A 144,179-nucleotide genomic window follows, 5' to 3' on the forward strand; every position below is an offset into this window, starting at 1 on the left:
AATTCTTGATAAGGCAAAAGAAATAAAATAAAGAAAGAGTGGGATCCTTCTTTATTCTCGGCACAATATTATAAAAATCAAGATTGACGACCCAGATGACGTAATTGACAATGCATATTTTATTCCTCGTCACCTAAATCTAGAAATATCTGCTCCAACTTGATAATCTTTTAATTGATCCCCTGATTATTCTATTGAGCTTTGCTGTCATGGAGTTACCCCTCTTGGCAGATTTCTTTTTTATTGCGAAAAATGACAAATAAATAAAAATATCTTTGCTTGCAGGATGTGCATTCATCTAAACCCACGTAGCTTCGTATCCTCGCAGGTTTGGTAGCAGCAAACAAGAAAGTGTTTCTTCACATGTCCATAATAACCTAGTATCATGCGAAGGGATGAGAGGACAAAAACATATATTGGGAACGAAATCTAAATTTTTTTTTATCTTTTGCCCATCTTTAGGGGCATTTTGCCTGGACCGGCAGCTGGTGGCACCCAGTGACACTTTGTCTATCTGAAGTTCAAGAACTTGACTAATTATCACTGTAGAGATATGAATATTTAGAGATATATATCACAATTTGAAACTTTTTGTGGCCCCTTGAGATAATGACCCGCACAGACGTCTTTTTTGTATTTTTCAGAACACAAAGGAATATATATCTACTATTACAATAACTACACAATTCACAAAAAATCATTATATGAAGTACTCATTTTTTTTAAGACCAAGTGAATCATATGTAGAAATATCCGAGATCCACACTGGCATCTACACTAGCACTCACTTAAAAACACAAGTCCCTTTGAATTTGCGTATTGTAATCTAAGTAAACCATGATATTTTAGGTGTTCATGGCTATCGAAAACGAATCAAATCAGATGGTTTAATTTCTCAATCTTTCTGACTTGCTCCTACGGAACCAAAGCCGAAAAGATTGAAAAAAAAACCATCATTCACACCCTTAATAAAGGATTCCTTGAAAAGTTAAGAATCAGTAATCTTTTTTCGAAATCGAATGGATTCGATCTTACACATGCGTCCATATATGTAAAACCTTTAGGAAGCAATTTCATTTCTCCCCTTTTTTTTCTTATTTTCCTTCAAACAAAAAAGAAAGCAAAAGGTCCATGTAGATTTTCTTTTGCAAGCGGTTCCACTTCTCCTCTCCTTTTTTTGGCTTTTCCTTACAGAATATAATAGAAAAGAAAAACCAAAAAACCAAGATAGGAATTACTCACTTGCTCGGGCAGGGGTTAACCCATGCCCTTTAGGACACAGTCCCCTCTCCTCCCCTTTTTATCAGTGTCCTTTGGAAAGTTTGGGGTTAAGGATGATAAGTCCCTCTCGTAATAATAGCCGTGTCTGACTGCTTTTGGCCGAGAGAACTGATTCAAAGGACACCCTTGACAGCGACCATTCATCCCCATCCAGTTGACATTTCCAAGGCTATGCCAAATTAAAATCACCCCGCAATTCGTAATTTCTCTTCATTCGTCCCCCCCCAAATGAAGAACTCTGTATTTATTGAATTACCCTTCCGTTTCCTCTTCTTTTCTTTTTTTTTTCCTTTGGATTTCGCAAACTCCTGTCTGAATCTCTTCATATACTGTCTCGCTCCTCTTTTGATGGGAACCTAAGCTGGATTTCTCTGTTTCACCCCATCTCCCAATCGCTCGTGTCCTTATTTTAGCATTTACTCCATTAGGGAAACCGAGAATTAAAGACACCCCATGTAGGGTCTCCCTCTCATCCAGCCCAACAAAATAGCCAAAGATAGTGCCATAATCGAACAAGAAGCCAACAAGATCACGGGACAATGTCATAAAGATAACAGGAATGGCAATAAACGAGAGAACAAAGAGTTGAGGCATGAGTTACATGGGGCGAGGACGATAACAATTTACCGAAAACCTTAAAAATAAAGAAACCAATAAAAAAGTAATGTCATATTACTTTTATTATATAGGGTAGATGCGAGGTAATAAATTCTATAGGGCAAAACAAAACAGAAGAAGCATCAAAACGATGCATTAAGATTGGAGCAGTTTCTAGTCAGAAACCCAGAAAATCTAGTCGATAGATTTCGTCCGCTTGTTAGTTTTGACCGACGACCAAGATCTCCCTACCACGCTTCCGTAATCTGTGAAAAAACATCATCGATATTCCTCTACCTCTCTCTCTCTCTCTCTACCTCTCTTCCTTCTCTCTTTTTGTGGGGTTAGAGAGAAGGGGAAAAAAGAAAAAACACGAGTGAAGGAAAGAGGGTTTCATTACAGAGCTTGATATTTTTATAGAAGAGGAACAAAAATTTGGAGGATGACCCAGATAAATGGACAGAGCAGAAAAATTATTAGAAGACAATTTTGGTTTCTTTCTCCCGTTTTTTTGTTTTTTTGGGTGGGGGTTCAATCAAGGTCTCATGAATGAGTGAAACCCATTTTTCTGCAGCCAATTTGGGGTGGGTCTGATCTGCTGTGGGAATCCTGATGATGCTGCAGCAGTTGCAAAGGCATGGAGAGCACTCGACGATGATGATGCCGACGGCGTCAATGAGCGCCATTGTTGATGCTCGCTTGTTGGCGGTGCTGTTGTCGATGACAGTTGAAGATCTCCTCCAATTCTTCCTCCATAGCTGCTGCTTGCGAACTGCACCTACAAAAGGAATATTAAAAGGGTAAAAATTTGGTCCCCTAAACTTCAGTTTGGTCCCAACTTGTGCACATAATGACTCACCCCTCAACCCATTCGAACTACAAATTTAACATTGCACCTCATAATGTCAACAAGCAAAAAATTGCTGCTCATAATAAATACTCACCGAAACAGATTTAATGGAATCTATTTGGGTGTTTTCTCAAATCTTTACTTTACCCGATTATGGTATTGCTATATTAACTTTTGGGTCACTTGATGATTTGGTAGCAACCTTTTCTTTACGGGGTTAGGCAAATTACCTTCCACTATAGCACTTCTAGCATAGATTATATTCCTATCTAAATATTATTTACATCGTACAAGGATCCCAAAAAAAGTAAAATCACGGAACTAGTTGAGGCATATCCAATCTACCAAAAAAAAAAAAAAGTACGTGTCAGAGATGCTCACTTGGTAATTTGATGAGCCGAGATGGGGTGGAAGAAGGTGAAGCATGTTGTGCGCTTGATGATCTCCTGGTCTCTTCATTTGTCCATATATTTGCAGTTCATCATGAGCAGTAGGAGCTCTCATGGAGCCCGGAGAGTGAATGTGCGTTTGACTCAGCAACAGCGTGGTCTCGGCTTCATTGTACCCATTCCTTCTTCCTGGCTCTTGATGGAGATTTAGCTGCAACCCCATAATCAGAAGCAGAAATTTGGCAATCCACTTCACACCAGAAAAATAGAAAAAGGAGAACCAAACTTCGTAGAAGATTGTCAAGTACAATAATGCAAAAGAAAGTACAAAAATATCAACCTTGGGCCTTAATTCTCGATTGCGCCAATCGCTTTCGTATGGCATCGATGAGGAACTCTGGTCAACCCCAACATTTTGGACATCATTTCCAACTTCAAGATTGTTTGGCTTTGAAGCTGAACTTCCTAAGCTCAAATCAAGATTGTGATCTGCAGCACTTCCAGAAGATTCTGCCCCCCGCACATAACCAACGCAAAGACAACAACAAAGAGAAGTTTACTCACTCCTTGCAACCTTGTACTGGAAAATTTATAAAACAATGAGATCATTGGAATTTAGGAGTGATCCGCAAAATTTTACCACTGGGGTTAAGCTCATTCTCATAGATGCTTGGGTCAAAATTGGTGACAGCATCCTTGCCATTACACTTAATCGCAGCTTTATCATAAGCCCTGCAAGAATTCGTAATTACCAGGAATATCATTTCACTAATTCTTCCAACACGTTTACTTTTTCCAACTTAATTTTACAAGTTTCCCTAGGAATGTTAAACCTAAGTGCACAAACCTTGCGGCGTCAATCTCGGTATCGAACAGTCCTAGATACACATACCTGTTGAATCAACCATATTCAAAGAAATCAAGGGGGCATACTAAATTAACAACAAAGGCATATTATGAAAAGAAAAATCATGGCAATGTAGGGAAAAATACTTTTTGCCCAGAAATTGTCCCATTCTGGCCTCCCATCTTCCGCACTTGTGCAATGTGACTCCCCGGTACTTCGAGCTTCCTCTCGGAAATCCGGTGCTTTGCCGGCGAAGTACATGCACGAATTCTTCCTTGGTTAAATTACTCATCTGCAACAATAACCCAGCCTTCATTTTCATTGTGTGCCCAATGGGGTATTTGTCAAGAGTTCAAAGCCATTATTTTCAAAATAAAACATAGAGGAAGAAAGAGGCATCTGGGAAGTCGAACTTCAGAGATAAGGTGGGAAGCAATCAAGATGAAGAAGTAATGAGAGATATGGCCTCAACATATTTCTCCCCATTCTATTTTTATCTACTTTTGCTTTCCTAATAAAACTCTCGTGCAGACTTTACCTGTTTCATGTCTTCTTGATAGTCTTCAATACGAAAATTTATATCTGCTTCTACTCCCCGGAACTTGATTGCCGCCCTATCATACGCTCTGAATTTTATTTTATTTTCCAAAATATGAGCTCATTTAGTATCACATTAAGTCATGATAAACCCTGAAAAAGAGAAAAAAAGATGACAAATATTTTCTCGAAGAAAAGGGAAAGAGGAGCTCACCGAGCAGCTGCATGTGCAGTGTCAAACCCACCTATGGACACACAAAAAGATGAGCACACAATATCATCTCAGCATTCAACCCGAAACCAATCTCTAAAGAGCATATATTAAGGGAAACAAAAAACAGGAAGGCATTCATCATTTTTTACGTTCCTTCCTACCAAGAAAAAGAAGAGATGAATAAGAAGATCAACCCCCAGCAAGTGCATACATATACATATACATACCCAGATAAACTTGCTTTCCACAGTCCCTGCACCATTCACAGAAAAGCAAACAAGAAACTCAAATCCTGATTGGCCAAAACTCACTAAAAAGCGCGAGAGAAAGGAGACTATAATATACCCCCCCAACAAAAAAAAGGCCAAATTTTTTTTTTTGGGGGGGAGAAAATTCACCCAAAAAAATGAAAGTTCAAATTGAGAATGACAAACCATATGTGAGACTCCCATCTTCCAGTTCGCCTGTAAAAAGTGACCCCTCTATACTGGGAACTCCGGGACCTCGGCCCTCTCCTGCTCTTCTTCATGGGCTGCGAACCCTCCAACATCGATGAGCCCTTGCCCGACCCGATTGGATGATGATCCGACTGGCAGAACCTGACTCCGACCCAGTGCGCCCTTGGGAACCCCGCCGGCACGGCTGCCCCCATTCCTGCCTGCTCGCCATCCTCTTCCAGCTCCTCCTCCTCCTCCACCGGGAAGAACTGCCGGGTCACCGGGTGGCGGCTCCCCGGATTGTCGTCGCCCTCGTCGCAATCTGCTTCCCCCTCTCGGGTCACCGAGAACCCGAAAATCTTGCTGCTGCGCTTCCGGTGAGCCTTGGCGGCCGCCGTCGCCAGGCCCTCCTCCTCGTCGGATCCGTCCTCGATGACCACCGCGGAGGAGCTGGAATTTGACATGGATCCGACCCGCTTGCCCCGCGCGTCTGCTGCAGTTTCGTCATCGGAGGTCTTGGGGGAGGAACAGCCTTCCGATTCCTCGCCTGGCCTCACGGCACGATCGGGCGAGTCGTTCAGATTCCACATTTTTTTTTTGCTCCCTCCTCCCTCCTTTGCTCCACTTGCGAGCTTGTTTATGGGCGAGCGTGAAGGGATAGAAAGAAGAAGAAGAATTAGGTGACCACTCTACATAGGCCGTGCGTAAATTCTTCTAGCTCATAGTGGAGAGTGCGAGGATCTTGTTTTTGTTGATCATATCCCTCTCTTTCTCACAAGTCCACAAGGCAAAACAAGGCAAGGCAAAAAGGAGAGAGAGAGAGGAGGGGAGTTTGAGGCTTTTCCTGGGCTATATTTCGTGCTTTATGCATAAAGAAGAGAAGGGTGGGTTGAGAAGCGAAACTATGGCTTGGAGTCTTGATTCTTGAAAGTGGAAAACCTAGGACTGAAAAGAGAGGGAGAGAGAGAGGGAGGGAGAAATTGCAAAAAGGTAGTAAGAGAGGAAGATGTTGAGAGATTTTGGTATTCCCTTAACTGGCCAATACAGCATAGACGAGGGGGGTATTAGCTTGATTAGCCGAAAGCACTCTCTCTCTCTCTCTCTCTCTCTCTCTCTCTAGCCACTTGCCTCTCTCTCTCTCTCTCTCAAGCTTCTCTCTCTGTTGAAAGGCCAAGTTCTATATTTTTCAATGAATCCGAACAAGAACTCGGTTTGGCTTCTACTCTGTTGGGTTTCTCCAATTTGCATTAACCCGCAACACAAGTTTTTGTTTTTCTTTCCCCCTTTTTTCTCCCTCTCTCTTTGTGACCTGGGTACAAAACTTCACCAATTCATCATCTCTCTCTCTCTCTCTCTCTCCCCAGAATGTACACACACTACATACATCTTCTTTTCTAGCATATATAAATGCCATCCGAGATGGGATCATGGGAAAGAATGAACCGTCTCTTTCTCACTCAGCTTTCCCACGTTAACCAAATCGAAAAGCATCCCCTCTCTCTCTCTCCCTCCCTCCCTCCCTCTCTCTCGTCCCTTCCATTACATTTATTAGATAGTAATTATCATTCGTTCAGTCACATCACAAGTCATCTCCACCTATCATTTTATTAATGGCAAATTGGGTGGTGTCGAGTTTTCAGAGCATGCATCTCTCTCCCTCTCCCTCTCTCTCTCTCTCTCAATCACATTCAGAAAAGCGATTTTCTTGATTTATTTTTGTTGTTATAATTATCATCACACTCGCTCCCTCCTCCTCACGCCAGAAAGAATATTGGTTTTTAACATTTGTAACGGGCAGCAGTAAATGGCCGAGCCCCAAAGGGTGTTCATTTCGGGTCATGAAAATTAGTGGGGGGGGGGGGTGTTGGTCTTTCTTTCTCTCTTCGTTAACAACAATACCAAGAAATTTGAAAAAGTTGGAAAGAATCAAATAAAATCTAAGAAGAGAGAGAAGGAGAGGGAGAGAGAGCGGGGTTTGGTATCAGAAAAAGGAAAATGGAATAATGGTAACAAAAGGAAAAATTTTCCAGAAAAGTCCAATCCAAGAGTACGGGAAGAGGGCCACCATTGCCTCTTTGGTTCATGTTCTGACCAATGGCCTCTCTATGATGTACCTCGTTTTTATGGCCGACTCTCTTTCTCCCTCTCTCTCTCTGTCTGTCTCTCTATAATCCCTCACTCTCCACTTTTACAGCGCGTGGGCCTCACGTGGCTGTTCCCATGCCAAAGCACAAACAAATTGCAGAGTTAATAATTTCGCCAAAAAAAAATAAAATTTTGCCCTATCTTAGGGGACATGTCCATGGAGATCGTGTACTAGGGTTTTTTTGTTCAATCTCCAGACCATGTAAAGATCTCCGTACTCCTTGGGAAGCATTGACTATTCTTTGGTTCTTCATCCGTGCATATGCTGCTAACTCAAGCTTTGGGACCAAGTGATGCCCACTTGAAGCTGCTTATGAATTTGCAAATGCAACTTATGCTTTTAATACCCTTTTGGAAAATAAAATAAAAATAAGAACTGGATTAAAAAAGTACAGCAAAAGATCTAAGTGCGTGTACCCGCCAAAGAAATTTTTGACACCCTTTCCTCGCTTTCTTCAATGAACTCTGTACTTTCTTTTATTTCCCTAAAATTTTTATTCAAGTCTTTTTACGGCTCAATTAATTTTAAATGTTAACCAATTGAACGTGAAAAAAACCGTTGGGGCTAGCTTCTTCTCATGGAACTCAGTGATCGAAAGAGTTCATTTGCTACGAATATATTGAGTCTGTCGCCTGATGAAAGACGTGTTCATCGATATTGTGAAAGTTACTTTTCCTATAAATAGTGGTTCATCGGGCCTTTAAAGGGTATTCTTTCCTAAAAGTAGTAAATATCAGTGACTAATGGCATTATTTATTGAGATAATGTACCTTCTTCTTGATCTTGGCTAAAGGGCGAAAAATAGAGGAGGGGGAGGATACAATCGCATGCTAGGTTGAGTACACTCTCTTTTTGGGAACGTGGGTCTAATGTCTGAACAAAAACTGCTAAAGACAACTCAGCCATATAGGATAGATTGATAGATAGATCCGCAAATTTGTAATTAATTGTCATGGTTTACATCATCCACGGAATCAAAATATTCCTGGGAAAAAACAGGAAAAAGAAAAAAAAAAGAATGGCTCCCATAATTTTATTGATAGAGATTAGATTGAAAGTACCACAATAATAAACAATTAAAGAAATAAATAAAAGTTGAGGGAGGAGGAGGCTATAGTGTGTCAGAGAGAAACAGACACTTTGGTCTCCAAAAAACGAAAATAAAAGGATGGGGGCCCACAACACCAAGAGGGAAGGGAAAGACGAAGTGGGAAGAGAAAGAGGCCACGTCAATTCGCACCAGACAAAATTCCAAACGAAGGCCCAAATTTTATTTTGAGAGGTGTCAATCCGTCCATCAATCCATCTAATCTCTCCTCTCTCTCTCTCGCTCTGCGTAGTGTGAGAATCCTTTTCAAGTGGGCGTGGCGATGCAAGAAAAAACATTCCAATAATGGAAGTGGGACGAGGGTGTGATTGGAGAGGCTATTTTCTCCAAGTGGAAACAGTACCTTCCAACTCTCTCTCTCTCTCTCTCTCTCTCTCTGTTTCTGTGAATGTTATGTGAGTCTGTATGTGATGGATATAAGGCCCAGGCCCACTTCAATCTGTCTCTGTTGGACCATATGACCGTGCAAATTTTCACATATCTTAACACCACGCATCTGTTTTAAACCTAACCCATCTCCAACCCTAAATTCAAATGTTCTCCCTGAAAAAAGAAGAAAAGGAAGATAAAGAAGAACTGTACATTGGAATGGGAACGGATCTTGGACAAACATTTTAGGGCCAGATATTGGCATGAAGGAAAGTGTTGGCATGATAGCTGATGCTAAAGTTTCAAATATTATTTCTAATTCCGAGCGGAGACAAATAATGTTCGTTATGATGTCTTGGTGTATATACAAAATGTTGTGGGAAAAAAACATATTAGAAATGTCATAATTTTCGTACGGGGCTCACTCTAGTGCCCAAACTTTTTGTTAAATCACTTAGGTGCCATTTTTTAGAAGGAAAAAAACAATAATTTAAGTGTCAATTCCGATTTAGGTTGACGTGACAATATTTTGTCAATCTCCTCGACCAACGTGGCTCACCTGCATGCTTAGTCAACAATAACAGCCCTAAACGACGTCGTCTACATCTTTGCCCAAAATATAAACCTAATTTTGATTTGTCCAAATTAAGGTTTTTGTCCATGTTTGACATCAAAAAAAAATTTCGATTTGCATACAACCAAAGAAGAAGAAAAGGTGGAAGATAATAAGGTGTTGATAAAGACAGGGAAGGTAACGAAGGTCGTTAGCCTCAGTCAAAGTCGGATATGGGCTTGGCGACCTCTTAGATCGAGGCTCATCCCCAGCTTCACTCCATTGATTCTCGCCTCCACGACCGTGAAGAACTCCATCTGTAGATCTAGATGAACCTGGTACTAGTCCATTAGTAGATCCGCAGCGATGGCGACGACGGTTCGACCAGAGCTTCTATTTTCGAGAGACTCACTCTCACTCGAACAAAAACTCCTCAAAATAGAGTTCACCTTCATTATTGCATCGCACACCTTCCTTGCAAACTGAATTTCCTCCTCCACTGTGCAATCTATGGTAATGGAATTTGGGAGATAGCAAGAGAACGAAAAAAGACAAAACGAAACAGAAAGTAGAAGATAAATCAGGAAGGAATGGAAGTCATATTTAGAATTTATCAAACTCCATGGAGAAAATCTGAACTACGGTACATTGGGAAAGGCTCTCCTCTATTTTCGTTGAAACAACTCAGGGATCAAATCGATTGCTTGTTGACTAATGTTATCACAACGAGAAGACTTATCGATACGGTTGTGACAAAGGCCGCTCGAAGAAGAATTGCCAAGTCTTTGCACGTTTTCTCCACGCAAGCCACTCGTCCAAATCCGGTCAACTTCGTCTTCCCGCCGTTGTCATGACTATAGAGAGTCGGCCATTTCTGATTTGCCATATCGATTTCAGAGGGAGGACAACCCGTCTCATTGGTCATGGAGCAGCTACAGAGACCACATACAACGAATGCTGAGGGAGGACGATCAGCCTCATCGATCATGCAGCCGCTACAACAGCCATGGACGATGGGTCCTTCGACGCCTTGGACAACAACGATGGTGTGTTTCCATTATTCGCGTAGACTTGATTGACCAAAGATGGAGATGATGTAGACTTTTTCTTTCTTTCTTTTTCTTATAAAAATCCACGTGGACACTAATATCTAATTAAAAAAGCCACGTCTGATTTTTGGCCAAAATTTGTCACCAGAAGCACTTAATTTATTGTTTTTTTTTCCGATTTGGCACTTAAGTGATCTGGCGAAAAGTTTTGACACTCAAGTAAGTGCCCTACGAAAATTATGGCATTTCTAGTATCCTTTTTGTATGTACCAAGTTATCAAGTGGCTCATTTAACTTGGGGTGTGTTTATTTAACCGAAAGAGCTTTTCACAAATTATTTTTCCGAACTTTCACGTGTTTGGATCATTCAAAATGTTAGTCTATGGAAAAATATTTACGATCAAAGAAAACATCCACACTTGAAATTAGAAAAATGAATTACCAATTCTAAATATAGGAAAGTCATTTCCCTAAGCATAACAAGTCTATTACAACAAATGCTTAGCAGCTTCCTACCTTCCATCTAACCATTTACAAATGAAAACTAACCATTTTCCTTGTCATGAAATTTTTGCAAGATAAACACACCCTTAAAACATTTACTATATAAAAAAAAAACACCCACGCTTAAAATTAGAAAAATGAATTTTTGATTATGAATAGAGGGAAATCATTTTCCCAAGTATAACAAGTCTCTTACTGCTAATGCTCAACAACTTCCCACCTTCTATCTTATAATATAGTCTTATGTGCTTTTCATCATATAAGCAAGCAAATGAAAACTAACTATTTTCCTTGGAAATGATTTTCACGGAAAGCATTTTTCTTTGTCATGAAGTTTTTCACAAAACAAACACGCCCTTCATCATGGTTTTATGTATGGATGACTATCTTGAATAGGCTTCCAACCTTGGATAGAATCTGTAGGTTGTGAATTGGGGTGAGCAATGTTACATGCAGGTAGAATCTCGCGAGCACTTCTTTTGCATGTCCCTTCACTTCTTGGCATGGAGTAGAGCTCTTCAAATGTGTCTAACTTAGAGGATCTTGGATATTGGAATTCTATAGTAACTTGGTTAAAGCATATTGCCAAGAAGGACTTTTATATATGTTTGCTGTTAGAGATATATTTATGAATTTTTGTGTATTTCTCGGGATATTGAACCTACTTAATTGTAATTGATATAGTAATATTTTGTTATTTTAGATAGTTATCCTATATAGTCTATAAATAGGATCCTATATTCTTCATTATTGAAATATATATAAATTTCATATTCTTTTTTCCGTGTTATTCTTATCTTGGTATCAAACCTCTCGTTATCTAAGGAAGCTACTGTTGAGTTATACGATGGTTGTAACAATGTTACAACGGCCACGCCGTTCTTCATTTTTCAACGAACCTACCACCCTTGAGTGTTGCTGAGACATTTTATGTTGCTTGTTACGAAAAACCAACACCACCGTTAGACTCTCCGCCATCAAACAAGCCATGTCCTGAAATTTATTCGCAAACAAACATCAAACGCTACCACGTCTAAGACCCAGTAGCCCGACGCATTTGAGTGCTAATTTGCACTTTCTATACTTTGTTTCCAAAAAAAAAAAAAAAAAACACCCCCTTTAGACTTACAGGCCACAAATCAGCCAAAGTCTGAACTTTCATCGCGGACCGTTGCTACATGCACCCGCATGCACCTCCATGTGCCATGCAAGTTAGATCTATTGGGAAAATCTCATATGTTGTTTTGAAAATGACAAAATAATTAAAGGCTACTAATATGTGTATTAATTGAGTAATACCAAGTGATATATGTGTTGGGCTTAATAATATAACCTAGAGGGCGGTGAATAGGTTGTATGGAAATTATGAGAAACTTTTGCGGAATATAACCAATTAAATTTCAAACAACACCAAAAGCAAATTATAGATATCAGGTGCATGTTCTACCAATGAATAGACGCTGATACTAATGAATAGATAATGCTAATAGTGAAGAGATAAAAGATATTGCAAACAGGAACTAATAGATAAATATCATATGCCAACTGATGCAAATAATGACAATTACACGTGGTGCTATCACTAAAGTATATACGATAACAAGCAAGTAAAAGATAGCACACAGAAATTTATAATGATTCGGCTTTATCCCCAAGCCTGCATCTACTCTCCAACACTAAAAGCCACAACAATTACACTTGGAAATCAGCTAATGCAGATAATGACAATTACGTGTGGTGCTATCAATAAAGTATAGATGATAACAAACAAGTAATTGATAGCACACAAAGATTTATAGTAGTTCGGATTTATCCCCAAACCTACATCCACTCTCCAACACTAACAGCTACAACAAGGCTGGAATTCACTATTAATCTTCAAAACAAGTTACAATCAGCAAATATGCTCCTATTAACCGATAGATAACATTATCAAGATACAAGTACTGCTATCACTATTGTACACTTGATCTTGTCACGATTACAACCAGTAAGAGCACCACACATAGAATAATCGACAATATATAGATACAATCAACAAAAATTAAACAAAGAAGAACACTCATAGCTCATACTAGTTTTGCTCATTTCCACCCAACACCACTACTTCTCTTGGATTGAATATATAGTCATCTAACCTTAGATGATCATTTCCAACTCAACTCCATCAAGTAGCCCTTGGTTCTCCACCATCATCATCAGCTGAAACTCTTTCTGACACTCATAATTATTAGAACGTCTCTTTGATAGTAGTAGTTTCCTAATATAGTGTCAGTCTGCTTTTGTCAAAGTCTATCTCTTGCTCAAAATTGCGAGAACTACTCCTGATCAACTCTAGTTCTCCTTTTGCAAATTCCAAGCCTTTATAACTGCTATTTTCGTCATGATCAATGTTCCAATCAAATGAACAAGTGACCGGCACCTTCTGGGACTCGATATCAGCACGATCCATTACCTATAATTAAGATGTGCTCATTATCATTAATATATTGGTGTTGTTTACAATCAAACTGAATGGAATGACTTGCGATCAATCATCCAATGATCCTTCTGAGTATGTCAGCCTCCAAAGACTTCTAGTTAATGAAAGATTTACCATGGTACCTCTAAGTCTTCACATAATCCTCATCATATTAGGCTTATTCTCCTCTTGCCAATATCTTCCTCAGCCTTCACTGAACTCTCATAAGTCATCGATACCATCACAGTCTTCCACATCATCGGATAAAGAGAGCTGTTCCTACCAATTAATCCATTGCTCTTACTAATGATCTGCTCCTCTTAAAATTGATAACGATCTGCTGCTCTTGAAACAATCGAATCTTCTATCTTTTTGTCTTTCTAAGCATATTAACAATTATGACTCTACCCAGCTATTCATCTTCATGGTCCTTCCAAACTTTGCCGAACATCCTCTTTCTAAGCATGCTTACTATCACCAAGTCCATCTAACTGTTCACATGATCTTGGTACTTCTAAGTCATCATGAACATCCCCGTTCTTCCTCACTTATTCATCCTTGATCAAGGTCCTTCCAAATATTTACCTTACCTCAAGATTCTTCCAGCTTTTAGACATTTCAACATCGAATACCGTGTTCACCTTTGATATCGACATCCGTCCCTCGATATCGGCAAAGCACTCTTGATAGTGACAGAGAATTTTTCATATCAACCCACCCAGCACTGATTATGACATCATCTACACATTGGTTTACGTATATATCACGGGGTACTACTCAATCAATACACACATTAGTCACCTTTGATTATTTTGTTATCTTCAAAATAACATAGAAGATTTTCCTAACAAACTCCCTCTTTTTGATGAAGACAAAATAATTTCTAAATATGCAAATGTCTTACACGTAATAAAATATGTTGAATTTTGTGTGGGTGAAAAATAAAAAAAAATTCTTATTTTGCCAAAAATAGGAATTTAGTTCGAGGCATAATAAGTATGTAATGCAATCTCCACATATCAAGATATTCAATGAATATAAATAGGAGCTAGAAAGTAGTAACATTATGAACAAAGTATAGAGATTATCAACAGCTCATGCTTTTACACAAATCACTTAGTCACATGAGTTTCAAATGGGAATGAACATTCATCATATAAACTAATATTTCTCTAAACACATGCATATGCATATTTAATCTAACCTCTCCCCTTTTTTGTCATAATAAAAAAGGAGCTTATCATGTATATGCAATTCAGCTCATTTTCGCACAACTTCACCGCAAATAGTAGACATGAAACACAATTTTCATAAACAATATATTCAACATGCTCAGGTGAACATAAAAGATGTACAACAAAGCTTGTGTTTGGTGAATCAAACATCATATGTATCAATAAATATATATTAAGGAATATAGATGCATGTAATCATTCTAATTCTCTCCCTTTTTATCATATTGAAAGCATGATATTACAAGAGGAATATGAAGATTTGATAAACATGTCAACAATTTACACATGAGCAGAATTCAGTGTCTCCACATAATGATGATCATCAAGGAATAACATAGACAATTAAAATTCATAATAATACATAAGAGATTATGGATAAAAGTATTTTATCATGAAATCCTATTTAAAGACAAACATTGAGAGATAACATGGTAACAATTAATATGAATTATTAACAAGAATTGTGTTGCTCCTCTGACTAAGTGCTATCATGTCTTAAGATCACCATCATCAGCACACAATCATCATCAGGATGTAAAGAATATCATACATCCACATATGATGTCTATTCTCCCATTTTCTGTTTCCATCCAAGACGAATGCATTGATTCGTCTTGCTCTTTTTGTCATATTAAAAGATAATATAAGCAAGAGCCTTCAATAATGACAAAAAAAAAAAGAGATATAGAAAATAGATTAATCAGACTATGTAGAACTTAGCAAGTTCTATCCATGCATTTACATTTTCTTCTATCCTCAAAATGATAATTTAGATCCGGGCCGAAATCAACTCAAATATATTAAGATTTAATCATACTTGATCTTTGCTCTTCTTCAAAGTGTTGCTCTTTTGAGATGATCGATTAGGTCGATCTCTGAGGGTCCCTTAGGCAATTGGGAGAGAATGGTGGATGCATGTGCTGTTTTACGTGTGCTAGTGGCTCTGCGAGTGCTACGTCATGAAGCTTTGGGTGCCATGGGACTTGGTTTTGGAAGGAAGAAATGGAAGTTTAAGAGAGAGAGAGAGAGAGAGAGAGAGAGAGAGAGAGAGAGAGAGAGAGAGAGAGAGAGAGAGAGAGAGAGAGAGAGAGAGAATGGACGGTTACTTGTGAATATGCATTGATAACTGTTTAGCCCATTATCACCATATAAATAGGTGTTGATGGCCTACCCGGAGAGAGATAAGGCACATTCTTATACATGAAGGCTATCTCTTGAAATAATTACGAATCAAAGTAAATCAATCAAATTCAAATCGATAAAACAGTAAAAAAAACATAAAAAGACTGCTGAGTAATGTAGGTCAAAACGGTAATAATAAGAACTGTGTAATGGTAACAAATTTGGAAATACTACATACTTGTACTTCATGGGATATATTACTTTTTGCTAAGTTGATATTGATTAGTAACTTGAAGAAGTTGATAGAAGCTTTGCCTTGTAGCATAGATTAAATTCCTATCGTAAATAAATATCATTGTTTCTAACGTGGTCTATGATGAAGTAGTGACGAATTCCATTATCTTTTGCCCTTGAGTGCATGATTGGTTTTCTAGTGAGATTTATTACACTAGTGTTGTCACACATAATGGGTGTGCTCGAAATATCTTCACCAAAATTACTGAGTTGTTGTCGCATACAAAGTACTTGAGCACAATAACTTCCAAGTGCTATGTATTAAGCTCCGCAGTTGCAGATGCCACTGAATTTTGCTTATTCGAAAACCATGAGACAAACATGCAACCCATTAATTGACAACAACTATAGTACTTTTTCTATCTAACTTACATTCTGGGAGGTCAGCATCTAAATATTCTAGTAGTATAAAATCTGAATTCCTTAGATACCTTAGACCTAAATTGGATAAGATGTAATATATTTGATAATGTGTTTCACAGCTTTAAGATGTGACTCTTTGGGTTCATAATGAATGCGTGCACAAATACATATGTTAAGTAGAATATCCGATCTAAAAGCAGTTAGATATAGCAGCTAACCTATCATGCTTCGATAGAGTTTGGGATCAATGGACTTGCCTATCTCATCCTTATCAAGCTTTGTGAATGATGACATGGGAGTATCTAGTTTTGCAATTTTTCTTTACAAAATTCCTTGCAAGCTCATTTGCATATTTCTCTTGAAATATGAATGTTCCTTCTTTCATCTGTTTAACTTGAGGCCCAAGAAAGAAATTAAGTTCTCCCATTATGCTCATCTCAAACTTGCTTTTTATGATGCTTGCAAAATCTTGGCATATCTTTTCATTAGCAAAACCAAAGATAATGTCATCAATATAAATTTGTATGAACAAGACATAATTGCCTTTCCTTTTTATGAAGAGTATGGTATCAACCTTGCCCTTTACGAATTCATTGTCAACTAGAAAGGTGCTAAGCCTTTCGTACCAAGTTCTTGGTGCCTGCTTGAGTCCATAGAGAGCTTTTATGAGTTGATAAACATGAAAAAATTAATAAAAAATGGCCACGTTAGATTTCCGGTGATTGTAATCGGAGTTGGCACTTAAATGATCGTTTTTTTTAAAAAGTGGCACTTAATTGATTCGGAAAAAACTTTTGGCACTAAAATGAGCGCCGTACACAACTTTTGGCACTTCTAGTATTCTTCTCTCCCTTTTGTTGATTTTATCTCTTTCAATTATTTCCAATTTCGAAACACTCCAAACATAAACGGCAAAAAGAATCAAGATAAATACAAGTAATCAATCATTAGTAAATGCAGGCAATCATTGTCAAAACTGTCAAAAACAATAGGAGAGAGAAGAATGTAATGGTAACTTTTGGAAAAACGGTGCATACCTGCCTCAATAAGCTTCATAGGACATTGGTGTGCCTATCAATTAATTCATGGTTATGGATTGGATTTTCACTAGTTTTTGTATGGATGTCTTTACATGACTTGACTCCTTTGAAAGTACTCTCAGGAGCTTATTCACTTTCTCAATATCAGTGGAGATCTTTCCTTGATTGGCCAGACCATTCATGATCTCGATGAATTTTGTAAACATTTGAGTCACCGTTTCATTGGATTTCATCTTGAATAGATCATAATTTCGAAGAAGAATGTTCATTTTCGTCTCCCTCACTCGTCCATTTCCTTTGAATGTGAATAGGAGTCGATCTCATATTTCTTTAGCTATCACACAAGAAGAAATCCTGTTAAACTCAGATGGAGATAATGCCCAATATAGTAGTTATTTAGCTTTAACATTTTGTGCAATTCTTTTTTGCGCTTCTTCGAGTTGAGCTATAGCTATGGAAACTTGAGCATTATTGCCTTCCTGTTGAACAAGATCTCTGGCCGGTACTGCTCGTCCGTTTTGAATCACACCTACATGAGAAGATCAGTTTCTTTAATGTATGATTGCATCTGTTGTTTCCAGTAATATAGTTGCTACCAACAAAGTATGGTGGCTTGCTTGGAGCTTGTGAATCATGTGCACGGAAACCACTAAAGTTAGCCATAGATAAAGGTCTTTTAAGCATAAATAAAGTACTTTAGATAACGAGCAACGAAACTCTAATACCAATTGTTAAGGCTAACTATGCAACCTAGAGAGGGGTTAATAGATTATTTAAATATTGTGAAAACTTTTGCAGAAATCAACAACCTGCACCTTGGAAATCAACTGAAGCAGATAAAATCAAGTGTGCATAGTGTTATCAATAAGATATAGATGATGACAAACAAGTAAAGGATAACACACAACAAATTATGGTAGTTCGGCTTTATTCCTAAACTTACGTTCACTCTCTAGACTAACATCACAAAACAGACTGGAATTCACTAATAATCTCCAAGACAAGTTATAATCAGCAAATACTAATCCTATCAAATGATAGACCATGATATCATTAATCAAGTACTACTATCATAATGTACACTTGATATTATCGCGATGACAAAGCAGCAAAAACACTACATTGGAAATTTCATTATGAATAGATCACAATTTTGATCAATACATAAAACAATAATAGACAATATCAATTTTCTCTATTTTTTGTGCTTCATTGATCCTCATTTACATAGAAATCTTCAATCTTCTCGTTGGAGATGGTCTCAAGGAGCAAAGAGCCGTTCAGAGTCGTTAAGAGCTTTTGTCCAAGAATAGGATCGCCTATACAACTTTTTTCCTCGAATATTGGCATGGTTTCCCAAAATGGAGTCTATTGGACCTATCACATTGTCAGATACTCTAATAGTCTAACCAAAATGCTGTGAACTATTCTTTGACGATTTCCGGTTCTCTTGCTGTAGTCTTTCCAATTGCTAATGGCTATAATATTCATCTCTAACGATCATCTTCAGATGAAAGCATTAACAGCATCACTAGCTACTTGATGTTAGTATGATCACTTGCTTATAATCAGTACGTGCGCTTTATCACTGATCTGATGATGCTGTCCACGGACAAACCGTACGAAATGACTTGCGATTCAACTTCCACTATACTTGTGAGCATATCAGCTTCCAAGGGCTCTAAAAGATCAATCATGGTCCTTCCAAGTTCTCACGAGCACCTCGTCATGCCTGACTTGTTCATCTCCTGTCGACATCTACATCACTATAGCTAGTTTTTGTTGAGCTCTTTAGCTACCGTGGATATTATCACAATCTTTCGTATATCACCACAAACATCTGCACTTACCAAAATATATATTCTACCAAGGATAGTTTTGGAATCATCAAAATTTCATAGGGATGTTTTTCAACACCAAGTTACTACATTATTTGTTGCCGACTACCGTTCAAATAATATGTAAGACTGACGTTATCAAATATATGATATCGAGGCCCATTATTAGAGGTCGTATTACTAAATGGGCATTTTTTTCGTCCGAATTTAATTTGATATTTGAACTTTTTAAAAGTAATAAAAGGACAGCCAAATACATATACCAAATGCCAAATCAAATCTGGACTAAATATGCAATTTCTATGTTGTCGTAATGCTGAACATAGCCTTTTGGAAAATACAAATATGTTTCTTATAGTTGTTACTCTAAGGAAGTAATTCCGCATGTCATTATTTTTCCAAAAATGTTTTTAGAACTTATAATAATTTTATCTAAAATTATTTTCTGCTCTTAAAACTAATTTATATTTTCGAAAGGATTAAAGTACCCCTATGCCCTATCTAAGTAAGCATGTAGTATTACAGAGCATGTCATTTAGTCAATTGTACAAGCATAAACTCATGAATTAGGACTCATGCATTTATTTGCTCGCAATGAATCATATTTCAAAACACAAACACACATGGCACACGGGTTATGCAGAGGTGTAAAATGAAGTTTTTCCTAATTACGTCTCCGGAAAATCAAACTTGCATTCAATCTTAGGAAAATATTTGATAATTGTGTTTGAAAATAATAATTTAAAAAAAATGTGGTACTGAAAGGGCGTTGTGGGAAGGCAAATCCCTCTCCACACATAATTGAACCTGCGAATATGATATTTTTGTTTTTTTGCAAACGACTAATACTTTCATGATGCAACTAGGTATTCAATTAACCAAGCTTTCTTTGCAAACATCAATTGATAGGACCTTTAGCTCTTAATTTTAAAATCCCCAGTCTTCCCAGAAAAAAAAAATTTAAAACCCATTTTCCTTTTCTACTGTGACGGCACTCTTACCTCTAGGACCCTCGAATCCGGGACGGTACTGGAGGGCGATACAAACTGGCGACCCCGGGACTAGTTAGGCATAACTACATAGAGGGTTCAAGCCACGTCAATTTTTTTAATCAAGTCGGTGCACTTTCCATTTTATTTCCTGATTTTGCATGTTGGATTTTTTTTTTTTTGGATTTGTACACTTACTTTATTCAAGTTCTTTAGTTCATATTTATTCCTGTGATTGAATTGCTGTGCATGATCTAGTCATGTGCATTACATGACATTTGTACACACAACAAACGACTAAATCTGGGTCATATGGTAATCTTAATCTTAGAATGATGATGATTATCCTATGAACGCCATGACAAGTGTCATCGAACTCATACACGAAAGCCCACCACTCAACTCTGCTCATTTGATGAGCCATGAATTGGTGAGAGAATGATGAGTTAGGAACCGTGAGAATTCTATGGTAGATCCCAACCTAAATTGTTTCACATCATCACAGCGTGTGAAACATTGGCATTTTACTTTGCACGTCCTTGAATCGTTCAACAATACTTCGAAGAAATGTTTTTGTTTCTAAGCTCTTTTGCCCAAATTTTGATGAATTTGAAGAAAATTCCCTTGCTCGACATTTTGTAAACTCTAAGAAGCCTTTCAAAATCAAGATTTGGCATTTTTTGTTGTGACATTTAAGTGATTGATTAAAAAGTTACGACTTTAAAGATAATTGATTAAAGATTTATGATATTAAAGTAAGTGGCATGTGAAAATAGTGACACTGTAGTGTACCGTCCTGATTTTTTTTTTTTGCCATTGTCATCCATCTCTACGTTAATGTCGACATTCTTGAACTTTTTTGCATTGTACCGACACTCAATGATACTACCAATGATGGTCTCCCCTTTAAGTCTTCTAGTTCTATCTCTCCACTTTCCCCTTAAAATTTATTATTTTATTCTTTTTGCAATTAAAAACATTGCATCCGTCCCATCTTTACAAAATCCCTAACTTTTCTTCATATAGCATAAATGAATTAATATGTAATTTTGTGAAAAAATATTAAAAAGCGCATAATGTAGAGTATAGAATAATTGACAAAGTAAGCATGCCTTGTGAATAAATCGAGCTGAGGGTTCGAACAGCCCTATTATTACAAAAAAAAAAAGCCTCTTTTATTAATCATGATAAGTCATCCAAACAATTCAACTTCCTTTCACACTTCTGTGTTGATTCTTTCCTAATACATTTCTCCCTTCTGTATTTGCATCTTAGTTTGGACAAGATTTGTGTTCCCTGAGGCCAGTAGCTCAACTCAAGCCTCACATGGCAACTCTTGGAGATATTATTACAGCCAAACACTGACATGTGTGCTTGTGTATGCTAATCATCGAAATTCCCACGAGTTCAGCTTTTTCAGGACAACCATAGAAAAAGAGGAATATATAGTCAGTGATGCTATGATAGAGCTATAGTGAGTGTAGCTCCCATAAATAGTCATTTTTGTGTCCCAATCCTTGCACATGCAATATAATATAACATAAAATATGTAAACAGACGATCTACAGCCAATGTACCTCCCTAGTCCCTAGAGAATCCTATGATGCATGCCCACATTCTATGTATTTCTGTTTGTTCGTTTGTTTATTTTTTCTGAAGACTGGCGTTTTCTGTAATGTTTTCACGACAAGAGAACGGGACTTCTTTTTTTTCTTTTATTGTTTTCGAAGGACGAGAATCGTAACTATTTGAGGAAGAGAGAGATGATGCTTGGGCCTAGTAAGTCTGCTTTGATCCGTACAAGTTGCGACACGTGACCCTGGTCTATTTTGTCATGCTTTTCTTCTCGGATGATTGATGTGTTTTTCCCGATGTTTTGTTCATCACCGGCCACGCATCTGTCTTGTACGCGTTCCATATGTCAAGATCGAGATCCTCTTAAGTCGGGTAAATTACACGGTAAAGTCACCTCTAGACATACCAAAATACCCTTGCTTTGTGAAGGAATTTACACAAAAGCACACCTAACCCTGGACGCCTCCATCTCTCTCTCTCTTCCCCTCTCCTAATCCACCTCGGTCACGCCACCCCTCCATTGCCGCTCGCACCACTCAACTCTCCAAGGCTGTCATTGCCGGCAAAGGGGATGGTGGCTAGTGTGGAGTTTAGCAACGTCAATGGCGGTTGGATGGATCTTCTATACTTGTCGCTAGTGAATAGAGTGTGTTGTGCAGGTGCAATGCGGGGGAAGGGGAGGGGCAAATTGGGAAAAGCAAGAAAAGGAAAAGAAAATTAATATGAGAAAAGGCAGAAAAATATAAAGGGGGAATCGATCTTAGCCGTCCAAATTGGGTTGTACTAATGTGTCGGTCTTTCTCTCGGGAGTAACTTTATTTGTTTGTTCTCCGACAAGTATGACAATTACAGTAAAGATATCAATGAAACATAGATACGTTGCATTTAGGCTATTACTTATAAAAGTGAAAGTGGGGATTCTATCAATGTATGCCCTCGAAAGTCTAATATCCAATTTCACTAGGACGTGTTGCAATTCTCAATATTAGGCGCCTCAACATCGCGTGCCAACAGTAGAGGATAGAGTTATTTGTGTCCTCAAAAAAAAGAAGGCATGATAAACTCTGATATTGCTTTTCCTTTCTCCTCTTCAGGGTTTTCTCCTCTTCCTCTCATCTTCACACAACTTTCTTCTTCAACTTCCATGAATGGGTAGGGTTTTAACTAGATTTCTCCCTCCATTCCCTTTTTTCCTTTTTTTTGGCTGATTTGATTTTTTGTTCTCTTTTTTTCGCTTTCCTTCCATTTTGCGGAGCTTTTCTCTTATGATCTGTCTAGATTTGGAAACTTCTCTCTCTCATTTCAAGAAAATTTCTATCCCGATTTAGTCCATATTTTGGAATTTTTGCGTGTATAATTTCAAGGTCTCGCTTCCCTCGAGTTTCGTTAGCGTACAAGTTTAGTTTTGAAAGAGATTTGAGGAGCTTTGTGAAGATTTCGCTTTTACATCTGTCAAATTTATGCTCGTTCAACTTTGTTACTCTGAATGGCGATAGTGTTAGGAACTTCGAACCTTGGCACGTACCGTCGAAAAGGTAAAACCATAGAAACAGATAGAGATGTCAATATGTGCTCATCATTGAAGACGGATTCGATGATCGGCCGCCGATTTTGCTACGAAGAAGTCATAGGTTTGCTCTTTGAGCGAGTGACGTCTAATCTTGTTCAGATGATTCACCTTGTTATCTGGAGTTTATTTTATTTTGAAATTGTTTGGGATTTGTCTTGGTTTGCAGTTACACTGCGTTTTTTTTCTCTTGTGTCTTGGCATGCACCGCTGAAAGATAAAACCATAGCAATAGATAGAGATGTCAATATGTGCTCATCATTGAAGACGGATTCGATGATTGGCCGCCGATTTTAGTATGAAGAAGTCATAGGTTTGCTCTTTGAGCGGGTGACTTCTAACCTTGTTCAGATGATTTACCTTGTTATCTAGAGCTTGTTTTATTTTGAAATTGTTTGGGATTTGTCTTGGTTTGCAGTTACACTGCGTTTGTCTTTTTTTCTCTTGTGTTTCCGGGGAAATGAATGATATGTTATTTTGACAGAAAAAAAAAAAACTCTGACACTGCTTGGGACATGTCCGAAGTGATTCAGTAACATATGGGGTGACCTAATCGAAGGATTTTCAACGATGACCTTAACCCATTTGTGGATCTCCAGAGTTTCCTAAACCCAAGTCTCTAATCTTTGGGATAATTCATAACATAAACCATTCGATTCCTAGTCCAACCGAGAATTGACTCAATTAATATGGATAAATCCTAAGTCTATTGGGAACCTAAATTCTCAAGTTGTATGAGAAGCCTTTATAACCTATATTAAGGTATTGGTCTTTTGCGATTTCGGAAGAGTTCTATAGTCCGGGGCCTCGGTTATTATGGGGAAGGGTTAACACCCGCTCAATGCCTTTTGGAATCACAATCCTTTAAGTATGCCTTTATTCCATTCATTATGAAGTATTCTAAGTGAACGTCCATTGTTTTCGGATTTTAAGACAAAATCTCCCCAAGTTCAGTGTTCGATATAGCTATCCGTTTCCGTTAACGACACCTCTATAGTCACCTCACATTTGATTGATTAAAAGAAATATAAAAAAAAATGTGAAGTTGGGTCGAGTGGTAAACTCTGACGGGTCATCAGTCAACTGTGAAGTGAAAAAGTCGAAGTTGGAGTTTAAAAAATTCAACTCTAGAGGCAAACCATCAAGTGAACTCAAAAGTCAAAAGTCAACCCAAAACTTACCCCAAAAGTCATCCGGCCATGACTGTGAAGTTGACTCGATCATCAGCTATTGGTTGATCGGCTTTGTCAATTTGTTGGTTAGTAATCACATTTACGCAATAAAATGGTCAAATTGAGCCTTTGGTCAATCATTGGTCTAAGCCGAGGCGTTCAGTCTTAACAAGCCCCAAAGCATAATTTTAGACTATGATTAACGGTAAAAATGCACGAATACCAAATCAAGAATGCACCTTCCACCTTGTAAGAAGGTACCTCATACCTTGAAATGACGTGTCTCATATCCTAAAAGATGACCCTTTGAACCCTAGAAGGATGCATACCGGATCCTGAAAGGCGATACCTCGCATCTTGAAAGGAAGCGAGCCACATCCTGAAAGGCAATGCCTCATACCTTGGAAGGAAGCGCGCCGCATCTTAAAATGTCGCAGCTTGCACCCTAGAAGGAGGTGTGCCCTATCTTGGAAGGAGGAGCCTTGCATCCTTAAAGAAAGCGTCTTACATCCTGAAAGGAGGTGCCTTGCACCCTCAAAGGAAGCATTTCGCATCTTGAAAGGAGGTGCCTTGCATCCCGAAAGGAAACACCTAGCACAATCCAAGAATTTGCCTCGTACACCAAAGGGAAATGTGCACCCAATGGGAACGCCTCGTATGGTATGAGTTGGGGTGAGGTGTTTTAGAGATGGGCTGGTCCAATCCTGGAACTTGGAATGTGGAATCTACCCGCACAAGGTCAGTCCTACATTTCGGAACCTTGAATTGACCCTGCTGATTTGGTTCGATTCCAGGATCAATCTAGGGAACCGACTAATTCTTTCTTCTTTTTTTATATCAATTTTTTATATTTATTGAAAGGATAAACTTACTCTTTCAAAGTACATATCCATCAACATACAATATTTAGAATCATGATACTTAGCAGCACAACGGTGAGAAGTAAAACACCGGTAATAGCCAAACAGAAATCTAAAGTAACAGGGAATTATCCAACTCATCCATGCTAAAGCAACAACAGTAATCTCCACTTGCCATAAGCAACAACCCTTAAAAGATGAGCACATAAAATAAAATAATCAATAAAAATTTAAAAAAGCGTAAGATAAATCATGAATTATAGAACTTCATTTCTTATTCATCCGTAAAAGATTAGTCCAAATTCTAACCATATGAAAATAAAACAAACAACAAAAATAGTTAAAATGGGTCCAGTCCTAGGTTGGTCCAGAATCGGTCAAAGTTCAGTCCACCGGTCCGATCTAGCACCCTAACGCTGGAATTGGACTGCATAGTGTCATTTCCCAATTTTGGGGACTAAGGACTAGACTATTTCCCGCGGCAACCGAACTGCATTGTGCCGATCTGGTCCGGTTTTAGGGTGTACCTTGGATAGGTGCTCACCCTTAGATACAAGACCGCGCCCCACGGCCCAGGTCATGTGCTACTCACCCCCTTGCACCACGTAGTATAATTTATCACGTCATGCAGTGTAATGGTAATGCCATGCCATGTCATGTCATTTCGTTGTCATGTTTTGCATTTGATTTGTCATGTTATATTGTATATGATTATTGTCATGTCATTTCATTGTCATGTTTTACATTTTATATTGCCATATCATGCTACTTGTGAATATTGCAATGTCATATCATTTTGTAATCATGCTTTGCAACTAATTTGCCATGTCATATTGCATGTGATTGATGCCATGCCATGTCATTTTGTTATTATGTTTTCATCCAATTAGTTGTCTCATGCTACATGTGATTATTCTCGTGTCATGAAATTTCTTCGTGATGTTTTTTAATTTATTTTTTCATGCCATGGTGCATGCAATTATTGTTGCATCATACCATTTGGCTGTCATGTTTTGTATCTAATTGTCATGTCATTACCATATCATATTTTGCATCTGATTTGTCATGTCATACTGCATCATGTAATTATTGTCATGTCATGTCATGTCATTTCATTGTATATGCTATCGCATAGCGCGTGTGATTAATTTAATGTCATGTCATTTTTTGTTATGCATATTATAGATATTGTTTAATTATATTATAATTAGAGACTAATATATCATTTATCATTTATTATCTACTTACAGATATTTTATTTATTTTTTGTTAAATAATTATATTAGAATTAGTATTTTATTATATTATTTAACTATAATGAAGTCTTTTAGTTATAGTATTATATTAACTGTTTAATTACCCGAGATAAATCATTAATGAGTATAGTAACTTATTATTTTATAACTATATAATATTTACAAAACAATATACTGGTATAGTTATGACAAATAATCATGGAAGTGATAGATATAAATTATTTTTGGATAGTTTCTGATTTTTTTTAATGTTACTAACTACTAAAAAGACAAGGTCAGTTTTGAAATATAAAAATTGAAACTATCCCTAACTGCATGAAAAGAAAATAAAGAAAGAAAGAAAGAATGGTTATTCTCGATCTTGAACGATTAGTTATTGTTGATGCATTTCTCAATTTTGTAAAGGAAGGAATGACTGTTGCATGAGGAATAGGCTGAGAATAGAATAGCTATTCTTGTTAACCAAACATGTACTTAAGAAAATTGAGTGACTAAGAAATTGAGTCAATCATTTGACATTCTCCTGACATTTATTACCAACAAGTAGACAATCCAATGAGTTTGGAAATGTATACTAAGAATCCGAAAACCTCTATAGAAAGCATAAATGAGTCCGGAAACTTTTCAGAAAATTGTCCAAAAAGTCCTAAATACATTTATGGAGGCTAATTCAGTCCTAAACCTTTTAATTGCGCAAATTTAGTCATAAAATCTTTTAACAATTTATCAATTTAGTCCTAAATTTTTCAACTGTACCGAATCAGTTTTAAACTTTTTAATGATTTGTCAATTTAGTCTTAAACATTTTGACAATTTACCAATATAGTCTTTTTGACCAAATATCCAAATAATAAGTTTAGGACTAATTCGGCAAATCTTAAAAATGTTTAGGACTAAATTGACATAGAGAAATGTTTAGAACTAAATTGCCAAATCATCAAAAAATTTAGAACTAAATTGACACAATTGAAAGATTAATAACTAAATTGGATTAGAATTTTTTGGACAATTATGCCGACATCATTTTGATCAACTATCAAAGTGCAAAAAGTTCTTGAAACTGTTTGATCAAGTACAAGTTCTCGTGAATTCTCTTATCGAAATTCGCATGTGGCTTAAATGACTGATGAAAAAGTGTTATTACTCATCTGTACTCTGTCCAATGTGATTTTCAAGAATTTCTAGTACACTTTGTCTGTTCTCTATAGTTCCCATTCTATCCCCTTTGCTTGGCAAGGAGAGAAAATGGAAACACAATGTGCACCAATTCTGGGAGAGAGAGACTTGACACCGCCTGGACCCCTATTACTTTTGGGACTCATGATCAACGGTACATATGAATTTTTATCTACGCAATTTATAAACCATTCTATTCTTTCTTTTTCGAGAAAGATGTTCATAATTCCATAAGAGAATCAATCTCTTGTGTGCAATCGTGCAAAATCTCAATGGTTCCGACTCAATTTTTCCTCCATACTACTTGGGTTCAGCACATTAATTAAAACTTTTTGAACTCCCAACCACCCCATCATCATCATCATCATTATCACCAGCAGTCCAAGCAAAGAACCAACCAACCCTACATCATTTCAAAAGGGTTCAACTGCAATTGCAACCATGAAAGAGAAGGAGGAGGAGGAGAAGAAGAAGCAGTCGCACGTGAAGGAACTGATTGCAGCAGCACTTCCCACTAGGAAAGTACACAATGGCCAATTAGCCAAAAACAAAGAAAGAGAGCAAGTACAGCGCAGGGCCTCTCAGTTGGGGCAATCGACGATCCATTTGTCGCTCTCACACAGTCCTGTCCACCATTTTCCTTGACCCCCACCAAAACAACAGGTCATCCAACTCTTTTTCCCCTTCAAACAGACATGACCCTGATTGCTCAAAATCCACTTCACTTTAGTTCCACGAGAGAGAGAGAGAGAGAGACTTGGGCACTTCTTGTGGGGGACCTGGGGGGTGCACTGGGTCTGCGAGACACGTATTCCCAAAGAGGCTTGGCCGACTTCAGATCAAACCCAACTCTTTCGGCGTTTGTTGAACTTAATGGGACCAGAGTAAGTCCCATATGATAAGCTTAGGGCATTAGGCTATGTTTGGTAGACTAGATATAATTTCGGATTGGCTATAGAATTATTCTATCCGACGTTTAGGTGACTTAAATTTTGGATTTCATTGGATATTGCCAAGATATAATCCGTAAAGAAAAATAATCCTACCTAAGAGGTGGGATATACTCAAATAAGATAAGAATATAAAAAAAATGAAAAGAAAAGAAAGTGGAGAGATGATGGCGGAGGAGAAATCAAGTAGAGATCCATCCATGGAGGAGAGAAAGAGCGAGAGCACATCACAAGATGATCCCGTCCATGCCAGTCTTATCATATTGTCAAGCTCCACAGTTGAAGACCAGTCTTCACGTTTGACCATCGTTCGACGTAGGAGCACTACCTAGCCATCGTCCCCATCTGTTTCGCTCTCTCTCTTTGTACTAGACCTGTTGGATCGACGTGGTCTAACGCTCTAGACCTTGAATTTGAGAACCGCAACCTTGGATCCAAGGTTGCCGACCTTAGGGACCCTAGAGCTGGGGTTGCCTGAGGGTGGGGCTCGTTCTTAGTGTCGGTCGTGGCCAAAGGTAGATTTTAGAATTTTTAAATATCAAATTATGCATTCGTTTAACAGTTTAAGTTTTTAGAACAGTTGATAATGGTCTTACGAAAATTTAACATGGTAGCAGAGCAAATACCATCCCTTTTGCATGTGTGTGTCTACCCCCCTTCAATCAAATTTTACGTGCTGCTCAAAATCCGATTTGCACATGAGATGAAGTGTTGATATATTGTTGCACTTCGCTTGACATTGGGTTTCATATGCTCATTATATTTATTTGGTTTACCTCCATTTATCAACTTAAGTTTTTGGGTTGGACTTTCTAAAGGTAGAGGTCGCGACCACAAGCACACATTCGTCGAAACTAGAGTTCATGGCCAATGCTTGCAGGTCGCCGGAGGCTAGGCCTCATCCTTGTGTCAGTCATGGCCTCTGCGTCGTGACCGGTGGGTGGCATTAACGGTGATCATATGGCTAAGAAACACTGAGAAACATTTCCCTGATTAGCATAGAACGAAAGTTAAGGAAAGCGACAAGGTCTGAAAAAGTGATAAAGAAACAGAACCAATTTTTTTGGGAACCATCATGAGAAGGGAAAACATTGTATTTCAGACTTGAAATAGAGGAAGGAGGAGCAAAAAGATAGAAATTTGATTCGGGCACATTTATGTCCGTGTTATATCCGGAATTAACTAAACATTATATAAGATATTATGAATCTCATCATTATCCAATCCAATTTATATCATATTCGACCAACGCAGCCTTAGGATTATGTATTGATAGCCAGTCATTAACTACATGGATGTGACCTTCAGATGCTTGTGTGCTCAACAAAGAAAAACAATCTCTCTCAATGTTTTGTCAGTTTCGCATGACTTATACTATTCTTTGACACCTCAATAGATGCAGTGGAGGCAAAATGTTATTTTTCTGCTATTTAGACAATTATTATCAGTGGTAACATTTATCTCCCGAAAAGAAAAAGGGTGGATAAATTTTTAAAGTTGGCATAATTGATTAGGGCGTTAGGACTGGATATCACCGCTTTAAATCCCATCAATTATGTTAAACTTCTCTGGGTCAGGCCATATGCACAAACCAAAGTCACGAATATTCACCTACTCATTGTATTTACAAATTGTTTCATAGACTCTTCAAATAGCCAAGTCTTTGTGTTCGTACCTCTGGACTATAACAAAAAATGAGAAAGAGAACGAACTTTCAATATGATAAAAGGGCGCGTTCGATTTTCTGTTTCTATCCTTTTTATTTTTGTTGAAAATTGGTTGTAATTAGCAATTTCCATTTTTCTCTCTTTCGAAGTCGCCTTTTGTCCTCTCACGCACCAAGTTTCAATGTATAAAAATGTTGACCACAAAAAAGTAACACCAGAATTTAAGGGAGTTATTACTTCGTGAAAAACTAATAATTTGAATAAAAATATTTCTAAAATAATTGTTTTTATCGCTTATAAAAAAAGTTTTTTTTTTCTTTTTGCAGATATGTGTAGGTATAAATTACTATTCATAATAAAAATACTTTCTATTAACTATTCCTGGCGAGAACGAAAAATAATTATGTGAAAATTATTTTTCAAATCATTCGCATACCGCAAAACAAATGGATATGGAAAATCCGATCCTTGCTATACAAGCACTTGATTGTTGCTTCCAATGTTAATGGAAATGGCATGCTTGCTTTAAACATTCTGTGGGAAAGAGTATACTTCCTCCTTGTGCAGAGAGTTTTCAGGAGTTCATTCAAATCAATCACTTTGTCCGAAATATTATCATTTGAAAGAAAAATGAAGGGAATTTAGAACCCTTAAGTGTAATAACTAGCTTAATGAATGGTGATATCATGTTCGAGAGGCTACGAAAAGAATTTTCTATACCATTTGTCAATGACCTAGGGAAAAAAGAGAGAGAAGGTCCAGATGATTGGAGCCCATTGTACTAATTGGGCTTTTAACCAGCTTTTGTGAGATAGGACCACAAAGTTTTTTGGGCTGGTCCTTATTTGAAACAGGCCAGTTCATTTTTCTGAGAATTACGAGAGAAGCACACCACTGCATTGTTGAGGATACAAAAAAAATTACAAATAAATACTTACTGGGTTAATTGAATGGTATGTGTAATTAGAGGTGGCAAATGGGTGGGTTGGTCGGATTTGGTGATTTGGGAAGTTTTGTGACATAAAATTAGTTTAAGGTAAACGGGACACTATTCTATCAATTCAGGATTTTTTGTGACATGAAAATTAGTACTGCACCAAAAATCGCTAATCAATTGACACTTTAATGCACCAAAAATTCTTGTTGTTCCTTGAAAGAATCTAGAAAAAAATAATTTCAATGACCTTGTTAGTGCGTTATAGATCGAATTGATTATAGAACGTCCAAAGACAATTTAAATAAACAACTTATAATGTGAGCCCTCAACATTTGCAAAAGAAGCTCTTGTATATGCATGGGATTAGCCGCATCTATACTTTTTCCGATGACTATTCTCATATAAAGAATTCTTATCATCATTAGAATACAAAAAGAATAAAAAAAGCAAAAACTGCAACGTGTGTAGGGTGGTCATGGTTGTATTGCTACATTGAATAAGTTTGACCACTGAAACTCGCTCATTGAATTGCAAGTCCAACAAACACAATCGTGCATGATCTCGATGATCAAGAATGAAGATTGAGATAATTAGTATTGCCGAAGAATGAAGATTGAGGTAGTATATCTTGCAAAAGAAAGTTCTTAATCCATCGTTTACGTGACCGGTACGTGAAGTGGTGTAATCGATCAATCATAGTGTTCGCATGAGTATTCATCTCAATTTGCGGTGTGTTTGAATTTTGAAAATTCTCTCTCATGATTAGCTTGCTTTTCCATCCGTCAATGTTACGCGGTACATTTAAATTCACAAAATGCTTTCTTCTTGCAAGATGACAATGGATGTGAATATACGTATGGAATCGTCGCATCTCCTACTCATATCAACCTTGAGGCCCACTCGAGCACATGAGCACAACGGTTTGTGCGCATCCACACTAGAGGCGAGCATAGTTCTAGAGTAGAACCTGGAATCGGAGGACTGGATTGGTGGGAATCTGTCTGGTTCCGGATTCCAGGATGTGCAGGGTAGGTTCCAAGTTCAAAAATTGTGGAACCTGTTTCAACCGGTAGATTCCAGATTCTAGGTAGGTGGAACTTGGAACCTATAACAATTTTTTGTGTTTTTCTTGATCTATATCTTCGCATGATCGTATTATATTTCATGGCATCTGATGATGAGTGTATAATCTGGAGTCACTAGTCTAAGCTTCCATTTTTATGATTGAGATTTTTACTTTGTTAATGTTTCATATTCTTTGTGTATCAAAATATTAGTTGTGATCAGTGAATTGTAACAACAAGTAATAGTTATTAAATGTGATAATTCACTGCAATCGTTCAATTAATAATATATGTGGAATTTGGGTAGACCCTAAAACCAACCCTAGAATCTGTAACATGGTAAGTTTCAGATTTCACGTTATGCAAGGTATATTCTAAGTTCTAAGTGGAACCTATACGGAACCTGGAACCGCTCACTCCTAATCCACACGGTCGATCGACCCGAAAAGCAATGGACATCTGCCCTATTAGAAAGAGAAAAGTTGCACCGAAGCCTTTGACTTGATTTAGCAAGGCCCAAAACAATAATAAGCCTAACAAAAGTAGCCTCAAACTTGAAAAACAACGGGGTTCTAGGGCCCAAGAAAGAGCTCAAATGGGTACCACCCACCATTTCAATCCACATTAAATCTCAATTCTCAAGCCGGGCTCTAATCCTCCTAAGGAGTTTTGGTCTCTGTCGTTTTTCGTCGCACGGGTGGTCGAACTAATCCCACTGCCCAACCCTTTTTATCTCGTCCCATCACGACGACACGTGGCCTCTTGTGGCGCCCAACAAAGTAAAAAACCTCGGACTACTCAACAGGAATTCCACGGCTACCCGACGACACACGTAGCCCTAATTTTCATCTCACAAAAAATTTCAAATCGAAATTCCCGTGATGCACGGACCCGGAATTAATTTCCGACCCTTAAAACTTTTCCGAACCAGTATAACCCCCGGTCCAAATCCACCATTCCTTAGAATGCACGTGTGTCGCACTTGGATTTTCCATATCCGGTCCGTCATTAATTAACGGCGGATTCATCTTCGTGTGTCGACACGTTCACAATTTCCTGACCACCCATGGCGGATTTGGATCGAGAATACCAATTTGGGTTTTTCACGAGACAGAAATTAATCAAGGGTAACGATGTTGCCGACACCGGTTGAGGATTTTTTTTTTTTTTTTTTTTTAGAGCGAAACATTGTTTAAGTTAAATATGCGACGGAGCTACCAATGTTAAATTTTTAATAATATTAACCCTCAAACAGAAGGACGCATACGAACCTATGTTTTCCCCCCCCCAACACACATAACCAATTCGTCGGCAGTCCACCGCGACTGCAAGAATCTTAAATTGTGGGGGGGACGTCGTATGATGATGGTCCCTGACGCGAAATTCGTAACTCCCTTCCCCCCGGCACTGAATTGATCCTGGCTCTGTCCACACTGACTTTTTTGCCGGTGGATTTTCCTTTTTTCCTCTCTTTTTCACTTTCTTTTTCCCACCATATTATTGGCTCGAGAAAGTGCCGACAAATCTCGCACCAGCAATTCCTCTCTCTTTTGTCTTTTAGGGTTTTTGGATCCCCTCTTTATATTAAGGGATTAGATTTTTATCGTCTGAATTAATTTATGTCGAGGCCCGCACATTTTGCACACACACTGTGCGTAGATCCTGTGTAATCACATGGCAAAAAGATAGCGTGTTGTTCCTTTGATGTTTAAAAGCACCCCTCTTAGACATGACAACATTCACTTGTTAACTCGACGGTGAGTCAAATCCTTGTCCTCAAAAATCGATTGATCCTTTTTCGAAAAAGCGACGCTTTGGGATCGAAATGGCGCTGGATTCACGCGACACGCCCAAGAACGAGAACCGAGATTGAGCCCGATTTCCGTACAATCCTTCGGGAGACAACACTGTCGGGAAGAACTCGACGGGAGACTATCGAAAGCGATCTCAAATAGATTCCTCGATTTAGATCCGGTAGAGCACTCCCAACGAACGAGCTATCAGGGTTAGCATTACGGGTGCAGTCACTCCTATCAAATCTAAACTTATGGCATGCTAATGCCTGCCCAGTGCGGACAGCCGACTTCTTGGCTCGTCCATCCGACTTCTCCCTCTCGAAAATGTTTTCTTGCGCAACATCGTTCGCATCAAATACCATATGTAACCACGGTCCTATGCCACATTTTGCAAGAGTAACCTCATGAAAAGAAGAAGCAACCCTCTATAGCAGCATAATGACCGCCGCCCCATTGACTGGCAATCTCAATTATAAGAGATTAATACATAACTTAAAGTCGAAAACCACTTAATCCTCACATTAAGACAAAAGTGCGGGCAGTATCATCTGCCATAATCTGGCGACAAACAACACATAAATAGGACAAGAAACAATCGATGAGCACCGTGCGGAGGACTGCGGAGGCTTGGAAGAGTCCGCCAAGGTACCGATTCTATTTATTGCCACAAGAAGAAACAAAACTCAACCAAAACACAAATCTCTTTGGACATTTCACCCTTGGTATTTACTAATTATTTGTTTAAGAATGTCTTTCCTTTCCCCTCACGCTCACCAATGACCTTAAAATATGAGAGGGACACGGTAACCCAAGAGAGAAAAGGTTAATCATGCTGTGACAGACAGGTAGTCTCTCACCTAACATCTTTTTTTTTTTCCAGTTAATTTGGGACTGATGTTTGTCGCACTACATGAGATATGCATAGGAATTGCCAATTCTTGACTTGGGAAACTGCAAAACAATGCTAGTCAAAGCTCCACATTGGATCTCTCGTATGCCCAAGGAAACTCGTTCAACCTGGTGCTGAAGTGCAAGCAGACTACATGCACCGGCGTCAACAAGACAAGGGTGGTGGATTTGACAAGAAGATGGGGAATCTCAGGAAACACCAAAAGGAACTGAGGATACCAACTTGCGCCCTCATCATGATCACTCATCATCAAGCACTCACTCACTGTAGTACAAGACGCAGAGCCTCTGCCTCTCTCTCCATCTCCATCTCTCTCTCTCTCTCTCTCTCTCTCTCTCTGGCTACCGGGTGCCCACAGCTCAGGATCAGGAACAGTGAACCGGGAAAAATACCTAATCAAGATCTTATCACTTTAGTAGTTATATAACTTTAGTTGGTTCACTTGGCCATTTGCACCAACTGCTCGCCTTGTAGGCCATCGCTGTTCCCTCCCCCTCTCTCCCCCTCTCTCTCTCTCTCCGAGAAAATGAAATTGCATTATCCATTTCCATAGAACCAATTCAAAAGAAGCTCCCAACAAACAAGACAAGGAGAGTGATTCTTTCTTGCTTGTTTTCTTGGTTCTTTTGGTTTGAAGAGATTGAGCCGAGGAAAGGGGCAAGATTTATATGAAGCAAAGGGGGGGAAAGTTTTCTTTTTGATAATAATTCAATTTAATTAGCTATTGGCCCTTTTTGTACAGCATCAAAATTTCTTGATCCAAACCCAAAAATCCGAAAGGGGAAAGGAAAGAGAAACAAATCAAAAACTAAACAAAAAGGACAGTAAAGACTAACCCCCACTTAGACCTCATCATTTCTTCAGCCACCACCGCCACCACCGCCACCACCAACACCCCCTCCTTCAAACACCGCCAGAGGGAGAGAGAGAGACACACACACAGGAAGAGATCAGGACCACTTTTTTGTTTCCCAATTTCCACCCCTAAACTTTCTCGAATTCACCATCTGAGTCCTCAGGCTCAGGCACCTTGTTCAAATCCACCACCCTCTGCAAGAACCCGCCACAGCCCTTGTACTCTTCACCCAGACCGGACCCGCCATTCTTGAGCACCGATCCGTGGCCGCTATTGTTGAGCGCCGCGTCGACGCTCGCGCCGACCTCGGTCGCCTTCTTCCTTATGAAGGCAGCCGTCATGTCGCCGCAGCCGCCGCCGCCCCCCTCCTCCGCCGCCAGGAACTCCGGGAAGTTGAGCCGAGCCGAGGGACCGCGGAGGTAGAACACCGCCGTGTCGTAGGCCCTGGCGGCGGCGACGGGCGTCGAGTAGGACCCGAGCCAAATCCTCGACCTCTTGTTGGGCTCCCGAATCTCGGCCACCCACTTGCCCCATTTCCTCATTCTTATCCCCTTGTACGGCCTCTCTCTGCCGTTCAACCCCCTCTTCTTCGCCGCCGGGCTCTCTTCACCGGCGACCCCAGAAACCGCTTCATCCTCCACCATCATCGAGACCACCAAGAAAAAGAAGGGTGGGGTGGGGACAATAAATTTCTTTCTCTCTCTCTCTCTCTCTGGAGGTGAGAACAGAGGAAGTGATGGAGTTCGAATCAGAGAGGTTCTTGGTCCGATGGAGGGTTCATCTAATCTGGGTAAAAAAGTTCAGGGAGGGGGGGAAAGGCGTCACCTTTTGCGAGCTCCATCGTTGAATTCCATGGGAGAGGAAGAAAGAGAGAGAGAGAGAGGACGGGAGAGAGAGGAGGGACAAATCCAAATTCACCGACAAATCTATCAAGAGGAGACGGGTTGGTGTTAATTACCTCAATTATGGTGGCTACTGGGGTGTGATGATGATGATGGTGGAGGTGGAGGTGGAGGTGGAGGTGGGGGAAGAGAATTTCAGGCCTTGCATCTAAGGGTCTCTTGTTTGGGGGTCTGTTTGGCAAGTGAGAAAAACAATGTCTTAACCATTACACACACACACACATAGATATATATATAAATATATATTTAATAAAAAAAATAAAAAAAAAAGTGATGGCGATGGTGGTGGTGTTGGTGGTGCTTGGGCAAAGTGAAGTGGGGAATTCAAATGCTGATAAAGAAAATGTCACTTGGAATGCTGTAGCCAGATTTATAGCTTGTTTAATTAATGGTGGGGTTAACTTAATTAATTCCTCTCTCTCTCTCTCTCTTTTAATTTATACCTTTGACGGTCACTTGCTAATGAGCATTGAACAAACTTGTGATGGGTATTTTTAAATTTTCAAAACCCATCTCATAAAATACTCAATTTGGCATCCTAAGTACAAAAACCTCTTTTACCATAGCTCTTTATTGAAAAATGTGCTTTTTTAATGAATTATCTACGAATGCTTAACGAGCTAATTAAACATTCCAAGATAGATATTTTCGGAGCACAACTAGTTTCCCTCGTAAAAAAGGTAAGCGGTAAAATACTCGAGACTTAAACTTCTTATGCCACCGATAGGCATGCGACCCTGTTGATTAAGTGATTGGGGGTAGAGATGCTAATATCACAGATGCGGGGTTCAACTCCCACACTTTGCAGGAATCTGAACAAAAGTCAGAAAGTGAGGATTTCGAGCGACATTTTTCGGACCCATTTCGAAAGGAAATGAAATCAAATCTTGTCGGACCAATAAAGGAAAGAAAGGTAATGTTAATTACTCGTTATACAAAGAATGAAGCTCACTATAAGGTTTAATTGTTATTTTTTTGGCTTAATACTTATCCCAATATAATAATTATCAAATTGAAGAAAATGATCTGTGTATGATTTGGAAAGGGTTGCAAAGGGGTAGGTCGGTAGTCAGTGGATGGATACCATTAGGTTCCCACCACGCTACAACTATACTACGTGCAGTTGGACCTTATTGCCCTCGGAGCGATGCCCGTCCCCGGCCACCGCACGAGGGGCGAATTCGGAATTTCATGGTCGCGGCGCTCCTCAATCCAGAGAGGGAAAAGGGCATGTTTCGGGGCAGCCTACCAGTTTGGACAAAAACATAGGATCCAACGAGTTTTGTGTGCTGTTCCTCTTTCGTGTCTGGTACAACATTCGATCTTCTTCTTCTTTTGTAATTTGTTTTTCCAAAATGTCGATAGTATGAATCAGAGTGAGGGAAAATGAGGCAGATGTGTTCACAACTGCGAAAGCCAGTGGAAGATGACGTTTTTCCCAAATGAGAATGGAAAGAAAAAGGGAGAAAATATCATGGAGGAAAAGAAAGGGGAAAAAGCAGAGATAGAGAATTTATTAGGATGGTTTTGAAATTCATTTTTTATTTGCAAAAAATATAGCTGTGGAATTGTATGCGAACTTTTTTCTTTTTCAAATTATTATTAGATCCGCTGACAATGTAGAAACATACTTCTATCATTGAAAGAGCGGCAACAATTCATTTGTGTGTGATGAAATAATTAAATATTAAACTGCGCTTTCATCTAATAGCTTGGCGATATTCCCACAAAATATCAGATGGTATTAGAGCAAGAAGTCCTCAATTCAAATCTTTCCATGCCCCTTTGCCTCCCTAATTAAATATGTCAACACTTAGTACTAGGCAAATGGACCAGATTAAGCTCGATGAGTAGTGATAGAATAATTAAATATTAACTCGCGTCTTCATCTAACAGCTTAAGCTTTTAAAACAGTTGACAGTAGTCCCACAAAATCTCGGTGTGTGTAAATTATTTTCTATGTCGATAGAAGACTTAATAAAGATCTTGCTTTCTACTAGCCGAATCGATCAATGTAAACTTAGTTGCCTAACTTATCATAGAAATTATATTAGTTATAGTCGAGTAGCACACATAAAGGAACGGCATATTACTGTGTTTTGCTAGTGTATCTTTGCTCCTATCAATTTAGGCATGTCATATCTTCTATATATTAAGTCAAATCCCAAATGTCTCACTTTTTTTCCTGATTTGCCTCATGTACTTCTTACTTTGATTGTAAAACAATTTAGCTTAAAGGAGAAGCAAAAGGTAAAATTGGCCAAAATAAAGGAGACGAAAAGATAAAAGTTAGATACTAACCGCGCACTTTCCGCTAAGAAAGTGCATTTGATGAACTTCCATAATTGTCCCTACCGTAAATAGTCAACAACAATCGAGGGACAAGAATAAACAAATTAAAAGTTTAGGGACTTGTAATGACTTTATCCATTGTTAAATCAAACAAAAGAACGACATTGGACATTTATGAGTAGTTTAGATCAATTAAACTGATTGAAAGTTAAAAAATGACATTTGACCAGTAATGTCATTTTCCCTAATCAACTTCATCCTAACATCCCATGTGAGGAAACTTAGAATGCTTCGTTCATATATTTTTATTTTGAAAATGGAACAAATGTTTAATTTCAATTATGGAAAGAATAGCAATACATGTTATATAAAGAATGAAAAATGATCAATGCCATAACCATCTTTTTCCTTGCATCTTAAAAACTTAGAATTACTTTTCTACTTTTTAAATTAATGAAATATGAGCGAATTTTTATTTCCAACCATTGACAAAAGCAGCAATGAGTTTATATGAGTAAAGAATAAAAACCGATTGTAGCAACATAAGACGAAGCCAATAACACATAAAAGAAAATGGGAAAGAAATTGGTGGGAATGATTAAAGTGTGACCATGGCATGCTCTTTCCGTTGATGAGTCAAATTGTTTTCTATTTCTCATGCTTTTTAACCTTGAAACTCCCGATGGTGTCATGTGAGAATCTTCCCAAAATCTATCTACTTTCTCTTCAGCTTTTCTTGTCTTGCTCGAACTTTACCTTTATTGCTTTCTAGCCATAAAAATATTATCGATAAACATATTATACATCTCTAGATTTTACTTTATACGGTAGTCATGATCGAGTCTCCAAATTATAAAATCTTTCTTATTCATATGGTAGTTTCATAAAAAAAAGGAAAAAAAATATGTTGGCATAAAGTTAAGGTCGATTGGAACAACCGACACAACCCTTGTCGAGCATTTGGATTAAGGGGCAAAAGTTGCCACCACACATCCACCCCTGCTCTGATTTGAGGTGAGGTTCGCATGGTATTAGTTTGATCGATATTATTTCACATTTGAACACCAAATGAGTACGGAGCAATTCACAAATGAATAAATATAAATGATCTTTAGACAAAAGCTAAAATATATAAAACGAATATGAGTTTATGCCTTGATGTCACTTTCGTACATCTACTTTTCAAAATAATGTTTGCATCCTCAATTTAGCAAAATTTTCCATCTTTTTAAAATTTTGCTATTTCCCATTTTAAAAAAAACCTCATCCTTCCCTCACCCACACCCACATCACTCTCTCTTTCTCGCTCCAGCGACTCGGGCGGGGGTGGCGGTGACGGGGGAGGATGGTGGCAGATGAGGGCGACGGTGTTTTGGGGCTAGATAGTCTTTTCGTTTTCTTTTCACAAGAGAGTATGATAATCATTTCAGTAGGAGTAAAGTATGGATATATATATATATATATATATATCTTATTTGTAAATCTAAAGGTATGATATCCACTCGTTTCGGGACGGTAATATGTGCACCGACTCGCCAAGCATGCATTTTCAAAAATAGCGGTACGGTGTTTTTGGAATTTTTTCACAAAAATATCACATGTTCTAATGATGAGATTTTCTTAGTAATGTAAGACAAAGAGATACGCATTTTTGCTCGGATAGGCTTGTTTCGATTCCCACCAGGAGAGCTTCGAATCGTTGAGCTCTTAATGAAGAACAAACAAGCCAGTGAGGCAAAACCCTAGTAGCCTAACGATGAGCTTTGTTAAAATGGGCAAATAACCCAAACATATAGTACGTTCAGTTCTTCTACAACTTTAAGAAAATGTCACAAATTATTTCAAAGGTCAAATGTAAAAAAAAAAAACAAAAGCACAGTCTTTTACCACAACGACTAATTTAATACGAGCTTTCAAATGTATTAAAAAAAGTACAACGTTTTAGTACCATGACAAATTCAGCACGACCTTTCGACTTACTAAAAACTTGTATCATATTTGGCTCGCTGGTAAAAATAGCTTCCGTTAGTATTTTGTTCATAATTGGAAAGTCAAAATCTTTATCTAAAAGGTTCTATTCTTGAAAAAAAAAATTGGGTACTAGTCTTAGGGGGAGAAATTTTTTAAAAACTTGTAAAGAGAAAATCATGTGATTTCAATATTGAAAAGATACAATGAATTTGATATTAAGATGAAAGTTGGGAGAGTTGAGAATGTGTTAGTACTAGCCAATACTAGTTGTCAATGCAGTAAAAAGTCAGGTGCGCCGACACGTGGACAAATAGCAATGAGAATAGACGAAATAATCGGGAATGCTATTTTTGTCACAGTGATACAAAGCTGTGCATTTTTTTCGGTGCATTTGAAAGTTCGTGTTTAATTTGTCTTTTTTTTTTTTTGGTCGATTCGTGTTTGATTTGTCACAGCAATAAAAATGCCGTGCTTTTTTGATACGTTTGAAAGGTCATATTAAATATATCATAGCGATGAAAAGTTATGCTCTTTTTGATATTTCCCATGCTTCCACGTATTCATTCCCAAATATGCCATTTGACGGCGGTTCAAGTTTTCTTGAAATTTTTTGCTTTCCAATTCTGTTTGGGTATCTAGTTAAGACCTGTTTGCGACCCATTTAGACTTTCCAACCAATTCATACCATAAAAGTCAAGAAATGAAATTACAATTAGTAAACCTAATCAGTGATTATAGTTTGAAAATTCACATCTGACAAAAGGAGTCTACCTCTTTTTGGGCAGCCTCTCGAGTACTATGCCTACTTTTCGTGCCATAGCATGGACTTTTAGCATGCATATCTGTCTATGATGAAATTTTTCCAGTTGATGCATGCATTAATTAAACTTTAGAGAGAGACATAAATCATAGTATGGCCATTAAAAAAAGCTATTACTAATTATAATACGCATTTTGGCATTCATAAGGGGAATCTAGGACAGACATAGTGTAGCAACTCCATATTGAAACCCCAATTAGACGCACGTATTCCCACTAAAGTATGATTCCGGTGCTTGAATACACCAAGTTGCAAACTCTGTTAGTGCAAGCATCTTCTACATCGATCGTTTTCTGTTTAATTCCTCGAAATAAAATTCCGAAAAAGTTGTAGAATAGTATGAGAATGACGTAGAATTTCGATTATAAATGATAATAGACTTCCTAAGTCGTCGATAATTGTGAAAACTAATGGCCAACAGGTTCATGGACAACCAATCACTGGATTTTCCCTGTCACGTTTGTTAAGCAACCCAACGAATAATTGTTGATTAGTTTAGTGATAAGCTAGTCTGTTTACCGCTATCTATGCATGGAATAATTTTTGCATTGAGTCCGACGTGCCTTCTGGCCATCGGCTGAAGATTCCAAGTCAGCAACTAAAAGCTAAGGAAGAGCATTTTCATTATCTTACTCGAGCATAAGATTATGATCATGCTGAATTTTTATCTAGATACCATCTACATGTCTCTAGCACTATGTCCGTGCAAAAGAAACACTAGTAGTATCTCACAATGGGAGAGGTTGCAAACTCGAGGGTGGGTTGGATAAGGGAAGGAAGGTCATAGTGAAGTCGACCCCCGAGTTTTGCACCCTCACTTGATCAATATTGTCCATCTAACTTTTGTATTTTTCTTATTAAAAATATCCTTGTCTTCTCTCACACACGCATGTGAACAACAACCCTCTCTCTCCCTCTCTCTCTCACAACCATGGATGGTCGACTTCAAGCTTGCGACTATGGTCGCCGAATCTCAAGGTTGCTACCATGGCTGCTTAAGCTTTGGGATCACGGCCACAACCACCAGATCTGGGACGAGCTCTATGATGCGATTTGGGCTCGCGGCCATGGACGCTCGAGTTCGAGGCGTGCAACAAGCGAGGCACTGGACCTGGGGAAGAACAGAGGGAGGCATGCGTTAACAAGATATATTGAATATCTCACCGAATGAGTATGTGTTGAAAGGAGGAAATTAATGAAGAAAAAGAATTTTGACTTTTCTCATTGAATTGCCAAAAAGGAGAGAAAATTAGCCAATCAGTCATAAACTTATTATTTGGATACCAGTTTAGTCCCAACTTCTTCAATTTTGCCGATTGAGTTCTAAACATTTGCGTGAAATTCTAATGCGGTCCTTCCGGCCAAATTTCGTCTGAAATCGTTGCCCGGCGATGACTAAACCTTTATGTCAGCAATTTTCAACAAAATTGACCAGACTGATAATATCGGAATTTCGCGCACAGTTTTAGGACTAAATTAGCAAAATTGGATATTTTTTTATGATTGAATCGATATTCATATTAATAAATTTGAGACCGATCGGATAATTTTTCCGCCAAGAACGGAAGAGATATTATCGGTGGGGACAAAAAAGATGACGGGGGAGAGAGTTCTCTTTTCTTGTGGCCAACTGGTGTCCGAGGGCTCGCACATGTCAAAACGATAAGAACTTTCGAGCAGTGGAGTCATACATACAGATCGGGACGAATTGACAATGCATCGGGTCGGTTCATGTGAGAGGAAGAAAAGTTGGAAGTCATGAATGAGAGGTGGCAGACGTGGGGATCGACGTCGTTGTCAAAGTGTCTGTGTTTTGTAGTGGATCGCGTTGGCTTTTGGCTTTGCTGTCGTCTCCCAACTGCAAAAGGACACCGTAAATTCGTAAACTTCGCCGACCACCCACTTTGGTTAAATAAACAAAAAAAAAAAAAACGCAATGGAAAGTCAAAACTTAGTTAAAGAACGAGAAACGCCGGCAAGTGACGTTCATGAAACCAACCGCAACGTACGTACACCAGTAGAAATCATGATTTCTTCGTGAGACCGATGTTTGACAGTTGAGATGATGTAAGATCACGATCAGGATACACCATAAGAGCAAAAGTCAAAGTTAGCCCCCCCTTCCAAGTCTCGTCCCACTTTGAAATCAAGTGCCACAAGTAAAATTAAGAAAAGCATGTTTTCCCAAAGAGGGCAGTGTTAGGGTATGGGGGAAAAGAGGACAGGTCTAGAGCAATTATTAATCAACGCGGGACTATATATGCAAAATTGAAAAATTTAAGACTGAATTGATTTCCGTACAATAAGTTCATAATCGAATTCGTAAACGTCCCTGTAAGAAACATATAAGAAACTACGAGTTAGTCGGATAAATGAATATGTATCCAATCGCAATGTCGCCGGTGAATTGATGGACACTATTGCGTTAGAGAAATTGCAATTCCGTCTCATAAATATGTATCGTTGAGATCTCAAATTATAAGATACGAGTTGGGAGCTAGCGGATTGCCATTGGAGCCACGAGGCCTCGGAAAACCTAGTAACCAGCCTAATTCATGATCGAGGTTTACATCGCTCCATTGCATTTGCAACCTAGCGAAGCATGCCATCGGTAGCAAAAGGCGAAAGTCGCTTTTACGGTATAGAACGCTGGATCCTCCACATTTGCTCCGGTAAGAGCGGAGTTCAGAAATCTACTCCAATAGCGAGCCATCCTCTTTCTCCGCTCGGCCTTTCACTTCTTCTTCTTAATGGTCGCCCTTAGCCTCCTGAACCAGTTACCTAACCTCTTGACTAGCGACTTGCAGTGAAAACCAGAGACTCAATTTGTTCCTTGTGCTAGAACCAAGAAGCCACTTAAGATAAGCTTGATTGAGTTTATTCAAATGCCGGCATTCGGCAGCAAATCCTGTCCCTAGGTGCATGAAGGCCAATGGGAAAAGTGCTCCCAGTATGATCCCAAGCACAAATCAGACATGCCCTCAACTCAATGGGGACTAAAGCGTACTCCAAGCACTTCTAATGTTCCTTCACATTTCTTCGCCTAGCCGAAGGGATAAATGCCGCCTGCTAGAAGACTAAGAGCATCATCTCTATATAGAGCCATAAAACAAAATGTAAGTTGGCCTAGCGCCCATCCCGCCAGCAGAAGCAACACTCAAGGCATCCACAAGACCCCATGTCTTGGCTTTTTGACAGCAGCATATGATCTCACTTATCTACCATTAAATTGCTGCCACACTAGGCTCTCCTTCTTCGGTTATGGATGAACTATACAAGCTAATTCCGGCAGACTTGAAGGAATTCATCACCAACATTTGCATAACCTGTCCAAACAAAAGTTTAGACTCTGCACATTCACGGCATATTTTCACTGTGAGAAAACCCCGTGCCTTGACAATTACAGAAACTATCCATTGAGGAATTTAACATGACCACAGTCTACTGTTTACAACATTCTCCTGTAGATATTAGCAGCCACTTCTTCTGATGGCACTGCTGCTCACAGATCCAAGGGCGAGGCCAATAATAATAAGATCATTCAATCGTTTCACTTACAAGTTTGTCAAACCAGAACTAGAAACAGAAAGCAAAGGCTGGTAGCCATTCAAAAAGCTAAACCCAAGGCTGGCGACAATTCAAAAGCTATCCTTATAACTTGGCCAATAGACAAACCACAACCAGAAAGCTATAAAATTTCAGTGTCCTGATACCGATTTAATTTAATGCTAAACTAAATTTAATTGCTTCTCGGATTTCAGTTGCAAACTCTAGTATATAATCAATTTTTTCACACATAAATCCTTCCAAAACTGACATTTTCCCTCAAATTCTCAGAGAGAAACGTCTGCATACACTAACTTGAACTGCTTGACAAACTACACACTGCATCACTCAGCCAATCAGAAATGGCAAAAACATTTAGAGCACGGAGAAGCTAAGAAAACATGGTCTTAATCATAATCATTATTAAATGAAACACCATGCATATCACGCACAAAACACATAAACTATTGTGGATAATCTATATTTAGATACAAGTATGCTAACTAGCTAAATTCACTCAAGGGCAATTATCGCCGCAACTCACTATCAACTCAGCAATTAACTATAACTTGTCCAAGAGTATCTTTGAACCTTCATAAGAGAACTAACGGACCGCATTTTTACAGCTGAGCTCTGCAAGATCTTCTGGAGGCATGTCTAGCAAAGACGCAACATAATTAAGCACCACATGAACGTTTGCCGGATGATTCAGAGATTCAGTCGGGGACGTAGACTCGGAGCTTCCTTCATCGGTGTAACTCATGCTAGAACGGGCATCGTCATTGATGATAAATGTGGGGTTCATTGGCAACACATCCGGTGCTTCTGTTTCCAATAAAATTCTATCCACAGGAACTGTTTTCAATATCTTCTTTTCCTTCTGCTCTTTCATTGACACGAGAATTCCCGAGAACGTAAAATAAGCTCCTACTTCAACGAGCTGAGGAACCATTTCAGCTGAACCTATATAGGAGTGGAGAATGACAATGGCAGGAAAAGGCCCCATCTATTTCAATATCTGAAGAAGATTGCCAAATGCACGGACACAGTGGATCGATGCCGGCTTATTTAACTCTTTCGCAAGTTCGAGCTGTTTCTGGAACACTTTGACCTGATCATTGAAATCTATCTTCCTTCCATAAGACCCTTTGTCCAAACCAATCTCTCCCACCGCAGCAGGAGGAGTTGCCTAAAAAATTTCTCTTAATGTCTGGAGCCAATTAGGGCTTCTATTGGCAACAAACCACAGGTGGAGTCCAAAGTTCGGAATGGCACAAAAATAATCCTCGCTCATCTGCTTCACCAGATGCCAGTCTTTCTCATGGATTCCATTAACTGCAAATTTAACTACACCAGACTGAAGGGCTGACTCAATTAACTTCGGTGCCATATGCAAGATCCTCGGGTCTTGCAAGTGGCAATGGGCATCAGACACTTTCATACCTCTGTTATGCTACAATGTTGTCCCCCTTTATCATATCAGTGAGAAGGAAAGAAATTGCCGGACCAGAAGCCCACTTCTGCAAGACACTATTCTTGCGCAATTGTGACAAGAATGGTGCGTGAATATACCTCATGATCATGCGTCCATCCATCCAAGATTGCTTTTCAGGCCCTGTTATAGAGCCAACAACAAAGAAGTCACATTTCAACAGAATGTAGGCTCTGATAGTAAGAACTTATTATGATTCACATTATCATCATCATCAGCAATATGCACAGGCTAGTGCGGATGAAAATCACTACAAAAGGAAAAGACAATAGAGGTGTTATGAGATCTCAAAATTAGATTTAGTTATTCTTTTTCAGAAATCTAATAATCGAGCTTATCTGGTAAATAGATTAATCTGACAAAAGAAAGGCTTGCATTCTCACTCCAGAACCTAAGCTCTTCTATGTTGGGTTCAAAGAATGTTTCACATGTATCTTTCTTTTCTATCAGGTGAACATCCCTTTAGCAAGTTCTGTGTTACAGCACAGTTGATTCCAAAGTTGCAGCGACTACAAAAATGTACAAACAGAAAAAATGCAATTTGCCGGGCACTTGTTGTATGAAATACAACAAGCACGGTGAGCATGAAAACTCCCATGAGTCAAACAACGAATAATCAGAATTAAACTGAAAGGAAGGAACAAGAACAACCCAGGCACTCGTAGTGAAACTGATGAGGATAAAAGCTGCTTCAGGGATTCTTTTCATGGAAGTGAAGGTTGAAATATCTAAAGTCAGGTCTCAAGCTGAAGTCAATCTTTCTTGTAGATGAAGACATACATTCTATTTCACCTATCGAGTCACAGGCATTTAACATATTCATAAGTAACAATTTTCCACAAAGTGGTGACGAAAGGTCTAACTTGAATAAATCTTTCCATTTTGCAATTCAATCCGATACTTGTTTTTTCTATAACTACATGATAAATAAACATTGATAAGCAATCATGACATATTGATAAAACTAATTACATATAATCTGTACATTACCTGATGTCATAGTAATCACCAAAGGACATCATCATTCTAATTTTCAGCATCACCAATTCGCATTGCATTCACATCTCATGACCTCCATGCCACGGTATTATTAAAAAAACACCACAGCTAGCTATCATCACTTCATCAACTATTATAGTCCAACATGCTTAGTGATGTAGATGATGACTCCCGCAACAAAGAATAAATCTTTAGGTGTCACACTTAAAGCTTCTCAAGCGTCACACTAAGAGAAGAATTGCATCACACAATTCCAAAGCAAAGAATTGCCAAATTCAAATAATCATCAACCTCTGTCCAAAAGAAAGAATTACAACCACATATATATAGACTCTCTAAAGTATTACTGCTTGTCAAAGTTGGAAACCTAATATATCCTAATAAAACTAGGAAACAATAAATCCAAATCCAACTAGGAAGAGGAGACATATTAAAACCCTAATAGACTCCATTCACTTAATAGATTCCTGAGTAATTAAAGAGAATAAACAGCAAATCTTCGTTGCACGTCTTTTGTAAGTCTTTAAAGGCTTTAGGGATTTTTCCATGCAAGCGAAAGGCCGAATATCTAAAGTCAGGTCAAGCTCAAGCTGAAGCCACTCTCTTAAGACTTCTTTATAGCCTGAACGTGTACAAACTGCAAGCCCTGTATGATGAACTTAAGAGAAACCACGCCAGCAATATCAGCTCCTCAGAGGATTAGAACGTTGATGACTAAGCATGTTGGACTGTAGTAGTTGATGATGGCATTATAGCTAGCTATGGTGTTTTCTTGAAACCACTGTGGCCCAGAGGTAATGAGAGGTGAATATGCACTATGTATAAGCGATGTTGGAAATTAATTAATGATGCACTTGCGGGGATCTATATAACATGCCACAAGTTATGACATCATGTAATGTATTGATGGTATGTAATTTAGTAATATCAACATGCTATGTTTGCTCATCAATGTTAATTTATCATGTTCGTATGTGGAATATAAACATGGTAATGCTTGTCTGCATCTGCAATATGTAAGTTTCAGAAAAATAATGCGGTAGCATACCCGAGGAAACGAGGAATAATACAACTTAAGAAAATTCTCACGTTAATACTAAAGGATAGGATCTCCCGAGAGTTTTAGCAAAATAGTCATGAGGAAACTTGATTGTTTCAGAGGACAAAATGTACCCGCATGACTTTTTGGAGATTAAAGAATAAAGAAAAGATCGAATTAGCAAGTGGAACATGCGCGAAATAGTATTTCAAGTAATTCCAACAGAGGCAATGCACCAAATAAAGATAAAAAAAAATGTGCCAACACAAAACTGGGTAAGTGTTTGGATCTTCTACTTTTGTATTTCCTCGAAGTTGGATTTTAGCATTGCAAGAAACTGAATCACATTTTAAATCAAGACCGCTTTCAAGAACACCGCCAACATGTTAATGAATGAGAAACGGTTTACCACATCAATTCAACAGACCCAAAAAACAAGCCAACTCACCACTCGGAGATATAACGAAACGCAAGGAGAGGAAGGCGGTGAGAAAAACCTCATTCTCTGATTTCGCCTAAATTTCTGGAGAACAGCGTTCTTGTCGGTGAAATCCTCAGACGCCATGAGAGAGGTCTGGCAAATATTTCAGTGGAGGAGGGAAAAGGCAAGAGAAATTGTTGCTTTGAAGTCAAACCCGAACAAACTCAAGAACGTATGAACTGGACAACCTGAACCTGGGTAAAACTGCAAGCTGTTGGTTACAAATTGCCATCTCCACATGGTGAAAGAGTAATAGGACCTCCCTCCCATGGTGAAAGCACCAACAAGCCCCAGAAAAGAAGCTCCAATGTGTGCGTGTGAAACGTCTGCGAGTCTGAAAAGGAAGGAAAAGTAACCGTCTTGGTGCGGTCCCCGGTACGAATTCAGAGATTAATGGGCAAGGGTTAGGATGTGCCACATTTTCACTTAAGTTCTTTGAATTCCATTATCATTTGATTTTTGGAAACGTGAATGCGGTTTTTGTTTGTCCGAAAAGGTAATCACGAAAAGAGGTTCGCATCGTGCCACGTCACGGTAATGACTCCGTGCATCGTCTGTACCAGTATGTTAAAGCATAAATTAATGCATGTAAAGCATAATAGTGACGGGGCATATGCAACGTGTAATAATCTAAGATTGTCTCATAATAGCTCACATGCATTACGATGTGTAGTGTAGTGACAGGTTGCGTAATATAAGAATGTATCACGGGATTTGTGTAGCGTCATGAGATGTTGCGTGGTAGTGACATGGATGCGCTACTCCTCTCTTGATATTTATGTATGTGCAAGTGATTATATGCTTTGACTCTTTATTTGATTGTGCATGTACACAACATGTTTTGAAACGATGAAGCCAATTTTAGTACATAGTGCCTTTTCAGCCTATTCGATATAATATCAGAGTTTGGAAAATCGAAATTAGTTTTTATGAAAGTAACTACTGATTTGAAAATATTTTTATTGAAAATATGAGCATGCACGGGCCCTCAGATTTCATATTGGTCAGTCCGTTTTTCGACTCAATCCAGTCCAGCTTCGAGCTCAATTTAGCCTTCTATACGATCCCGTCAGTGGAAGTCCTAGAGTTGGCTTTGATTTGATATGGGTGATCTAACGCAAGAGTTGACTTGAGCAGAGTAACGAGTGTTTACTCATGACTTTCTATTGTTATTTTAGCAGAATGACAGCCCCATTAGATATGTAAATTCTGTTAATAATTCGGCGTAATGATCACCTATTTTCATTTTTCAAGTATTTATTTTAACATGGTAATGATCTATGACATTTATAATAGGAGATTTAGAGTTACCGGGCCTTTCGGATTATTTCGACACGGTCAAGGAGAGTAGCCCGATTGCCAATATCTCCAAGAATTGCTTCGGACCTACGAAAGAAAACCAAAACCAAGTGAGTATCAAAACTTAAGAGTGTCTTTCGAATCACAAGAGAGACGTTAGAACTCACCATGAAGAAAATGAAGGGGGTGGGGCACCTTATTTTGGCCGGCCCACCCGTAAGCTGGATTGGGGTACCTATCTTAGGAGGAATTGAGTATGGCGCCCCTGATTCACCGTGTATCGAGAATGGCTCCAAGCTCACGGTGAGCCGGGAATGAAGTGTCTAGGCTCATGGTGAGCGGGATCGGGAGCAAGTCTGGTCGGGTCACCTAGAGCCAAGTTTCTCCAATTCATGTCAAGGTGAGTCGGAGCAGCTAACGTACCACGATCCAATTCCTTGTTTTGAAGTGTTTTTTTTATCTTAATAAGCCTGTAACTTATGCGTCTGATATTGGATTTGCGTGATTCTTATGCAATTAGAAAGCTTGTGATCTCTACTTTTTAGATATGTGCTAGAATAACATTATCAGCATAGGGTTTTTTTTTTTGGTCGAATGCATAGGGAGTTTAAGTGAGGGCTTTTGCCGTGTTTTGATAGCTGAGACGACCGAACTGCAATTGGTCGTTGAAAACTTAAAAGGAAGTCTTGAGAGGTAATTACGATACGGCCAATCCACTCATGGATTGTTTTGAGTTAATTTTTCTTTCGGAGTTCCGGTCAGAGTGTCGAATTTTGTCTTCAAGCAACTCGCTTTTGGTACTTTTATTTATATTTCATCTTTTTTATGGTTTTTTTCCTTAGGAGAGTTTAAACCAAATTTTGACTTGTGATTCCTCATTCATTTTGAACCCTAATGATCTGATTCTTGATGCGTGAGAAAGCTCTTGACTTGAATTTTATGAAAATCACTTTGAATTGGGAAAGTAGCATGACTTTGCTAACGTCATCATGATCGGACAGTTCAAAATAAAAGATGCGATATGTCATGATTCGAGCGTCATATTGGAGTAAATTGGGTATTGCCGGGAAGATCTTGACGAATACTACCGAATTACACCATCTAATTGGGTGTACGGTGAACTTTTACCTCGAGTCATAGTTGATCAAACTTTGGTCAACTCTGAAAATTCTTAGGTCAAAATTGACGTGACTACACTCCTTTGACGGATTTAAAAGGCCTCGAAACTTGATTTGCACGTTGGAGTCTTTCTCTGGGCCAAAAGAGACGTTGAAAGGTCTATTCTTACTTCACAACGTCTACCTAGAGCTAAATAATTAATTTCCCAAAATAAATAAAACTGTCTATGTGAACTTATTAGACACTTCATCTACTTAGCCAAAAATGCCAAACCCCATCTAATTTCATCAGAACGTTTGTCTGTGATTTTCAAGGTCTGAAATTGGCTTGAAAGCACCGTTTGAATTTGAATCAAATTGACATAGAGCTAGGTTTTCATTTTCAGATACATGGTGTGTTGTCCACTCTGTCAATAACGTCAACTTTCTTTACTATGTAGTTCATCCAGATTAGACGATATCACCTAATCCCACTTTGTTCACATACTGCACTTAGGTCCTTCCAAGGATATTGATGTACCTTTGTTCCAACAAGGTTCTTCCAACTCTAGCACTTTCTACTTAGTATCTCAATCTCCATTTGTATCGGCCATCTCCTCATTGCAAAAGACATCAAATGGGGATGTCACGCTAATTGAACGCGATATGCGCACTCCCCTTAGCTTATTCAAATGCTCGGACACCGGACCGAACAAGGTCAGGAATCACATTCCCCATCCCCACCCCAATGCCCCGTGTAGGGTGGGGCAAGGTACATCCCCGTTGGGGACGGGGTGCCTCGTGGTGAACCTTGCCCCATCGCAATTTTTTAGTTAACTTGTTTAATAAAAATTATATATGAAAAACATATAACTATTTTAAATTTCATAATAATTATATTACTCTAGATTTGGGAATATTGTCTAAAATATCCTAAATCTATTGAACTTTTACCAATTCAATCATAAACATTTTAATTTTGTCAATCGAATCATAAACATTTTCACGTTTTGCCAATTGAGTCAATCCAGTCAATTTTAGCAGGAAATTGCCAACATGGACGCTGACCGTCCTACATGGCACGGCCGGCACTGATGTGGACAAATTTAATATATTTTTTTCGAAATTTTTAATTATATATTTTTATTTTTTCTTCTTTTTTCTTTCTTTTCGTTTTTCTTCTTCCAAGTCTGGCGAGGGTCGCTAGCCGGTCATAGGTAAGGGCCGACTAACCCTTGCTGGCCACTGGGTGAGGGCGACGACCTTCACCCGCGGCCAGCAACCCTCACCGAACTTGGAAGAAGAACAAGAAAAAGAAAGAAAGAAAGAAAAAAAGAAAGAAAAAAGAAGGAAAAAAATAATTAGAAGATTTCAAAAAATTATATTAAAATAATTTAAAAATTGTCCACATTAGCACTAGTCGTCCTACGTGGCACTACCAACGTCGAAGTCAGTGATTTCCGGCTAAAATTAGCCGGATTGACTCAATTGGTAAAATGTGAAAATGTTTAGGATTTAATGGCAAAATTAAAATGTTGATGACTGAATAAGCAAAAGTGCAATAGGTTTAGGACTTTTTGGACAATTTTCTCATCTAGATTTGTTAGTAATATATATAAATGTTTGGACCTTACCCTACTTATTTATATTAATTATTTAATTTTTTTTGTATTGGTTACATAATAAGGTTTAAATTTATTTTATTGAAATTAAAATTAAGGGGGCAACTTATTATAATAATTACATTTGACAACAATATGTAGTTTTAACGTACTACTTGCAATTAAGATGTATTGGATTGATTAAACATATGGTGTGTATTTTTTTGAAAAGTTATCCAGGGTCGGATTAATTAGGGGTGAGCGGTTTCAGGTTCCGTATAGGTTCCACCTGAAACCTGGAACCTACATGTTGGAACCAGTTCCTTATTTTTTGAAATTTGAAACATACCCTGCATATCCTGAAACCTACCTTGTCACAGGTTCCAAGGTCAGTTCCAGGGTCTACCCATGTTCCACCTGTGTTATTAATTGAACGATTGCAGTCACCACCACTTGCAGCTACAATTCACTGACCACAACTTATATTTAGATAAAAAAAAATGAAACATTAATGAAATAAAAGTATTAGTCTTAAAATGGAAGTTCAGACTAGTGGTTCCGAATTATATACTCATCATTAGACACAATGGAATACCATAAGATCGCGCGAAAATATAAACAAAAAAAAACACAAAAGCTCGTTCCAAGTCCAGGTTCTACCTACCTAGAACCTGACAGACCTGGAACCTACCCGTCCAAATATGTTTCTCAATTTTCGAAATAAAAAACCTACTTTGCATATATTAAAACCTGGAACCGAATAGATTTTTATCGGTTCGATTTTCAGGTGCCAGATTCTACCTAGAACTACAATTATCCCTATGATTAACGGGTCCCCCTCCATATTCCTCACGAGGCACGGATTATAGGTGTGCTATGCCCATCCCTATTGGGCGGCGGCTTTCCAACATTTTTGTTGGGTAGTGCCTAGAGAGCTAGGCCATTCCCAGCACGTTGCCGAGCAGGCCAACACGCGGGAGCATTGCCCAACACGTTGCCATTATTGTTATCTTTTGTTTTACCAAATTATATTGGATAAACTACGGTGAACCAAACAAGAAGTTTGCAACTTTCTTTTCTTATCTGCAGTAGAATATTTAAATATTAAACGGCACCTTCATTTAACATATTAAACTTACTTTATACGTACAAAACTCTCCTTTTATTCTTTGTTTGCACGAGAGTGAGAGAGATGGCTCACGCCAATCTCATCGAGAGGAGTTTCATTGCGACGGCCATTGTTGCGACATGCCACGTGCTTTGCCTTCCTCCACCTAGTGACAAGATCGTCGCCATTGCATGATGTAAATTGGCGAAGAGCATTAACCATGCTTCAATAATGTACCTGCTATAAAACGTTACTTGTTTTTTCATCTACTTGGCCTCTGTTTTAACAATTTTAGAAAATTTCTTGAGTTTGTTGTACAGAAAATAGATTAGTCAAGGATAATATATTATAAGCCAATGGAAAATGCACCTTCGAAATAGGGAAATATGACTTCTTCTTCTTCTTTTTAAAAGGCATCTTAAAGTCAATCTGTCTTTGATTCATATTGAAACCTTCGTAGAGGCAATATATTTCACAGCAAGGCTAAAACTTGCATGCTCGACTAGTACGGGTGACCGAAAATTTGAAAAAGATCACATAAATCACCATTTATGCTTCCTTCGAAAACTGGTGAATCTGTGCCACATTTACCTTGAACTAATTTTTATGTCACAAAAAATCTTAAATTGGTACACACGTGCTATATTTACCTTAAATTAGTGCACCAGTGCCACATTTACCTACGAAAAAGTCTTATATTTATCACAATTTGGAGTAAATGTGACACAGGTATATTAGTTTGGTTTAAATGTGGTACAAGTGTACTAGTTTTGGTAAATATGGCATAAGTGCGCTAGCTTGTGAGTTTCTGAGACACAAAAATTAGTTTGGGGTAAATGTGACAAATGTGTTTCAGTTTGAAGTTTTTGGTGGTATTAACCCTAAAATTTATTTGCATTTGTTCATGCGTGCTCCTTTGTGCACAAACTGCTTTTTCGTGCACCTCATAAAATCCTCATGCATGGTGCAAAATGTAGATGTGTATTCTTGTCCTTTTATTTTCATGACATAATTGTTACGGCTAGTTTTATCACCTAGAGAGGGGTGAATAGGTGATTTTACAAATTGAATGATTTAAACGTGCGGAATGAATATAGTCGAGGTCAACTACTCATATGAACAATATCAGATGGATGCGTATGACAAACTTGTTGTCGTCAGATGATTGCGTCTGATGACTAAAATGATGTTCTGATGAACTTGTTTAACAGATATGTATGCAGTATAATATCAGCAATAATAAATAAAAGTTTAGGGATAGAGAATACTGCACACAGATCTTTATAGTGGTTCGGCTTTATCAAGCCTACGTCCACTCTCCACGCTAGCAGCATATTGGCTGTGTTTCACTATTGAATTACCATAAGATTACAAGAGCAGTGCTTATCAGATGATAGACTGCACTATCACGTACGCTCTTCATTCAAGTAATTTTCTTTCTAAAGTCACAACGTGGAATACAGTAATAACAAGTGTGTAAGATCGAAGCTCTATTCAAACTTTGGAATTCTCGATTCTGGTTCTTCTTCTTGTACGACGTTTGCACTCCTTTTATACTCCTCCATTTCCAATCTATCCGTTGGATAATCTTCAGAGGATTGATCTCCAAATCAAACCGTTGGAGAAAACTTCTCAAAAGAAAATGCATAGCCGTTAGAAGAAGAACCATTATCTCCAGGTGATTTGATCGCCCATACAATCAAATCAAGGTTTCCATAAGTATAATTCTTTGTGTTTAAAGAACGATCTTGTGATTGCCAATCAGGATATCTTGAGATATCAGTTTGATTATCCTGCATAAACTTGCCAAAAATAACACTTATTAAATCTGATGAGTAATTTTGAGTCTGATGACAAAGTCCTTTCATTGACTAATTCTGATGACTCAGCATTTACCTACATCAAATAACTTAAGTGTAATTCTGGTCAGTAAAAAATTATTTTGTCATTCTTCAAAACTAATGAGGGATTTTTCTCAACATTCTCCCCCTTTTCGATGATGACAAAACTGTTCATATGCTTTAGAAATATTTATGTGAACAAAATAGACTATTCAGAGGATATGACATTTAAAACATATAAAGCAGTGTTAACTTCTGAAATTAGCATAATATTCCAATATATCAGTTCATTCTGCCTGTCACGCCCCGCACCCTACGAGCGCGCGGTCATCCCTTGGTGGTCGATCATTGAACGCGACGTCCCAGGACGCGTCGCCGACCCAAATGAAACACCCAACAATAAAAGCAAGCGGAAGCGAAACTAATTAACCCAGACAATAAACAACGACAAAGGGATAGTGCGAAACAATAATTGCATACCAACATAAAATAGTCACTATACAAAACGATAACTCGGGCTACCAATTTAGAACCACAGTTTTCAAAAGGGGGCGGTGGTTGACAAACTTATCTCCTCTACAAAAGGTACTCAAAAGACGGGGTAAATGATCTATTCTTCAATCCCCGTGGTGCTCGCGCGGCGTCTCCGAATCGATTACGGTCGCGGATCTGAAATGGTTATATAATAACCGTGAGAACGAGTCTCAATAAGCAACCCCTAAACCCCACGTAGGCCAATGCGTACCTGACAAGTCATACATGCAATCTACCCCATAACATATAAAATTCGCATAATTGTACTTACCTCGTCATCAAGTCCATGCCAACTCTACACGTTGGTCGTCACGTGATAAGGCAATAATATTAATTAAATAACACATCACAAATCGCTCAAACACCAACCACGCTTTCACTCAATCACTCAAACTAATTCAACAGTCAATTCAATCACACTCATTCGCATGCGTGGCCGAGCAACTTTCTCACGACCTCCCGGGTCCTTTCACACGGCCGCGTCAACACGCCTCGAGACCGGCCCTCGGATCAAGCCGGGCTCGGTCCGCGTAACCACGCCTCGGGACATTTCTTTCGACCCGCGTAACCACGCCTCGGTCCTTACTTGCCTTTCTAGCCACACCCGCGTAACCACGCCTCGGGTTGGCAGCCCCGAGATCAAGCCGGGCTCGGTCCCGCGTAACCACGCCTCAGGACATTTCTCTCGACCCGCGTAACCACGCCTCGGGTCCTTACTTGCCTTTCTAGCCACACCCGCGTAACCACGCCTCGGGTTGGCAGCCCTCGAGATCAAGCCGGGCTTCGTCCCTCACTGGACATTTCACACTTTCCCACGACCCGCGCTACTGCGCCTCAGGTCAGCCCTCAGATCAAGCCGGGCTTTTCTCATGCACATGCACCACAATACAAAATTTACCATGCTCTTAGTCATATAAATCAATTTCAATCACCACCCTTTCACCAATGTCAATCTAGCACGCCACATCGTCAACTCAATTCATGCTCCCCACATCGTCCACCGACCCAACATTCATGTCGGCACATTCAATTAATTCAATTCACCCACAAGCGCCACAACCATTCGATCAGGCATATTTATCTCATAAATCACTAAATTAGTCACACAATTACCGCCACAATAATTCACAAATTGAGCACAATCGGTGAAATTAGCCCACGCCTAATTAAATTCCTAAGCCGGTACTAAATTTCACCCTAAACGAGTCTAAAAATACCCAAAGTACTAGGTAGGGTTTAGGAAGTCACTTACTTGGTTTTGGCCGGAGAAAATCGGCTCGGGCCTAAAATGGCCCGGGTGAACAAGGCCGAACTAGGCGCGGGCACGGGCCAACGGGCGCGGTGGCCGGCCAACGCGGCACAATGGCCGGACGCGCGCCCGGGCGCGGGCGAACGGACGGGCGACGCGCCTAGTCGGACGGGCGCGCGCCTGGTCGGACAGGCACGGCGCCGGGCGAGCTCGGCCACGGCGCTCGGCCATGGGCACGACCCTCGGCCACGGGCACAAGGCTCGGCCACGGGCTCGGGAACGGGCACGGCGACGGGCGCGCGGCTTGGTCGCGTGGGCGACGAGGCGGCCACGGCACGGGTGGTGGTCGGGCGGCGGCCGGCGGCGGGCGACGCGGCGGCGACGAGCGGCGGTGAGTGAACAGGGAGAAAGAGAGTGAGCCGGGGGTGAGGGTGAGGGTGAGGGTGAGGGAGAGAGGGATCGGGGTTGAGGAGGAGAGATGGCGGACCGTGGCGTGTGGTGGCCAGGCGGCAGCGATGGAGGAGCCGGCGGCGAGCAGCAGCGAGGGGACAGGCTGCGGCGCGTGCGGCGACGACTGCAGCAGCGGCGGTGGGACGGCACGGGACGGTCGAGCTCGAGGTCGGCGAGCTCCCAGTGCACGAACAAGCGAGCGGCGAAGGCGACGGGCGAGCTCCGCGCGGCGGCGGCGAGAGGGGGCGGGGCGAGGCAAGCGCCGGCCGAGACGAGCGCGTGGCGGCGAGCCGAGCTCACGCGTTCGGGAGGAGGAGAAGGCAGGGTCGGGCGAGGCTACGGGCGACACGGCTGCGCGGCGACGGCGCGGGGAGGACAGGCGGCATCGGCGGGCGAGGTGGGGTGGCGTTGGACGGAGGCGGAACGGCGGTCGAACAGCGGTCGGCGAGCGGGGCACGGCGGAGCGAACCAGACGCCCGCGAGGAACAACGAAGAAGAAGAAGAGAAGAAAGAAAAGAAAAGGAAAAAGGAGGAGAGAGAAAAGAGAGAGGGATGGGTCTGCATGGCTTAATGGGAGGGACGTGCACGCAAGGGGAGACGCGGCGGAGGAGAGAGAGAGAGAGAGAGAGAGAGAGAGAGAGAGAGAGAGAGAGAGAGAGAGAGAGAGAGAGAGAGACGTGCGCGAGAGGGACGTTGCAGGGGTGGGTGGCGCGGCGCGGAGGAGAAAGGAGAGAGAAAGAAAAAGCTAATATTTATCCTCGAGCGCGAACCAACGGACACGGTTCAAACTAAATATTATTCTAAGCTGTCGCGATTCAAACCCGGAAAAGATCTAAGCTGTCCCCGAAAAATCCCAAACAATAATATAAGACAACGGGCCAAAATAAAATAACTCGAAACACACTACGAGGGAGGTCTACTACCCAAATTCGCACCGTCCAAAAATCCACTTTCTCACTATTCCTAATCACCTCGACGCTGGCCACAATAATATCGACACCGTCCAATTTATTTCGTCCCGAAGCTCTCGAAAATCGATCGCCAAGGTCGGGGTCTAAATAACGGCCAAATTCGATCGAATGCGATTCTAGCGAAATCTCAAGGTTTAAAAATAATAACCGGGAGTGATCGGTTCCGGCGAGATTTTTACTATAAGCGCACTGACGAAATACCCGTTTTATAAATCCCAAAAATGGGCCAAAATTCGGAATGTCACACTGCCGCTCACGCCACATTTGCATTCATAATTTGTATAATACTTCTCCCCTTTTTTGACATCAGCAGAAAGGATTAGTACCGGATAATAGCATAATCAATAAGAGTTCAACATAAGAGTTTAACAACCAGTTTTGAATCACAATTGAATATCCAAAGTTCACACCAAGTCGAAACACATAAAAAACAAGTATCAAGCGAGGAAACTTTTCTCAGATTATCTCGGAGAGATTATCTCCCCCTTTTTAATGGTGACAAAACTTTCCATACAGATATATAGATTTTGAGATAATTTTGAGAAATATGATCAAACATATAATGTAGCAAATATTCAACATATTCTATATGAGCAAAAATGAGATTTTTAAACTCTGTTCATGAATAAAATAAGGCACACAATATGATTTACATTTAAGCGAAGCGCAAAATCTGAACCATAAAAATCTGAATCACAGTCTGTCTCTTTTCCTTTGCATCCAATAGTCTGCATATCAAAACATATCATGTCTGCATATTTGAGCATATCAAAGCATATCATATCTGCATATTTCTCCCTCTTTTTGTCAACATCACAAAAAGATATAATCACAGCTCAATATTATGCATCAAGTAAATATAATTAACTAATAAGCACGTATGCATATTTACATTCTCTCCCCCTTTTTGTCATAATCAAGTAGCGATAATAATGAAGGGTATCACGTAGAGAATATACAATAAGCTCATATTCACATACTATCTTCAAAATATATTTAGCATTTATTCATCATTTTTCACGAACATAACATATATTCAATATAGCTCATGTTCTATAGAATCAAATATCATATATATCAACGAACACGGGTGCACATAATAAATTTTACAATCTTTTTGTCATGATAAAACGATAATGTAAATAAGAGATTTGTATATGACAAAAAAAAAGGGAAATATAAGAAATACTAACCTTGATTATGCAGAACTTAGCAAGTTCATACGTTACCTTTTCTTGCATAGTAATCAAGAGCGATAGAAATTAAATCGACTTTATCAGGGTTTTCCCATACTTGATCTATGCTCCCCCCCTCAATTTGATGCCATTTTGAGATGATTCCCATTTCTTTTGCATTTTTCACTTTTTGCTCTTCATACCTTTTTGTTTTTGTGAATAGCTTTCATTGCGGCTTGTGCACGTTGAAGAGAATATTTCCTTTATTTTCTTTGTAGCAGCAACATCCGCAATATAGCTTTTTAAATTTCGTGAAAGAAATTTATTTTCTTCAATCAAGTTCGTCTCGAATTCAATCTGCATAAACTCAACAAACTTTTTGCACAATTTTGCTGTTAAAGATATAATATCTTACGTAATATATAATGCCCTTTCTTTTGAATAAATAAATTGAATAGCATATATAAGAGTGCCAAATATTTCATTCCGAAGCAACTTATCCTTTCGTATGACGCATGAAGCGTTTGCTTAGAATATTTTGATATGCCTCCAATAATTTGTGAGAATATTGCGCAAAGGAGAAATTTTCGATCCTTCAAAAATATTGCAAAATCTCCACGATTTTGGAATCAAGCTTTCCAAACTTCACAAGGAAAGATTCCTTTACAACCTGCAAATACTTGTAAGAGAAATAGTAATCTTTGCAAAATATAGAGAATGTCACGTACATACCTTCCTCCGATTTGCATATCAAACTTGTCAATTATAATAGTACTTCCAAGAATATAGCAAGTGTATCCAAAATATACAATAATATCTTTAAAGATTAAAGGGATTTTTTTGAAGGATAAATCTCAAAAGATAATATAACATTAACGAATTTCGCTAAAGGAATGTAGATATTTCAAGCATTAAATATATGTAATATTTTACACACATGGCAACAAATATTACCAATTTGTATCTCAACATGCATGTTTAGAATATTCCTTTCCTCTTTAGAAAGAATTCATCACTTGAGATCCTTCTTTGATTGCATCATGATTTGCAATCAAGCTTCCTTTGTATAATTGCCCTTTTTTTTTTCTTTTCCTATTCCCTGCAAGAAAAGTAATCTCATCTTTTTTTTGGTATCCAAATTTTCTTGGGTCCGTTTTGGTAATGATCAATCATTCTCAGAATGTCTCTTTGAATAGGTCTCTAAACTTTAGGACAATCATTCTTAAAGTGATTTGTATCACCGCAATTTGAGCACTTAAAAGGAAATTTGACCATTGAATTTCACAAACTGCTTTTGAAAGTGATTTTGATACACAAATCTAGGGGGTCTTTTCTTTAGTCTTTCTTTGACATTAGGAAAAACATTTTTCAATTCAGTATTTTTCTCAAAACCCAAACCTGATTTATTATAATAGGAAACTTGAATTGAGAAAATATGTTGAAGATTTTTCGAACCCATTGAGAATTTCTTGGTTATATTTGAAATTTCATTTTTCAGAAGTTCTTTTTCTTTAGAGATACGATCAGAACTTTCCTTAGAAATATTTTTTAGATCAGAAATTTCCTTTTTCAATAAATCATTTTTCTTTTCAAGGAATTCCTTATTCTCCTTGATAAGATTAAATTATTTTTGCAAAAAATCAATCTTATCTTTTTGTGAAATATCTTTCTGTTTTAAAAGATTGTTTTCCTTTGTTAAACATTCATTTTCGTATGCAATTGACTCATCAATTTCCTTGTTTTGAGTCGCACTTTTTAAAGACAAAATCTTCTTCTTCAATACAGAAATCTTTTTGAAAGTAGTTTTGTTAACAGAGACTAATTTATCAATATAATTTGCAACTGCTTCAGGAATTTTGAAATTACTTACTTCGCCTTCTTCATCAGAACTTGATTCTGAGTCTGAATTTGCCATCAAGCAGATATTGGCATATTCTTGTTCGCTTTTATCATCATCTGAATCACTCCACGTTTTAGCTTTGAAAACCTTCTTATATTATTCATACTTTCCTTTGATCTTTTTTTAGAAGAGGACATTTGGGCTTTATGTGTCCGTTCTTTTTGCAGTGAAAACATATCACGTCTTTGTTTTCTTCATCTTCGACACTTGATTTCTTCTGAAGGTTTAGCTTCTTGGCTTTTGATGGCTCAGAATTCTTGAATTGTTTCTTTGATATTCATCTTCACCTTCTTTGCCGTCTTTCTCAGTTTCTTGACCATTTCAGCCAACTCTTCATCTTCATCATCTTCATTTGAATCTGTGTCATCAAAATCAATGTTAGTTTTTAAAGCTATGGATTTTTTTACCTTTAGGTTCTTCAGTTTTTAAGAACTTTTCAGTTTCATAGGATTGAAGAGTTCCGATAAGTTCGTCCACTGTGAGTGGTCTGATCCCCTGAGTTTCTCGAATAGAAACTTTGATGTTGCTCCACTCTTTTGAGAGAGCTCTCAGCAACTTGTTCACCTTCATAGGTTCTGAGATGGGATTGTTTTGGAATTCAAGCCCATTTACGATTTCAGTGAATCTGCTCTGCATCTCAGAAATTGTTTCATTTGGTTTTTGAGTGAAGGACTCATACTGCCCAAGGAGAATGTTGAGATTTGTCTCCTTGACTCTCTCTGTTCCTTCATGAACAAGCTTGAGACTATCCCAAATTTCTTTTGCAGTTTTGAGATTTGCAATTCGTTTATACTCAACACTTGCTAGACCATTGTATATGGCTGTTCTGATCTTTGCATCTAGATGGATCCTTTTTGAAATTTCCTTGGCGGAGAGAGGTAGAGCTTGAGGTCTGATTTGCTCTCTAATTCCTTCGGTAGAAGATGTCTCATTTTGCCCTTTTGAAGTTTCTGGAGATTTTGTTTCAGTTGAAACGTGTGGAATGATTCCATGTTCAACAATGTCCCATATATCTTGATCTATTCCCAAGATGAATGTCTTCATCTTGTTTTCCCAGACACTGTATTCAGTTCCATTGAAGTAAGGCGGTCTATTGTTGTGACTTGACTCAGCATTGCTAGCCATCAAGAATCGTTAGCTCAGAAGTAAAATAACACTTCAAGGAAAAATGAGCACTAGGCTCTAATACCAATTGTTACGGCTAGTGTTATCACCTAGAGGGGGGTGAATAGATGATTTTATAAAATTGTATGATTTAAACGTGCGGAATGAATATAGTTGAGGTTAACAACTCGTATGTACAATATCAGATGGATGCGAATTACAAATTTGCATATAAGTTGTCGTCAGATGATTGCGTCTGATGACTAAGATGATGTTCTGACAAACTTGTTTGACAGATGTGTATGCAGTATAATATCAGCAATAATAAATAAAAGTTTAGGAATAGAGAATACTGCACATAGATCTTTATAGTGGTTCGGCTTTATCAAGCCTACGTCCACTCTCCATGCTGGCAGCCTATTGGTTGTGTTTCACTATTGAATCACCAGAAGATTACAAGAGCAGTGCTTCTCAGATGATAGACTGCACTATCACGTACACTCTTCACTCAAGTAATTTTCTTTCTAAAGTCACAACGTGGAATACAGTAATCACAAGTGTGTAAGATCGAAGCTCTATTCAAACTTTGGAATTCTTGATTCTAGTTATTCTTCTTGTACGACGTTTACACTCCTTTTATACTCCTCCATTTCCAATCTATCCGTTGGATAATCTTCAGAGGATTGATCTCCAAATCAAATCGTTGGAGAAAACTTCCCAAAAGAAGATGCATTGCCGTTAGAAGAAGAACCATTATCTCCAGGTGATTTGATCGCCCATACAATCAAATCAAGGTTTCCATAAGTGTAGTTCTTCGTGTTTAAGGAACGATCTTGTGATTGCCAATCAGGATATTTTGAGATATTAGTTTGATTATCTTGCATAAACTTACCAAAAATAACACTTATTGAATTTGACGAGTAATTTTGAGTCTGATGACAAAGTCCTTTCATCGACTAAGTTTGATGACTCAGCATTTACCTGCATCAAATAACTTAAGTGTAATTCTGATCAGTAAAAAATTGTTTTGTCATTCTCCAAAACTAATTAGGGATTTTTCTCAACAATAATAACATGTTACTTCTCATAATAATTTTCCAAACTTACTAACAAATTCTCTTGACAAGAATTTGTTGCAAGTTTACTTTACGTGGGTATTGCTCTTTGCCGGAGTGACTTAGGAGAAGTAGCAAGATTCTCGATTGTTCTTGTGTAACTATTATGTATTAGAGAGTTTTGGCTTTGTGGATTTGACATGGAACACATTAGAAATGACGCGACATATTTAGTAACTAATCTAGTGGGTTTGGAGTAGAACACGTTAGAAATGTCCTGACACATTTCCTAACCAATCTAGTGGGTTCAAAGTGGATTCAGAGTGGGCTCGTGTCCTCTTGACAAGCAACAACCTATCATTGGCTCGTGTCCTCGTGACACGTGACAAGTCGTCATTGGCCCACTTTCCCCTAACACATGACAACCTATCTATTGCTGTTGACACTAAAAAATGACTAACTTTTGGAATCGACGAGTTACAAGTTCAGTCGACAAGAATGAAGTTTAGTCAAGCATAAGTCAAGTTGATAATATCGATAGCAAAGGAAACAAACAATAAAGAGTGAAAGTTATTGACAAAATTCCTCTTTAGGACTAGAAGTTGATCAATAAAGTCATCGTCAACAGTTTATCCCAGATTTCAGCTAAGTGTGAGCCTGCAAACTTGTCGATTGGAAGCAAAGATGGAAGATCAATACTAACATGTAACTGTTAAGGTCACGGAGCTTATGTAACAGTCAAGGTAGTGGAGCCGATGTAACCGTCAAGATAGCGGATATAGTGTATGATGTTGGCTAGCGGTATCACCTAGAGGGGGTGAATATGTGATTTCAAGAAACTTGAAAAAATATTGCGGAATTAAAACAATCAAGTTTGACATAAGCATAATCAGGTAAAACAGAGAGTTGATATACGTAGGAGCAGGTTATATCAAGTGGTGCGGCATGCTTATATCAAGTAGTAATGACTATAAGCAAAAAGATAGAAAACGATGTGCACAGAGTTTTATAGTGGTTCTGATGTGGACATCGAACCCTATCGAGGAGGAGGTGCTAGGAACCCGTTGTTCTATCCGCTAGACCCGATCACTCGAGCGACAGCGAAGGAATTCAAACAAGCTGTCGGCATCACGGTTCAAGATATTTGGAATGGAGACAATCTGGATTCGAAACTTGAAGATTCTGAAGCTCCTTGGCGCAACATGATTACTCTTGGTCCAGTGAATTCCGAAGGAGCTTAAAATTGACGAACTCCGAATTGGCTCAAATTTGGATGGACGCTTGGAAACGGGCCGCTGATCAATACTCAATACTTTAGTAGTGATTGATGACGTTTTTTAGTGATTTGGAATTGTTTAGATGAACTTTTAGGCATTTTTCCATTTTTGGACGAATTTTTAGTAATTAAGGTTATTTTTGTAATTTTAATCCTAGTAGGGTTAGGATTAGGGTTAGCATCCTATATAAGGTTGCTTATAGATTTCTAAGAGGAAGAGGCAGAATTTTATATAGAGAAGTTTTCTTGTTGAGTTCTCTTGAGAACTAGATCTTATCAAGGTTCCCTTGTAGCGATCGAATTCAACTTATTGAGCAAGATCACGAATTCTCTGATTCGTGGCGTTATAGCGTGGATTGGTTGACACAGGTTCGTCAACAGGTCGCGTTCATACCGAGATTACCAATCACAGGTTCGATTAGGGGTCGAGGTCAGCAATTCGTAACTCACAGATCTTCGTAGAACGATCATCTTCCGCACAGATTCATATCAAATTCGGCTTGGAGTAAGTCTACGTCCTCTCTCCCACACTATCAGCCTACTGACTAGATTTCATTAGTAATTTTTTAGTAGTTACAGTAAAATATGCCGCTTATACCCAAGGGCTTCTTCCCAAAGCTAGTGCTACTTATACCAAAGCAGATACATCTCACCATCACAATCCTAAGGACAAACTATGACACCGTCAACATTTCTCAAGAGATTTACAGTTTTGGTGCAATCAGACGATAATATAAAATGTAAAGCTTTCTCGTAATTGGATTTTTGAACTCTGGATCTCTCGTCCTCTTCTTAGCATCTTCTTGATCTCCTTTTATACTCTTCAGCATCCAATCTTCCCATTAGACAAGAATTGGGTTTAAATAGGGGAATCATTAAGCCTATTCATAAGAAACCTTATCCTATATAGGTTGATAATCAGCCTTTTCCTAAAGGTTTTAAAATTTATGACTTTACCATTTTTATAAGTGAAGATGAACAATTGATTGTCAAGCATGTTGGTCGATTCATAGCTCAATATTGTGGAGTAGGGACAAATGAGTTTTTAAGACTTGGGTGATTTCCTTTGTCTCTGTTGAAAAATGTTTTCACTTTGTACACTAATTTGCCACCTAATTTGGTGTGTAATTGGACAGATGTGGAAAGACAATTCCATTCTTAGTGCTATAGAATGATACCTAAGGTATTAGTTGTTGACTTGGCCATACTTTACCAATACAATTGTGAGTCGGTGGATTAGTTTATGGCTCAGTTTAAGAATGCTAGAAATAGATGCCTCACTTTGCTCTCAGAAAAAGAATTCACTATTGGAAGGTCAAGACTTTGCCAATTTATTTCAATTGGCAGGGAGAATGTCTAAGTATGAACTTCTACTTAAAGACAAAAATAAAGGGTCACATGAAGAATTTATACAAAACGTGGCTTTGATCGGAAGATATGAGTCAAAGGATGAATATGATCAAGATGAAAATATTAAAATAGGTGTGGCGAAAGTGGAGCTCGACAAGCCTTATGTTTGTTGATCCTTAAAGCTTGCCAAAATAAAAGAAAGAACAATGGTTAGAGCTAAACAAATTCAAGTTTACTAGTTTGATATCAATAAATTGGATGAAATCTTCAACTTACTTTTGAAAAATGGCCTAATTAAAGTAGAAGGCCAAGTAACTCCAAGTAAAGAAAATTTAGTAAATCAAATATATTTACTAAATCAATAGAAGGCCATTCATGGAATCATGACATTGTTAATTGTATTATTTTTATAAAAACGATCAAGGAAGCAATTTGATAGGAAAAAATAAAATTTGCTGGATGATTAATGACTCTCAATTGTTTTAATTTAAAAGAATTAAATGATTAATGAATAATCTAATTCTTTTAAAATGGGGTGTAAGTTGGAAACAAAAAATGACGAATTTTTGGAATCGACGAGTAACAGGCTCAATCGACAATAATGAAATTTATTCAAGGATAAGTCAAGTTGGTCTTATCAATAGCAAAGGAAATTGACGATATAGAGTGAAAGATATGAGTCCTTGTTGGGACTAGAAGTTGATAGATGAAGTCATCGACAACAAGCTGTCCCAAATTTCGGATAAGTGTGAGTCTGCAAACCTATCGATTAGAAGCAAAGATGGAAGATCGACACAAACATGTAATTGTCAAGGTACTGGTGTCGATGTAATCGTCAAGGTAATGGAGTCGATATAATTGTCAAGATAGTGGATATAGTGCAACTTCTTGTAACAACATATAGGAATAGGAAGTTTTCTTTAGATTTAAATTTAGTAACCGTTGGATTTTAAATACCCCAAATAATTTCTTTGTAAAGGATTGCCAATCTACCCAAGAACACACGTCTTTCACCTCTACTTTCAGTTTATCTATATATTTCCAGTACCGTTACATGGATGGCAACGATTTTAATACATTTGGATTTCTTGTCATTTACATTTCCTGTCCAAAAATTAATAAAGGACATACACACCCTTTGATGATGCACAAAGCTATCCATTATACTTGAAAGATATTGTTTTTTACTTTTCGCTGAAACAACTGCCCATTTCCTACACCAGCTTTGCCACATGACACGATCTTGTTTGCAAACCAAATTAATCCCCTCAATATAGTTACCCCATCAATTTTACTCATTTGGGAGACTTTTGGATTTGGGGTCATCTAGACGTTACCTAATCTATCGACTTCCGTATCTTTCACACTTCAAGATTTCGGTAGCGAATCCTTAAAAAAACTCACAGAACAAGCTTCTAGTCACCCCAGTCCTCACCTATCGCCGAGCATTTGAGTCCATTATAATCATTCACACCTCCTCTCACGTCCTCCCTATTTTACCTTACTATCAGTGTTACTACTGTACCACGCTAACTTCTGCAAGATCAAAGAAATTCGGGAGCAAATCTCTTCAACAAAAGTTTTTTTTTTGGTAAGGACTTTAACAAAAGTTAATACTCTTACTAATACGAAAACCGATAGAACCCATTTAAGGTAGGCTTTTCAAAATTGAAGAGATTCATATATAATTTTAAATGGGTCACATATGGGTTTAAACTCATTTTGACAAGTCTAATCGATTCCCAAGAAAGTTAAAGTCGTCATAAAATATGCAGTTGGTGGAATCTCGACATTGTACTAGCAAGAATATGTGCCAAGTACACTTGTTTCTGCAGAATCGTGGCTACTTGACAGGAAAATCATTTTTCAAACTATTTTTGGGTTTACCTTCTTGGGTTGTTTTGGGAATTATTCCACAGAAAATTGTAGTTGGTCGTCCTTGAAGATTAACGAAGTTGGGAGTAGCTGAACGCCTTCCTCCAAATGTTCGTTGTAGAGTTGGTCGTCCTTCAAGATTCTCTAGATGTTCTTTCTTTATTTCTTTGCGGCTCGAATTAGTTAAAGTTAAAGCATTCTTTTATTGCATAACGAGATGCATGTATGTTGGAATTAAAGAGATCATATCATAAATGTCTTTGCGCCGACTTGTACGATGAACATATAAGGTGAGAACTGATTCAACATTCACTACTAGAGTATTAAATATAGGGATAAAGGCACCCGAGTCCCAGAGTTATTGCTAAATGTTCAATCGGATCCCTTGATGTTTTGGTGCAATTATATCCCTATGTTACATACTCTTTAGTTCGAATTAGTTCTTACATTAAACAAAATAAATAGATTTGGTGACAGGACCTTTAGGTTATTATTAAATGTTGACATGTCATCCTTTGTGACAATTAAAAATTTTAAAAGATCGTTCTTCCAAATTTCTGAAATTTAGGGAAAAAAAACAAAGAAAAATCACGGAGGGGAGGGGTACTGCAAATTGAGGTCGCAACACCGGTGAGGGGCTGGCGTCTCTCGCAGGCTCACGCGAACTAGCAGCCGCCGTTGCCGCCATCTCAGTTGTCAAACACGAGCAGTGGGAGAAGGGGATTCTCGGCGACCAACCAAGCAAGGTAGGTGATGCCGCGACCTTCTTTGGCCTTGCCACTCCTCAATAAGGGGGGTTGCCCTCGCACAGATCTATGGTGGCGATCCGCTCCACCTCCAGTCACATAGATCGAAGCCACGCGGTCTGGTCTTGCCTGAATGTGGCAAGTGTCAATTTTTTTTTTCTAGTTTTGTTGATTCTGTAGGCTCAATTTGTTGGAGTTGCATTGTGATGTTTTGTTTCAATTTCAGTTTGATTAGAGATGGAGAAGGAGGAGATTGACAGATTATTACTTCTAGGTTTTCTTTCTCCCTCTAAAGTGATGCGATTTCGGTTCCGGTTCATAATTCGCATTAGATTTTGTGCCTTAATTGTTGTACGTACCTTATAGGTTCAAAGTATGGTTAATGATCAGAATTAATTGTTTATTTTTATTGGCAAAAAATTTGGGGGACGACCAGCACAACTACCTCTTGTTAAGAGTTAATATAGGGTCTTACTCGTTACGGTATGTTTGATTTCAATAACAACTACTTAGTCTTCTTGAAAATGCACGAATCTATCGTCGCAGCTCATATTAAAAATCAGGAAGTTTCTATATATGAGAGAACAAATGCTCAAGACACAAGCCGGTAAAAAATTTGCTCACGACATGGTTTAAACTTGCACCTTCACAGTATAAATTGTAACTCCTTGGTCACTGGGCTACCGCGTTCATTGGTTAGTATTTAATTGTTGTGCTTTATGATTTCTGATTCTTGTGCCCGTACCATTCTGGCTCAGATTATTTCACGAAAGCATCATGGTGAGTTGCTGTGGATATTTTTTTAATCTTGTTTTTCTTTTAAAATCCACATCGGTGACGAGTTGGTGGAGTATGTCGATGGGGCGCTGACGTGGGGTGGCACAATTTCCATCCACGGACTTTGGTAGAAGGACCGGCTCAAACAAAACAATTTATAGTTTAGGGATGTACTGCATTTACAAAAAAAAAACTTGAAATACCTTATTGGATACTTTGTTATAGTTCGGGGACTTTCGATCCCTTTATCCCTTGATTCTAAGGAAAATGCCTACTTGGAAACCAAAATTACAACCCAAAGCACATCCGGTTTTCACTAGTGTATTAAAACTAGCAGAGTTTCAGTCCTCTAAGTTTCGGCGCTCGTGCGATCAAATTGCTAAGAAGTCAAGGTTGCACCACTAGTTTGAGCTCGTTCTCAAGCTTAAGCCCGTCGTACTACGGTACCATGCCTTGTGATTGTTATTACGAGCTAAATAAATTGAGAAAATTTTGTAGATTGTCAGTGGAATAGAGCCCTGAAATGATTGTCATCAAACTTCAATACATTCAGGGCAACTCGTGACAGATTGATGTACCTGTCGCTAGAAAGAGTCTTTGGACAACTGCCGGATAAGAATACCCGACTCTTGCTATCTGGGGCAGGTAATCCTTAGAGACTTTCCCTTTCAAAGAACAAAATAGAAGAAAGAAAAAATTGCACAGTTAAAACCTTCTTCTGCAAAGGGTCGAGATTAATGAGAAGGACAAGTTACCTAATTCTGGACCCACCTTTTAAAAATAATTCGGAAATATGACGTCATCCTTTGCAAACCAAGCTCGTGTCTGCTTCTTGCTGACTAAGCGAACCCGAGGTGGTTGGTTTGGAGAAAAGGGAGGGGAGTTTTCTCACGTTTGGTGTGCGCTCTTGACTTGTAATGGGTGATCAACTTCTCCACTTCTCTCTCTCATCCTCCGTCGGTGCGACGCTATGGTGAATGAGGTTGCGTTGCATTTGTCCTTCTTACCTTCCGTACGTTTCGCTATTTGGATCACTCTAGCCTAAGGTGATTCTCGTTTCTTCATGAACCTTGTCTTTACTCCTTCGAAATCTATAGGTCGACTCAAACTCTAGATCACGCACTCAAATGCATTTCTACGATCTCGGCGGGATGGATCGTTCAATTGTAATATGTCGTAACTCCTTACAATCTTCCGTAATTCCTATACAAAATGTCGCAACGCGCAAAAAGCAAGTTTTTGTGATTCGAGCAAGATTTACTCGTCTTTGTATGTGATGACCATCAAGGAATTGGATATCCATTCCCTATGGATCCTTAAAATCATAAATTTGGCATGACTAGAGATTATCTAATGAGAAGCACACAAGTGTGGCTGGTGCACTTGAGCTTGAACTATATTGACTCTTGTATCATGCAGGCCTCAAGGGGCTCACACTAATAGGTGAGATCAAGTGTGCTCGCTACACCATCGTGCAAGAAATTTTCCCTTTAAATTCATACTTGAGAAGAAGGTAATATACTCTTAAAATTTTTTATTTATTCTTCCATTAACTAATGTTTTGCTGTTATCACATACATGCATGAAATAACATTACATCAAATCAATGCAAAAAAGTGAAATGCCACTCATAAGGGATCATATTTACGATTGTTCTCTCTCTAATTCTTATCACAAAATAGTAATTAACTATTTTATGTACTTATATATAAAAAGGATAATTATACAAACGATCCCCACACTTTGGTCAAATGTATAATTTGGTCCCTACACTTTTAGCAAATGTTCAATCTAGTCTCCAGGTTATATGAAAATATCCAATGTTGTTTTTCAATTCATTGAAGTTCAGGAGCAACATGAACATTTTCATGTAGTTCATGGACTAAATTGAACATGTACCAAAAGTTTATGGATCATATTGAATATATTAAAAGTTAAGGAACGTTATTGCACATTGGATTAAAGTTCACGGATTACACTGAATAAATTAAAAATTCACGAATCACATTGCACATTAGGTCAAAGTTAAGAGATTTATTGTGTCATTTTCCCTATATAAAAAGAAAATAATAAATGATGAAATGTGTTAAAAAGAAGTAAAAAAAAAGTGATTAAATGATTAAAAAAGAAATCAATGAATAACTTTTTTAGGGGAGGCTGAGCTATATGCCCTACCCTACATTGATAAGTGTCCGAAGCTTGAAATGGGGTTACTTAAGCTTTAAGGATGTCAATGGAAGAACTAACACAAGATGCTTTCTTGACTAAAAGAATTAAGTAATCAAAAGTCACCTCAGCACTGTTACATTCCGCTAATTTCATCTCTAACAGATGAATCTGCACTGTCAAATTTCACACGAAATGTGAAAAGGTATCCTAGGAACAGGTCTTGCCTTCAACAGTGGGAAAGGAAAAGAGGGCAAAACTCAAGCCGACACATCGCCAATTATTACCACAGCTGACGACAAAACTGAATAAAATTATTGGCAGGTCTTGATCTGGAGACTTGGTCGGACTCGTTTAAAACTCCCAAAAGCAACCTCCCCAATTTTTCTTTCTGGAAAACCAAACCAAGTCCATGCAATGCTAAGTTATCGCTGTAATGAATGATGGACACCAGTCAATCCGGGGTTCTGCCAATTGGAATCAGCTGTAGGTAGCTCGTCCCTCTCCGAATGCAACCACCCAAAATAGAAAATATTGGAATATTCCCTCGTTCGTTTCCTTATGTTTTTTCTTTTAAATTTTGTCGATGATATGAAATGTTTTTCATTTGGTTTTCGCGTGTAATGCAGCACAAATGAACAAGGAAAAGCGACCCGCGGCCTGTAATTAGTTATTGGGTCGCTCAAGCACATATGCCACCACCAGCTCCAGTCCAACCACCCCTTTGTGGTCTTCTCCCAACCCACCCTTTTTGGCCCCCACCTTCAAAAATTTCTTTCCTTTCTCAAATTTTCCAGGGCATGATTATTGATTCCCCTGTTCCAAAAATAACTACAAACGCCAATAAATAAATAAAAAATAAGTAAAATCTGGCCCTGCCAGGCCAGTCTTGATTATTCCTGGGAAATTTAAATCATATCAAAAGAAATCATATTTAATGGCCCATGTTCATTCATGAATAATATAATATGGGGGGTGATTGTGGTGTCACCTTCACATATGTTTTCATTTCCACATTGCTTCCACATTTTCCTTGGTTCTTAGCTTTCCACCTTATTCTTTAAATCAAACCCCAACTTTCTTGAGCCTTTACATCCCCAGGATTCAAGAATCTCCATCTTAAGTCCGCGAGAGGGATCGCATTGTTCGACCAACCTTGTCGCATCTATCTCTCTCTCTCTCTCTCTCTGTAAGAATGAAGAGCAACAACACCAGCAACACGAAGCTCATCCTCCTCCACCCTTACATCCAAAAGCAAGGCGGCTCAAACCGGCTATGGCTCCTTGCCCTCGTCTCCTTCTTCACGCTAGCCTTCCTCGGAACGCTAATCTACTCCCGGGAATCCATCGTTGCCGGCGCGGCCTCACGAGTCACCTCAATTAACAACCCGGCCGGCTCCTCCACCGCCACCACCAATGCGCCCTTGCCGACCACAGTCATCAACACCCTCATCCACTATGCCTCGAGATCGAACGACACCTACCACATGTCCCACAAGGACATCAAGCTCATATCGGACGTGCTCCGGAAGTGTGCCACCCCGTGCAACCTCCTTGTCTTTGGCCTCACCCACGAGACCCTCCTGTGGAAGGCCCTAAACCACGGTGGTCGCACAGTGTTCGTTGACGAGAACCGGTACTATGCGGCCTATGTCGAGGAGCGTCACCCGGAGATCGATGCATACGACGTACAGTACACGACAAAGATGAGCGAGATGAAGGAACTGATTGCGTCGGCCAAGGAGCAGGTCCGGGGCGAGTGCCGGCCCGTGCAGAACCTGCTCTTCTCAGAGTGCAGGCTTGGGATCAACGACCTCCCGAACCATGTGTACGAGGTCAGCTGGGATGTGATCCTGGTCGACGGGCCACGCGGGGACTGGCCAGAGGCGCCCGGGAGGATGTCGGCAATATTCACGGCGGCAGTGCTCGCGCGGAGCAAGAAGGGCGGAAACCCGAAGACCCACGTCATCCTGCACGACTATTATAGGAATGTGGAGAAGGTCTGCGGGGACGAGTTCTTGTGCAGAGAGAACAGGGTTGAGTCAACGGACATGATTGGCCATTTCGTGCTGGAGAGGATGGACACCAATAGCTTCCAGTTCTGTGGCCACAATCGGACAGCTTCATAGACTCCTTCATCGTCCTCAATTTTACAAAAAAGGGCAAAAGAACAAAAGAAAAGTAAGGTCGTCGTCTTAGTCTTTCTTTGCCATCATCATTCATGAAGCATAGCCACAGACTAGTCATTTGTTTGGTGCCGTCCACAGAGAGAGAGCAGATGCAAAGGCAAAGCTGGCTATTTATCCTCATTTCATTGTATGAAAACTTAGACATTTTGGGGTTTTCTTTTTGCCTTTTCCACTTGTGGATTCTGGGAATAACGAAACCTTCATCCTACGCGAATTGTAATCTCTCGTCAAAGAAATTTCGTATTGTAAATTTTTGCGTTTTAATCACGTTATTATCATTATTTTTCTTTTTCCAATTCTTGTGCGGTGGGTGTACAAGGTCAACGCGATTTGATGCCTGCACTGAAACATATAAAAGGCCAATCATTTGGCAATCATGTGTTTAGTTATTCCTACGCCACTTCAGCCCTCTGTTAGGAGCACATATACAGCCTCATGGGAGAAAAAAGTCAACAGATGCAATGGAAATGAACCGGCAGGACCAGACCATATCATAGAAGATGACAATGGAAGATATCGGAGCTCTTTCTGATGAGCTAATCATCGAAGGCTTATTTCGGGAATGTGGTAAATTAAGCACAAATAAAGGACATGTATTGAACTGCCACCTAACTATTTGAATATTATAAGATAGCTTCTTTCACTAATTCACAGTACTCGTGTACCGGATATCTCCCACTTAACGACAAACTCATCCTAGGTCAATAATGCATGAACAGGAGCCAGTAGGGACCGTCGCTCCTCCTCGATCGTACGGTGTTTCTTGTAATTTCAAAAAGAATATGTTATAATTTATGAAATTTCACGAAAGATCTTTGCAAAATCGCTCTCTATGAAACTACCACACCACCCGTAATATCACCAAAAGAAGTTGAACCCTGAGGGGGAAGAAGAAAGAATTGCTATGACTGAAATTTCCATGGTTTTCAATTCTCTAAGTTGACCAGCTAGGAACTAAGGAGCAAAGTAGAAACCTGAACACTAGGCACAAAACATGGAAGAAGCATGTGCAATTATACTATGTGTGGTGTGCACCGCCAATCGGAGTGGGCTCCATATAAGTTCAGAAATTCCATTTTCTCTACAAAGGGTTGAGCTGTTTTTTTTTTTTTGCTTAATTTCTTTAGGGCCCAATCGAAGTTGAGAAATCACTCGCAGGATTAGCCATCACATATCTTATCCTACAGGATCTTACAGAGCCTGTTTAACAGGTTTTTCACAGCAGTCACCATATTACAAGTTGAATTAACTTTCCCGTCGCGAAACGTGAGAGGTGGGGAGCGACAACCAACTTCGCTAATCCATCTGGACGTTCCTGCAAGGATCGCACACCTATTACAACAATGACCAAATTATTTATGTTGGATTTCAGTGTTAATCATATGGTTCATTGATTTCCTACGGAAAACCATTAAAATCAAAACGACGTGTGGTGAAGTTCAACTTGGACGATTTGATTGAAAAAAGATTTGAAAGTACGTTGACTAAACTCAATTTAGGAAGTGGTAACTATAATATATGCTCTCGATTTGGAATCGTGGCTACCATCAATGACCTCAGTTCGAGGAAGGCTCAATCAGAGAGTAATTAAGGTCTCCGACATTGGTTGAGAAGCAGGAGTTCGAACCATGTTTCCAAGAGTTAAGGGAGAGAAAAAAGGAAACGTACCTTATGAGGAAGAGGTCTGACATTATTTCAAGGAAAAATATGAGATTGAGCTCCGGGAACTAGATGAAGGGATGCTGCTCGAGAGAACTCGAGGAACGCCTATTAAAATATGCCTTGAGTTTGAGCCCGTTAAATGAAACCCGACCCAAAATTTATTACAGGAAAGTCCGAAGTTGAATATTTGCTGACGTTTGCCGTGGAAATTCAGATTTTCTGTTGGGCGTTGGAGAAAGAAAAAAAAAATCTGTCTTATTTTGTCTTGGTATTATATTTGGGTGCAAGAATTGGTGGAAATTGTGTCAGAGAAAAGAAATGAAAGAGGGGCGCACTTAATTTCCCTTAGTTACTAAAGTCGGCCAAGTTCAGTAAAAAAAAAAAAAGAAAGTTGACCATGCACTTTCCTCAATTTTTCCTTTTCCTTATTGGACTCTGCAAGAGGAAACTTGACCATGGACGCGACGCATGTATATATATGGGCAGATCTGTTCTTTTGCCGAAGGGGGTGCACGCCAAAATCCTCTTGAAGCGCCGTTTCCTCTGCCGTGGGTCATCCACAGGTGCTGGGTGTTTGGCAGTGGGTTCGTGATTTCATTCATGGAATTACATCAAGAATTCAAGTATTTGTAGCGATTTGTGTATAATTTCTTTGCGAAATTGAGAGATTATTTCGTGAGGAATTGTGGGCTAAACACTGCGTGAGTTATTGAGTGTAATTGAGACTTGAGAAATACTGAGAGTATTTGAGTGACTTGAATGTGATTGTAATCTCTATTATATCGATTGATCTATAGTGTAATTCCGTGCTGCTCTTCCCGTGGATGTAGGTCACTACGATCGAACCACGTAAATCTGGTGTTCGATTTACTTTCTTTATTCTGTCGATTTTATTGTTCGATCGTTTGGCTTCCGCAACAACACCAACGAGAAGAATGGCGTGGAGAGAAGGAGATGAAAAAAATTGTGATCTTGAGACGAGATCTACGCCGGCCGGACACTTGTAAGAGGTCCACACTCCGTCGATTTGAAAAAATACGAAGCGATTCGCGAGGGTCACAAACATTAACTTCACCCCTCATCAATGGGCTGCAATTAATGACGACATCAATTTCGCCCGAAGCCATATGCGATGGGGAAAGATGAGCCCACAAACGTGACCCGTCGAGAAGCCACAAGATGAACTTCGTTAACCAAAGGCTCAACTGATTCGGAAAGGGAGCAAAGTGGAAAGTACGGAAAGGATCACAAGTTAGATCGAACTCCTTTTTCTCGATCTGACTGCCATGTCCTCGAGACCAACCTATGGGACGGATAATCCCACAATCTCACATGTCCGAAAATTAAGGAACCTTAGGATATCGAAATAAGTATAAATAGCTCACAGAAACAACCGTTTGAGATATGAGGCTTTTTGTGCACATTGGCTGTTACTCTGAGAATTTCATTCATCAGTTAAAGTTAATACTGACTTGAGTATCGAAGGGTCCCAAAAATCCATCTCTTGGAGAGTTTTTGTTTGTGGCGTGTAGGGCATGTGGAGCTACCAATGGTTGAAATTGGAATCACGTGAAGAAGGTTGAATTTCTAGTCTCTATAGCTCGAGCGATCATATGAGAGATTGATATCAACTATTTTATTCGCTAACAATTTGTATTTTTTATATATTTAACGCCTCGCGTCGCGCGGCGAGGCCGCCTCGCTCGGCGCGGCGAGGGCCCCTCGGATCCGGCGACGGCGGCGAGGCCCCCTCGCCGAAAAGGAAAAAAAAAAAAAAAAAGAGAAAAAGCAGAAAAGACGAAAATGCCCATGGACTAAATACATTGGGGTAAATGTGTCACAAAAAGCAAAGTTCGGGGTTTTGGTGTCACAAAAAAGTTCGGAGTAAATGTGTCCAGATGCAAAGTTTGGGGTTTTTGGTGGTTTTCCTATATTTAAATGTTGACTATATTATATATGTACTTTTTTTTGGTCAAAAATATTATATATGTACTTTACTAAGTCATATTTGATATCTACTTGATAGTCTAGAAAAGAAAGACAATGTTCTGCAGGTAACTAATGTACCATCGCCATGCAGTTGCCACTATAGTTTACCTATCTGTCGACATTAAACAGAAAATGCAAGAAAAAAGAATTCCAGCTTTACTGCAAGATATCCTGCTCATGAAATTTCTTGAAAATGGCAATCTAATGCAAACTTATCATGCGAAAAGCATTGAAATGTTAACCATCACTTGTCCAATGTATAATAGTAATTTCTTGTTCGGTGCGAGTAAAAGTTGAATAAGCAGCGTGGTAATTTTAATTAGGAATGTCTGAAAATTCAAATGATAATAATAAAGTTGAATCTTGATGTGAGGTCCGGTCCAAGTCCAAGTACACTCTCCCTAAATATAAACTTGCAGTTCAGCCCACCATCTAGCATCTACCACCAACTCCAATCAGCCAGAAAAGAAATCGAAATATCTCAATCTCAATTCAAAGATAAGAAGCTGTAAGTGGTTGCTGATAAACTAATTTATATGTCGGGTTCTTCTGCTGATACAGCTTCCAAGTTGAACGTGATCACGAAAGGATCGTTGGCACAGTTGTGTTCTGCAGTTGCATGTACAGCTTAATGTTTCTTCATTGGTTTGAGTGTTGACCAGCAAACCGAGTGGAAATTGGATGCAAGTCATGATTAATCACGAACCAAATATTTGCATTTCGTTTTACCGTGAGAATCGAATGGGCACAAAATTCAGTCAACCCCAAATGTAAACAAAACAAATAATTAAGTCAATGAAGTGTACTTTCATTGATACGTTTTATGGTATAAATAGAGGTATCATTACCAATAATTATGGTGGAAGTTAAAAATAAAATATAGCAATCTGATCTACATGGAAATTGAATAAAAGAACAAATCATAAAAAATCCCTAAATGATCAACTCGTGGTTACTTTGCTTGATGCGTTATCTTCATATTGATTTGTATAAGATTTTGCACTGCATCCATTCTGATTTTTACTTTTTGATTAGTTTTTTCAATACTCCCCTTCAAACCGGTCAATGGGGAGGACCAAAGACTAAGTTTGGTTCATAAACTGACAAAATTATCACGAGTCACTATGGTTTGGTGAAAATACAACAACTTGCAAGGAAAACGGAACATAGTGAGTTACAATAGGATCAAGAGCAACCTTATCTTGAACAAAATGATAATCGATCTCAATGTGCTTTCTCCGAGCATGAAAAACAAGATTAGTTGTGAGATGGTTGACACATTGTCTGAGAAAAGTAACGAAGGTTGACGTTGGTAAATCCCAATGTCACACATTATGTATGAAATCCAAGTGAGTTTAGCAATTGTGGAAGCAAGAGCATAGTATTTTGCTTCAGCTGTGGAGCGGGCCATAGTAAGTTGTTTCTTCGCACATCATGAAATACAATTTGAGCCAAGAAAAGTATAATAACCAGTGGTAGAATGTCGGGTGAGTTTGCACCCAACCCAGTCTGCATCGACTAAGCCCAATAAATAAAGATAACTACGAGACAAAATGCAAAGCCCAAGGTGTAAAGTACCACAAACGCATCGCAAAATATGTTTTACCATTTGAAAGTGAGCAGCAGTTGGGGCATGCATATGTTGGCAAACTATGTTGATCGCAAGCGAGAGATCTAGATAAGTGAGGATAAAGTACTAAAGAGCACCTATAATGCTTTGAAAATGAGATGAATCAGCGTAGGGCTTATCACTATGTTTAAGTGTTGGTTACCTTGTAGCTATTGGAGTAGCAATCGGTTTACATTATGCCATTGATGCTCAACTAAAAAGATCCAAGGCAAATTTTTGCCGCGAGAGAAACCGTTCATCAATGGAGCGATTGACTTCAATGCCCAAGAAATAATAAAGAGCGCCAAGGTCTTTCATGGAAAACACTTGACCCAGTGCCTACACAAGATGGTTCAATAATGTCGAGGATTCATCAGTGAGGACTATATCATCCACGTAGAAAAATAAAATAATAATATGACCACAATGACGATAAACAAATAATGATGTATGAGAAAAGTGTTGTAGAAGAATCCATACTCGAAAAGAAATTTGATGAACTTATCGAACCATGCCCCAGGAGCTTGTTTGAGGCCATATAGTGTGTGTCGAAGTAAGAAAATATGGTTCAGACGATATGAATCACAGAAGCCCGATGGTTGTTCCATATAGACAGTAACATCGAGATCGCCATGTAAGAAGGCGCTTTTAACATCTGATTTGCGAATTTTCCAATTCTAAATTGTAGCAATAGCTAGGACAATGTGAATGGTGTCTTGTTTGACTACCGTATGAAAAGTTTCTAGGAAGTTAGCGCCCTCCTCTTGATGAAAGCCTTCTGCAACAAGTCGGGCTTTCAACCGGTCAAGTGAATTTAGCTTTGTCTTGTACACCAACGTACATCCAACCACATTCATTGAGCGATGATAGGGAACAAGTTCCATGTTTTGTTGATTACAAGAGCATCCAACTCCAAAAGCATAGCGGCTATCCAACCAGGGTTTTAAGGCTGAATGGACAGTGCGTAGCTGGGGAGGGATAAATGACACTGCTATATTGGCATACTTGGGGTCTTCGAGATCCCATCCTCTGAACATGTAACCATGGGATGAACCGAGGATGCTGAAGCTTCAAATTGAGATCGAACTAAAGATTCACTCGCCAATGGCTATGACATATGATTAGAGAGAGTAGCAGATGAAGCATTTGAGTCTAGTTTTGTCCCAACAAATAGACGTGCACGTTCGCTTGCAAAGTGAAGATATGTTGGTGAACAACCATTTTGACCAACTTCTAGACTAGGTTGGGGCATAGTCCAATTATCCCCATAAGCTTTTGTTTGTGATGGACTTAAAGTTGAATTCCATTGCAATAGCTCCCCCTTAGTCATAGCAGTAACATGAGAAGAAGAGGCAAAAGAAAAATAATGCTCATAAAAACATGTCAAGATATATAAACATGACCGGCAAATTGATGAAGACAATGATATCCTTTGTGCGTTTCACTCTATCCCAAAAATATGCACGGCAAAGAGCACTTATCAAATTTTTTTCATCATGTAGTTGCTTAAATATGGATAACAACGAGAACCAAACACTCGGAGTAACGACTAATCAGGGTCTAGTATGGACTTCAGTTGCCTAGAGTAGTTGAAGGAAGATGATTTATCAAATAATTCGTTGTTGTAAATGCTTCCATCCAATAGTTGAGTGGCATAAATGCCTCAAATAATATAGCCGGCTCGAGTTCAACGATGTGTCGATGTGTCCTCTCAGCAACATCATGTTGCTATGGTATATCTGAACAAGAGAGTTGTTGGATGCCGCATTGAAAATTATTGCTCGTGAATTCACCTCCTCCATCATATTGAAAAATTTTAATTTTGTTATCAAGCCGATTTTCAACCAACTTTTGAAAAGATAAGAAAATCTCAAAGAAATCTGACTTTTGCTTCAATGGATACAGCCGACAAAATCAGGAGAAACCATCAATGAATACAACATAACATTGAAATTTTTGCATAGAAGGAACTAAGCTCGGTCCCGATGGTCACAAGACGAAAATTAGCAATGGTTTTTGAAATTTTCCTTTCTTTAATTTTGGTATGTATTTTGTTTTTTGATGTGTAGCTATTAAGAGAATCGAATCACATGACAGAGGAACAAGAGAAGTCATCGCATCGAATCACATAACCGAAAATTAGTAATGGTTTTCATTTAGGGAAAACGTTTAAAAAGATCCAAACTTCATCTCATTAACTTTGCAATGCGTATTGGTATGCAACCAAGCTAAAAACCCAATGAACACCAAGCGAGAAATAATTAACTCCAAATTTACACATTCGTTCAATGTGGCTCTGCCTATACGAAGAGCAGCTGAATATCTCATTGCAATTCCGGCTCTGCAACGAAAATCACAACCAGAGATTATTTGCTTAAACACAAGTGCTACACAATCCCCAATTACACCAAAAAATCTGATAAGCAAACCCGTCAATAGAAATTTTAAGAAACTTCACTCTAGTCTCGCAAAGAACACTGAATAAATCCTCCATACAACTTCGTCTCTGTGTATTCGGACTGTCTCGCTTGTAATTAGACATAAAACGCTCAAATGTATAAGGAAACTCATGGAAAAAAACCCTACGGAGCATGTCTTGGATGCGAAACCAAATCACGGACCAGGAAGGACGCCACCCAAGCGCCCATCCAGACTTGGCCGAATGCTCGACACCAGATCTGAGCGCCCAACCAATGTCTGCTCAGCCAGATGCTCAACAACGCCACTGGTCTATTTGCCAGACATGGCCTAGCTATGTGATCAGCACGCTACATATCATATTTTGATCTTCTAAATGTTGGTTGTTCGGAAGGAAATTCTCGCCGAAAAAGATATTTGAATATATTTATTTTAATAACAAATTCTAGAGATGAAAATTTCTTCAAAACACAAGGTGGACGTTGCATATTTCTTCAAGATCCTGTAAAATCTCTTTGCGGTATATTAATATGTGTTAGAAAGTCCAACTAAGCTGACAGGTGCAGAGAGATTACACACACATACATAAAGAATGTGTGAACCCATAATCAAACGACGTACGGTGATATTTCAACACCCATCTCACGTACAAGCCGGATTAAGAATGATACGTGGAATTTGACGAACGAGATGGATGTACACTAGGGCAGAACCCGCTCTAATACCATATTAGAAATTCCAACTCAAAAGATGGAGGGAAACACATGTATATAAAGAGCATATAAACCTCATGATCAAACGATGTGCGGCACAGCAAAATTTCGATAACTCCATCTAGGTAGATCACCGAGAGATAGCACAAGTCTGAGCCCGTCAAAATATCTAGTTTGACATATTCACTCAAAAACTTAAGACAATGAGTTATGGGACAATCAGAATATATTAACTAGACTTTTTAACATAATTCAAACATGCATCTTAACAATTTCCTTCTCACGTATGAGTTCAATGTTAGATCCGCTTCCCTTTAATTTTAGTATCCTTTTGCAACATGTTACAACTTGAATATCCAAAGCTCACATTTATCCTTAGTCTCTTTCTCCGGACCAAAATATGACAGTTGCCATTGAACCGCGTTGCTACACCACAACGTACACCTGATTTCTCCATATTGATTTATAAAGGCTATTCAAAAACCACATTGGTCACAATCTTTCTTCTTTGAAATATTCATCAAATACGCATACATATGAGGAGTGTGCCACTAATAAATCAACCATTGGCTCTGATATCGATAAAAGAGTAATGCGGAAGACATGATTATGTAATTTCATGTTTTTTAATGAGTTATAATGGAGAGTGTCTGAGCTTCAATTAGGGATGTACATAATTAAGGGAAATATATGGATAATCTTGAGAGGTATAAAGAATCAAAGGGAATATAATAATTAATTCTAACATTTGCCAAACTCAAGGTGACTTAGAATATTTCAACTGGAGTTTGGAGAGAAGATAAAAAATAAAAATAAAAAAGCCTAGATGGAACGCCAGGGCGGTTTGGTGTGCTAGAGAGAGAATCGACTAACGTTGACGTGGCTACTTACGTGAAATTTCTCCCCCCCCCCCCTTCTCTCTCTGATTTTAATAGCCTTTCCCTTTCCTTTTTTGATTTTTAATTAACTTAGTATTATTATTCAATCCGAACCTAGGTTCACAACATTCTCCATAGGATTGGTTATAGCCATATCCATTGTTATATCCCGAATTTTTCAAAACAAAAAACTAACCTATAAGAAATCTTCCTCTGACCACATTTTCTAGATGAACCATAGCCAATCCAAATTGATCAAAGAAATCCGACTTTTTATCTTGATAACTAAATCCAGCCTTACAATTTCTTAAAAATTTTGTCAAAAAAAATTGGTGTTTGAACACAAATTAACAAGAGGGTATTTTTACACAATCTATCAAATCTATTTACTTACACATCATTTCCCTTCAATGCCTTCATTGCATGTCCAAACGAGGAAAGCAAATGTCTCTTATATATTCCTCTCATTTTCCATTTCCATTTTTGCCCAAGACGTCACGGGATCACGGCCCCTCGTTCATCTCGGGACTCGCACGGAGGCGACTCGAATCCGAGTTGATTTGATTGAGCTCCCCGAACAACATCGAGCGCGACGGTCGCATCATCATCACAGGAAGGAAAGGAAGAATGTCCACCGACTTTAAATCCATCCCTCTCATCGGTACTTCCTCCTTGAATTCGATCCATCGGATGCGAACCCGGATCGACCCAACAACATTCAATTCAAATGCGTTTTTGATCTTGGTATCCAGATGTCGGACCCCTTTTGGCAAAGTGCGATGATCCCAACATGGGTGAAGATCCGGGCGTGGCTGAAGTTGTCAGGCAGTTGGATCTGGCCTGTAGAGAGGCCGGTTTCTTCTACGTGGTTAGTAACTCCTCCTTCACTCTCTACTTCGGTTAGTTTAGTCTCGACCCACTTAGCTGAAGATGCGAACGCGAGCTTACTGAGCTGTTTTCAATGTCAATCCGAGTGCTTTGTGCTGTGATTCTGTATTTAATGGCAGAAAATTTATGGGGTCGCTGTCCATAACATCGAGGTCGACGAATGTGTGCTGGTTATCTTGTTTTGCTGAACGCGGGAACACCTGTTTGCGTCTAAACTTCTTTTCGTATCCAGCTGTTAATTTTCCCAGTATAAGCTGTACTAAATCTCTTGCCTCTGTTGGTTCATCTGGTTTTTCTTAAGAAATTTGTTTGATATACATTGTGGGTTGGTCTCCTGATAGACCGGGTCTTGACATGTTAAGTTTTTTAGGTGAAAGGTCGTGTAATTAGGCCTTTTCATTGCTAACAAGTACAATATCATTGCGGGAGCTTGTTTCTAGTTCAGTGGAAAAACAAAATACCACGAATGTTGTGTGCTTCCTTTCCTTTCCTCACTGATGTGGAAGTTTGTAAACTTTGTTATTGACCAGAAGGGCCATGGTATTCCTGACTCCCTCATTAAAAAGGTTAGAACCTTGACGCACGAATTTTTCGAACTACCTTGTGAAGAGAAGTTGAAGATCAAGATGACTCCAGCAGCAGGATACAGGTTATACTCTCCTAGCATTCTTGGAGTGTCTACTTGACAATTGCCAATTTAAGATCGATCACTAACTGTGTCCTCTTCTCTTAAATTTGATATGCAGTTAATGCACATAAATTAATAATGAGTTTTACTTTATTGTAGAACATGGGACAGAAGCATCGAATAGAATCGCAAGCTGTGTTCTCTTCTCTTAAATTTTCCATGCAGCAAAATGTACCGAACTGTTAGTAATTTTTAGCTTATTGTAGAACATGAACAGCAGGATTAAATTAAAAAGAAAACACTGATTCAAATAAATCAGAAAGAATATCATGTCCTATAGTGAAGCTTTAGAGAAATAAGCTCCCCAGATGTTTGCCTCCCACATGTGAGTGGTGAGGAATACACAGCTTACTTAATTAGAGAAACAAAATAAGCTTCCGAAAAGGGTGCTTCGAGGAATTTAACGACCTGCCGATTGTCATTCCCAGATGATATTGCTCTCTGATGGTAAAGTAGCGTGGGCTATACAGAAAAAAAATGGTCATGCAAAACCTCCCTTCAGGAACATGATCTGATTCTGGTCAATAAACCTCCCTTTACCTGTATTTCTAGGATTTTTCCACTATTTCATTCCTAGGAAAATTATAATCTTGTAATATTGCAAGTTTATATTGGTTTCCAGGTGAATTACTAATTAGCTTAAAAGTGACCTTAACATTTTTTGCAGGGGATACCAGAGAGTTGGTGAAAACATCACAAAAGGTGTACCTGACATGCATGAGGCCATTGACGTAGGTTTGCTTGTTGTTTGGATATACTTGCCTTAAGTATGAGATTAATAAATCATGTTGATCGAATGGTAGCAGTTCATGGTATTATATAACTTGTCCCTGTATGGTAGGGGTCACAAATCATTATAAGCATTCGTGTTTTCCGAGATGCCCTTTTTTTTTTTTATAATTTGCCAAGCCCCATTGAAGTGGAGTGAAATTGTGATTAGCACTGTTCTATCTGTGGAAGTTTTAGGCAATCATTAATTCAAGCGAACAGAGTTTCTCTGCATGCAACTCGTACAAATTATGTCAATGTTATTCCACTACGTTTTGTGCAGTTACATAGTCCTTTAGGCGGGGGTCTACATCCCAGCCTGCACAAGTATTAGCATGATGATACTGAGATGTTATCATAGTATTCTGCTGCTGTCTCCCGCGTTATTATCTCCCTCTCACTGCAATGACTTATAATGTGATGTATTTGGAGCAGTGTTACAGAGAAGTGAGACAAGGGATGTATGGAGATCTTGGCAAGGTCATGGAAGGATGTAATCAGTGGTACGCTCAAGAACTCTAACCTAATATACACGTCTGCGTCTCTTGTTTTCTAGCCCCTTTAGCCGTGCCACCGGACATTCGTTCTAGTGGCCTTGTTGGGGAGGGATCAGGGGCGCGATCAGGGTTGTACCCTGATGAGAGCACCATTCCTTTTAACCGTTCTTCATCAGCAGCAAGTGTTAATTATAAGAAACTTTAGTACTCGTCATGCTTGAGTTCCTTAGCTCCGAGTAGTTCATTACGTCAATGTCATCGATCTGAACTGAGCAAATGGACAGTGGCAATTGGACAGTGGCATTATGTATAAACTTATAGGTCCTATGTTGATTTTTCACTTTGCCGTTCCATGTTCACTTACTCCAAGAGTAGGTATTATAATGATTGTTTGATGAAACACACATGAGTAGTAAATATATTGGAATTTCATTGTTTTAGCAAACTAAACGTGAGAGGGAGTCCTAAGATGAAAATTATAAATATTATTTTTTCCATAAGCTCAGCATTTTCATTTAATTAATTGCATATTTCTTAACACTGCTAACATCAGGTATGTGATTGCTTGTTTTGGATTGAGTTGCATGTTGCTGATTTATTCTGGATTGTGTTCACCCATTTTGCTTTTGTCCCCAATGCAGGCCAGTTAATCCTCCAGATCTAAAGCCAATCATGGAGGAATACATTAGCCTTTGCACTGGTATCGACTGTTCATTGGTGGTTCTCTGTCAATACTTTTGGCAGTTCTCTGTCAATACTTTTCTTATCCATCATCTTTGTACTCGTTATTCTGATTTTTCCTAGAACTTTCAAGAAAGATCATGAGAGGTATTGCGTTAGCGTTAGGTGGATCCCCAAGTGAATTTGAAGGTCAAAGAGCTGGAGATCCATTTTGGGTATTGCGTATAATTGGTTATCCAGGTGCATCAAAATCAAATGGCCTTGGAAGTCCTGAAAATGACATTGGATGGTGATATATTTGTCCTCTCATAGCAAGTTAATTTATTGTCAATGCTTGTACTCTACATTTCTTCATTACTGTAGTCTTTTGATTCCTCATGCAGTTTTTTCTTTCTTTTCTTCCTTTGCATGAAACATTCAGTGGAGCGCACACTGATTATGGTAATTTTCTGAGTCCTTAGAGTTTTGATACTTGAAAGGACAATGAGTTTATATTTTGCTCATGATGCCACATTATAGGTTTGTTGACTCTGGTGAACCAGGATGATGACATCACTGCTCTTCAGGTACAATCGTAATTTTTTTTTGATGTTTTAGTTTGATATTTTAAATGAGTTCTTAATCATAAAAGTGTAAGGACGGAACAAGTGAGACTGAGTTAAGTATTAAATTGACTCAAATTCTTCTGCTAATTCCTTAGAGAAGTCCGTTCATGGAATTTTGAGATGACATGTATGAGTACGTTTCCCGGTTCAGGCTGTTGGTCATTCCAAATGGTAGTGTATGTTTGGTGTGGCTTTCTTTTAAATTTTGTTTTTTTTTTCCTCCTTTTTACTTTTAGAATATGAAATTAGCTTTTCATTGTGGAACAATTCACTCTTTAGAACATATAAGTAACATCTCAAGTCACTATAATGTTTTTCACGACATTTTAAATTTATCAAATTTGGCAGTAAATGCAACAGTTAGTTGTTTGGCTGGCTTAAGGAAAACTAAATGCCATGTTAATTGTCATTTGGAAAGGGTGGCTCATTTATCATTACTAAATCTAGCTGTCTTGTTAACCACCCACCAAGACAAAGATTACAGTGAATTTAATAATTGCTGAGTGGAATTTGGAATATCCTCTTTGGACCAAACCAAGGAGGCCCTTAATAGATGATTGATGTTGATGCAAAATGGATTTAGATTTGATCATCAGAATCTGTTTGGGTCTATCTATCCTGATTGCTTAAGTAGTTTTTTTAACGTTCAGAGCAGCTGCACGACCATGTTCATGTATACAGTTCCTAATTCTTGTTTTGAGCCTTGTCATCATCCATAGGTTGCCACTGCAATATAAATATCTAATGTTACTCATTTTGATTGATCCTCTGCTTAGTTTGTTATTGTTGTTGCTGTCTCATTCTAGTTGGTATTAGATCATGCAGAATGAGTGAAAAGATTCAAATCTTCAATGGTATCAGATCACATTCTGTAATCAATTACAATCAGTATTATACCTTGTTCAGTGAAGACCGCTATGCATTTCGGTTATCAAAACTTTATGGTTCCTGTATTAGGTTTATTTTGATCTTGGTGAGTTTTTGAAGGTCAAAAACCTCTCTGGTGAGTGGATCTCTGCTGTTCCTGTTCCCGGAACATTTGTTTGCAACATAGGTGACATGCTTAAGGTATAAACTTGGGGAAGAAGGCCCCTTGATGTTCGTTTCTGACTTTGTGCTGGTATTGCAAATCAATTTTTGGTCTGGACAACTGCAGATTTGGTCCAATGGCTTATATGACTCAACATTGCATCGCGTAATTAATAGTCGCCCAAGATATCGAGTCTGTGTAGCATACTTTTATGAGGTTACTTTCTTTACTGGAATCCCCTCTATGCATTTCATTTGTCGAATCCAGTTCTTTTCTGAACACTAAGTAATGTTTTGCAAACAGCCCAATTTCGATGTCCCCGTGGAGCCTTTAGATATCTGTGTGAGGAGAACTGGTGGAACCAAGAAGTTTGGAAGAGCATGCTATGGAGAGCATTTAGTTAGCAAAGTCCAAACAAATTTTGTGGTGTAAAATACAAAATCCCATCTCTTCCATTGTCAGTTTAAGCTTGACGTAATTGATGTATTTGCATTTGATTGCTTGATGTTGGAACCTGTGCTGTGGATACTGGATTTGTAAAATCATGGAATAATAGTTGCATGTTTTTCTTCCGGAGTCCTTAATAACAGGTTCGACTGCGGATGCTACATTTATCCCGTTTTTATTCTTTGGGCTATTGGATTTTCACTTACAGGATCTTGAATTTGTAAAGTGTATCATGCTTACTTAACCATGTGGCCACTGTACTACTGGACAAAGGGTCCTTCTAGACCAAGGTCCTCCCCATTTCTATCAACTCGTGTTGATAACAGAGAGGTTGTGTTTTTCTTTTGTTTGGTTATATTATCTTTTCATGTCTCTTGATAATCGAGTTGATAGATCTACGAAAGTTTACTCGACTCTATGCAAATTGACAAGTTCAACAACATTAAGTTACTATACTCAAATGATACTCGAATTCATGAGAAACTTACATGCTTGCGGTCATAATTCATGATGCCAATATAAAAAAACTAAGTACAGAAAGCTGTTATGCCCCATTATTTTTCTGGCGGAAGCCACATTACAATCGCTTAGCCCTATCTAATAATTTTACTTGCTATCGGTGTCTATTTAGTGCCGCATAAGAAGGTGATGGTGCTGGAGCAATCTCATGTGTCAATGACCCTTTGGAGGCATCTTCGGCAATAGACTGACTAATCTTGCAGGGTACATAAAGCATTGACCTCTCATTCGGGCACTTTACCTTCTTGGAGAAGAAGGCATTACATTCCTCCGGAGATCTCTGTGATGGAAGACCTAAAATGCAGTTCATCCTTACATCGAGCTTTTTCTTCTTGATCAACTTCCTGCATTCCGGCCCAACCTGTGTGAAGTAATTGTTGTTGAGTGTTAGTGCATTCAGCTGCGGCAGCAAGCACACCGTCTCAGGTACTGTCCCGAATAAATAGTTACTCGACAAGTTTAGCTGATACATCTGCTGCAGACAGCCAAAGGAATGTGGTATTGGACCAGTCAACTGATTGATACTGGCATCGAAAATAGTTGTTTTCTTCAAGAGTCCTATCTCATATGGAAGGCAACCCGATAACTGGTTATTCAGGAACAGCACCTCTAGCAACGTCTTTGAAGCTTGCCCGATGCTCCGAGGGATTGGGCCTGTGAACTTGTTGTTGGCTAGGGTGAGATAACTTACGGGTGTTCGACCGAGATTTTCCGGGATTGTTCCTGTGAAGAAGTTGTTGTTGAGAAAGAGAACTTCAAGGTCCAAAGTGAATACTTGCGGTGGTATTGGTCCGATCAGGGAGTTGAACCTGAGATCTAAGAAAGTGAGTTGGGTAGCAGCTAGAACGGACATTGGGAATGCTCCTTGTAGTTTGTTGTTGCTCAAGTCGAGCTCGTAGAAATACTTGAGCTTGGAAATATTGACTGGGATGCGACCGGTAACGTTGTTGGAGTTTGCATGAAAGAATACGATATCTGGTAGGTCCTCAATGAAGTTGTCGATAGTGAGCTGTCCCTTGTCATTGCAGAAGCCGAAGCCATTGAAGTCGGCGCCGGCGAGACCCAACATCTTGTAGCCAGGTACCATTGCACAGGAAAAGCCCGTGTAATTGCAGATTTTCTCGTCTTTGCCAACCCAGGTCGCAGTGACATTCTTAGGGTCGCACCTGCCTTTGCTTATGCGGTTCCTGAACCTCTGTATTGGTCTGTACACCATTTGCAGCCGGGTTTGCATCGGGGGCGGGGGTGGGGGCGGGGGAGGCGGAGGTGGAGGTGGAGGTGGAGGTGGAGGTGGTGGCGGTGGTGGGCATTCAGGTGGAGGTGGAGGTGGAGGTGGTGGCGGTGGTGGGCATTCAGGTGGAGGTGGAGGTGGTGGCGGTGGTGGGCATTCAGGCTCTGGAGGGGGAGGGGGAGGAGGGCAATCCCCATTCTCCGGGGCAGGAGCCGGTGGATAGCTGCCACCACCGCCGATTATTATTTCAAGTGCCTCTCGGCCTGTTTCTGCAGCCGGAATGCCGCCGGAAGCTTGGGCGAGGCAAGAATGGAAGATGACCAAGAGCAGAAGCAGCAGTGGGGATGAGGTGGGACATGGTTTTTTGGCCATAACTACCCTGCGAATGAACCAAGGGGACCTGAAGCAGATAATGCAGACTCTACTTATGAACTGCTAGACAGGGATGGTCCTCCCTCTGAAGAGGAGAACAGTTGATGACTGCCGCCGGGGTTACGGAAGCTATAAATAGAGAGGCTTCACAAATATGGACAAAAGTGTCGGCTAGAGCAACTTGTAAGTAATTATCTAATTTGCTGATCCAACAAGCACCAAATCGAATTCCGACTTCATTAGGAACTTGGGAGGATTAAGGACAAGGGTGGTGCCAAAGTTTTATATTGGTCCAATCATTTGAGGAACAAGGATTAGAAAATGTGGGTGTCTGTTATCATTTTAGGGGGCGCGGTGCGCTAATGATATTTGATTACAGCTATGTAAAATGATGAGAGTGGGGCTCTCCTAAGTGGAATCCCGTGAATGGAGAGCTAGACGTCAAAAGGAAAGCAGTGGCATGGTGGGTCTGGTCTTCTGCAGGGAATAAGATAGGCCTCAATAAGTGAACGTTGTTGACTTGGGTCGTTGAAAAGTCTTCGCAGCATTAATTGCGCGTGCTGGGTCTCCGTATATGAAAACCCTGCATGACCCCCCACTTTTTGCTCCCGGGTGAAAAGGAGAAATATGATCCGAATAGAAAGAGATGAGGAAATGCCTAAACCAGATTTCGACGGCGAATGGACCTTTCCAATCAGCTCCGATATACTGCACGTAATGCAGTTGGGGAGGCTTGCGACAAATTATGTTCTTATAATCCGACTCAAAAGGGTAATGTCGAGCGAGTTTTGATCCGTGTGCTTCTTGGGTCGCGAAACTTGTATCGTCTCACCTAGAATCTTGGTGATCGGAATTTGCTAGAAATAGGTTAAAGGAATGTCCTATGCGATCTATCGAGAGGAAGAATAACATAGATGTCGAGTCGGGTCATTACTTAGATCAAACCCCTACTCTACAACAAGATTGTCACAGTGGTAACTCACTGAGTGTGAGCTTTAGTTATTGTCCTCATTGAGTATTAGTTATACAATCCACATATCCTTCTATCTTTGAACACATAAATAGAAAACATCAAATTTACGTATTTGGTTGATGTGATTTACTCTATGGAAAGAGCAACGTAAGATTTCACTATAGATCAAACAATACAATTGAGATTATAACCCTACTCAAATCACTCAAATAATCTCAATGTTTTTCAACTCTCGATTACACCTGACAATCCAAGTTGTTTTTCTATCAAATGTCTCACGAAATAATCTTTTTCAATCTCACAAAAGAATACACAAACTTTACATTTTAGATTTAATGGGCTTCAAACACTAATCAAATCTTTTTAGGATGTAATTACACAAAACAGCTCTGCCTTGGATTACGCACCAAGCAAAATTGCTCATGGCCCCACCAATCCAAAACAACATAAAAAGTATTCCCTCCACGCGATTTGCCAATGTATTCATTCCGGCTAATTTTGGCCGGAAATCACTGACATGGACTCCGGTTAGCCTATATTGCGCTACCGGCTAAACGTGGATAATTTTTGTTTCTTTTTTAAAAAATTCTGATTTTTTCCGTTTTTTATTTTTTTATTTTTTTTCCTTTCTTTTTTTCCTTTTCTTTTCCTTTCACCCATGGCCAATACTCGACCATGGGCGGCGACTGGCCACAAGCTAGCCCTCGCCAAATTCAATGAGGGCAACCCTCACCTGTGGCTAGTTGTTGGTCATGGCTGAGTACCGGCCACAAGAGAAAGGGAAAGAAAAGGAAAAAAAAAGAAAAAAAGGAAAACATTTGGAAAATGCAAAAATTATTCATGTCAGTGCCGGTCACACCATGTAAGATGGTTGGCATCCCCGTTAGCGACTTCGAGTTAAAATTGACCGAAAAGACTAAATTAGCAAATCTCAAAAGGTTTAGGACTAAGTTGGCAAATCTTTAAAAGGTTTAAGGCTAAATTGACACAATTGAAAAGGTTTAGGACTAAATTGGCCAATCATTAGAAGATTTCAAATTAAATTGGCACAATTGAAGGATTTAGGACTAAATTGGCCCCCATACAATAGATTTAGGACTTTTTGGACAATTATCCCTACGGCATTTGATTTTGGACTTCCATGTGATTAGGCTTCCACACAATTCAATTTGAATCGAGTTTTGTTCACGGCCTCAAATTTGAGACAGAATTTTGACAAATCTCCACCTTAGCTCGACGTTTAGACCAAGTTACAATCATTTCGCCAGAACTTGAACTTCATTGCGACTGTCCCACCGTCTCTCATGGGCTCAATCGCTATAGACATCTTCCTAATCCAACCGGCAATTGAACTTTGCCATGATCGTGGACCTCATCAGAAAGCCAATTCCACCTGCATCTTTAGCCACTCAACAAGGATTCTCAAACATAATATCATCTATTACAGATAAAGCAAAACCAATGTTACATTCATACTTATAAGGAGATCGAACTCGCATATTGTGAAACTCAGCGATTACAATAACTACTGGCTCTATAGGCTGCACCTCGCTAACACAAGCACCATTTGTGTCAATTACTGCGCAAGTACCTGACATTTTAGGAGTTTCTGGTTGTATCACCACCTTAAGCTGAAGACCAATCTAGATTCGAATAAATATTACCACAATCACTCCTACTCAAAAGTATTTGAAACTTGTCAAATATAACTTCTCTGCTGATAACATGTGTATTTAATTCCGAGCACCACAATCGATAACCCCGTTCATCTTATGGATAGTCTAGAAATATACATTTTCTTGCGCTTCCATCAAACTTACTATTACCCATTCGAACATGAAACTAGCAATCAAACAAGAACATTTTCAATTTCTAGCAACATTGCATTCGAATCATTTCTTTATTAAGTAAATTTAACAAGTGTTTTGGAGCATTCGCTAATAAAAAAAAGACCCCTTATTTATTTATTTTTTCACTTTTGACGTGTCATTTCAGCAACCAGGCAAAAGACCAAGCAGCTGTCCATGTTTGTAGCATTTACGATGCGTACGGCAAATTCATGAATTTAAGGAAGCACTTATTTCATTACCACTTTGGATTCAGATAGTTGGGAAAAGAAAAAAGGAAAACTAATAAGTTACCCATGGACTAAATGTTTTGAGCATTCTTGCACCATCCGTAACGATCGACGATTGTGTAAAATTGGCGATGATGATCCTGAAATGTTGAGTGAGGCCATCTAACCAAAATCGTATCATTAATTGATGTAGTTATTTGTACTCCCAAGCCCCAAAAGTTCTGCTAAATCATGCTTAGAAAAATGGAGAAAAAAGGTGACTTTGTAAGTAGACTATAACTTTCCTTATAATGTACGCATTTATTGCGTAGACTTGGTCGCCTATACATGATCGGTTTGTAATTTCAGAGAAGAAAATATCCATAAATCATCCACAAATTACAAAAGTAAAAAGTTTCAACACTCAATGGAAAGAAAAGGTTAAAAGGCCATACAAAGATAAAGGTGCATGAATCCGAATGGCGTTCCCAACATCCCCGGGGAAATCAGGTCCCCCCCATTTGATAGGATCGTGAGTGATTGAGTCGTCCCAAGTTCCAAAAGCACTATCTTCTTTTGCCCTCTTATCGGGGGAAAATTTAGATTTATTTTCCAAATTTTAATTAAGGCAATAAACATAGTTTCGCCCGAAGAAGATGCCAAAGATGGACCGTCCTGACGATCGTAGTCTTCCTCTTTGGAGCCTTATATCTCGAGTCTTGGAGAGAATGACGGGAGCAACTCGCTGTCTAATCAGTCCTAAATTTATTATGTTGATGTCAATTTAGTCATAAATTTTTCGATTTTGTTAATTTAGTCATAAACCTTTACACAAAATTTATTATGTTAATGTAGTGCGTTCGGTCAATTTTTACCGAAAATCGCAGACGTAGTGGACTAGTCATCGCCGACCGTCCAACGTGGCACACCGCACCAGGTCAGCGATCTCCTGCGAAAATTAGTTGGAAGGACTACATTGAAATATTGTGCAAAGGTTTAAGACTAATTTAACAAATGAGAAATTTATGATAGAATTAGCATCCGCACAATAGATTTAGGATTGATTGGATAATTTCTCCCATCATTGGCAAAATATAGATCATCCACAAGACTTAGATTACTGGTGGGAGAATATTCATTAAGGCTATGGATTTAGCCCGTGCATCACTGTCCACTTGGCGAGCTGATCACCCATGCCTCATGACAATGCCAGTGGGGAGCTCAAAATTGATGAAACACCCAAGTCCAAGGCCCCTATTCGCAGATAGATTAATTAAGGTTTCGTGATACCAAGGATAAACTGGGAATCGCACCTATGACTTACTGCTTGCAAATCAAATCTTGGAGCACTCAACCCACCACCATGGTGGTGCTTGTGTACAATGATACTTGTTTATGTGTAAAACTAATCATAGACACATTCTTCTCTTACTCAGAGCTTTGTTAATTTGTTAGGTTATTTAACATGCTATCAAGCTTCCATCATCAATATGCGATAATGGGATTATTAATTCGATTGCGTATGATGATGTTTACTACGAGAAGACTAAGCTTATAGAAGTTCATTGCCGTTGATTTGAGTAAGGAAAACTGTAGTAACATCATCTTTGTTTCGAAACTTCAAATGTCTTCCTTCATGCCGCATTGAGTCTGATTATTAGTGTTATGATGATGTGATTCTCTACATTTTGTCATAATCACTAGAGAAGTATTTCTAATTTTGTTACATTTTGTTGTCTCGAATCTCAATTTTTTCTGTATAGATTATGCTTAGTCTAAGTTCCTTCCATAAAAAGGGTTTACAAGTGGACAGTTCCTCGTACGATCTTTTGATACTTTTTTAGTCTCATTATTTTTTACTAAGTAGCGATAGAGAAGCAAAATACCTACTACGCGTGTTGTTTTGATACGTTTAAACCACATATTTGTTCACTCAATTTTGCTTCTAACAATAATAAAAAGTAAGGTCTTGTCTAGACAGATTACATCTTATCTTAGAATCCCTCATGCAACAACAAAATAGGGGGAAAAGAACGCGGCAACCTCCCACTTGATATCTTTTACTACCAACCTGCACATGGAAGTGGGTCCAAGAAGGAGGAGCAGCAAAGAAAAGACACATCTTATTAGAAAGATGGAGATCGTGTTCTAAGACAAATTGCTCTGGACAAGAAATAACTTAGTTGCTTTATTCAATGAGAACAAATGCACTCCAATTATTTCCAAGTATATGCCAAAAGGGGTCATTGCTAGAGGTACCACTACTTGAATAGGTTGATTATTCAAGGACACTGATGGGTCCATGCACATGTTCCATGGGACTGTGGAGACAAAGACCTTCTGATTTAGGATCACATAATCGTATGTATCATACGAACTTGATGCGCATGTAGATCCAATACATCCTGACCAATCGGATAGCTCGTGTCATAAAATGTAATCATGTGCATGCATTAGGCGCATAACATATTTGGTTTTTCTCATCATCAAATCCAAACAATCTCTTGTCTGAAGGAGGATCGATCTTACATACTAGTCTATACTTACTATTAGTGTAAAATTTGACCAAAATGATCTTTTGTACCAATGGTACTACTCAATTTTAGTCTCTGAACTTTTTTTCTTATGATGGATCAAATTGGGTCTCAAAACTAATCTCTAGTCACATCACAATATTTGACTAGTGGTTCATCCTAAACAGTCATTACTTGAGTACTCATGTTGAAAGTTTGACTAACGTGTATCAAATCGCATTGTCATAACTCTAAGCTCAGACTATCAAATTTTTCATTATTTATATATAATAAGTTGGCGCGGCATGTTGATCTCCGGTTCTTAGCTAGCATTTTTCGTTTGCATTTGAAAGTAAATACTTAGTGGGATTATCCATTCTTTCTTGTATTTTTACATTGTTACATATAATACATTGTTGTCGCATATTGATCTCTATTAGTTAGTCAGCATGATATGTATGTTTTTCAATGGAAGTGCGAATTTTGTCCTGAAATCGTTACCTAAAATTAGTTTTTGGATCAAATTCATCGTAAAACAAGACACAAAGGACCAAAATTGAACAAAGACAACAGTACAAGCACTGTTCTTGTAAGTTCCCCTCAATTTTCTTATTTGTTTACTTTACGCAAACACCACATAATAATGTCTGGCATTTGATAAATGTTTCTTGCCTATATTTTAACGTAAATATGAAATTTGTACTGAAACCGTGACTGAAGATTAGTTATCGGGACCAAGTCCAGTCGCAAAAGTATGATGCTAGGATCAGAATTGGACATCCAGAAATCATTTGTCACTTCTCCTCGTCAGTACTGCTTCCAAGGCCCTGACAAAAGTCTAATTCTAGGTGGGCGCTGCCGTTTTCACGTGCGGAACTCTCATGTGTACCCGAGCGTCGTCGCCACATGTTTCATAGGATTGGCGAAGTGGCAAACACTGAAAGAAAGGAATTGACACTTGGAAGATTGCGTGGGCGTGGGATCGGGAAGAGAGAAGAGGGAGAAAAGTAGAGGAGTATGTTCTGTTGTGGACAGCATTATCTATAGTGGACAGAAGAGAGAGCGGCCGGGAGAGGAGACGGCGGCGGTTGAAAGGCTCAGTGGCGATTGAGAGCAGTGTGATCAAGGGGGACGGTGGCGGGATGGCTGCGGTGGCGGAGGTGGAGGTGGGATTTGTGCGCGGTAGGGGGAGAGATACGAGAGAGAAATATTTCGTTTCCTCCCACTTAGCCAAGGGATATTTGAAAAAGAAAACTCACGAATCAAATATCGGTAGAAGGAAACTCCAACCAAGTTGAGGAAAACATGACCAAGAGTGCGTTGGTTTCATAAAAAAATGAGTGATTTGAAAAATATTTTCCAAAAAATGATTGTTTATATCGTTTAGAAAAATTAGTCAACGGAAAATATTTTCATCATCGATAACAATTTATGCCTAATTATTTTCGTGGGCGATGAAAAAATTTTCGATTCATTTATTTTTCTAAACGATATAAGCGATTATTTTTTTGAAAATGTTTTCCAAATCACTCATTTTCCGCTAAACGAACGCACCTAATTCTAGTTAATTTTGCATGTGACTGATGTCCATAACTTGTATAGTTATTAAATTAAGAAATAATTATTTCTAACCATGGATGGAGAAAAATATTGCCCCCTCTATATATGCTTACCTATTTCTTTTTTTTTTTGGGGCAGTCGTGGGGGTTGATTTTCCCTTATAGTTATTTGCAACCCGTAATTTTGCAATATTTTGTTACGAATTTATTTATATTTCATTAGAGATTTGCCACTTAAATTTTTTTTAATTGAAGAAGCTAGGCTCAGCCGCTGCAATTGGTGTTTTTTCCTTTGTTGACAAGCCTCAGCATCGTAACTATAACTAGTAACCAGGCATAATAACCCCATATTGGCCAAAATCGGTTTGTTGACAAGCCTCTCTCTCTCTCTATAATAATCCGCAATGGCGACCGGCCGACGAGCTCGCATGAGATCCGCCGCGAGCTCTGTGTTTGTGAGCCCGTCGACAGATATTGTGCAGAGAGTTCGAAGCGGCATTGACCACCATCGACGGCGAGGAACCATGCCACCGTCAAGGTTGGATCCGGCCAACTTCCGTGGCCAGTTGTATGGCGATTTCGTAATTTATCCACTTAATGAGGACCCATGACAAGCATTCAACGGTGTGCCTATTGCCTAAAAAGGATTCAACAGTATCGCCTCTTTCGGTTCATTAATGTTGGAAGGCACCAAGCATTTAACACCGCCATAGATCATCTTTTCCTTGTACTTCTTATCGTGTTCTCTACGACATGTTCAACCCACACGGAAAATATTACGAACGGGACAGCCCACGCGAAATAAAGCAAAACCTATTTCTAATACCATGTTATTATGTAAAAGAGACCAGAGGTATGTAAATTGAATATAGATTTCATAAACGAGTGGCATGGGATACTTTGACGATTATAACTCGTACTTTATAAAAAAAAATAAAGCATATTTTTTAAGGTCTAGGTTACATGTATTAAGGTGTGATTCATATTCATAATCGACAAAAAGACATAGAGGTCACGCTCCCCACTGAGCGGGCAAGGGTCACAGGACCCGCTCCAGCGGAGGATTGTAGGAGGTAGTTCCCCACGACGCCCTAATAACTTTGCAACAGAGAGATTTAAGGTGCTAATTATAGTGGAATCATCTGTTAAATATAATTCTAATTTAAGTGTGAACCAAAGATAAATATTATGTTTCGATCTCTCTTTCTCGTGTTTACTTTCTATTTCGTTGTGTTTGTGTGCTTAATCTTAACAACATAGGCAATAAGTCACCAATCTCTAGGGATCGGATTCTAGCTATAGGGCAACTGTAAGATGCATTATTTGGCCCCCAAAAAAAAAAAATGTAAGATGCCTTTCCATGACCCGCTGCCCACTGAAACCTTAAATTGGGACCGAAAAGCTTATGCTTTTTCCTTATCTCCTTTGTACTTTTGCTTTTCTTTGTTTGCTTTTTCCATGTGACGGTTGTCCGCCAGCCCACTTCTTTTGACATCGACGGCTATCTGCCCTTCAATCACTCCCTCCTCGTCCATTCGAGTTTTCTTTGGTGGAGACTTGGAAGAAGTCGAGGCGACTGAGTCATGGTGGACACATGAAATATCTGAAAGGAGCTTCGGATATCAGAGTCCGCTGATAACATCGCTCAAATTGAAACGTAGAGGTCCACGAGAAGAGGTGGTGTCGGTGGCTGCATTGACCCCTTTTTCTCATTTCATTGAAGAGAGGTGAATGGAAAGAAGAAGGAAAAAAGACCTTCTCGTCGGTTTACAAAAAAAACATTATGGTATGTCACATTCCCGTCTCTTTTAACCTTTCCTTCTCTCAGCGCCTTGTTCTTTAGGTTCGTCTTTTTGACTTGGGCGTAGGAGGATCCACCTGACGTGAAACCCGAAAGGCTTCCTTACTCGCGATGCACGGCATTAGGTGCCTCCATCGTGGCTTAGGTCGGCACAACGACAGCGGGCCTAGCTGATTTGCGCGTCATCACCCTTTCAAAATAGTCTCCCCGTGGAACGCGGTGGTTTCCAAGTCCACGCATATAATTACATGAGCATAAGTGCCCATACTCTTTTAAGGGTCGTCCCAAGAGAAAACACGAGTGCGGTGGTTAGCAGGCGGACCACGAATGAAGAAGACAACGCGTCTATCACTTTAGCGTCCTAACTTACCTCGATCCGAGACTTTCAAGTGGTTAATTAAAAGCTTTTTTTGTTAGTCGACCTCCTCAAGAGATGTCCATTTGGCATAACTAGATCTTCCGGTACTTTTGTTTAAGTGAGTTGCTGCGTTGATATGATGCTTTCGATAGGTATTTTGGCAGAGCCGCGCTGTGATGTGCCATTGTGAAATGCGCATGCTTTTCTTGCAGAGGATTGTAGATCTAATTATTATAATTTAAATGAATGTGTATTTGTTTCGCGAAAAATGAATGATTTGAAAAACACTTCCAAAAAACGATCCCTAATACCGCTTATAAAAATGAGTAAACGAAAAATACTTTCATCGTCCACGAAAATAATCAAACATAAATTGTTGTCGACAATTAGTACATTTTTTATTAACTAATTATTTTAAGCGATACGAACGATTATTTTTAGGTAAATATTTTTCAAATTATTCATTTTTTCCAAAACAAACGAAGCCCATAAGAGAAGCTTTATATATTTTTTTTAAACTCATGCCAAGGTTTGTATCCCGACCCATAACTCTTAACGATCGGGCCGCCTCTGTATTCAACCAACCGAAGTCCTGGAGGTAACGTAATAAAGAAGCATTGTAGAGGTTAAAAATGAAAATTCTTGACACAAAAAATAAAAAAGAGAGAGATTTGGTGAATTGATCTAATCATGAGCCCAGCCCTCTTTTGACATGGGCGAGCTTGGCCAATATTTTTATCTCGAACCTCAGATTTGGGAAAGAAATATCCAAGCCCGCCCCAAGATTTATGAAATATCCTTAAAAGCTAAATTTTCTGACGCTTTCCAGTATAATGTAGAATTTTTCACTTATACTGTGTTATTTTCTTATTTCCAAACTAACGTGAGGTTATTTTTATTTCATTTCTTTCTCCATTGCCATTTATTATTTTCGACGGAAGGATCCCGCAATAAATTGTGGCCCGCCCATGCTCTCTTCACGCATGATCTTGGGCGCTTAACTAGGCCCACATATTCAGAGTCTAGGAATCTATTTGTTTCGCGGAAAATTAATGATTTGAAAAATATTTTCCTAAAATTGATTATTTGTATCGCTTGAAATAATTAGTTAATGAAATTTTTTTTTCATTATTGACATCAACTTATGTCTAATCATTCTTGTAAATAATGAAAATATTTTTTGTTCATTCGTTTTTATAAGCTATACAAGTGATATTTTCAGGAAAATATTTTCCAAATCATTTGTTTTCCACGAAAAAAACCTAAAGGCTCATTTGATAAAATTAAAAAAGAAATACTAAGAGTTTGAGTAAAAGTGTTGATAGTTTTATGTACTAAAAATAAAATAAAAATTTGTTTGATAATAAATGAAGATTGATGACTTCATTGGCATATATGGAATTGTGACCATTACTTGTATATTTTAGCAATACAATTGGTAAGATTCTAATTGTCGTCAAATCCTTTACTTGATGAATTAAGTAGGGTTATTACTACAAAAAAATTCCAAACCGGTACACCTGTAACAAATTTACCCTAAACTAATTTTTGGGTCACCAAAAACCTCAAACTGGTACATATGTGGCAAATTTACTACAAACTAATTTGTGGGTCATCAAAAACCCCAAATTTGTACCCCATGACATATTTACCCTCTGTTAGCTTCCGCCAAATTTTACCATGAAATTGCTAAACTGGTTGGCACATGGCAATAACTCAATCGACATAGTAAGTCCACTTTAAAATCCATAACAATTTGGGATTTTTTATGACCCAAAAATTAGTTTGGGGTAATTTGTCACAAATGTACCGGTTTAGGGTTTTTTGCGGCTCAAAAATTAGCTTTGGGTAAATTTATCACAGGTATATCAGTTTTGGGTTTTTCGTGACATTAACCCAATTAAGTAACTCCTTCCTTAACTTACCCCATTAAGTGAGTTTTTAACTTAATTGGATCTTTTAAATCCTTGTTAGTTTTGATTGTCAACAAGCTTAATCTCATTGAATAGAGATTTTTTTTTCAATTGTCATAACTTAATTGGATTATGAAATAGGCCTTAAGCGAGCCCGGGCAAAGTTGGGGTCCAACTGAGCCTTCTCGGAGCCTGCCTAGCCTCGGTTAGTGATCAAGTCCTTGCCATCAGCTTTGATCCTTTCCCAAAGATTTATTTGGAAATAGGAAAAAATGGAATAATTTTATATAAGAGAGCGCCCACGAGAGTAGGTAAACCCCAAAACTCATGAAATGGCTTGCTAATCTCATAAAATGGAGTATCTTTCAACAGGTCATCGATCCATGATCAGTCCAAAGCAATTTTTATTTGTTTTCTTTAGTAGGAGAATGTATGTATCATAAAAGTGAAAAGGAAAACATTGCAAGAGATACAGCATATCAAAATACAAGGTTCTTCAAGTAAAAATTCGGACATCAATTGCAAAATTCTACAATGGGTGGCAAATGACTATAAAGAAAATGGAGCAGTTACACTTTTAATCCTCTTACTTATGCGAAATGTACAAGTAGACTCACAAATTTTTCAATGCAATCAAGTTCTCTATCTTATTTGAGTTGTGCAAGCAACTCTCATAAGTTGCTTTATTGTGCAGTCGCGTCCTTTTGCGAGCTGATGCCACCAATTATGTTAGGGGGGCAAAGGAAGGAATTAAAATTGCACACTTTGCCTTAAGTTAGGGTACAAAAGTTGGAAGAAGAGTGCCAGTAATTGCAATGCCACATACCCTGCTCCACACAATTAGTAATGAGTTTTCTTTTGCTGATTAAAAGTTGAAAGAAGTTTCGACCAAAAAAAAGTTGAGAGAAGCTCATGGAAATAAGGCTCTTTGTTGAAGGCTATCTATCCAATAAAATAAACAAGAGGTCCAACAATTCCCAGCAAGGCCCAAGAGAAACATTAGTTCGTACAACGGTTGTCCGAATGAGCAGGATCATATCTAGGATGATACCGAAACAAATTAAAGTATGTAAATCAACGTTTATGTAAATGCATGTGACCATAAGTATGATGGAAGATTACTTAGGCCTCTTGTAACAAGCTGCATCACACAAATTTTCATAGCATTTCCAAAATGTGTAAGTTTCACTGCATAGGATTTATACTTTTCATCGGATTGAATAAGAACGGCATCCCTTGTACAAGCTCATGAAACCGCTTATTAACCAACATATTCTTTTTCTGCACTCGTGTAAAAGTTTTTTTTTTTTTTTGCTCCTCGGAAAGCAACTCCATCCTACATTCTTCTTTGAAAATTTAAAGTTCCGTACTTTTTATTTCCTTCAAGTTTTCTTTTTTTTTTTCCAGCTTAAATTTGAGCATTAGTTTTGAGTTATAGAAATATATATGACATTGACCTTGGTAAATCACATTAGATGACGATATTAATACACTAGGGTTATCTTATGTTATTTAAGAGCTCATTTTCGAGAAAATATGTAATAAAACACACACATACACACCCATAAGAATGGCCTTAAAATAATGGATGCTTAACTTATTTTTCGGCATAAAATCCTACAGTAACATGAATTTTGCATCTTATATGGGAAAATGGCCAAAACTTTAAAATTGATCAAGAAACATGCACAGGGTTACTAATTGTCGTGAACTTGCTTACATGGTGGTCGATGTGGCCGATTAATGCTTTAATGATTTTTTTTATTTTGTTATTCAACACTAGTAATGGGAAAAAAATAGAAAACCAAAGAGTAAAATGGCAATAGTACGTAACAATTCCGAGAGAGGGGGAAAGGGCAAACAACGGATGGGAGAGAGGGCCGACGGTGGTACTGGTAGGCGACCCTCATAGGGCCACGCAAGGGTTGTTTGCCCTAGCAAAAGGTAAAACTTTAATTGCTTAAAGCAAAATCAAAAGCAGCTAAAAAGAGTATAGATTCACACTAACGCACACAAAACTAATGAATGGCATTGAAAGTTAATTTGTTTTGCCCATTCACTATCAAATTCATTTTGCTATGTAAGATAAAGAAAAAAATCAAATTTACTTGAAATTGTTGAGTCGTTTAAGCACACAAAACTAATGAATGGCATTGAAAGTTAATTTGTTTTGCCCATTCACTATCAAATTCATTTTGCTATGTAAGATAAAGAAAAAAATCAAATTTACTTGAAATTGTGAGTCGTTTAAGCGTAACAAGACTAGAGTAATACAAATTGATTCGATGAAATCAAGAATGAAAAGAAAAACCAATGCCAAAACCCTTAACTTTAGCTATTTAATAAGGTAATATGATGAATTGCATGTATATATGGAAGTAGGCCGTCCCCTCCAATGTCCGATTGACCCGAATTTTGAGTCCATGGATAGCTCATGACCCAAATTTTCTGAAAACATGGTGCAATTCCTGAAAAAGTGTCAAAATCATGGATTATCAGGAATCGAGCTGATGCGAGGTGAGATTGGGTGAGAATGCAGAATGAATTTGATGGAACAAAAGTGCTTGATGTGTTTGCAAAAAAAGAACTTTGGGATAGAAGAGTTCACCACCAAGGTATAAAGGATCATTTTATCAGTCAAGGATAAAGAACTTGAAGGTTCCCCATCAACGAATTGGATAAAGAACCGAAAGAACAACTCACTTCAAAGAAATTCTCATATATTATCACCTCACAATCTGCTTGCATACAATGGAGAGCTCACCTCTTATTTATAGAGGGACTAGGACACTAAACTAAAAACATCAAACTAGGAAACCTTAAGTTAGGAAATATTAAATTAGGAAACAACATCAAATTAGGAAGCCTTATACTAGGAAATATCAAAGTAAGATTAGGAAGCATTAAATTAGGAAAGGAAAAATTATCCAAAAAGTCCTAAACATATTGCACTTTTACCAATTCTTTCACAAACCTTTCAATTTTACTAATTGAGTCATTAACCTTTTCACGTTTTACCAATTGAGTCCATTCAACTAATTTTGGCCAGAAACTGCTGAAGTGGAAGTCAACCATCCTAAGTGGCACTATTGAGGCTGACGTGGATAATTTTTAATATATTTTGTTGAATTTTTTAATTATATTTTTGCTTTTTTTCTTTTCTACTCCTTTCCCTCTTTTCCTTCTTTTCTTTTCCCTTTTTCCCTCCGCCGGACACCGCCAAGCCTCGTCGATGGCTGACGGAGGTCGCCGGCCTCAAGCGAGGGCCGCCTTCGCTGGCCTCAGACGAGGGACGCCCAGGCCTGGGTTGGCGAGGGCAACCCCCGCCTGGGCGAGTGTCGCCCTCAATTTGGCAAGGGTTGCCCTCGCTCGCCTAGGTGAGGACGACCCTCGCTAGCTCAGGAAAGGGTGGCCCGAGGCCAACGACCTCCGCCAGCCATTGACAAGGCCCAGTGGAGGGAAAAAGGGAAAAAGAGAAAAGAAAAAGAAAAGAAGAGAAGAGAAAAGTGAAAAAAAAAAAAAAGAAGGAAAAGAGAAGAGAAGAAGAAATAAAAAATTTGAAATATTATCAAAAATTGTCCCCGTCAGCGTCAGCTATTGCCACATAAGACAGCCAGCATCCACATCAACGATTTCTGGCCAAAATTGATCAGACGGACTCAATTGGCAAAATTAAAAGGTTAGAATTGAATTGGCAAAACCGCAATAGGTTTAAAACTTTTTGGACAATTTTCTCAACTATGAAACCTTTGGCTCAAGCCGAATGAGTCTTTATTCTTCAACTTCTAGATACTTCATCTAATACATTTTCTCCGCAATTACCCCATCGGATCATCTTGCGGCTGAAATTTCCCTTTGCTTGCATAAATATTAAATAGGCTTGGTTGATTGACAAGGATTAAATAGTACCGATGAGTCGTTTGTCTTTCATGGCACTATCAAGCTTTGATTATTTTCCAAGCTCGCATGCTACTGCATTTTACACCCTAGGGTGTGGAGATTTGACCTTAAATCTGATTGGACTTCATCTTCAAAATAGGAAGAAAGGTCTCCAATATGGAAAGTCGCCTAGATGCATTAATCACCTCTTCTGAAAGGAACTCAACTCCAACTAGTTTCTCGGACGGCCTTTCCAACAAATTAGATAATACATCAACTTTACCCCTATAAAATCTTCAAGGCATGTAGAAAACATTACTTTGTTTGATAACTTCAAATGCATTATGGGCAGTCTTGGACCATTTGAAAATCCCTTTTTCATGCAATCAATAATAGGTCCCATGATGATGCCAAAGTTCGTCACAAAATGTTGGTAGAAAAATGCGATACCATGAATGTTCCTCACATTAGAAATAGATTTTGGAATCAGCCACGTCTTAATCACCTCCATCTTGGATTGATCTACAGAAATCTTGTCTTTGGAAACCATGTAGCCAATGAATATGATGCTTGGAGAGATGAATTGATACTTTTCCATCTAGGTGTATTGCTTTTGTTTCCTCAACACTTCGAAGGCTTATCTTAAGTGTAATAAATGCTCTTCCTCGCTCTTGCTATAAACAAGAATATCATCAAAGTAGACAATGACAAAGTGACTAGCAAAAGGGCGAGAACTTCATTTATAAGCCTCATTAAGGTGATCAGAGCATTAGAAAGATCAAATGACATAACTAGCCACTCATAAAGGCCCCATTTGGTTTTGAATGATGTTTTCCATTTGTCCTCTTTGATAGAGTTATGGTGTCCGATAGAAGAAAGTAATATTAAAGCAAAGAGTTTTTTTACTGCTAATGGCATATATGTAGTTTTCATGTTAAAGCAGAGAACAGAGATTTTTACTACTGTTAATGGCACACATTTAATTTCATCATAACTATGTATGCCCTAGACTCCTGCTATATATTAGGACAATATCTTTTGTAGTTGTAACCCTAAAACTTGTAACTTTGTTGCTGATACTAATAGTGAAGAGATTGCTTAATGTGACACTGTGGTTTTTCTCTTTTTGATTTTGAAAAGGGTTTTCCACATAAAAATCTCTAGGTCTTCTTCTCTATTTTTTCTCTACAACGATTTGTGCTCCTAACAACTAGTATTGAAGCCTGGTTCGATGGAAGAATATGGATGAAGGCAAGGTGAAGATATATTGGTGTAACGACCCGGTCCAACGAGGGTGGGGAGTGGTTGCCGAGGCCTGAGGGCTTGCACAAAGAGAGACTCTTGATAGGCTTATAGGATGGCGAAGGGGCCGGGAATGAATCGAATCGTGGACCGAACAGGGAAAGAGCGATTATGAGATATATATGTAAAAACTAAAATTAACTCACAGATGCACCTTTTAACATAAAGGCAAGCTTAGCTTTAGAACTCCAAAATTAAGCGTGGTCAGATGGGAGCACTCCCAGGATGGGTGACCTCCCAGGAAAGTGCTTACTTATATGTCAAGGGACAAAACCGTGAGACTCAGTAGGGGACGAGCTAAAGCGGGCAATACCTCAATGAGTTAATATAGGGATATCACAATATGGTATTATAGTGGGACCCCCTCCAGTAGGTGTGTGGTTCAGGGGTGAACCATGAGGAAACTGGTGGACCTGTAACGACTCGGTCCGATGAGAGCAGGGAGTGGTTACCAAGGACAGAGGGCCTAGATAAAGAGCGGCTCCTGACAGGCTTATAGGGTGGTGAAGGGGTAAGAAAAAATCGAACTGTGCATCGAACATTGGGGAAAGTGATTTTGGGATGTGTGTGTGTGCGCGTGTGGGTGTACGTGTATATGTGCGTGTGTCTATGTATGTATGTGAAAATCGAAATTAACTCACGTAAGCGCCTTTTGACGTAACGACGGTGCTTAGTTTTGGAACTCCAAAGTTAAGCATGCTCAGGTGGGAGCACTCTTAGGATAGGTGACCCCTTGAAAAGGTGCTTACCTGTATGCCAAAGGACAAAACCGTGAAGGTGGATATGGAATAGGCCAAAGCGGACAATACCCCATTGAGTTAATTTAGGGATATCACAATATGATATCAGAGCAAGACTCCTTCCAGTGGGTGTGTGGTTCGGGGACGAACCACGCGGAAGCTGGTGGGCCTATAATGACTTGATCCAATGAAGGTAGGGAGTGGTTACCAGAGCTAGAGAGTCTGGATAAGGAGCAGCTCCTAACAGGCTTCTAGGATGGCAAAGAGGGCAGGAATGAATCGAATTGTGCACCGAACAAGGGGAGAGCGATTCTAATATATATATATATATATATATATATATATATATATATATATATAAACTAGAATTAACTCACAGATGCACTTTTTGACGTAACGGCAATGCTTAGCTTTGGAACTCCAAAGTTAAGCATGCTCAAGTGGGAGCACTCCTAAGATGGGTGATCTCCTAAAAAGGTTCTCACCTATACTAGGGGCAAACATGGTTCCAAGGTAGTTAGAAATTCATCTTCAAAAGAGAAAATAGAGACGATACTTACTTAAAGAGCATGGAATGTCTACGTATATAATTATAAGTAGGTTTGAATTGTTTAAACACAGCATTTAGTTCGTGTCCATATATAATCGTAATTATAAAAATGACTTGGTACAATAGCCCTTGGTTTTTCTTTTGGTTGACTAAATCGATGAGAAGCTTTCATTTTTATTGGTGCGTTCATTTTCATTTTGCTTAACTAAAATGAAACATAAAAAAGAACCATGTTAGACCCTCGAACTTGCGACATGATAGGTTCCAAGTTCCGACCGCTAGATTTCAAGTTCCAAAAAATGAGGAATTGTACTCGCGAGTAGGTTCTAGGTGAAATATGGAATCGCTCGTCCCTAACCTATATGCCAAAGGACAAAATCGTGAAGGTCGGTATGGGACGGGTTAAAACAGACAATACCTCAGTGAATTAATCTAGGGATGTCATAATTGGTTTGACGGCAAGAACTTTGGTTTCTGGAATATGCATAAACCAAAGTCCTTGCCATTTAGAGTTCCTATATATTTTGACTGCAAATATCAAGATGTGTCAATACCTTAAGCAGCGATAGTTTTTACTAAGTGTAGTTATGTTGTATGGATCGACGTAGGGATATCGGGGTGGATCCCTCATCAATTTGTTGCCTCGAACTTCAACATTGACAAGGAGTTGGTTGGAGCACTTAGGGATTTCGATGGTCCCCCTGGTCTTGACGGCAATTATGACGTGTCGATAGGCGTGGTTGCCGATCCTTGGTTTAGTAACATCACTTTATGTAGGCAAGTTTTTGGGTGCCAGAGTATGGGGTATTATTGATCAAGACCCGACTTTCTTCCCAGATTTAATACGTTGTACTATTTTTTCTTTTTGTACTTGTAATAATACTTGGAATAAGAAAGATAAAACTAGAACGTAGTTGTCAAACTCAAGTTTTTCATGCAATGCGTTTATTGTGCTTCCGCATTCTTAATAATAATAAATAGTTTTAATAAAAGTTCTCTTAGACGTGCTAGGGCATCATGGTGCTTGTACTTGATTCTCTAGAAGGTTGAGAACTTGAGCCATGTTGCTGGAGACTTTCTATGGCACGGTCTTGTCTTCCATCGTGGGCTTGTTCCAAAGTCAAGCCTCTGGAACCAGATCACTCATCTTTTAGCATGGTTTGCCCCAATTTAAAACCCTGATTGAGCCAAATCGACCAAATCCCCTCTTCTTCAACCATAATTCAAAACTTGGCAATTTGGGCCAAAATTTTGAGGTGAATCTCGCAATGGAGAATAGGAGCATTAAAAAGCGGCTCAATTTCGTGTTTCAAGAATGGATGAGTGAAGGCTTGGGCGAGAACAGCGACCTCTTGAAGAGTGCAAACAAAAGCTTAAAAAACAGGGCCTCTTGGCTCCTGTTCTCTAGCACTGGCTCTAGGCAAAACTGGAGCTTTTACAGCTGTTGTTGGAATACGAGGTAAATGTCCGGGGCCTCTAGGAAGGAACGAGCTAGGGCTTGAACGAGAAGCGTGAATTCTTTAGCAATGAAGACGGTGAGGTGAAAGACAGAGCCTCTCGATCACAGCTCTCCATGGACAACAAAATGGTTGTCGATTGTCTTGGAGGCCCACCAAAGGTAGCGTCGGAGCTGAAAAAGGGATGAGTGGTGAGAACGGGTGTTACGGCTGTGATGCACGAAAGGACATGAAGTCGAGCCAGGGAAAACTGGAGGAGATGAAGATGGTGGCGACAGGGAAGATGGATGGGTCAATTAGAAAGTGGCCGAAATTTCCAAGTTGGCTTTTCTTTTTCATCAAAAAGCCACATAATTATACATAATTAATTAAAAAAAAGTCACGTTGGAATAAAGATCTAATTAAAAAAAGTCACTTGAAACTTTTAGCCTGAATTTTCCGTCGAAGATACTTAAGTGATTATTTTTTGTCCGATTTAGCTTTTAAAAGATATAACAAAAAATTTTGACACTTAAATGTGCGCCGAATAAAGTTATAGCACTTGTAATATCATTTCCACTTTCGAAGAAAGCCCATCGAATCCATGAACTAATGGAGACGAAAACTCTAAACCAGCCCCAACATTATTGGTCATAATGTGGATTGACCTACTGTTTGGGATAGGAACGAAGGGAGGGAGTGGGACCCCGAATAGGACATATTGAGGGGACCATCATTGATTCAAATTGCGAGAAGGTTGACAACTTCCGAAGGCAACAAAACAAAGGAAAGCAGACAACGTCGAAGACAAAGTAAGTGTGGCCAATGGGGTTGTCCCAAGGGCCAAGAACCAAGAAGTGGTCCACCATCATCTCCCACCGCACTTTTTGACTTTTGCCTCCCCTATGCTTCCCCACTAAGCATGTGTGGACTTCTCGACCCTTTGAAACATACCATTTTCCCTCAAAGGTGATTAAGCACCGCTCATGTCAATGCATAAAACCATGTGGATTCATCAACAATAGTGCCAAAAATTGAACGGTTGACAAAATTAATGCATAGCGTGATATGGGGAACGGTGAATTCTAGGTCAGACAAAAAGATAAGTAGTTGAATTCTAACGTATGAACATGACTCACTTATTTAAAATCTCACTCATTTTTTTTCACGTGATTTTTTAAATTAATTTTATAAAACAATCTTTATATATTTAGCATTGCTTTTTTTTTTGTGAAGTAATTCGCATGCGAATGTTTTCAAAGACACTAGCTACTCACGTTTAACAATTGTTATCAATATAGCCGTCAATGTAAAATGATATATATCTATTTAATGTTGAATGAGTGACGTGTGTGCTTGGAGTTAATTTTGTGATTGAATATGTTCACATGCAACTCATCTAAATGGCGAATGTGTGAATACTTCTTTCGCAAGTTGTTCTTTTTAACCATTTTCTTTTCGTTTGCTCACTCGACGAGCGCGCCAAAATACTCGTCAACGAAATTATTGAGCAGACAAGCTTAATCAATCGCTTTATTTGACTAAACCACCAAATGGGTTTTTAGATGTTAGCTTGTCAATTATTTTAACATCACAACAATTCATTCAACACCTTCCTACCTTAAAGAAAAACAACAAGCATTCTCTCTCGTCAACGAAATTATTGCGCAAACATCCTTAATCAATCAATTTACTTGACTAGCCCACAAAGCATGTCGTAGAGGTTAACTTGTCAATTGTTTTCACATCACAACAATTCATTCAACACCTTCCCCACCATCCAAACCAGGCGCACACACACACTCTCTCTCTCTCTCTCTCTCTAATTGTCATTTAATCAAATAATAAATGCAAGGAAGTGGCCGTCCCCAACAGCCAACCTCTTTTCGCACTTTGGTCAACCGTCCCTAACACGACACCACGATGCGAGCGTCGGCTGCTTTCTTTCCCATTGTTTGACTCGGTCCCTTTTCGTGTCTTTTAATGCCCACTCTTTTCTCACTGCCCGGGTGGTCTTAGTGGGGACCAAAACAGCTTTGAGTGACGCAGAAAGAAACAAAGAAGAGCACGAAGCAAAAGCCCCCAAGCAGGGCATCCAAGGACAAGAACCAAAAGAAATAAAGCTTACCCTTTTGCATAATATTAACTTGATAAATTCAGAGAAAAAGTATGAAAATAAGAAGAAAAAGAAAAGTGGAAGTACGATGAATCATGAGAAAGAAAGAAAGAAAGAAAGAACGACCCCCACCTTTTTCTTTAATTTGCAATTTGAGAAACGTTTTACCAGATCCACCATCTTCCTTTTTCAAATGCTCATCATCATCATCATCATCATCATCATCAGTCGTTACACATTGCAAGTCGTTACACATTGCTTAAGGCTCAAGAGAAATGACTTCAGTTCAGACATTGTACAATGAAATTGAAGGATTTGCACTAATTTGACTAACGTAACCAACCCACAAGTCTCTCCTTCGAGATTTTATGACCCTCTTTTTCTTTTCATGGGTTCCATTTTCTTTTCCACTCAAATTTTCGATGGATTAAGATGGTTCACTAAACTAAACCCCCAAAGGGACGATATTCCGATGCGATAATTTCATCTTCGAATGACCGCATCTCCTCCTCATAGCAATATTAGGTGGTCACGTCCGTCTTGCGAGTTGGGAGGGGACGGGAAAGAAAGACGGTGCACATCAGCTGTACTCTATATATATTAGCCCGGGTTCCAATCGACTTGATTAGGGCTCGTTGTTTAGAATGCTTTCTCACAACATGCCACCTTCCTTTGAAGAATTAGATTTCAAGATGACTCGAGGATGAGGCTGGTCGAATCGGCCACGGAGAGAGAGTGGTTGTGCTCTCCCTCATAGGTGACGATGAGCATCGCCGGGTCGTCCAACGCTCTCTCAACATGCTTCCTCGCCGGGCATCCTCTGACGCTACTGCACTTGTAGTAACCCCTGTTGCAAGGAAGAGAAGAAAAAGGAAACTGCAAATGAGAAACCGATCTACTGAGATAGTTAACTCATTATCTCGACTCAGTGACGAGAGAACGGCAATGTTTCCTACAGGATTTTGTTAGCGAGTGCCTAAGAGTAAGCGTGAAGAGACGATTAAGGAAAGTAAAGCTAACACGAGACAAGGAAAAGGGGCCTTACGTGAGCTTATTGAATGTAACGAGAGCATTTAAATACCCAAAAGGAATAATTCATCAACAGATGAATTCGTAAATAACCTCTTAAAATTCGCAAGATTATTGTTTTAGGGGGATAAAAAAAAAGAGAAGATAAGGAGGGACAAAATTGAGTACCTAGGATGAGGAGAGCCTTTGATGGGCTTCTGACCGTACTTCCTCCAAGAGTACTCGTCCGGCGGAATGTCGGCCATCTTCAGGCTGATCGCCGGGACTCTCACCACCCTCTTCAATCTCAATTTCCTGCTCATCCACATGCGAGAAACATTCATCAATACTATGCTTTTCATTTTTGTTTTTTTCATAGAAATTAAGACTATGCATCAATTCTTATCCACAATCCCACCAAATAGAATCCTTCCAAAGCTAGCTACAAACATCCGAAATTGTGAAATTTCAAGTATTATGTTCATTTTTGTGAACTAGTGATCGAGAGCAGCTCAGATGTTCGAATCACGGCATTTCGGCCTTAAAAACAGCATCCACAACGCCGCGACACATAGAGAGCCTTGTCCGATGCACGTGGTGAGGAAATTTCATATAGATAATCTAATTGAAAGTCCGTTAATATCGTAGAACTAAAAAGAGAAATAAAAGAACTCAACAGTAAACAAGAAAGATAAATCAGCTATCAGGGCTAATGTATGGACACAATTTCACTGTTGTGTGGTTGAAATTCGGGTAATGGCCATCTATTCTTAATTACCTCTTCTTGGAGCAATGACACCGGCCGGAGGACGACGCGCACTTGCCGGAGCCCAAGGTCTCGGAGCTGCACTTCCTCTTCAGCGACGACGACGACGACAGCGGCGGCTTCCCGCTCACGGAGGAGCTCGTGATTTGGAAAGTCGACGAGGAGGAGCACTGTTGCTGCTTCATGACAACGTGACGCTCATTCACATTGTTGTAGCTAACGTTGCTGTTAATATTTTCGGCAGTCAGCGACGACCCGAACGGGTTGCTAGCGTCCGAGGGGGCGTACGAGAAGCTGATCGTCGTGGACGAGTCCCTCCTCTCGCCGATCACCCCGTTGCTCTTCGAGATCACGGCCGAGCCGCCATAGTGGCCGTGAGGGAGCGCCGGCCCGGGAGCCGGCGCCGGGGACGGCGGGATCTGCTGGATCGGGGTGGCGTAGTAAATCTTGTGCTGGGGGTGGTGGTGCTGGTTGGACGATTTCTCCGGGGCGGGTTGGACCGGGGCCCTGCGGAACCGGGCGTGGCCGGTGCGGGTGCGGCCGAGGAGGGAGATGACCTTCTTGAACTTGGAGACGGCGTCGTCGGCGACGGCCCGGCAGTCTCGCTCCAGGTCCAACGGCGGGGGGTCGAGGGCCTCTTGCGCGGGCGCGTGTCGTTTCTGAGAGTGAGAGAGGAGCTTGATGAGCTTGCCGACGCTCTCGAGGCCAGAGGCGGCCTCCTTCACCGCGGTCTCCTCCATCATGGTTGAGAAGGTCGTGTCGTTCCGGTAACCCAGCATGAGCTCCACGGCCATGGCAGCAACACCATGAAAACAAGGACGGCACAAAGAGAGAGAGAGAGAGTGAGAGCGAGAGAGAGAAGTAAAAGGGAATGGAGGGGAGGGAAGTTGTTGATAAATAGAGAGAGAAGGAGAGGGAGAGTATTGGTGAAGTGTAAGTGTGGCTCCAATCCTCGCCGTACAGAAATGTAGGTAAGAATGTAAAACCCAAACCAACCCAACAATTTACTTTTAGCCTTCCCATTTGTGCTATGTTTGGAACTTGGAAGCACGTGTGGAATAGACTTTGGAGAGAAAAATGCCCCAAAAATTCAAAACCAAAATTTTTCCTTCATTTCCTCCTCATGAAAGTTTCAAAATCGAGCTCATTTGTTTTCAATTTTATCGATAGTATATAATGATTATCCCTGTAATTATTATGTTTCATTATCTACCTTTTGGCCATGTGTCAAGTTGTATATATACTTAGTGTCGACATGAATGTCACATTCAAGTCGTCACTGGATCATTTGTTACATGAAAATGCTTAACTATCACCATGACCGAGTAAATTGTCAAAAAGTATAGAAATAAATTCCTTAAACTTATGACATAATTATGAAAACAACTTAAAGCACAGGGTTCAATGGGTAATAAAATCTATCGCATTTCAAGTAACGTAAAGTTCTCCCATAATTTGAGTTTTATCGAGGAGCTTTTTGTAATTCAATGCGGTAGCTTTTCCATCAGAGTTAGCTTTTTTTTTGTGTATTGTTCATAAGAACATTTTTCTCAATATTTCATACAAAAAATTATTGCATTAGACGATCAGTATTAATTCCTTAAAAGAGAGAGAGAATACACGATCCACACCACGTACCGTTAGTATGCATGCAAGCAAACTTATCTAGCATTGTTAATTCTCTTAAGTTAATTTGTCTTTTTAATTCAGGAATCGAGAGATCTCACCGTGAATTCTTTTATGACAACTCCCAGAATTACGGATTAGTGTGACTTTTGTATATACTCCGACAAAGGGTCATTAAAATCAATAAGGACTACATAATTGTCGATCGACTTGAGGATATATATGTGTGTGTGTGTGTTAATTACAGTTGGGAAATAGGATGATATGTTTTTCTATGGAAGAAAACGAAGGGAATTCAGAAGGCTTTGGCTACACGTGAGGACATTGACCCGATCAGGAAGGTGGGGCCCATGCCGGAGGGGAAAACTTGGTCGAAAGAAGGTGGGGACATCGAGAGGGGCGGGCGATCAAGTCAAACCACTGTCCTGGAGCCGTCCGATTCTTTGACTCAGAAGCCTGCCTAGTGCCTACAACGATAATCCGGTTGGTTGGTGCCAGCGTGATTGAGTTGACTTTTCAGTCACTTCTACTTTTCTAATGAAAATAATGATGATGATGATAATGATAAATATATTAATAGTGATTGTTGTTTCTTCACGTCTCTAGTCTATGAGCGCCGATGTTAGGTCGACAACAGATGAGATTACAAACGAATGAGGACATGTGGGAGTAGGGAGGGAGCAAGAGCGAGCTCGAGAGCTTGACTTGTTTTCTACTTTTTTTTTTATGGCTAAAGTTGGAATCGTTCAATTCAAAGTTAATTATAGTACTAATTCTACTTAATCCTATTCGCTCGAATCTAGTGGTTTCTAACCTAATCGAGGGGTTCGTGTCATTTGTTTTTTTTTACTCACGCCTTTAGCTCAATGTAGCGTGATAATGACCCCGTATCAACATTAGGGTGCTTGTAATTATCAAATCAATACCGCGTTATAAGATCCCGTATGAAAGGGCGATCCAAGGTTCGTCGATCGAAGAGAAGCATTGATATAGGTTGTTCAATTTTAAAATGATTAGTCGCCTTGGTGGGGTGAATAGGATTTTCTACTTGGAATTTGAAATCACTAGGCATAAAATTTTAAGGAATGGCAATAAGAAAGTAATTTATCGAGGTCATGTTCGTTTACTAGGAACGAGAAGAGTAGAATGGGAACGAGACTTCATTCTTATTGATAAGGGTTAATATCACGAAAATCGCAAACTGGTATACCTGTAACAATTTTACCCAAAACTAATTTTTTAACCACCAAAAACCCCAAATTGGTACATTTGTGACAAATTTACCCCGAACTATTTTTTGACCACAAAAAATCCCAAACTGATACATTTGTGACAATTTTACCCTCCGTTAGTGTCCGTTAAATTTGATTAATATCACGAAAATCACAAATTGATAAACTCGTGATAAACAGAGGGGTAAAACCCCAAACTGGTATACCCGTCAACTATCACGTGTTATCAAACTTAACAATTTGACAGTAAAATTTAACAGAAACTAACGGGGGATAAATTTATCACAGGTGTACCAGTTTAAGGTTTTTGGTGGTCAAAAAATTAGGTCGGGGTAAAATTGTTACAGGTGTAGCAGTTTAGGGTTTTTAATGGTCAAAAAAATAATTCGGAATAAAATTGTTATAGATGTACCAGTTTAAAGTTTTTGGTGGTATTAACCCTATTGATAATAATGTTTGGTAACTCGAGATAAAAAGGAATGGAAATAGATGGTGGGAACGAAAAACGCTCCATTACTATGTTTCGATTTATGTGAGGAGAGGTGGGTATGAATATAAAAAAAATGTGTATGATTCAACATAGAAGAAAAATCAATGGAGGAATATTTATGACAATAAAACAATTTAATATAAATATCGCATAATATCTATCTCATTCCTCTCTTTGGCAACTTTTAAAATTAATTCATATTAGGGAAAGTGGCGCAAATAATCCCTGAACTTTAATCCAATGTGCAATATGGTCGCTAAACTTTTAATTTGTTCAATTTAGTCCCTGAATTTTAACTTAATGTGAAATATAGTCCATGAACTTTTGATACATACTCAATTTAATCGTTGAACTTTTGGTATATATTCAATTTAATCCCTGAACTTGAATTAATGGAATGACTATGTTGAACATTTCCATATAGTTCAGGGACTATATTGAACATGTACCAAAATTTCGGGGATCACATTTAACAAATTAAAAGTTCAGGGACCATATTGAACATTATGCTAAAGTTCAGAGACTACATCGAACAAATTAAAAGTTCAGGGGCCACATTGCACATCGACCAAAATTCAGGGACTGTTTGTGTAATTATCTATTTTTATTAATCTGTGTCGTTATGGCTAACTTTAATCATGTTTCAAATTATAAAAACCTCACATATTCCTATTCGAAAATCATGACTGAACGAGGGGAATGTGCGACAACCGTTGACAATGTGAATGAGAAGTGAGAACACAAAATTTTGCTTCCACAAAATGCAATTCCTCTCATCGAAGGATCGAAGGTGGATTTACATATAATGCAAATGGGACCACATTGTCACCAAGGGAATATCCTTTCCCAATCGGAGGATGCAGAAGCGCCAACGTTGGGTGAGACAGTCAAGATCCGAGAGGTTGGAACGAACAAATCTGCACCTGAGAAAGTCCTTAGTTCTTCAAGATGGGGTTGGACCAATTCACATTTGGTGTAGAATTTATTATCTTCTTTTGGACATTAGTGTTGAATTCATTGATTCTTTGTCTTCTCGAAGCACGCTACCATCTGTTTCTCTACGATGGGAATGAAAATGGGGCGGTTTTGGAGGTCCTTGCTCGTGACGGACTTTCTAAATGAAAATCCCAAATCCCGCCTAATTAAGCATGCGCAAATACCTACCCGAGGATTGAGCCATTGACTGGGGCATGTTCCCATGCTTTCGGGTTGGGAACTAGTGGCTGTGGGTTTGATTCCTGCCTTGGAAATTCAGAGTTAAGGAAAGTCATGACGGTGGATTGTTGTGCTAGTTCTTTTTTAGATAATCGGCTGAATACAACCGTGCCCCTGAATTATCCAAAAGAAGAAAATATGCGTGAACCCAAAATTTGCATCACTGTAATTTTTGTCTACATATTTATAAAAAACAATTATCTTAGCACAACGATGAATGTTATGATTACCAAACTAGTTATTCTTGCCGCATGGGATGGATGGAATCGCTTAGACACTGTGTTCAAAAGAGTTAAGGGCGTTTCAATAACACATGCCAAATTTCCACCGACAAATCTAAAGTGGGATCGCCATTCCATTTCCCAATAACAACTTGATTTGAGTTTGGACAGGAGTTCAAATTCCCTGCCTGTGGAGTTTCTTTTCCTAATACTGCACTAAGTTTTTCGACACGTAGGAGCACATTCAAGCTCAGCTTTACAATCCATTTCATTTTAAATAATTACCGAAAAAGTCTTAAACGTATTATATTTGTACCGATTCAATCATAAAAGCTTTTGACAATTTGTCAATACAATCATTCCGGTCAATTTTGACTGAAAATCGCTGACCTGGACACCGGCCACCTTACATGACAATTTTTATAATCTTTTAAAGAAAATTCTGAATTTTTTAATTATTTGTTTCGTTTTCTTTTTTTCTATTTTAAGCTTGGCGAGGGCAACCCTCGCCTACTACCGGTGAGGACTTTGCAGCCTTGGCGACCTACCTGGCCTTGCCAGCATTCACGTCAGTAATTTCTAGCTAAAATTGGCCCAAAAGACTCAATTGACAAATTGTCTAAATGTTTATGACTAAATTGGCCAAATTGAAAGGTTTAGAATTGGATTGTTATAAATGCAATAGGCTTAGAACTTTTTTTGTAATTTTTTCTGTTTTATATATAATATACAAAAAAAAAAATGTGCTGCATTCCAATGAACTCTTTTAATCTTTTTTTTTTTTGGTACGCTTTGACACTGTAATTAATCCGCATTAACATGATATTACTGTTGACACGGGGCCTTTAAATGTATTTAGACATCTTTATTTACTTTTAAACACATTTTACATGTCCATGCATGAGAGCTATTTTTTTTATTAAATTTTTCTCCTTGAATTTCAAATTCATGAAAAGATTAGGAAACATATAATATTCAGCTTGACTCTAAAATAAAATGACTATGCCACGATTTCATTTTGATATGGAATTATAATTTCCCGACTCTCGAAGGAAACTTGTCTCGTTCCTAGATCGGATTTAGTTAATAGTACTTGTGTTTTTTTTTTTTCATACTTCAACTTGAACCATATTTTCGTCCACCCGTACTTGGAAGAAACTTTCCTCGTTCCTAGATCCGATTAACGAGATTTCGGACCAATACAAAGACAAACAAAAACCCTACCCCCTCCTCCCAAACTCTCTATCTCATATCAAGGCCAATTCGAGGTTGCCCAAGGTCGAGATCCACGGATCGATCCTGATCATCGATCGCCGGGGTCCGTGACCTTGTACGAGCCTCATTTGTGCACGTTGGAATGACATCTGTGTTAGAGTAAACATGCAATCACAAATTATTGCAAAGAGTTCGGAGAAAGATGCGATCCATTTTGGACTCTAATACTTTTGTACCCTGTCGCATTGGGATCTTTTCTTCCCGTATAAAGAGGAACGAAATGATCTCATATGCTGCACATTCCTTGCGCCAGTTTGGCAACAGAAGTTCAGAACAAGAGTCAAATGAGATTCACGGGACTCGTCTCGGCCCGTCTCATCACGTGGTTCAGCTCCTTATCAGAAGCAAAAGACACTGGGCAAGATCGTCCGATGAGATTCGCGGATTAGATGGATCTACTTCTCGACGATTCTTTTAGCAAATTCACCACGGATGTGGGCCACTCTGGGGGGTCGTGATTCTCGTAACTTTATGACATTCGCGTTGACCGACTCGTGCACTTGTTGAATACGTGTTAGTTAGATCTTAATCTCGATTAACGAATTAATCGTGTTCGTGTCGTGTCAGATCCAGGTTTATATTCTTCAAGCCGTGTTGAAATTATTGCCCCTCCCGTGGCCCATCAAACAAAGTATTTCCCGTTGCAACGTGTCGTAGCAACGAATATTTTGGGGTGGGTCCATTTATCTAACGGAAGACTATTTTCAAGAAATTGTTTTTCAATCTTCCCGTGTTTTGATGATGGAAAACTAATCAATTTACGGAAAACGTTTTCCATGGATGGCAAATAACAAGCTTGGACCGGGGAAATCACTTATTCTAAACCACCAAATAAATTAGAACTGACCGGTTTTCTGTAAAAGTGGTTTCCATATGATGACGTTTTCAATTAAACAAACGCAAGGGAAAGTCGTTTTTCTCCAATCTAAGGTTTTTGTTGTATTCAGTCCATGGAAGACGATTTGCGTAATTCGATTAGTTTTCCATCACCAAACATCGGAAAATCAAAAAATAATTTCCTAAAAACAGTTTGTTTACTCAAACAAAATGGACCCTAAAGTATGGTTGATAAACAAACGTGCGAGCTACAAGCCTACGATTGTTGACGACGTGCATGTGGGCACATGATGGAACAGGGGCAAGGTCTCCCGCCGTGATTGGCGATCGTTTTTCACGCCTCTCCCCACCACCACCACCTCTAATTCGGCACGTGCGGTGCGGGGGGGATTCGGTCGGACGAACGCAAAGTCAGAGACGGAACGCGTATCGGGGGAGACGTGATTGAATTGGGGGGCTTGCCCTCGTGTTGACCTTTCGACGAAAGCGTATCGGGACTGGCATCGCATCAAGCCCTTTGTCCCCCTTTTTAGTTCTCTTTTGTTTTTCTCTTTTTTCGTTTTAAATAACCCGGGCAAGACTGCAAGTCGATGGAGCCTTACGAGATGCACGCGAACTAACTCGTCCCTCGACCCCGTCCCCTCGTGAAAAATCACCCGGCGCTGTCGAGATTGATTCTGAAATTTGTCGCGGTGGATCATAATCAACATCTTGCCGTGAAAGCTCACCTTAGATAGATGTACTGAGTCATGGTACTTTGTTGCGTTTGACCTTTTAGCATAGAGATACTGCTTTTCTCTGGTTCATTTGTCAATCATTTTGTTTGTTGATTTCTAAGAAAAGTTTAGGAAAGTGTTCCATATCCACTTATTGTAGTTATGCCTACAAAGGAATTTGAAAAAATTCAGTCAATCTTAAATTTGTTGTAAGGATGTCAATTCAGTTATAATATAGTCATTCCGGTCAATTTTTGTTAAAAATCGCTGATGTTGCAGTATAGTCATCGCCGGTCATCTTACGTAGTACATCGCTACGTTAGTAATTTCTGACGAAAATTGGCATGAAGGATTATATTTTGCTAGAAGGTTTGGACTAAATTGGTAAAATTGAAAAGTTCATGACTGATTTGACATCCGTACAACAAGTTTAGGACTGATTGAACAATTTCCCCTTAAAATTAAAGAGATATAATCAACTTTATGCCTTTACCAATATTGGTGGAAAAATTGTCGTCTCGCTAATTTGTTGACCCATAATGAGATCAATGATGCTTGCATTTTTCCATGAGAATTCTTCATTAGCAACCTAAAATAATATAAATCTTTATGGAAATACCAAATACCCATGTCACCTTCTACTCTATTACCACTTTACATCCTCTCTTTTTGGATTTACCGCTTTGCATCCTAAATTTTTACCTTTGATACCAAATTGTATCTCACATAAGCCAATGTCTTATGATTATTTGCCGAAACGCCACTTTTCTTTCCAAATTGCCCCACCACAGTTTTCAACCTCCAAAAACGGATCCATCTATTACAAAATCCTAGGAACGCTCACCGGGTGCCACCATCGTCTGCGTGATGCCAAGGATTTAACCCCGCGGGTCACTCATTTGATTTGAATTTCACCAATTGCAAACAAACTGCTTTGAGTTAGGGTTGCCTACATAAACCAAATGTCCGAGCTTAATCAGTTCGCGAGACCTGCAAAGTATTTTATGAGCCTACATGCCCCTATAGATTTATACACATTACAAGGATTTGGAGGCAAAGGGTAGCGGTGTGCATCGGTCTTGGTCCAACTCGAGAATCAGATTGACCTAGCCGGTTCTGGATGGTTTTCGAGGGACCAGTCCGGTTCCACATAAAGAATTGGACCAAGCAAATTGCCCGGATCGGATGGATAGACTGACCCAGATTTTTTTACTTCATAAGTAAACTCTAATTAGTAAATTGTTTTTTTATTTAATGTTGGGAAACTCTCACTTGTCCCCAAAAAAAAATCACTAGTTTCGAGACCAATCCAGGAACTGAATTGGACCGATTCCAAGAATGGATGGGCCGGTTCCCGGTTCCACAGATGAGGAACTGACCCTGCCCGGTCCGGTTCCAAAGTAGGAATTGACTCACCATTCCCACTCTAGAACCGATCAAGGGTAGATTATTGATGTGGCTTTTTGATGGTTGGTTCCCTAAAATATGTATATATGACCAGCGGTCATTGTATGACGACCAACTAAAACTGTAGAGGTATGTATCCATTATGACTAGATTTATGAGGGTTTCAAAAGACAAGATCCAACGTGGTAGTTGGGGGATGCATAGGATCTCAATATTGCTCGTTTGTCGTTGAAGAATACGCTGCAAAAGTATCTCTAAGGGATTATTTATCTAATTCCTAAGGTCAATCGTTGTACTTTCTTGGGTCGGTTATGATCTGTCTCCAACTACGCACTACTTTTTTTCTCACTATGTCTCCAATCTGAACGATTGATGATGCGGAGATATGTTCGGTTGGGACGTGCTTGATGCCTATACTTTCTAAGTCATCAGCTGCAGTGATAACTTCTTTCTCATAATTCAAGGATACGAGCGCCGCGATTTACGCAACATGGAGTCTTATGGAGCACCCTACATATCTCATGAACGAATTAAGTCCAGAACTTTAACCTGTGCAAGTGACTCAGACATGGAACAATTTTGAAAGTAGTTTGTGGGATTTAAACGAGTAACCTCTAGTTCTTGAACTAGAAATCTCCCGACATTCCAATCAACTATGCCGGCCCTAAGGATGGCATCTGATAACCTTAACCTACATATAACTTAATTTATTTATACAAATCAGAAAATCAATTGATGTGTTAAGAAAGGAATACTTAATCCATTCAATGAAGCTAATAGTCAATGGAAACTAGTTAGCTACCAATTACGCTATCAAAACCTACCAATACCATTCATAATCCCATGTTGGTACTATGTCAAAAAAATATTTGTTGATTATTTATTTATCATTGAATAACTTTTGTATTTTGGTATAAGTCTCCAAGATTTTGATATTCAGCATTCAAATTTTATATTCAAATTATTTAATTTCATCAAGCGAGTCCTAAGTATTTCATATAGAAGCACTACTTAATAGAATAATTTAGGTAAATTCAAGCCGTCTGACTTAAGGAACTAGGAGAATGGTCGTACTTAATTAATCTCTTCATACAGAGATGACTTTCTATGTGCTGCCGACAGTGAAGATTTGACGAGGAAAAAGAGAGCTTGATTTAGGACAGCACGCTTGGTTTTTCAAATGCTATCTGAAATGGTTGTTGAATTTCCGAGACAACTATATTCTCCATACGTAGAGGCTACATTTGGTTGGCCAGATTATTTCGCTCGATAAAATATGATAGGATTTGATGTGATTCATGATTTCCTACGTTTTGTTTGGCGTGTTACTAGCCATAATATGAGATAAATTGAATTAGTATTTGATATTTTTGGATAGGACTGTATAAAGAATTAATATGCCATTGACAATTGAAGTGGAAAAAAAACAGTCGATGGTGGAAGCATCGACTTCCGCCCAAAATCCCTCAGCCACCCAACTTTCTGAAATTTTCTTTAAACCCCAATGATTGGAAAAACTTCACATATATACCCATGAAGCTTCACCCAAAATTTAAATGGAAAAATGACAAAAGCACATGAGTTTTCATCTAGATAACGGTGGAATCCTCAGTTTTTCAACATACAGGTTTGCTCGCGGCCATGGCCGCTGGAGCTCGGAGCTTGAGTCTGTGACCGGGCCAAATCCGAGCTCCCAGCCATGGGGCCATGGCCACAAGATCTAGCCTCTCTTGGCCACGGCCGACAGGTTATCCTACGCCATGGAATAGCCGAACTTACGCCGAAGACGAACCAAAGCTTCCTGAGGCTAAGAAGTGATTGAGGGGCCCGAACCTATGACTAAAGGACCCAAATCACTTGGGAATAAGCCCTGCAACACTAGATTAACCAACAAGGTGTTCATGATAAGTACCGATATTTTTTGTTCCGCGATCACCTAATTTTTCTTATCTAAAACTTGATGAGAGCGCAAAAAAAAGAAGAGCCTTTCATTGAAATGAGTTGGAAAAAGAATAGTTGGGTTCATATTTGGGGCGAAACCTTCTTTAGGCCCCTAAGTCAGTCCTATGTATCCGACCCAACCTATTAATAAAAACCCTCCAAGTGTGGCTCGGATGGAATTAAGCAAATTGGATTACACATTAATTATATGGTTTAGGTTGTTTCAGTCTTATCTATAGCTCTGAAAATCAATAATATTCTAGTAATAACCCTGGGCCATTTGGCAGTCATTATCAACCATCGTAATCCTTTTATTGGTTAGATTTTGTGTGGAAAAGCAAGTGAAAGGGTAAGTTTTGATGAAACTTTGAACTTGTCAACTTAGATTAGTAAAATCTCTTCTACACATGTCAAAAGAATACCTAGCATACTTGGAACAAATTCTAGTTAGGTGAACAGTACTTTGTTTTTTTATATGTCCGATGTCAATTTTCCATCCCTGAGTAACTTTTGAAGTGTCATATGAAATGGTTAGATGTTCAAATCACATTGAGAGTCAACTTATGTTGGTTAACTGAAGTGACTAATTTTAATTTTTTTTCAGGTACACATACCGAACAATTTATTTTATTTTAAAATAAGAAAATCGAATGAAGGAGATGTTTTCAGGTATACATACCAAACAATTTATTTTGTGACAAAAGGAAGGATACATGCAAAAAGCATACAGAGTAGATGCAATGCAGCACCACAACCGTCTCCTGGTAGGTGCAAGCTTAAACCAGTTAGAGGCGTAGTGAGATTCTCGAAGATCCCTGGAATGTTCGCAGCAGAATTAGCTAGGGGTGTGCATGGTCCGAGTGGGCGGTTCCCACCCGGAACCGTGGGACCGCCCGTACGGGACCGGTTCCAAAAATTGGAACCGAGAACGCCCATCGGTTCCATGGATCCGCCGAGAACCGGACCGCCGGTCCGGTCCGGTTCTTGGGCGGGTCCATGGAACCGGTCTCAACAAGTTTTCCTAGACAAATAAAAAAAAATCTATGGACCAACATCGGATCAACGAGAATAAAAGAAAAGAATATAACTTTTCATACAATTTCTACACTATGATCGATTATATTAACCACATCATCCATAAATCAAGTGGGTACCCATTAATTATTGGGAAAAATGACCAAGGTATCCCAACTACACAAGAGCTGCGAGACATGATAACAAATTTTCTTCTTTTTTAAAATTTTTTTTGGTCAGATTTTTTAATTAAAAATTTTAAAAAATAAAATAATTAGCTAACCAGTCCGCACAAGCGTTTCCCTCTCGAAAAGTGTGGATGAACTTGATAGTCCTGCTCTGCGACAGTTCGCAGCAAAATCTTCTGAACAAGAGTATCCTAGCCCCCAGTATTTGTGCTCTCTCCTGTTAGCAGCCCTAGCACAATCTTGTAATCCGATTCAACTACGACTTTGCGGTAGCCGAGCTCACATGCCCGAGAAAGACCCTTTAGAATGGCCCAAAGATCAGCCTCTGAAGCATAGCAATATCGCATATGACTCCTGAATCCTTCCACCAACTTCTGTTCACCATCATGTATCCGTCTACCCGGGAATTCGGTGCCTGGATTTCCTTTAGCTGCACGCTCAGTATTTAGTCTCAGCCATCCAGATGGCAGGGAGTTTCTAACCAATTAAGTGGATTTTCCTAATAGAACTTGATGGTGTAGTAGTTGGAAATCTGGGCTCGTGAATATCGTTCATAAAACTTCTCACAATAAGGAGCAGATTAGCAGGATATATGAACTCATCATCGAATACTCCTGAATTCCTCCATTGCCATAATAGCCAGCATGTAACTCCAAAAGCTGTGCCCCTATCCCCCGTGCTTTCTGTCCAAAATCATCCTGCAAGTTTTGTTGAAGCCGTGTCGACGGCTTAGTAGAGAAGAAATCACTACGTGTACTGGCTTTCGAGCAATCCCTTAGCACGTGGATGGATGAGGGATTGAACCTTATCTCGGCATATGTTTGAATAGTTTGCATTGGCAGTCAAATGCCGCTTTGCATGAAATGCAGTCGTCATCAGCCTTTGATGCCCCCCCAACCATAAAAACGCTCTGATCCTTTGTTGTCCCTTCTATTTCCAGATTGATTCTGGAATATAGATCATTCCTCATGCTCCTCCCCATTTGGAAATTCAAACGGGACATTGTGGAGTACTGCCCTTGATTGGTTAAACCCCAGATTAGAACATCTTGGCCACCTTCCTCTTGAGGTGCAGCCATAGCTAGGATATAAGAGACTATTTTTTCAGGCAGGCTGAGCTCAATAAGAGGATAATTCCAGTCCTTCTGCAATTCACTAACAAGTGAGCCCATCAGATGAAATGGAATGGTGTCCTTTGGATAAAGATGTAGAGGGCCTAAACTTCCATCAATATATCAGTCCAAAACCTAGTTTTCATACCACGACTTCTCAATGGTGTTGCAACTATCCATGGTGACTTTGGCTGATTACACGATATACTGTGGGATTGCAGCGACCGAAGTCTGAGCAAGAGCAATCAAACCTGTGAGAGTTGGAACTATCACTGGTTGATAAAGAGCGCGTCACTATCCCATGAATAAGTGGGACTCCCGCATATTTTTCCAATTTTTGAGTCATTTCGAAGCCACATTCAGATACCGAGGCCTTTGAAAGAGAGTTGGAGACATTCTTGGAGTCGGTAGTTCTAGCCTCGACAAGACTCACCTTCTGTACCGAGGCTCTGTCGAAATCTTCAAGGCAGGATTTGACTACTTTCAACTGATCAATAGAAGCTTCGGAGAGTAGAAGTAGATCATCAGCAAATATTAACTGAGATATCTGAGTTATTCCTCGCAAGAAACTCCGCTCTTTGTTTTGGACTGCATTATTGGTCATCTGAGAAACTATACAAGGCAGAGCATGAGTACAAATGAGGAAAGAGGGTTTCCTTGATGCCGCGCATTGTGATAGAAGAATCGGTAGCTTCATCATTCTAAAGAACCCGCATAGAGACTGAATGAATACAATCCATGATCGGTGACACAAGATTGTCTGGTATTTCAACAAGCTGCACGGCCTCCACGGCCTCCTTTAGAAAAAAAATCCCATCTGAGCCACTGGTACGCCTTCTCTAAATCAACTTTTACCATCATTACTCCCTTTTTACCTTTCATTTTACGCATTGAGTGGATCAGAGTCGGATTGAAATATACTCTTGCTTGATTAGTTAGTCCATTGATTGAGTGCTTTGAAATCTGATTAGTTGATCTAAGTGGGAGAAACCCAAGTTTAATTGCTCCAAAAATAACAAGGACGAAACAACAGTGGCAAGTTATCCTGGCCCCTCAAGACTCGATGTCTGGATCCGTCCCAGGAGCGGATCATTTCCTGATCAAGGACAATTTTCATTCTGAACCCGTCTTCCTCGTACAAAGCTCGACTTGAGTCTAGGAAATTAAGCTGAGGAGGACCGGCTTCAGTCCGTTCACGATAGTATTAGTAATGATTTTGTAACTCGCGTTACATAAACTAATAGGCATGAATCGATGCACAAACTTGGGACCATCATTTTTTGGAACAAGAACAGTGAAAGTACCATTGATATCCTGAATAGGAAGTTAAACCATTCCGTGCATTCTGCACCATTTCAATGACTGAATTTCTGATCATCTCCAATTTTGACCTTTTCAATAGACCGCTTGAAAACATTCTGGGCCAGAAATATTTATATCCTATAAAACTTGACGACGAACAAAAAGATTGTTTTAATGGATTTTGAAACCATGTCGCAAAACTCTACAACCCACCACTTCCAAAATCCCCTCGCTATAAAAATGTTGATGATGGAATGATGTTTGTAGCACTATTACGGATAATACATGATTATGAAATAATGTATTAAGTATGTCCTTATATATCATATCATATATCGGTAATATATTAAATATAAAAACAAGTTACAATATAGATTCGATATTATGTATTAAACGTTACACTTTCATACAAGTGTGTATAATGTTAGTTATAATACTGCGAACTGTTTCTTGGTCTGGGTTTACGAAAAAATCTTTTAGTGTAGATTATACTCTTCTAAAATATGATGTATGTAAGGATAATAAGAGAAAATTACCAAAAAAGTCATAAACCTGTTACAATTGTGCCAATTCAGTCCTAAACCTTTTTTTTTTACCAATTCAGTCTTAAACCTTTTGCAATTGTGCCAATTCAGTCCATCCGGTCACTTTTGGCCGGCCTGCGCCAGCCAGCTGACGGCAATATTTTAATAATTTTATTATTATTTTTCAATTTTTTTATTATTTTTTTCTCTTTCTTTTTTTTTTCCCTATCTTCTTCCCCAGTTGCCGGTTCGGCAACCGGAGAGATACTGAGGCCGGCAAGGTGGAACTCGCCGGCCATGGGCGAGGCTGGCCCTCGTTGGCACTGGCGAGGGCGAGCCTCGCCCAAATCTGGTGAGACCTCGCCGTCGCTGGGCGAGCTCGACCTCGCTCGGCCATGGCGAGGTCAACCTCGCCCGGCGACGGCAAGGTCGACTTCACCCGGCGACGGTGAGGCCGCCCAGATCTGGCGAGACCTTGCCGTCACCGAGCGAGGTCGAGCCTCGCCATGGCCGGGTGATGCCGACCTCGCCAGATCTGGGCTAGGCCTCGCTCGGTCATGGCGAGGTCGGCCTCGCTCGGAGGCGACGAGGCGCGAGATGTCCCGACGATAGCTTGACCTCGCTCGCTCGGCCATGGCCGAGGCTCGACCTCGCCCCGCCACCGCGAGGCTCGCCCTCGCCAGTGCCGGCTAGGGCCAGCTTCACCCATGGCCGACGAGTTCCACCTCACTGGCCTCAGCCTCTCGCGGGACCGGCGACCGGGGAAGAAGATAGAGAAAAAAATAAAAAAAATCGAAAAATAATAAAAATTTATTACAATATTGCTACGTCAGCTGGCCGGCGTCCACGTCAGCGCCGGCCGGCCAAATATGGCCGGATGGACTGAATTGGCATAATTGCAAAAGGTTTAGGACTGAATTGGCACAATTACAAAAAGGTTTAAGACTTTTTTGGTAATTTTCCCAGATAATAACAATACAATAATTCTCTAAAATTGAATTTTTTACTATCATGTTTTAGGAGAGTATCTGAAAGACCGCCCTTAAGTCAAATGTCATGCGCATTCCTTAATTTCTCGATTTCGGTATCTAAAATCCTGGTTTCGCTATATCATCTAGAATCGAGTCCGTGGCAATCAAACAGGACCAGGATGACTCTAAATGTGTTTATTACCTTCCTATTACTTATCTAAGTTTTGTTAATCATGAGTTAAATATAAAATTATATGATTGAATCGTAGAGTGCAGAAGTAGAGAGGAACGGATAAGCAAATCTAGGAAAAGAAGATAAACCAATCCCTCTCACTTTCTACCTTGAACTCACGCCCCCAAACAGAAAGAATAAGCCCCAATCTCTGAGATTACATGATTTTTTCCATTGGCGAAGCCATGGCATTCAAACCAGAAGGTGGATGCGATGATTACCAGAGATGCACAGAATCTCTGCTGTATCCTCTATTTCCCCCGTCCAATGAAGGTCCACTCAAATTTTGCAAGATTTCATACTCAAATGTGATTACTTTAACTCATAGATCACTTAGGGCCAGATTTGAAGTAATATGATCAGCCAATTTAATGGAGATTTTGACAAATGCTGAATCTGGATTTAGGGACCTGAGCAAGCTTTTTCTCACCAGGCAGCATCAATGCAAATAACTCTATATGAACCTTCCCTCTGTCCATTTCTCGGATCTCTCGCCCTCTCTCTCCTCTCTTTTTACTTGCTTGAAGTTCATCTGTAGAGAACTCTGCCAAATTTCACCCGCGCACACTTTTCCAGCCTTTCCTTTAACCCATTTTCAGCCTCCAGTCGAGCTTAGCAAGATAGGGAAAGCTTCCATCCAGTTGTTGAAGGTGAAAAAGAACTCAAATTCGTGCCACCAACAAGAAGAAAACAAGGAACCTCAGATTTGAAGTAAGGGAAACATCTTGGGTCGAGTTTGGTTAGATTCCTCTTGTGGTCATTAAACCCTTAAGAAGATAGCATAAATCTAAGATCATAAAGATAATATGCCATTTTAAACTTGCATGCAAGAATTTCCTATGATCATGTGTGAACTTTAGACAAGAATCTCCATTTCATGTTAAAGACACTAATTCTAGCTAGTTTAGGGATTAAGCTAGTTCATACATCGCCATGACCAGCTCTAGTGTCTTTCCATGTGTTCATCAACCTTATGCGCATATTAGTTGACAGTTCGAATGGGCTTGAAAGGTTAAAAGCCCATGCATTCGTGTCAAAATCTCTAAAATACCGAATCGAGCTAATTAGATCATTTTAGGATGGAACTATGACATGCACAGTCACAACTGTTCCAATATAAATGTGAATATTTATATACCTTATTCACATATTATATGATGCATCTAATGTGTTTGAAATGATAGAAAACCATGATTCCATATTTGGATGGCTAGAGGTTCTTTTTTGAGCTAATTAGATCATTTTGGGTTTAAACCATGACACACATAGCCACGCCTGTTCTAATGTAAATTTGAACACACACCCTACTCAAATGATGATACACCTAATGTTTTTGGAATGACAAAAAATCATGATTCCATGTTTGGATTGCTATAGCTTCTGTTTTGAGCTAATTGGATCAAATTATGCTTAAACCATGACATGCATGCCTGTTCTAATATAAATTTAACTATGTATGCACCTCACTAATATGTTATATGATGTATCTAATGAGTTTGGAATGATAGAAAACCAGGATTTTTTGGTTGGATAGATATAGGTTGTGTTTTAAGCTAATTGGATCATTTAGGCTTGAACCATGACATGCATAGCCATGCCTGTTCTCATAGAAATTTTAATATGTATAAACCATGATTCCAGGTTTAGATTGTTATAGATTCTTTTTAGGATTAATAAGATTGATTTGAACTTGAAACACACACACACACACATATATTCTAGTGTCATTCTGATTTGTAGCAAAGTCATTTAGCTGAATGATGTACCTAATGTGTTAGAAATGGCAAGGGATCACAATTGCATCCTTAGATCACAAATCTCTCTAATTTAAGCTAATCAGATTGATTTAAGCTTAATTAATATCATGCATGGCTGTTATATTCTGAGCATTGCGAGACATGTATTAACGTCTACATGCTATATGATGACTCTAAGATATTAGAGTGAGACCCCTGCGTCCTTTCACCGTGGATGCTTTCCTACCATCGTGTGTGAGCTCCATCACTCGCGCAGTCATAGATACCGGAGAATCTGATCCGCTAAAATGGGAGATTAAGCATCGGAAGACATACTACGAGAGACTTTGGTTTTTCCCTTCTTATTTCGACCCGACTCTCTTACCTGGGTTGCCTCCATCACCGCCTCATCTCATTCCTCTCAGTTTCCATCCGGCCACCCTCGAGGAGCCGGTGGGGTGAAAATCTCACGTACGGTAGGACGAAGCTAGTTCGTAAAACTCGTTACCCTATGTTCTATGAAGTCTTTTGATGTATCTCGTTGATTTTCTCAGTGGAACTATCCTGAAAGTGATCTTTCTGGTGGTGGTGTTGTCGTTATATAGGTTTGGACTTCTAATTGGATGAAAGCTATGATGAATTTCCTTTGAATGCTTGTCCTCAGTAAGATAATCAAATTATACGTTAGGTCGCCCGTAAACGAACCTAGACAAGGGTCAATTTGTCTTATAAGGCAATATACAAACCTAAAGTTTTATTAATGTTTTTTAATCTCCACTAATCAGTTTTGTGAAACTTAAATGTTGAAGGTTTCTTTTTTAACGAGTTTTGCAAGGATTTGTTTCGCAAGAAAGGTTTGCTCCTTAGATGCGTCACTATTTCGGGACCACTAGGCAATATTGAGTCTAAGTCCTAGTTTTTCTAGACTAGAGCTGCTCTATGTATGGATCAATCTGAGCTTCACCTCTTAATCTTGGCACGTCACAATCAATATATGTATCAAGGAAGAGGAAGACATAATCTCTTCTATCCTTCACTTTAATACATTGAAAGAGCTCAAAAGCATTCCTCTTTATTTTGACAAAAAAAAAGCATTAATCTTTGTCCATTGCTTATTTGATTATCATCGGAATTCATAATTTCATTATCGTTTCGAATTGAATTGATTTCTAAATAATTGGCTCTATTATCGTAAAGTGATTTATTTTGAATAAAATAAGCTAAATATTTAAAATTAAAGACATTAAAGTTACTTTTTAGATACTCGTTACATTCAATTTCATTTTACCTTAGTTAAGCTAAATACCAAGATCAGCCTTCAATCTGCTATATAAAATTTATTTGCGTTGTGAGACAATTGTAGTATAATAGTTTTTAGGAAAATTCCTTATGTTATTTTGAAGATGATAAATATATTGGTTGAGTGGAAACCAAATGATGGATGGACAAGCTAATATGCAGTTGGTGTCCTGACGGGATTGTCAAAAGCTAAAAGTGCTCTGCATTTACCAAGGTGAACAAGATATTTGACTAAAAGGTGTCAAAAAGTAGATAGACCAAAGCAGAAGGTGAACAAGCTGTAGAACAAGGAGTTCAAGAAGGCTTGGATGGACTTGAGTAGAAGAAGAACAAGCCGTAGAACGAGGAGTTTGGTATGGCTTGGATGGACTCGAGCAGAAGGTGGATAGCCGTAGAATATGCTTTAAAAAATCAGGGAGTAGAAGGTAAACAGTCAGTTTCACGTTAATGGACTAGAGGGACAGCGAGCAAAAATAAGCTCATGCTATCAGATGGAGTTTAGAAGACTGTCGTGTGCTTCTACATTCATGGAGAAGATGACCTAGACCTTTTCCTAATTTGATTTGAATTCTTGTCTAACGGCTAGTCATAAGCTTTAGAATTCGCAAAAAGTTCATTGATTGAATCCAAGGGGAGTAGTAGAATTAGTGTGAAACGAACAATATTACTCTAGTACTCTAAGTGTCCATCTTTGTTCTGTTCTTGTGTGTAGAAAGTGTGAATTTCTAATTATATTATCTGTAAGGGTTGCTTTTGTCTGTAATATGGGAAGAAAGGGTATTATAGTTTCGTTAGGGTGATTGTATTCATAAAGTTATCTATTGAGTTTCGGGTAGGAGCAGCACCTTCTCCTAACTATAACACCTTTTGAGATTACTGGTGGATACAATCGTGACTGTTAGTCCAAAATAGTGGATATTGCATGTTTGTTTGCAAAATCTTCTCTCTTCAACTTTTTAGTAAGCTGCTTGATAAAAGTATTTGCATATGTACAACTGTCTCCGCCTTTACTAAGGCCCTGTTTGGTTTAACATTTGAAATGAGCATTGAAACTCTAAAGTCCCATGGCCAAATGTAAATGGCGTTTGACAATTTTTTTGGAGTACTTTGCAGAAACGCAATTGCATTTCCAAAGACCTCTAAAGTCCCTTAGCTCAAGGCAAGTCTGGAGACACTTTGGCAAGTTGCATTTTTAGAATGCTAGTAGTATTGCTCATGGACTGTTCATCTTCCCCGAGGATCTGGTCTGAAGGCCGGCGACCACCGCCTGAGGTTGCGCGACCCTAGGCACTGGTCATCGGGGTCGGGCGACCCCCAAGCGGCGGTCGCCAGAGGTCAGGCGACCCCCAGGCGACGATGGCCGGGGTCGCGCGACCCAGGCAACACCTAAGTCACGTGACCTCAGGTTGCCTTGCCTGAGGTCACACGACCCAGGCAAGCGTTGGCCTGGGTTGCGCGACCCAAGCGACGCCTGAGGTCAGGTGACCTCAGGCGAGGCTGGCCAGCGGCTAGATCTGGCCGTTGGCGGTTGGCCGGAGGCTAGAACTGGTCGCCGGAGGTTGGCCGACGGCCGTTTTGGCCTGCCGGTGACTGAGCTCCACCTTAATTTTTTTATTTAAATATTAGCAAAAGTCTTTTACAAAATTAATTTTTACCAAACGGTATTTAAATCAAAGTTACTTTCAAACGTGAATTTAAAATACACTTTATTAAACACTACTTGTATTTGGGAAAACCCCTTTAGCCCAAAGACCTTTGCATTTGCCAAAGACAATCCCCCAAAGTCAAACCAAACAAGCCCTAAAGCTAACTCGAAAGCATTCCATGAAAAAAGTTCTAATTTCATAATATTCCTCTAGATTGTTGTGTTCGCCTTAATAAATCGATTGCGATTGTGTCAATTCAGTCCTAAACCTTTCAATTTAGCCAATTTATTCATAAATCTTTTGACAATTTGCCAATTCAGTTCTAAATATTTCGATTATGTTAATTTAATTCTAAACTTTTTTTTACGATTTGCCAATTTAGTTCTTCCGGCAAATTTTGGTTGGAAGACGCTAACATGGTGGTCTAGCTAGCGCCAACTGTCTTACTTGACACAACTGGCACTAACCTAGACAATTTTGTGCATTTTGTGAACTTTTTTCTTTCTCCTTTATTTTTCCAACTCTTGGCCAACCAGGTCGCGAAGGTTGTCGGCCAACCCTCGTTGGCCACAGGCGAGGGCCTCCATGCCCTCTCCAACCACAAGTGAGGGCGTCAGACCCTCGCTGGCCAACAGGCGAGGGTCGTCAGCCAAGAGTTGAAAAAAAAAAGGAAAAGAAAAAAGTAATAAAAAAATTCAAAAAATGCAAAAAATTGTCCACATTAGTGCTTGCCATGCCACGTAGGACAGTTGGCACTAATTAAACCGCCACGTTAGTATTTTTCAGTCAAAATTGGTTGGAATGACTAAATTGACAAATCGTCAAAAGGTTTAAGATTGAATTAGCACCAGTGCAATAGATTTAACACTTTTTTTGTAATTTCCCCTATATAAATACATTAGATAATCATTTTAATAGTCAAATAAGTACCATAACTAGCATGATTTTAACATCATGAAACACATTAACACAACAGTAGGAAATGTTTGTCATCGAGATGCCATAATTTATCGTACCAATTATACTGTTTATGGGTTAATGATTTGTTTGATTATAAATAAGTATAGATCCCAACCATAGTATATAGCATTTAATTAATTCCAATAAAATTATTATCATATTATTGCGATGTTTTTTAATCTTCACATAAACTATGATGGAAAATATTAGATACCGGGATCAACTCTATTATTTACCTACCTTATTTGAAAGAATAATGCTGCATGTACTGAGAGCTTACTAAGGCTCCATGCGTTTCGCGAAAAATGTGACATTTCTGGAAAATATTTTTCACGAAGCTATTTTTCAGGAAAATTATAATATTTTTGATGTTCGGCTGAAATCTAAAAATGAATTAGAAAATATTTGAAGAAGCAAAAAGAAAAGCAAAGAAAAGAAAAAGAAAATTTTGAAATGATTAAAAACTCAAAGTTTTTAAAAAAGAAAAGAAAAAATAAAATAAAGGGAATATGTGTTTGGTAAAAGAAAGTATCTTGGTCCAGAGGTGAAAGAAAGATGATGGAAAAGCAGAAAACGTTCTCTCCACTTTTAAAGGTATTTTTTCCATTGTTGACTAGTTTCCGTCTGGAAAATCCGGAAAAAATTTTTCCAGGAAATTTTTTTCCATGAAATGAACTAAGCCTAAATGACGTTGCATTCTATATGTGGGGCATGCCATGTCATTAAAAACAATACAGTCAGCAAAATTAATACATATATGAGAAAGGGAAAGAAAGCGCAAATTGGGCTAAAAGAAAAAGAAGGAAAATTACTATTTTCTTATCATATACTTCCGATTCTATAAAGTTTCTAACTATGGACCTTTTCCAAGTTTTCAGGTCCCAAATCAAATTCTTCCACTTTCCTAGTATATTAACATCATGTTCTTCCCAAAGGTCCAGGAACCAAATGAAGCTCAGATTAACAATTTACATTTGTCAAAACCCGAATGTTGGGATAACTCCAATTTTCCCTTTACGTGCTTACACTATTTCCTAATTTGGATAATAGCCCTTTATTACAAATAAAAAAAACTTCAAAAACTGTCCGAAAGGAAAGAAGCATAAACAACTTGTTTGTGCTTAATTTTGAAAGAAGTGATCGAAGGACTGTGATTAAGGGACATTGTATTTGAATAATGTAGAGAATGATATATAGATGTGCTACTCAACGAAGAGGAAATCACAGAGAAAGCTACTAAATGAAGGAATAACTGTAGAAAGAGAACGAGCAAAAGAATCATTTTCCTTTTCTTGATCTTGCCTCGTTTGTGCTTCGTTTCCTTTTTATGCAATGTATTATTCTTGCTAATTGCACATATAGTTGATGACACGACATATTCCACATTGTTTAGTAAGAAACTCTTTGTAAATTCTCAGTACATGTAGGGTTGTCTAATCAAATTGCTCACTTGTCGATATTATGTTACTTTAAAGAACTCACCTATGACATTACAGCAAATGTTAGATATCAGGATCACCTCGATTACATACCTATATTTAATATAAAAACTTGCTTTTAGATAGCGCAGGCTAGATAATAGATATGCAAAACCCATTTTTTTGTATACATAAATAATAAGAATATTGGTTATGTACATCATACTGAATTAAATGCAAGAAACCATTCTCAACGTTCATGGCTAATCATTTATGCAAAAAACTCACCTGTATTTATAACAATCAATTATGTTATAAAGTACATTTAAAGCGTTAATGAGTTTGACCAATGCCAATATGCCTTGTGGTGCCACATCATTGGCATAGGCACATGTGTGATGTCACATGATGCAACCCACGAATTCATTCATACTCAATTTTTCTATGATACATTATATCATTAGATTATGACCATCCATAGCATTTATCTATATGATTAAGAGAAATGCGAGGTTTACAAAGACCGGTTTACAAAATCCGTATAATAAATGATGTGACAGACCGTTTTTCGTGATTGAATACGGTTCACTCGTTTAATTGGTCACTTGTAATCCATCACATCATTTAGTATACAGACTTTGTAAATCAATTTGAATATACCTAGCAATTGCTATATAGAAATTTTGGCATAATTCTTTAAAAAATCCCCAAAATTTAGGTCTAGTCTCAATTCTGCTTCGAATTTTTTTTTATTTATGAAAAAATCCCAAACTTTAGGTCTAGTCCAAATATGCTCCCAACTTTTTTTTGTCTAAAAAAAACCCTCCCAAGTCTACCCTGAATCTCTTTTTTTCTAAGAGAAAAATTACCAATTTTTACTATAATCCCAAATCTGCCTCCATTAGCCCTCTGTTCAAAAATCGTAGTTAGTCATCCCTAATTTTCATATCTTAGAACGTTTCATTTTGGAGATAATTTTCCATGATGTGGATTTGTTATTGATGTAGAAATGACACGTTAAGTTGGGACTAGACCACGATGGTAAAATTAAGAATAGATTAAAAGTTGGTGTTTTTTTAGAAAAAATAAAATTTGGAGCAAATTTGGGACTAGATCAAGTTTAGGAGTTTCTCCGAAATAAAAACAAAAAAGTTTTCGGCAGATTTGGGCCCGGACCTAAATTTTGAGATTTTTCCCGATACAAAAACTAAAGGTCGGGTAGAATTGAGACTAAACTTAAAGTTGGGGTTTTTTTTAGGGAATTAGGTCCAATTATTTGTGATAGATTCCAAGAGTACATTTCCTGCTTCTCCCCCTATTTTTGAAACCTCGCGGCAACTACTGACCTCGATGGTGGTTAGCATCATATGACTAATCAACAGTGCACCATATGACTGACTAATCAACATTCCTTCCTAAGTTTCCTAACGCACCTTGATCTATCATGCCCCAAATTTTGTTTTTTTTTTTTAGTGTCGGTCAGTCCTAGAAATCTCCAAACCCATCCTCTTCTCTCAAAACCGACACCCACAAAAGAATTCTCTCTTTGAAAACCAAATTGTGCGCATGTTTGTCGTTGCGATGGACGGCCCAACCTCAAATGATTGACCATTGACCTAACTCGGCATCGCCCACTGGTGACTCACCCTCCCCTTTTCTGCTAATTAGGTGTCATTAGGTGCATCAATCAACTTCTAATCCTTTGCTTCAATGGTTACTAAAGTCAAAATGGGCACTAAAATAATATCTCATTGACCGTGTCAAGAGTCCACAAATGTTCATGAGTCCGCCTCGGGCTCTTCTTGCGTTATGCTTATATTTACTTGTGTCCATGAATTTTTTCACCCGCGGTTCGATTGGGTGACGTCGAGCGGACCCTTTCGTAAACATGATCCGAATTTGAAGCTCGAGAACATGGAATCCAATTTTTTAATCAATAGCAAGAGTGGGATTGTGAACTTTTTCTTTTCTTGGATAAGAGTGGGATCGCGGGACTTCACTTGTGAAAAGAAGCGTGCACATTGTTTTGGAAAGAGGCATTTGATTTTGGGCAAAGCCTTGATCAATTCTCTCGAGGGGGCAAAAAGCTTACGCAATCAAACTAATGAGAACAATAAATGCGTGATTTTTAATGGAAGATCATGGAAAGAAATTTACCCCTAGATATTGTAATCTCGACATGAATTACATTCATTTTTTAAGAAAAAAACAATTAAATTTATGGGTACTGCCTAATCTCAACGTGAAAAGAAAATTAAGGTAAGTTAAAAAAAGAGGGAAGAACTTTTGGAGAGCGGCCCTGCTTCTGATCTTGCCCGATCCAAAGAACTGCTTGTCCTAAATCGGCACTGTAATAATAATACTACTCTCTCTCTCTCTCTCTCCCTGTCTGTGTTGTCTGAAAGTCGAATCGAAGGGAGAGAAAGAAAAGGGGGAGAGACAAAGGCGACTGATTCTTGAAACCAAAGAAAGCCCTTTGGAAAACATCCTCGCTTGACCCACCAACACCCTCCTCCCTCAACCTTCGCCACCACCACCACCACCACCTCCACCTCCACCGCCCCCATCCCAACCACCACCCTTTCCCACAACCCCCAACTCACACCCTTTTTCACCAAGACAAGAGCGAGCGAGAGAGAGAGAGAGAGAGAGAGAGAGAGAGACGCACACGCACGCATTCCAGTCTCTGAAAGAGAGAGAGAGAGACCCACCTGCAGGCTGCAGTGTACCCTGCTGCCAAAAGCCGAGAAGGGGGTCGGGAGAGCTTGCGGCAATGAAGCTCTCGGCGCTGCAGCAGAGCTACCTGAACAGGCGGAACAACAGCTTCCGGGGCCCGTCGGCGCCCTCCGACTCCTCGCCGGACGGGGCCATGAAGTCCCCCGCGGCCATGTTCTGGCTGCTCCTCCACGGCCTCTGCTGCCTCATCAGCCTCGTCCTCGGCTTCCGCTTCTCCCGCCTCGTCTTCTTCCTCGTCTTCTCCACCACCTCCACCGCCCCCACCGGCACCTCCACCACCGGCCTCCTCTTCACCGCGTCGCCGCTCCGGCAGGCGGCGGAGATCTCCGGGAATCTGGAGATTCGGTCCTCCCCCGTCGCCGCCGGCGGGGTTCCGCTCGTCAACAAGACGGTGCCGCGGGTTGTGGTCGGGCGGCATGGGATCCGGATCCGGCCGTGGCCGCACCCAAACCCGGTCGAGGTCATGAAGGCGCACGAGATCATCGAGCGGGTGCAGAGGGAGCAGCGAGCCCTGTTCGGAGTGAAGAGCCCGAGGACGGTCATCGCCGTCACGCCCACCTACGTCAGGACCTTCCAGACGCTCCACATGACCGGCGTGATGCACTCGCTCATGCTCGTGCCGTACGATTTGGTGTGGGTTGTGGTGGAGGCCGGCGGGGCGAGCAACGAGACCGCGTCCATCCTCGCCAAGTCCGGGCTGAGGACTATCCACGTCGGGTTCGACCAGGGGATGCCGACCACCTGGGCGGATCGGCACAAGTTGGAGGCGAAAATGCGGCTTCACGCTTTGAGGTAATCGAATTGCGCGATCTCTGTGTGCTCATTTTGCTAAAGTCAATGTTAGTTTCTAGTTAGTCTGGTGAAAGAATTCTGAGAAAGTGGTAGCGGAAAAAAAGTACCCTTTTTGCCGTTTCTCTTGTTGAAGTTTGACCAGAAGGGACTCGCCAGATCGAGAATCGATCATTATCTGAAACAAAACGTACTGTAAGAACGAAAAAAGTGGGAGTTTCTTGAAGCAAAACGGTTAACGAAAGTGCAAGGCTGTGAATCTCAACTTGTTGCTTTCCTTTTGATGAACATTATCGTGTGTGTTGATCTGCCTTGCTTTTAGGAGCATAAAGTAGACCTAGTTCATATTGCTCGTGGCGTCTGAATGGAACTTGGTTCTGTCGTTGGAGCAGAATTGTGCGAGAGGAGAAGCTGGATGGAATCGTGGTGTTTGCGGACGATAGCAATATGCACAGCATGGAACTCTTCGATGAGATCCAGAATGTGAAATGGATCGGTGCTCTTTCGATAGGCATTCTGGCTCACTCGAGCACGACAACAGATGAATCTGAGTCGTTGACGGTTCAGCAAGTGGCCGAAGAGGAAAATCGGCTGGTGCCTGTGCAGGGTCCGGCCTGTAACTCGTCTAATAAGCTGGTTGGCTGGCACACCTTCAATACGCTGCCTTACGAGGGGAAGGCTGCGATTTACATAGACGATCGAGCTACGGTGTTGCCGAGGAAGTTGGAGTGGGCGGGATTCGTGCTGAACTCTAGGCTGATTTGGAAGGATGCGGAGGATAAACCGGAGTGGGTGAATGATCTGGATTCGCTCGACGGGCTTGATGATGTCGAGAGTCCCCTATCCCTGGTGAAAGACCCTTCTGTCGTGGAACCTCTCGGAAGCTGTGGCCGCCAAGTCATGCTCTGGTGGCTTCGCGTCGAAGCTCGTTCCGACAGCAGATTTCCTCCTGGGTCAGTTTTCCTTGAACCTTAGTACTTCAAAAATATGCATTGACGTTAGAGAAATCCTATAATTGCGCAGTTATCTCGTGTTCTGACTTCTTACTTGAAAATAGTAGAAATTTACAATTCTCTTCCAGTTGAGCCTTGAAGCAGTGCAGTTTCATGAACACTCTTTAAGCTTGTCTCCGTTGTGTGCTGTACTTAAACCTCTAGATATTTGTCCGTCGTCATTGGCTTTGGTGTTTGGATTCTTAACATGACATTATGTTGAGGAACATAATGTTTTTTAAGTCATCTGCTAAGTAATTTGGTTCATACAGTATATGGGGACAAAGGTTGAACGGGTGGAGAAATTTTGGCAAAACATGTGCTATGCTATCCTTCTTCTTGTTGATCTTAGAACCAATCCTGTTTGGATTTCTGTACCATGGTAAAAGATTTTGCTTCTGTCTATGGAGATATTTCCGTTAAAAAACTCACTTTGAGAGTACTTTGTGATAGTGTGAACTCGAGTCTTTTTTGACATACTAGAGATTTCATCAGATGTTGTAGCAGCAGACTGCTCATTTGGATTTTTCTTGGGGATATTATAGTTCATTCTAGTAAGGCTAAGTAATGTTAGTCTTAGCCTGGTTTAAACTATATAGCCTTGGAATTCTTCTTATACTAGTGGCAGAGTTGATATGTTTTTATCGACTAAGTATATTTGAAGGGTTGCCATGTCAAAAGCTGGTTCATGGTTGGGATTCATAATGGGGAAAAAGGGGGATACTCCAAAGGGTCAAATCACATTTCATGTTCTTTGAAATTTGGAAGCTATTTACCTGTGTGATGTGAATTTGTCAGAGTTCTTAGGGAAAGATTTATCCCCTTCAACTTTGTAATCGGTACATGATAAACCTGCAATTTTGCAAAAGGGATATTTTACCTTCCGAACTTGTACTATAATACAGCCATTAGCCATTGTCAATTGTTTCCGTTAGCATGTGCTGAGCATGTGATTTTTAGGTGTAAGGTGCAAATCATCCTTGATTTACTGAAATGCTCTCTTTGCCCTCAGTTGTCATGAAT

At 39.3% G+C, this 144,179-nt stretch overlaps 7 protein-coding genes and 1 pseudogene across 9 annotated transcripts in view; 3 read left to right on the top strand and 5 right to left on the bottom strand.

Moving 5' to 3' along the window:
• Positions 1-2,255: 2,255 nt before the first annotated feature.
• LOC115692099 (floral homeotic protein APETALA 2-like) lies at positions 2,256-6,257 on the bottom strand. Of its 2 annotated transcripts, none has more exons than XM_030618857.2 (10): positions 5,150-6,257; positions 4,943-4,968; positions 4,716-4,746; positions 4,503-4,590; positions 4,111-4,256; positions 3,965-4,009; positions 3,758-3,849; positions 3,458-3,627; positions 3,110-3,328; positions 2,256-2,650 (listed from the first exon to the last, which is right to left on the bottom strand). In XM_030618857.2, the coding sequence occupies exons 1-10, from the start codon at positions 5,740-5,742 to the stop codon at positions 2,414-2,416; spliced, it is 1,647 nt and encodes a 548-aa protein (XP_030474717.1). In that variant the 5' UTR covers positions 5,743-6,257; the 3' UTR covers positions 2,256-2,413. The 2 variants fall into 2 exon arrangements, with proteins under 2 accessions (XP_030474717.1, XP_030474714.1); XM_030618854.2 differs by having other exon boundaries at positions 2,256-2,656; positions 5,150-6,251.
• Positions 6,258-35,816: 29,559 nt separating this feature from the next.
• LOC115692105 (ethylene-responsive transcription factor ERF008-like) lies at positions 35,817-37,088 on the bottom strand. The gene has a single exon (XM_030618862.2). The coding sequence runs from the start codon at positions 36,654-36,656 to the stop codon at positions 36,138-36,140; it is 519 nt and encodes a 172-aa protein (XP_030474722.1). The 5' UTR covers positions 36,657-37,088; the 3' UTR covers positions 35,817-36,137.
• An 8,864-nt stretch (positions 37,089-45,952) lies between these two features.
• On the bottom strand, positions 45,953-49,858 carry LOC130137128 (uncharacterized; annotated as a pseudogene).
• Positions 49,859-74,121: 24,263 nt separating this feature from the next.
• Positions 74,122-75,563, top strand: LOC115692085 (protein IRX15-LIKE-like). The gene has a single exon (XM_030618840.2). The coding sequence runs from the start codon at positions 74,321-74,323 to the stop codon at positions 75,251-75,253; it is 933 nt and encodes a 310-aa protein (XP_030474700.1). The 5' UTR covers positions 74,122-74,320; the 3' UTR covers positions 75,254-75,563.
• A 9,444-nt stretch (positions 75,564-85,007) lies between these two features.
• Positions 85,008-90,396, top strand: LOC115692084 (probable 2-oxoglutarate-dependent dioxygenase At3g50210). 2 transcript variants are annotated; one of them, XM_056307891.1, is made up of 12 exons: positions 85,008-85,243; positions 85,335-85,450; positions 86,082-86,119; positions 86,826-86,889; positions 87,362-87,429; positions 88,065-88,123; positions 88,228-88,393; positions 88,526-88,545; positions 88,624-88,670; positions 89,697-89,777; positions 89,866-89,955; positions 90,043-90,396. In XM_056307891.1, the coding sequence occupies exons 1-12, from the start codon at positions 85,210-85,212 to the stop codon at positions 90,169-90,171; spliced, it is 912 nt and encodes a 303-aa protein (XP_056163866.1). In that variant the 5' UTR covers positions 85,008-85,209; the 3' UTR covers positions 90,172-90,396. The 2 variants fall into 2 exon arrangements, with proteins under 2 accessions (XP_056163866.1, XP_030474699.1); XM_030618839.2 differs by having other exon boundaries at positions 85,012-85,243; positions 86,001-86,119.
• A 222-nt stretch (positions 90,397-90,618) lies between these two features.
• On the bottom strand, positions 90,619-92,518 carry LOC115692082 (uncharacterized protein At4g06744-like). Its single transcript, XM_030618838.2, has one exon. The coding sequence runs from the start codon at positions 92,306-92,308 to the stop codon at positions 90,800-90,802; it is 1,509 nt and encodes a 502-aa protein (XP_030474698.2). The 5' UTR covers positions 92,309-92,518; the 3' UTR covers positions 90,619-90,799.
• A 21,245-nt stretch (positions 92,519-113,763) lies between these two features.
• On the bottom strand, positions 113,764-116,150 carry LOC115692095 (probable WRKY transcription factor 15). The gene is made up of 3 exons (XM_030618853.2): positions 115,291-116,150; positions 114,702-114,827; positions 113,764-114,351 (listed from the first exon to the last, which is right to left on the bottom strand). The coding sequence occupies exons 1-3, from the start codon at positions 116,070-116,072 to the stop codon at positions 114,192-114,194; spliced, it is 1,068 nt and encodes a 355-aa protein (XP_030474713.2). The 5' UTR covers positions 116,073-116,150; the 3' UTR covers positions 113,764-114,191.
• A 24,865-nt stretch (positions 116,151-141,015) lies between these two features.
• Positions 141,016-144,179, top strand: part of LOC115692086 (beta-1,4-xylosyltransferase IRX14-like) — an 8,063-nt gene continuing 4,899 nt past the window's right edge. The window contains exons 1-2 of the mRNA XM_030618841.2: positions 141,016-142,167; positions 142,557-143,117. Coding sequence (XP_030474701.2) covers positions 141,413-142,167; positions 142,557-143,117 — 1,316 coding nt within the window. The 5' untranslated portion in view covers positions 141,016-141,412. The remainder of the gene's footprint in view (positions 142,168-142,556; positions 143,118-144,179) is intronic.

Source organism: Syzygium oleosum, unplaced genomic scaffold, assembly GCF_021117445.2.
Source record: "Syzygium oleosum isolate NSW1041296 unplaced genomic scaffold, Sole_v2.1 Sole_v2.61, whole genome shotgun sequence".
NCBI lineage: Eukaryota > Viridiplantae > Streptophyta > Magnoliopsida > Myrtales > Myrtaceae > Syzygium > Syzygium oleosum.

What these genes read in the sequence shown, in the direction of transcription:
- LOC115692082 (XM_030618838.2), bottom strand. Translation starts at nt 92,308, where the DNA reads ATGGCCAAAAAACCATGTCCCACCTCATCCCCACTGCTGCTTCTGCTC.
- LOC115692099 (XM_030618854.2), bottom strand. Translation starts at nt 5,742, where the DNA reads ATGTGGAATCTGAACGACTCGCCCGATCGTGCCGTGAGGCCAGGCGAG. An exon ending in AGATGGGAGTCTCACATATG is followed by an intron (nt 4,969 to 5,149) that starts GTTTGTCATTCT and finishes TGAATGGTGCAG; the next exon opens with GGACTGTGGAAAGCAAGTTT. An exon ending in ATCGAGAATTAAGGCCCAAG is followed by an intron (nt 3,329 to 3,457) that starts GTTGATATTTTT and finishes ATGGGGTTGCAG; the next exon opens with CTAAATCTCCATCAAGAGCC.
- LOC115692084 (XM_030618839.2), top strand. Translation starts at nt 85,210, where the DNA reads ATGTCCACCGACTTTAAATCCATCCCTCTCATCG. An exon ending in TAAATCCATCCCTCTCATCG is followed by an intron (nt 85,244 to 85,334) that starts GTACTTCCTCCT and finishes CTTGGTATCCAG; the next exon opens with ATGTCGGACCCCTTTTGGCA. An exon ending in ATACATTAGCCTTTGCACTG is followed by an intron (nt 88,124 to 88,227) that starts GTATCGACTGTT and finishes GATTTTTCCTAG; the next exon opens with AACTTTCAAGAAAGATCATG.
- LOC115692085 (XM_030618840.2), top strand. Translation starts at nt 74,321, where the DNA reads ATGAAGAGCAACAACACCAGCAACACGAAGCTCATCCTCCTCCACCCT.
- LOC115692105 (XM_030618862.2), bottom strand. Translation starts at nt 36,656, where the DNA reads ATGATGGTGGAGGATGAAGCGGTTTCTGGGGTCGCCGGTGAAGAGAGC.
- LOC115692095 (XM_030618853.2), bottom strand. Translation starts at nt 116,072, where the DNA reads ATGGCCGTGGAGCTCATGCTGGGTTACCGGAACGACACGACCTTCTCA. An exon ending in TGTCATTGCTCCAAGAAGAG is followed by an intron (nt 114,828 to 115,290) that starts GTAATTAAGAAT and finishes GTGGATGAGCAG; the next exon opens with GAAATTGAGATTGAAGAGGG. An exon ending in AAAGGCTCTCCTCATCCTAG is followed by an intron (nt 114,352 to 114,701) that starts GTACTCAATTTT and finishes TCCTTGCAACAG; the next exon opens with GGGTTACTACAAGTGCAGTA.